The sequence below is a fragment of the Mustela erminea genome, chromosome 8 (assembly GCF_009829155.1).
Source record: "Mustela erminea isolate mMusErm1 chromosome 8, mMusErm1.Pri, whole genome shotgun sequence".
Lineage (NCBI taxonomy): Eukaryota > Metazoa > Chordata > Mammalia > Carnivora > Mustelidae > Mustela > Mustela erminea.
The window spans coordinates 17284516-17428694 of record NC_045621.1 but is presented as its reverse complement, the minus strand read 5'-3'; the positions used below and the strand labels follow the sequence as shown (position 1 = coordinate 17428694).

Genomic DNA, 144179 nt, shown 5'->3' with positions numbered 1-144179 from the left:
CTACGTTGGTTTTGGGACCAACGAGAAAACAAAGTACAAGCTGCGCAGTGGCATCTGGAAATTCCTAGTCCGCGTCAAGGAGCTTGAAATGCTGCTGCTGTGCAACAAATCTCCCTGTTCAGTGACTGCTCATGACGTCTCCTCCAAGAACTGCAGAGCCGTGCTGGAAAGAGCAGCCCAGAGACCATCAGCGTCACCGATGTGGCACCACACTGTGCAGCAAAAAAAAAAAAAAAAAAAAAAAAATGAACAGACAGCTTGTTGTGCCCGTCATCTTTGTGTTAAAAAAAAGTATAATACCACAAAGAAGAACAAAACATGACTATTGCTGGGGGAGATGAAATGGAGAGTTAAGAACACAAGACAGTGTGGGTGATAATGTGAGTTGTGTACCCTCCTTGATAAAAACAGTATAGAAGTTACCCCAAAAATATGCAAAGAGAGAATATCACATGATCCAGGAATCCCACTTGCGGTATTACCAGAACTACTAATGGTAGAGTTAGAAACACATTTGGACCACTATGTTCGTTGCTGAATTGTTCAAATCCACAAGAGATGGAGCTGTCCCAAAAGAAATCGCTAGAAGAATGGAGAAGGAAATGGGTGCGTACATACAGCGCCATACTCTGGGCCTTCAGGAAAACAACAACAACAAAAACCTTTCAGATACTGTGGCATGAATGCACATCAAGGACATTTTATTCAGTAAAATAACGCTGTCACAGTTAAGATAAATCTGTTTCCCCCACTTCTTTAAAGCATGGTACCACCGGTAGTTTCGCCAGTGCAAGGAATGGGGTCTGGACATAAAAGTAGCGCGACATGGTTTCCCACCCGGAACCACGGTCAGAGGAAAGTACACTCGATGAGCGATGCACATAGGGACTCTGCAGTTGGGCTCCACATGGGGGAAAGACAAGACTCACTCTGAATATGGCAAGAACAAATTAGCAATCATTTCGGTGATTTTTCCTTATTTGTCCGTGTGAGCAATGGTAACAAAGAGCAGAGGAAGACAGTGGTTCGATCAAAACTCCTAAAAGGATGGGATTGGGAGGGAGACAAACCATAAGTGACTCTTGATCTCACAAAACAAACTGAGGGTTGCTGGGGGGAGGGGGTTTGGGAGAAGGGGGTGGCATTATGGACATTGGGGAGGGTATGTGCTTTGGTGAGTGCTGTGAAGTGTGTAAACCTGGTGATTCACAGACCTGTACCCCTGGGGATAAAAATATATGTTTATAAAAAATAAAAAATTAATTAAAAAAAAAAAACTCCTAAAAGGAAACATCAAGGATAAAGAGGCTTCTGGATGAGCTTCCTCTGTGGATCCCTGTAGAGGACAGGTCAACGTGGTGACAAATCATGGGCAGATGATGAGGATGACACACGCGGTCACATGTCCGAGCGATCAGCAGTGGAGGGTGCAGGTTCTGGGGAAACACACTCAGCGACGTGGGAGTGGCAGCTCCATTGGACCTGGACGTGCGCGGAGTCTAAGACAAGGTTCAAGGCTGACCTGGGGTGGTGAACAAAGAATTCATCTCCCCAAACAGTGCCTGGAAAGGCCTGGAAGCTTGGTGAGAGGTCCGGGCAGAGGTGATGCCACAGGAGGCACCGAGGCAGGGGGCGGACCTCTGTACCGAGGTACGATGCCGCCTCTGAACCGCTCAGGGGCGCACCACGGGGCCGTGGACCAAGCAGCTCATGGAGCCGCGCACAGTGCAGAGGAGCCATGTAGACTGCCTTGTCCTGCGGCAGCGGGTCACAGCGACGCTGCTAAAGGAAAAGAGTATTCAGAGACCTTCTTGGACAAGGGAATGCAGACGTTCCTCGGGACCCCAGCATAAGATCTAGGGACTCTCCCGCTCGGACTTCTAAGTGCACGACTGACTGGGACCAACTCCAAATACAACCTGCGACGTGTGCATGGACACGAGGAGCCCGTGCAGACTATGTGCCGAGATTACGAAAAGAACATCACGGTAAAGGGGGCTTCAGGCTAAACCATCTACCATGAGGCTTGCAGAGACAGAAGGGTGTGGCCGAGTGTCCCTGTGGCATGCAGATGCCCGAGGATCCTGAACGCATACCAAGGGCACTCAGAAGGGATGTTTTAATGGAAACCATTTAGCAGGGCTCCTTCATACGTGGTTTACAAACAAGTGCATACACGAGCCCTATGTGACCTTTTAGAAACCTGAGTAAGTGTACTGAGGTATGGAACCTTTGTCACCAATGACTACGTGGTACAGAGCTGCGGTACGGTAAGAAGAACCATCCCAATTTGGTGTCACCTACTGAACCCAGGTGTTGTGGGAAGTAGGGGACAGTGCAGAGCTGAGGGATGGGGCAGGGATGGCCCCAAGGTAATGCCAGGTCAGGAGCCTGGATTCAGAGCTGCAGGGAACTCCACAGCTACTTGGCATGCAAGGACCGCAATGAAGAAAAGGAAGTGTAAGGACATCTGTTAGGATGGTACGAAAGGCTTTGCTCAGGTCCTTCACAGTACATATAGGGACCCGTGCGCCTGGGGTTTAAACTGCGGAAGGGACTGGGCTCACCTCCCAACAGATCCTGCGCAGTTCTGACCACACGTTTTCTACAAGTACATCGGTTTCATTTAAGCCACTTAGTTTGTTGCAATTTGTGTGTGTGTGTGTGTGTGTGTGTATGTTTGTTAATACTGATATATACTATATATCATAGTATATAGTATATATACTATATTTCACATTGGTATATTGGTATATATTTTACTATATACTATATTTCACATATATACTATATTTCACATTGGTTACTGTCATTTTTTAAAATATTTTTTTAAATATGACAGTAACCAATGTGAAATCAATTAGTATATTTATTGCACAACCAATACACAAACATTGTACTTACGAATTACGAACAATAGACAAATGTGACTTCACCAGATTTGAAACATCTGCACGGCCAGGGAAGCAATCACGGCAGTAAAGGCAACTCACAGAACGGGAGTTATCGCGACAAAATCAATCAGGAGCGCACACACACGTGCACTAAAGGAAATGCATAGTAACGGTTTATGAGACGCAGCAAACGCAGTTCTCAGAGGACATTTCTACTGAAAACGACTACCCTTAGAATAAAGAAAGATCTCTAATAACAACATAACGTTAGTGTGAGAAAAGACTAGGGAGAACAATGTATTAATCGAAATTTGTCTACAGGAAGGAATAATACACATGGAGAACTCGAGGATCTATAGACCCAAGCACAACAGACGGGATAGAAAGGATACAGGGTCCCTTGAACAAAGATAAACGAAATTGACAGTTTTCGTTACAGGAACCAAGAGAAAACGACGGAGGCTCCATTCAGTACGATCTGGAACGAAGCCGGGACCTTCAGCTCCCACCACGGAAGGACAAAGCAGCAGAAGAGACGACTATAACAATTCCGCACCCACGACAGGACAGCCTCTAAGAGGCGGTTAGATCCTAATGTTGCGCCTCTCCTTGACCTTGCTTTGACAAATCCACCCTCCAAATTCGGTCCTGCAGAGAACTCTGCCCCCCCGCCTGCTGACATCACAGCCTGCTTCCCCTCGGGCCCTGCTCGCCAGCAGCCTCCACATTTTCAGAGTCCGCAAGCAGAATAGGAACTTCTTCCTTCAGGCCAATCTTTTTCCTGTCTGTGTTCCTCTCTCTTTCTGCCGCAAAAAAACCCAGCAGGTCTTGAAGGTGGGACAACAGGACTGCAGGCGTGTGGGTCCCCTCACAGGGCTGAGCACACATGCCCCCGATGGGCTCGGACACACAGACGGGACTCAACGGCAGCGGCTGTCCCCTGAAGGGAAACCATGCTTGGGTGGCTCCCTTGCTGCTAGAGGGCTGCCGCGCTGTGCTGACTACGGTCGTGTGTGGTCACGATGCCCCACATAACCCTGAGAAGCTCAGGAAGTGGGGTCCCTGTAATCAGCCTCGAAGATGCGGTCAAGAGCACTGAGCCCCGCAGAGCCCCGTACTGGACCCAGAGGAGCCCCAAACGTCGCCGTGTGCGGTGCCGCGAGGGGGCTGCCGAGGACCGCTGATGGGGTTGAGGACAGCGTCTCGGTGCGCTCGGGCTGCACGCTGTGACCACGACGAGATTCCGCAGAGGTGAAGAAGATTCCCTGACCCCTGTTAGGACGGTAAGGCAGGCATGACTCGGATCGTAGCAACAGAGAGAGGGACTCCAACTGGGACGTCACCGGGGGAGACAGCGCCTTTCACTCCAACTACAGCACGGGCCAGTGAGAATTATGGCTAAAGAGGAAGGTCAGGGACAGTGGATGGGAAATTCCCGAGATGAAATGAAGGGTATTCCGGTTAAAGCAACTGAAAAGGATCCCTCCTGAAAACCGGTTATGAGTTTGGTTGTAGGTGGTGGGGGTTCTGTTCAAAGTTAATCTAGCATGGTTCTTGCTGAAACTAGATTTTACAAGGACATGCTCAGGGGAGCTCAGGAGAAATTTCAGGAGCCTGACTAAGGTATGGGAAACCGAAAAAAACTTTGTCACAGCTGAGGTATGGTGCCCTAATGTGTGAAGAGTCCTGTGCAGGCTGCTCCCACATAGCGTAGCGCGGAGTCCCCTGGTACTTCTGCAAAAACGCAGAGGTTGGTGCTATGTGCAGGTCGACCGTACAGTGTCGCATACAGTGCCACTTTACAGAAAACATGTATTTGCTGACACCTTTTACTCTTCAATTTTCTTTTAGGTACTCTCTACACCCAGTGTGGAACTCGAACTCATGACTAGGGAATCAAGAGTTGCTCCACTGACCAAGCCAGCCCGGTGCCCTGCAGCACTTGCTAAGATAATAAGTAAGGTGTTATTCAGGACCTCAGCAATAGGAACCTTTTCATTTGGGATTTGAGACTGGGGAAGAGACTGGGCTGAGCTCCAAATACAACCTACCCAATTCTGCCCACAGAACTTGAACAAATGGGTTTCCTTTAAGCCACTCAGTTTGTGGCAATTTGTTACACAGCAATATAAAACTATTACAGTAATAAATGTGAAATCAATTATAATACACATTGCATAAGAAATATACTGTGTATTATTCTTATAAATTTTGGAGAGAAAATGGGTTATGAGACTACATCAAACTCTGAAACTTCTGCATATCCAAGGAAGCAATCAAGAGAGTAAAAGGCAACTTACTAGAATGGGAAATAATTGCAAATCCTATAGAAAACAAGGGGATTTCTTTGTTTTGTTTTGTTTATAAAAATTTATGTATTTGAGAGACAGACAGCGAGAGCTAGGGTGGGGGTAAGGGCAGAGAAAGAGAGAGTCTTACGCAGGTTCCCTGCTGAGCACAGAGCCCTATGCAGGGCTTTATCTCTTAACCCTTAGATCATGACCTGATCCAAAACCAAGATCTCCAATGCTTAATTGACTGTGCCACCAGGCAGCCCTAAGGTTATTGTTTTGTTTTGTTTTGTTTCCTATCCAGCACAGTTCAGGAACTTTTTCAAGTAAAAATCTAAAGAAACAAACCAAAAAAGTGATTAAATCTTGCCATTTGCAATGATATGGATGGAGCTAGAGGGCCTTATGCTGAGTGAAACAAGTCAGTCAGAGGAAGACAAACACCAAATAATTTCACTTGTACGTGGAATTTAAGAAACAAAACAAACAAGACAAGGGGAGGAAGAGATAGAGGCAAACCAAGAAATAGAGAACAAACGGATGGTTCCCAGAGGGGAGTAGGGTGGAGAGAGAGAGAGAGAGAGAGAGAGAGAGAGTGTGTGTGTGTGTGTGTGCAATAGGTGATAGGGATTTAGGAGTGCACTTGTCATGACGAGCGCCGCGTGTTGGATGGAAGCGCTGAATCACTATAGTGTATACCTGAAACTAATATTACACTGTATGTTAACTATAATTTAAATAAAAACTTTTTAAAAGTATGCAATTAAAAATATAAGCAGAGGGGCGCCTGGGTGGCTCAGTGGGTTAAAGCCTCTGCTTTCGGCTCAGGTCATGATCTCAGGGTCCTGGGATCGAGTCCCACATGGGGCTCTCTGCTCAGCAGGGAGCCTGCTTCCTCCTCTCTCTCTGTCTGCCTCTCTGCCTACTTGTGATCTCTGTATGTCTGTCAAATAAATAAATAAATCTTAAAAAAATATATATATATAGGCAGAAGAGGGGCTCCCAGGTGGCTTAGTCAGATAATTGTCTAGCTCTTGGTTTCGGCCTACTGGTCTCTATGCTCCGTGCAGATTCTGCTTCTCCCTCTCCCTCTGTTCCTCCCCACCACTCATGAGCTCACTCTCTCTCAAATAAATTAAAAAAATACTTTTTAAAAAGATATGGAGAGAAAACTGGATAAACATTTCTCCAAAGAGGGTATAAATATGGCCAACAAGTATATGATAAGTTGGTCAACATGAGGGGCCTGGCTGACGCAGCATACGACTCTTGATCTCAGGGTTGTGAGTTCAGGCCCTATGTTTGGGGTGGCGCCTACTTTTTTAAAAATTTAAAATTCAAAAAAAAATTTTTTTTGAAGATTGTATTTATTTATTTGACAGACAGAGATCACAAGTAAGCAGAGAAGCAGGCAGAGAGAGCGGAAGAAGCAGGCTCCCTGCCAAGCAGAGAGCCTGATGCGGGGCTCCATCCCAGGACCCTGGGATCATGATCTGAGCGGAAGGCAGAGGCTTAACCTACTGAGCAACCCAGGTGCCCCTAAAATTAAAAAAATTTTTAAAAAGACTGTCAGCATCACTAATTATCAGGGAAATGCATATCAAAAGCACAACGATATAATGCCTCACATGCATCAGGACAGCCATTATCAAAAGAACAGAAAATGATTATTTTTGCAGGGAAATGAAGTTGGAACACAAGAGCACTGTGATGTGAATGTAAATAGTGCTCCATGATAGAAAGCAGTAAGGAGGTTACTAAAAAATAAAAAGGAGATAATACCATAGGATCCTATAATCCTACTATGGTATTCATCCAAAATACTCAACATAGGATCTCAAAGACATATTTGGACCCCCATGTCCTTTGCAACATTATTCACAATACCAAGAGGTGCGCCAACCCTAATGTCCATTGCTAAATGAATGGACAGAGAAAATCAGGTATACACATACAATGGAATATTATATAGCCTTAAGAAAAAAATCTTGTCACAGGGTGCCTGGATAGCTCAGTTAATTAAGCATCTGCCTTTGGCTCAGGTCATGATCCCAGGGTCCCTGCTCAGTGGGGAGCCTGCTTTTCCACCTGCCCCTGCTCCCCCATTTGTGCTCTCTATCAAAATCTTTTTTTAAATCTTTTAAAGTTTAAATTCAATTATCCAACATACAATACACCATTAGTTTCTGTTGTAGTGTTCATTGATTCATCAGTTACATATAATGCTCAGTGGTCATCACATCACATGCCCTCCTTAATGCCCGTCAGCTAGTTACCCCATGCCCCCACCCACCACACCTTCCACAACCCTCAGTTTGTTTCCCAGACTCAAGAGTCTCTCATGGTTTGTCTCCCTCTCTGATTTCCTCCCATTCAATTTTCCCTCCCTTTCCCTACGGTCCTCTGTGCTATTTCTTATATTCCACATATGAATGAAACCATACAACTGTCTTTCCCTAACTGACTTATTTCACTTAGCACAATACCTACCAGTTCCATCCACATTGTTGTAAATGGTAGATATTCATCCTTTCTGATGGCTGAGTAGTAGTCCATATTCCACTGTATATATGAACCACATCTTCATCCATTTATCTGTTGAAGGACATTCCAGCTCCTTCCACAGCTTGGCTATTGCAGACATTGCTGCTATGAATATCAGGATGTAGGTGCTCCTTCTTTTCACTACATCCGTAACTTTTTAAAAAGATTTTATTTATTTATTTGACAGAGAGAGAGAGAGATCACATGTAGGCAGAGCAGCAGGCAGAGAGAGAGGGGGAAGCAGGCTCCCTGCCAAACAGAGAGCCCAATGCAGGGCTCGATCCCAGGACCCTAAGATCATGACCTGAGCTAAAGGCAGAGGCTTAACCCACTGAGCCACCCAGGAGCCCCCATATCTGTATCTTTAGGTTAAATACCCAGTGGTGCAATTGCTGGCTTCTAGGGTAGCTCTATTTATAACTTCTTGAGGAACCTCCATTCTGTTTTCTAGAGTGGCTGCACCAGCTTGCATTCCCACCAGCAGTGTAGGAGGGTTCCCCTTTCTCCACATCCTCAGCCACATTTGTTGTCAAAAAAGAAAGAAGGAAAGAAGGAAGGAAGGACCAGAGGGAGGGAGGGAGGATGGGTGGGTCTTGTCACATGCTACTGCATGAACGGACATCAGGAAGACTGTGCTACCGGAAATAAGCCAGTAACGAAAATAACAAATCTTATATTATCTCACCACTATGAAATATCAAAGTAGTGATCATTTTGGAAAGAAAAGGAGAAGGAGGGGCGCTGGGTGGCTCAGTCCATCAAGCCGCTGCCTTCGGCTCAGATCATGATCCCAGGGTCCTGGGATCGAGTCCCGCATCAGGCTCCTTGCTCAGCGGGGAGCCTGCTTCTCTCTCCGCCTCTTGCCTGCTTGTGTGCTCTCTCTCTCCTTCTCTGACAAATTAATAAAATCTATTTGAAAAAAAAGAAAAGGAGAAGGAAGGGGATATTAGTTGGTTATAGGACTACAAAATGAAAAATTTTAGATAGCCGTTGAATAACAATGTAAATATACCTAACACTGATTAACCAAATGCCTAAAAATACTTAAGATGGTACATTTAAAGCTATGTATTTTTTACACAATGAAAAATAATTTTTTAAGAAGAAAATCAAAGGACATACGACAATGGGATAACTGACTCTGAAGACTGTATCACAGACTCCAAGCTCTAGATCAGTGCCATGAAGAAGAAGCAAGTTGCCACCACAGTGTGAGTCCTGAGATTCCGGATTTCCTAAGAGATCTTCAGACTCTGTGGGAAGAGATTTTACATGGCAGAAGAGCCATGCTTAGCCCAGAGTATACCCAAACTTTTCATGCTCTCCAGTCACAAGTTCTTATTTCTTGTCTATCTTGCTTCACTCCTTCCCTCCCAAAAAAACCTCCAGTAAGTTTCCCACCAGACATTCCCTTCTCGCTCTCTCTGCTTGCTGAGCTCGCAGGCTACTTCCCTCATTGCCCTTCATGGTCCGCAAGGCTGCCAGCCCACGATTATAATAAAAATATTCTTCCTTCGCAACAGACATGTTCATATGTGTGTCCCATACTGTTTCTGCTCAAAACAAGTCCAGAGTACATTATTAGAACAATTGGTACAGTCAGCAGGTGGTTTCCCCAGAAGGAGACGATAAGCCCTTGGACTGCTTGGATTCACCAACTGGACCCAACAGCTGCAGCCACAGCCTAAGGGGCACCACTGGTTGTTGGCACGCTCGCCGCTTAATGGCTAGTGCATTTGTTGTTTTCGTCGGGTATTGCCAAAAAATTACTAGCGGGAGAAAAATTGGAAAATTCACAAACATGTGGAAAATAAGCCCCAACTCCGGAACAACCAATGGGTCAAAAAGGAAATCAAAAGGGAAATCACAAAGTATCTTGAGACAAAATGAAAATAAAAATGCAACACAACGAAGCCTATGAGATACAGCAAAAGCAGTCCTAAGAGGAGCATTTCTAACACTAAATGCCTACGTTGGGAAAAAAGAAAGATCTCACATAAGCGGCCTAATTGTAATCCAAGGAACAATACAGAGAGGAACTCACCAAACCCGAAGTTCACAGAGGAAGGAAACAATACAGATTTGATCAGGTCAATGAAATAGAGACTAGAAAAACAAAAAGGAAAAAAAATCAACAAACTTAGAGCTGATGGTTTGAAGAGAGACAAAATGAGCAAAACTTCAGCTAAACTAAGAGAAAAAAAGAGGCGGGACTCAAAATCAGAAGTGGAAACAGGAGTCAGTGTAACCGGTATGAGTGAAATAGAGGATTATAAAAGACTACTAAAATAATTATATGTCCACAAATTAGATACCTAAAAGAAATGGATAAATTATGTTGGTACCCCTCGCTCACCTGCTTCAGCCATTCGTTCCCAAGAAACACTTCTGCAAAGGTCCCAGCAAGAGCTCTGTCCTGTGTCTCTCTGCCCACTGGATGTTTCTCTGGTCACTTTGCGTGGATTGCCAGTGTCTCCTGCTTCTAGGGGACCACAAAGCTAACAGAAAACGTCTTCCCTCAATTGCAATCATGTTGGGGTTTGTGTGCCTTACTTTGTCAAAGTGAGTCCAGAGCACGTGTTTAGAACAATTGGCGCCTCGAGCCAAGTAGTTCACACCAGATAGACACGATACATCAATCCTGGACCGCTTGGGCCCTTCAGCGGGACCCACAAGCAGGGGCCACTGCCTAAAGGGACCCGCCTGTCATTGGCACCCGTGTCACTTCGTGGCTAGGGTGTTGTGCTGATTTTTACGGAGTAATGCCATGATTTCCCAGCCTAAAATGGAGGAGCTCCAAAAGTTGACTGCGTGAGCTACTCCGCATAGAGCCGCTTAGGTGCCCCACCCCCGCCCCCGTGCTCCCCGCGCCCCCTCCCCAGTCCTGCGCGCGCATCTGCGCACCTGCGTAAGGTGCCGGGAACATGGTCACACATGGTGCAAAGAGGCTTCATTGTCAAGAGTCTGACACTCCGTGCGTAGGAGTGCTCAATCTTTTCTCTACTCTACAGGGGCACTTGAAAAACCACTTTCCACTTTCTCTGACTTTTTCTGAGTCAAATACCAGCCTTCCCCAAGAGGTGAGGAATGCCCTCCCCACCATTCCTTCAAGTGTCTGGGAGAATTGCTCTGCTGGTGAACAGACTCTTCAGGAAATGGTGCCTGCCTTGGTCAGGATTGGTACTCCAGCCCAGCGGCACATAGAGGGTTTATTTATGAAGAAATAAAGACACTCAGAAAGGGAGCTTGTTGCTAGTAGGCCTGACTGCAAAAATTGTCAAAAGTCTTCTTTAGAGGAAGGCCTGGCAGGCTCTTTCTCTAGAGGATGCGACTCTTGATCTCAGGGTTGTGCGTTGGAGCCCCAGTTGGATGTACAGATCACTTAAAAATAAAATATTTTTAAAAAATGTTTTCATTAGAGACAGAAAAAAATATATATATAGCTAGCATTCAGAGATAAACGTAAAGAGAGGAAAAACATCAAAGGAGTAGTGAAGGTAGCATAAAAACTTTTATTTTTCTTATTCATGATTGAAGTTACAGGTAACAGTTCCCAATATTAGTATCAACAATGTATTAAGCTATGTATGCTTATGTATATATTTTCAGTACATCTATATATGCTTATTTATGCATGTGTAAGTGAAATGAATGACAGCAGCGATACAAAGGACAAGAAGGAAGAATTAGGACTCTTCGGTTTATATAAGATACTTAAACTATCCCGGGAGTTGTAGGGAGTGTTTGGAAAGTGGACTTGAATTTATTGCAAATGCTTATTGCAAACTCTAGAGCAATCATTAAAAACTTAAAAAAAAAAAAGAAATCAAATGAGTGAAGAAAAATCAAGCTAGCTACTGAAATTTACTTGAGTTTGCAAGGAAAGCTATGGACTGTCTGTCTTTGGAGGTGTCTATGAGAATAGAAATGTGGTTCCGGACGTAACAGATCTGAAATACTTATTTACTGAGTAAATAAAAAGACGGTCTGAGGGAGTTGGATAATTACTTGCATGAATGAAAAATTCATGTGATTGTTGGTCATTCTTATTCTAAAATGTTTGATGATTTTAATTCTCCTCCATTCTCTTCCCACCTTGGTCAACCCATTTCTATTGTGCATTCAGGAGCTGGTGTACTTTCTTGCTTATATCTGAACAGTATTTAAGATAGCATCCCAGAAACAATACTTGGTTCTATGCAATGACTGGTCCAGTCAATAAACTTTTCATAAGAAAAAGCTATAATTAATTAACCATTAATTAAAATTTTTCAAATGGGGCACCTGGCCAGCCCAGTAGAGCATGTGACTCTTGATCTCAGGGTCGTGAGTCTGAACCCTACGTTGGAAATAGAGATCACTTAAAAAATAAAGACTTTTTTTAAAGTGAATGAATGGAGGAAATATACCAGCTAATCCTAACCAAAAGAAAACAAGGGTAGCTACATTTATTTCAGATAGAATGGACTTCAAAGCAAGAAAATTAATCAGGGATAGAGAAGGGTGCTGGGGTAAATTCTCCAAAAAGACATAACAACCCTTAGCGAGTATGCACCTGACACCAGAATATCAAACTATGTGAGGCAAAAACTAATAGAACAGCAAAGAAAAATCAATGAATCCACTATCATAGTTGGAGGCTTCAACATCCCTCCATCAGAAATGGACAGATTCAGCAGGCAGAAAATCAGTAGGGATGTAGCTGAACTCAACAACACCGTCAATCAGCAGGATATAATCCACATCTATAGACAACTTCATCCAACAACAGCAGCATACACATTCTCCTCTAGCTCACACGAAACATTGACCAAGAGGGACACCTGAGTGGCTCAGTCAGTTAAGTGTCTGCCTTTGGCTCAGGTCGTGATCCCAGGGTCCAGGGATCCAGTCCTACATGGGGCTCCCTGCTTAGTGGGGAGTCTGTGTCTACCTTTCCATCTGCCTGCTTTTCCCCCTGCTTGTGCGCTCTCTCTCTCTCTCTCTCTCTCTCTGACAAATAAATAAAATAACATAAAATGAAGCAGTGACCAAAATAGACCACATTCTGAGCTGTAAAACATACCTTACTACACTTAAAGAAATAGAAATTATATAGTGTCTGCTCTCAGACCACAGTGGAATTAAACTGGAAATCAGTTACAAAGATAAATGGAAAAATAGGAAGTGTGGGGGGATTAAAAAGAATACCTTTCTAGCCTTTCTGTGCTACCCAGTGTAAGGGATCCATACAGCATTGTTCTGGGTTTCCATTATAACGTAGAGGGAAACATTAATGGTGTGTGGAGACCTCCATGTCCTGCAAATGAGGGAGAGGATGTCCTCAGATTCCTTGCAGCACAAACCCACTTAGGTGGCACCAACCATGACTTCCAAACGGAACAGTACATCTTTAAAAGGAAAAGCAACAGCATCTTCATCCTAAGTCTGAAAAGACGCTGAGAAAAGTTTCTGTGGGCAGCTTGTGCCATTGAAGACCCACCTGATGTCCGAGTCATATCATCCAGGAATCTTGGCCAGTGGGTTGTGCCCGAGTTGCTGTTGACCGGACCTATTCCTATTGCTGGAAGCTTCACTCCTGGAACGTCACTGACCAGATCTAGGCAGCCTTCTGGAAGCCATAATTTACGGTTCTTACTGATTCCAGGGCTGATCACCAGCCTCTCATGGTGGTGTCTTTTTCGTTTTTTTAAGGCTTAATTATTTATTTTAGAGAAAGAGGGTGAGTTGGAGGAGAGGGAGAGAGAGAATCCTGAAGCAGATCCCCAGCTGAGCGTGGAGGTGGAGGTGCGATCTCACCACCCTGAGATCATGACCTGAGGCGAAACCAAGAGTCAGAGCTCAACTGACTGAGCTAGGTGCCCCAACACAGAGGTATCTTATGTCCACCTGCCTACCACCACTCTGTGTAACAGACTCTCCTCTGAGCTAGTCGGGCTGCCCCCTTTTACGAACCAGAGTTCGTGGGTGCATGCTGACCCAGGAAATTCTAATCACCTCCCATGAACACCCATTGGAGGTCATGCCTGATCTCTATGCCTACAGAGATCCTGAAGAGATTGGAAAGGAGAAGCAGGCCCCTGGTAGAAAGGCTGTGACCAAGGAGAAATTTCTGGGTGAATAGATTGCTCTGGGTTCTGAACTTGCTGCTGTTGAACCTAAGGTCACAGATGGATCTGAGGTGCCCTCTGTGCCCCTTCAACCCTTCCCTCAGGAAGACTGGAGCCCTCAGCCACCCACTGGGGACTGGTCCGCAGTTCCCACTGCTCGGACCACTGACTGGGCAGGAAGAGCCATGGAGGCTTCTTCGCTGTTCTTGCACAGACTCCTGAATGGGGAATGGAACTAAGGTTGACAGAAAAATCAACTGTTTCTTTTTTTTTTTTTTTAGATTTATTTATTTATTTGGCAGACAGGGATCACAAGTAGGCAGAGAGGCAGGCAGAGAGAAAGAGAGAGAGGGGGAAGCAGGCTCCCCACAGAGCAGAGAGCCCGATGTGGGGCTCAATCCCAGGACCCTGAAATCATGACCTGAGCTGAGGGCAGAGGCTTTAACCCCCTGAGCCACCCAGGCACCCCAAATCAACTGTTTCTAAAAGTAAAAATGAAAACAAAAAGCCCACACTTCTAACAAACACATGGGTCAGAGAAGAAATCTCAAGGGAAATTTCAAAATATTTTGAACAGAATAAAATGAAAACACAACATACCAGAATTTGGGAGATAGAGTGAGAGCAGAGTTTAGAGAGAAATGTATACAGTTGAATGCATTAGTTAGAAAAAGAGAAAGATCTAAAATCAGTGATCTAAGTTTCCACTTTAGGAAACTAGAAAAAGAAAAGCCAATTAAATCCAAGGTAAGCAAAAGAGAAGAAATCCTAAGAACTAGATCAGAAATCCATGAGTATGGAATCAAGAAATCAGTAGAGTTGGAGTCCAAATTCAGGTATAAATGACTTCAAAGCAGCCCTCCTCCGAGTGCCTCATCAAAAGATGATTTGAGTCAAGCTCAGGACTAGTGTTTTTTGTTTTTATTTTTTTTGTTTTTGTTTTTGTTTTTTACCAATATTGAAGGCTGGATGCCTTACTTATTCAGCAGAACCCACCATGTGAGTCACCCCATCAGTGCCTTTCTGTTCTCCTGCATACATGCCTGTGCGCATCTAGAAAACCATGGGGCACTTCTTTCCAGAGAAAACCATGGGGCACTTCTTTCCAGAAAACGGATAGAGAAGGCAGTGAAGAGGCTTCTGGGAGAAAAGTGATCCTCATAAGGAAGGGAGCAGAGATGATGAGGTTTGTCGAATTATACATACAGACTTCACTCCTTCACAAAGGCAGGAGCCCGAGGAAGCCGGAAGGACAACGGAGACGGGGTTTTGATATGCGCCTGAAGATCTGGCACATAAGGAGCTGTGCTTTCCTACCATCCCCCTAACAGGCCCAGGCAGCATTCTCTCCATCCGCCGCCTCACACAGACCAGACCTCTCGGCTCCTGGGAAAGTGCCTGTTTGCGGCTTAGGGCAAGGCTCGCATCCTGGTGCAGGACAGCAGGTGTGCCTGGAGGAAAGCCTATGCCTAGAGTATGGAGACAGAGGAGGAAGTCGTTGCTGGAGAAAGGTCAGCAGTTCTGAGCCAAAGTGGTGGTTTTCAGAAAAGACAGCCCAAAGTAGGAGAAGGAGACCATGGCTAAAGCCAAGATTTTTGTTTTGTTTTGCTTTGTTGTGTTTTAAGCCAAGTTTTAATTAATCAGTTTGGTTGTTAACCAAATGTCCACACCCCTGGCTGTTCCATGAAGTCGAGCTGGGCATCTGCCCCATTGGGAATGGGAGCCAGTAACACCCGCAGGAAATACATGCATTACCTCACTTAATATTCGCAACCTCCCGTTTGTACGTTTATAAAAAGAAATAAGACTCAAAGAGGATCAAGAACTTGTCAAATTCGCAACATAATTAAGAAATTAAATGAGGAAGTCACCTCAGCAATATGGAGGAGTTAGAAGCCGTGGAACCTCCTTCCCCACAAAAGACGCTGGCTCATCAACAATGCCCTTTGTGAGAAATCGGAAACTAGTGGGAAGGCTCCCACCCCAGGAGAAAATAAGGCCACACTCCTCAAAGCTGGTGAGGAGATTCAGGACAGAGACTTGGCCCTCAGTATGATGCCGTATGATCAGAAAGAAACTGCATAGCTTCCAGTTTTGCCCAGCTCTCAAGTTTCTCAAGGGGGCTCCCCAAAGACCAGCTTCTGTCTGGCAGTCTTGAGGCTCTGACCAGTCCGGCACATTGTAGCATCCGAGGGGAGAATGGAAGTGGCCCCTTGGACTGGAAACATTGCAACTCCTGTCTCGGACCAGTCCAGTCAGGCTGCTGTCACAGAAGGCCATAGACTGGGGGGCTTATAAAAGCAGACATGTATTTCTCACAGTCGTGGAAGCGGCGGAGTCCAGATCAAGGTGCTGGCCAATTACGTCTCTGATGAGAGCCCACTTCTTGGATCTTGGATGGTCATGTTTTCTCTGTTGTTCTCACATGTCAGAGGTGGGGCACAGGAGTTCTCTGGGGCAGCCTTTTAAGGGCACTAACCCCCATTAATAAGGGTTTAGTCCTCATGATCTAATCACTTCCTAAAAGTCCCACCTCCAAGTACCAGCTCATTGGGAGATAGGTTTCAACCTACAAATTGGGGAGGACACAAGCATTCAGTCCATAACATTCTGCTTCTGGGCCCCAAAGATCCGCATCTTTACCAAATGTCAGCTCAAATGTCTAAGTCCAAAGTTTCCTCTAAATACCACCTAAATCAGGGACGCCTGAGTGGCTCAATCACTAAGCCTTTGTCTTTGGCTCAGGTTATGATCCCAGGGTTCTGGGATTGAGTCCCACATTGGGCTCCCTGCTTAGTGGGGAGCCTGTTTCTCACTCTCCCTCTCTCTCTGTCTCTATCTCTCAGGAATAAATAAATAAAATCTTAAAAGAAAAGAAAAGAACAACACCTTAGGTGATTGAAGCAATCATGCCCACCCTGCCGACCAAGACAAGCGCAAACCAAATGGTTTCACTGGTGAAGTCTATCAAACATCTAAAGAAGAAATAATACCAATCCATCTTAAACTCCTCCAAAAATTTATTTATTTTATTTTTTTTTTAATTGTATTTATTTGACAGAGAGAGAGAGAGAGAGAACAGCAGGGGGAGCAGCAGCAGAGGGAGAGAGAGAAGCAGGCTCTCTGAGGAGGGAACGCGATGTGGGGCTCGATCCCAGGACCCTGCAATCACGACCTGAGTTGAAGGCACACACTTAACAACTGAGCCACCCAGGTGCCCCTCCTCCAAAAATTTAAAGAGGAAACACTTCCAAACTCATTTAATGAGGCCACCATTCCCACAATACCAAAGCCAGTTCTCACTATGAGAAAAGAAAACTGGAGGCTAATATCCCTGATGAATATAGATGTAAAAATTCTCAACAAAATTCTACTTAACCAAACTTAACTGCACATTAAAGAGATCATACACTAGAATCAAGTGGGATTTATCTTTGGGATACAAGGATGTTTCGATGTATGCAAATCAGTTAACATGAGGTACCACAGTAATAAAATGAAGCACGAAAATAATATTATCCTTTCAATAGAGAAAAAGAATTTCACAAAAATCAACACCTTTTCATGATAAAAGCTCTTAAAAATTAGGTATAGAATGAACATACTTCAACATATCAAAGGCCACATATGATAAGCCCCCAAGCTAATATCATATTCAACAATGAAAGATTTCCTCAAAAATAAGGAACAAGATAAGAGTGCCCACTCCCACCATCCTATTCAGCATAGTACTAGAAGTCCTAATCACAATAATGAGGTAAAAATAAATAGATGAAAGATAGACAAATAGATAGATAGATAAATCAATGGTATCCAAGTCAGAAAGGAAGAAGTTAGATTGTCTCTGTTTCCAGATGACATGGTCTTATACATAGAAAACTCCTAAGACTCTGCTGAAAAAACTATGAGAACTAATCAATGTATTCAAGTAAAGTTGCATGATACAAAATCAATATACGAAAATTTTTTGCATTAACAATGAAATATCTAAAGAAAAATAAACAGTCTCATTTACAATAGATTCAAATAGAATATTTTATTCTTATTAAATTCTTTTTAAAAAAGAATAAAATATTTATGAATAAATTTAACCAAGGAAGTGCAAGATCTGTACAACGAAAGCAATAAAATATTGATAAAAGAAATTGAGCATAGAGGGGCGCCTGGGTGGCTCAGTGAGTTGGGCCTCTGCCTTCGGCTCAGGTCGTGATCTCAGGGTCCTGGGATGGAGCGCCGCGTCGGGCTCTCTGCTCAACGGGGAGCCTGCTTCCTCCTCTCTCTCTGCCTGCCTCTCTGCCTGCTTGTGATCTCTCTCTGTCAAATAAATAAATAACATCTTTAAAAAAAAAAGAAAAAGAAAGAAAGAAATTGAGCATAGAATGCAAATCAATGGAAAACATCCCAAGGTCATAGATAGAAAGAAATAATATTAAAATGTCCATACTGGGTGCCTGGGTGGCTCAGTGGGTTAAGCCTCTGCCTTTGCCTCAGGTAATGGTCTCAGGGTCCTGGGATCGAGCCCCATGTCAGGCTCTCTGCTCAGTGGGGAGTCTGCTTCCTCTCTCTCTCTCTCTCTCTGCCTACTTGTGATCTGTCAAATAAATAAATAAAATCTTAAAATAAAATGTCCAAACTACCCCAAATCATCTGTAACTTTAATTTATTTTTTAAGATGTTATTTTATTTTAGGTGCACCTGGGTGGTTCTGTCAGTTAAGCATCCGACTCTTGGTTCCCCCTCAGGTCATGATATCAATGTCCTGGGATCATGCCCCAAGTCAGGCTCCAGGATCAGTGTGGAGTCCACTTAGGGTTCTCTCTCTCCCTCTCCCTCCTTTCTCTTTTTGACAGAGAGAGAGAGAGAAGGAACACAAGCAGTGAGAGCTGCAGGCAGAGGCAGAGGCAGAGGGAGAAGCAGGCTCCTCTTTGAGCAAGGAGCTCAATGCCGGGCTCAATCCCAGAACCTGGGATCATGACCTGAGCCAAAGGCAGACAACAACTGAACCACTCAGCATCCCAAGATTTTATTTTTAAGTAATCTCTACACCCAACATGGGGCTTGAACTCATGATCCCAACATTAAGAGTCACCCCCAAATCATCTAAAGTGCCCCCAAAATCATCTAAAGATTCAATGAAATCTTGATCAAAATTCTAATGTTGTTTTTACAAGATAAGTAATCCTAAAATTCATACAGAACAAAAGACCTTGGATAGCTGAGGCAATCTTGAGAACAAAGAAAGCTGGAGGCATCACACTTCCTGATTTCAAACTACACCACAAAGCTCTGGTAATCATACGGTACTGCCATAAAAGCCAATACACAGACCAACTGAATAAATTCAAGAGCACTGGAATCAGTCCAAGCATAAATAGTCAATTTATATTTGACAATGGAGTCCAGAACTGAATGGGGAAAAGATCATCTTTTTAATAAATGGTGTCAGGAACACTGGATATTCACATAAAAGAATGAAATTGCACCCCTATCTTCACAAAACTTACCTCAAAATGGATGAAAGGCTTAAATGTAAGACTTGAAACCATAATAACTCTAGAAGAGAACATAGGGGGAAAGCTCCTTGACATTGGTCTTGGGTATGACACTAAAACCCTTGGGACATGATAACAAAAGCTGAAGCAACAAAAGCAAAAAGAAACAAATGGGACTAACATCAAACTCAAAAGCTTCAGCACAGCAAAAGAAACAATCAACAGAATGAAAAGGCAGCCTATGGAATGGCACAAAATATTTGCAAACCACCTATCTGAGAAAACATTAATTTCCAAAATATATAAGGAACTCCCGCAGCTCAATAACAAAAGAAACAAATAACCTGATTTAAATATGGGCAAAGGACTTGAGTAGACGTTTCTCGAAAGGAAGCTGCAAACGGCCAACAAGTGTATGAAAAGATGCTCAGCCACCACAAATCAGAGCCACAACGAAATGTCACCTCACATCTGTCAGGATGGCTGTTATCAAAATAACAAAAGACAGCAAGTGTTGGCAAGGATTTGGAGAAATTAGAACCCTTGAACACCGTCAAATGGTGCAGCCACTATGGAAAACAGTGTGGATGTTCCTCAAAAAATTAAAAATAGCACTACCATACGATCCAGTAATCCCACTTCTGGGTACATATCCAAGAGCTGAAATCAAGACCTTGAAGAGATATGTGCACCCCCGTGTTCATAGAAACATTATTCACAATAGATATGGAAACAACCTAAATGTTCGTTGATGGATGAGTAGATAAAGAAATGTGGTATATACGTACCAAGAAATATTTTTTCAGCATTAAAAAAAAACCAACAACCGGAAATCTCCTAATATGTAACTACATAGATAGACCTGGAGAACATTATGCCACGTGAAATAATTCTCTTACAGAAGGACAAATATTACATGATTCCACTTACATAAGGTACCTAAAATCTTTAAATTTATAGAAGCAAAGGGTAGAATGGTAGTTGCCAGGGGATAGGCGGGGATAGGAGTTGTTGTTCAATAGAAAAAGTTCGAGTTACGTGAGGTGAGTAAGTTCTAAGATCTGCTGTACGACATGGTGCCTATAGTTAACAACACTGCATCGTGCATGTAAACATGGGGTAAATGTCATGTCAAATGTTTGGATTCCAAAAAAAGGCCGGGGGCATAAGGAAAGTTAGAGGTAGTGGTATGTTAGCTACTTTTATTACAGTGCATAGGTGTATTCATATGTCCAAACTCATCAAATATATTAAATATTGGTAGTTTTTTTTTGTATATCAGTTACACCTCAATAAAGATGCCTCTCTTTTTTTTTAAGATTTTATGCATTTATTTGACAGAGACAGAGACAGAGAGAGCGCGAGAGAGCACAAGCAGGGGCAGAGGCAGAGGCAGGCAGAGGCAGAGGGAGAGGGAGAAGCAGACTCCTCACTGAGCAGGAAGCCAGGACCCTGCGATCATGATCTGAGCTGAAGGCAGATGCATAACCGACTGAGCCACCCAAGTGCCCCTAATGTCAACCAAAAATCTACAAAAAAATTCAAGGGGCGCCTGGGTGGCTCAGTCGGTTAAGCAACTGCCTTCGGCTCGGGTCTTGATCCCAGGGTCCTGGGATGGGCCCCTCACGTCGGGCTCCCTGCTCAGCGGGGAGCCGGCTTCTCCCTCTCCCTTTGCTCCTTCCTCTCCCTCTATTCCTCCCCCTGCTTGTGTGCTCGCTCTCTCTCTCTCTCTTTCACATAAATAAATAAAATCTTTAAAATAAATAAAAAATAAAAATATAAAAGAATTCAATGTACTACAGAGAAAAAGAATATTCTTCTTTCAATGTGATTTCTTTCCCATTAAATTAATGAAAATTTAAAGGAATAATACTGAGGACTGGGAAAAGTGATCGAAAACAAGCCTTCTCATATAATGCTGGTGTCAATCTAAATTAGAAAAGCCTTCCTGAAGGGGAATTTGAGGGTGTATGTGAAACTTTATGTGGAATATACCTTTTGAACAAGAAATTCCACTTTTTTGGTTTTTTTAAGATTTTTATTTATTTATTTGACACAGAGAGAAGCATAATGAGAGAAAGAGAGCACAGGCAGAGGGAGTAGCAGGCAGGCAGGCAGAGGGAAAGGGAGAAGCAGGCTCCCTGCTGACCAGGAGCCCGATGCGGGGCTCCATCCCAGGGCCCCAGGATCATGACCTGAGCTAAGGGCGGATGTTTATCCCACTGAGCCACCCAGGAGCCCCAGAAATTCCACTTCTGAGATCCAGTTACAAGCACATGCACTGAGAAATTTATGCTGGTGTTTTTTCCTAAAACAGTTCATTAAAAACAAAAATAACAACAAAAAAAACAATAGGGGCACCAGGGCGGTGCAGTCAGTTAAGCATCTGATTCATGGTTTCAGCTCAGGTCCTGATCTCAGGGACGTGAGATTGAGCCTGCATCAGACTCCGGGCTCAACGGGGAGTCTGCTTGAGTCTCCCCTTCTCCCTCTGCCTTTCCCCCCACTTGCTCTCTCTCAAATTTAAAAAAAAAATTTTTTTAAGATTTTGCTTATTTATGTATTTGTGAGAGACAGTGCACTGGAGAAGGAGCGTAGGGAGAAAGACAAGCCGACTCCATGCTGCGTGCAGACTCCATGCTGCGTGCAGACCCGATGAGGGCGTTGATCCCATGACCCCCAGATCACGACCTGACCCAAAATCAAGAGTCAGACGCTCAACCGAGTCACCCAGGCACCCTAATACAAAAACCTTAAAAAAAAAAAAAACAACCCAACTATGAAGTCTCTAAATGACTTCAGTAAGAAAATTGACCTCCCCCACCCAGAACTGTGATATATTCATACCACAAGGTACTATCCACCCATTAAAAAGAATGAGGTTTGCTCCGGGGTCAGCAAACTATGACCCACAGGCCAGATTTGTTATGTGGCCTGTTTTATGTGGCTTCTAAGCCAAGAAGGCTTTTCATATTTCATAACAATTGTAAAAAAAATTTTTTTATTTAAAAAAAAATAACAACAACAAAAAAGAAGGGACAGAGACTACAGGTGGCCCATAAGTCCTGAAATTATTATTATCTGGCCCTTCACAAAACGTTTCCCAACCCTTAGGTCTTTATGTTCTGACATGGAAAGATTTCCAAGCAAAGTTACAGACTGGGGTTACCATACTTAGGGTTTTTTCCCAAGCAGACAGCAGGTAAAGTGATGTCAGTAATTTCCCCTGGGAAATATGGTGGGAACTGAGGTGAACACTCACTTTTTACTCTACAGATTTCTGTGTTGTTTTCTCTTCTGCAAAGTGAATATTTTCATGTATTTTTATAATTTAAAATAATAAAAAGGTAAAAAATAATAATACCTTGACAAACCATACTAGAGTGCATACGGCAGATTAGTGCCCAGTAGACATTCTAATCTCTTTCTAGTGTGTCCTCCTATATCAGATGATAAAAAGATTAAAGGAAATAAAATCCCACTTTTTCCAAACCCCCTTGCAGTTAAAACCCTGGGTATGACTTAAATTCCTCAAATCAGATCATGAGGTAAGAGCTCTGCTTTAGTTTTTTCTACGTTTCTGAGGTTGTTGTTTTGTTTTGGTTTTTGGTTTTTTAAAGATTTTATTCATTTATTCGACAGAGAGAGAGAGAGCACAAGCAAGGGGAGTGGGAGAGGGAGAAGCAGGCTCCCCACTGAGCAGGGAACCTGATGACTCGACCCCAGGACTCAGGGATCATGACCTGAGCCAAAGGCAGATGCTTAACGGACTGAGTCACCCAGGCGCCCCTCTATGTTTCTGTTTTAAAAACGGTCGCAAAAGGGGGTGTTTGGGTGGCTCAGTCCGTTAAGTGTCCAACTCTGGTTTTGGCTCAGGTCATGATCTCAGGGTCTGAAGACAGGGTTCACTCTCACGGGTGTGGCATGGATCTGAAGCCGGTAGCTGGGGAGGCAGAGGTCTCTTCATGACGCCTTCCCGACGGAGGTCATGATGGTGTGACTTCATGGTCAGCAATCGCTGTGGCGGCTTCCCATCTTAGTATATGGCTTCCTGACTCGAGTCTCCAGCAGCTTCCTTGGTGTCCCGGTTCTGCACTGTAGCTTTGGAGATTCCCTTTTAAGTGTTCAACGTAGAACCTGTTTCTTCAGCCCTCCGATCTGTGACTACTTTTCTACGTAAATCAGCTAAAACAGATTTTTTCTTCCATCAATGAACCCCAGTCGTTCTAGCAATCTGTCAACACCCCATAACAAAGGGCTCTGAGGGACGCCTGGGTGGCTCAGTTGGTTAACTGACTGCCCAGGTCATGATCCTGGAGTCCCAGGATTGAGCCCTGCTTCTCCCTCGGACCCTCCCACTTCTCATGCTCTCTCTCTCTCTAATAAATAAATAAAATCTTTAAAAAAAAAAAAACCCACAAAGGACTCTGAGAGTAAAGAAGGAATTCCAGGGAGGTCAAATATATTCGTACTAATCCTCGCATCAACATATGAGGCATATGAGGCGGCATTTCCATTTTAGAGAAAAGAAAACAGGAATAAGGGATGAAGTTACCAGGTTAAGGTCATATAATTATTAAATAGCAGAACTGGAATGTGAGCCCATTACCATCTGAGCACAAAAGCCATGCTTTCCGTACACACTGTGGCACGTAAGTCTGCTTGGCAGTCACTGTTGTCAGACTCACTAGGAGGTGGTGGTGCTGCTTGTGGCTGTTACCATGATTAAGTACAAATGCATACAAGAATCGTAAGGAGACAGAGGTTGCATGTAGGTAGCTGTGTATGATGGATGGTACTTCTCTTCTTAAAACACACCAATAGTGGAGCACCTGGGGGGCTCAGTGGGTTAAGCCTCTGCCTTTGGCTCAGGTCATGATCCCAGGGTCCTGGGTTCAAGCCCCACATCAGGCTCTGTGCTCAGGAGGGAGCCTGCTTCCCCCTCTCTCTCTGCCTGCCTCTCTGCCTACTTGTGATCTCTGTCTGTCAAATAAATGAATAAAACCTTTAAAAAAAAATACACTAATAGTTTTTAGTCCTTGGCGGGGGGCGGGGAGTGGTGGTCAGATTCCCCCAATGAGAAGCTGATGAAATTACAAATTCTTTTTCTTTTTTTCTTTTTTTAAAGATTTTATTTATTTGAGAGAGAGAGAGAATGAGAGGGAGAGAGAGAGCATGAGGCGGGAGAGGGTCAGAGGGAGAAGCAGACTCCCTGCCGAACAGGAAGCCCAATGCGGGACTCGATCCTGGGACTCCAGGATCATGACCTAAGCTGAAGGCAGTAGCTTAACCAACTGAGCCACCCAGGCGCCCTACAAATCCTTTCTTATTTGATTTATATTTATTATTTTTTCAAAGTAATCTCTTTTCCCTAATGTGGGGCTTGAGCTTATGACCCCAAGATCAAGAGTCACATACTCCACGGACTGGGCCAGTCAGGTCCCCTTCACTACCAATCCTTTCTTGAGAAAAAGTTGCATTCAATTTTAGGGAGTTTATGTCCCCGCATCAGGACCACATTCAACAAATGTTATTTCTTTTGCGTTTCACTGAGTCTTAAGGTCCTGGGAGTTTGCATGAATTTGATTCCTTTGAAGAATTAAGTCACACTATCTCCTCCGTGATTTTTTTCGTAGCAGATGGACCTCTTCAAATCGTACCCAGTTCTAGGCTTTCTTCAAGATGCCAAGGAGCCCTCACTTCTGGGACATTCTGCCTTAGAAGGTTCTACCCAAGATCAAGTACGATGGAGTCTCTAGTCTCCCACTCACAGCTTTGCTTTACGCAGAACTATCCCCTGTGTCTGCTTCATCAGGGAATGTCTTCGTGTGGACCCACTTAGCCGAGCGAAGCAATGTCGAGTACGTGGGGAGCAAGCACAGCCGTCTCACTACAATGCATCCTTCTCCAGACCACACCAACCAAAACAGACATCTTCTAGAAGGATAGCCCTAATTCCATTCCTGCCAATGCTGTGGGAATCCCAACCCTCCCTCAAATTCCTCCCAAAGGGTGCTGCTCCTCTCTGGTGGGTGCCTCCAGCATATTCTCCAAGAAACCCTCCATGAGCGGCACTTAAATTGGGGGCCAGGGCCTCTGAAGCCACTGCAATGTTGCCAAGGCCTGATGTCCTTCCTGCTCTCATCTGTGAGTCACTGTGTCCACTGCCTGCGCCAACAGCATCCAATGAGGAATAAAATATCCTTTTGGGTGGGAGTCAAAATAGTTAAAAGCAAGCTTAAAGCCGTGACTTCTGCCTTCCCAGGGGCCCGGTACGTGCACAGTTACTATCAAGAGACAAAGGAATGTCTTCGCTGCCTCTTTCTACATGCAGACGCGGGTGGGGGAGAGAGGAAGAGCAGGACTGAAATTTCAAAGCCACGGGCATCTCGAGGTTGCTAAGCGGCAAGTTACCAAGTAGGCGGAGCCTTGCTTTAGCGGAGGTATGAATGCGGCATCAGCTCCAAGAAGAAAGGCTCGCAGAATGAAGAGAGGTTAGAGAATTTAAATTGGAGGCAAGGCAGGAAAATACAGAGAGTGGGTGTCTTGGTTTACATTTTCCCAAAAAGCAGCCCCTGAGGAGCAGCGTAGGTGCCGGCAGTTTGTTTGGGAGGTGTTGCTAGGCAGCAGAAGAGCCGGGGAAAGATATGCTAATGAGGGCATGACCGGCGTGGGCAAGTTTGTCGCAGTCCTGCTGAGGACCCCTGGGCCGAGTTGTCCCACAGCGGCACTGGAAAGCAGAAGCATTTGTCTACCTGTTGATGCCCTTCATCAGTTGGGGGTGGACACTGGCGCATTAACCGCCCCCACCCCACAGTCCTGGGCCTGAGAAAGCCTTTTAAGCACCCAAGCATTTAGGGCCTTCAGGGAGCGAGCAGGTCCTGCTTGGTGACTGGATACCAAAGTGGAGGGTGAGTAGGGAGTGCCACGGAAGCATGAGTCAGAGGTGGCCGTGGGAACAGCCCACAGGACATCAAAGGAGCAGGTGCTCCCAGAAGAGGCTTCGAGGTGATTTCTCCTGAGCCTTCGTGCATCTTGCAGGGGTTAGAAATGGGACCACTCTTTGCATTGGAACTTGATGTCCTGTTGCAGCTCCTTCCCCTCCCAGGACTCGGGTGTGCAGCCCAGGGAGCGGCTGTAGGGCAGAGGACAATTTGAGTGGCAGCTACCCCCCCATGCTGTCCTCAGAAGCCCCTGTCCCCCAACACTTGCCCTCTCCCTGTCTTTGAACCGAATCCAGGAATTTCTTTTCCATGAGGCTCTTAATGCAAAATGACCGGCCTCCTGGCACAGGTCAGCCCCCTCAGATCAGACCACAGTCCGAGTCCGAATCCTGGATGAACCCACTTTCGGCTTTTGAAGAGGGATCCCCCCTATCTGTCTGCAAGCTTGCCTGTGGGGAAACCCGGCTCAGCCTCCCAGCCAAGGGCACTGGCGGAGGCCTAGACAAACCAGGCGATCAGCACTGTCAGTGCTCAGAGATAGACCCTGCAGCGAGCCAGAAAGAGCTGTTTTTCCTGCCACTGGAAAATATTTCTAAGACAAAGCCTGGTCCTCTGAAGCATTAGCCGGGATTTTGTGCCATAGGCGACTTAATCACATTCCTGCACAGTGGGCTCCACGGAGGGAAAAGGGGCAGAGTTGCTAAGTTACCACCGCAGTGCCTGAATGACGTCAGCAAGATTACGGCAGGTCACAAATTCCAGATCCTGCCTGAAGATGGGGAAGGAGTTCCTAATATTCTGTCCTGCTTGGTTCTCAGAGTTTCCAGGCCTGGACTGGGTCAGATTTTCCAAACTTGCCTTTCGTTAATCATGTTCTTTGAATTCTTACCAAGTCCTCTAGAGACTTCCTAAAATTTGGAGTGCCTCATCCGACGATTGCTTTCATTCTGGTGAAAAGATATGTAAAAACCTTCTCCGAAAATGTAGAACAGTGGTGCAGTACTCAAGGAGCAAATACGGCTGTTCCTGGCATCAATAAACACAAGTCAACAATTACCTGCCACTGGTCCCAGCACGGGAGACACGGACAATTAGGGGACACAGGGACAGAGGACGCAAAGTAGATGACAGGGACTCCTCCCCCAGTCACGTTGGGAAGGTGTTGTCACCAAGGTCTCACTGAGAAGAGCTGCTATCAGAAACCATGCAGCAGCTTTTATATTTTATTATATTAAAAAGTATACCATGGGCCACCTGGTTGGCTCAATCTGTACAGCACATGGCTTGTGAGTTCGAGTCCCACCTTGGATGTAGAATTTACTTGGAAGGAAGGAGGGAAGGAAGGGAAGGAAAGGAGGGGGAGAGAGAGAGAGAGAGTAGAAGGAAGGAAAAGTATTCCTAAGTCAGATGGGGTGAGTTCTGCTACAATAACAAGCAACACCAAAATGTCAGTGGCTTGAAACAGGAAAGGTTTGGGGGTGCCTGGGTGGCTCAGTCGGTTAAGCGTCTGCCTTCAGCTCAGGTCATGATCCCAGGGTCCTGGGATCGAGCCCCATGTCAGGCTCCTTGCTCAGCGGGGAGCCTGCTTCTCCTTCTGGCTGCCGCTCCCCCTGCTTTTGTGCTCTCTTGCTCTCTTTCTCTCTCTGACAAATAAGTAAATAAAATCTTTAGAAGTAAAAAATTTTAAAAAACATTTCTTTGCAGTTCTTAAATTATATTCCCCATAAATTATATCCCCACATATTGCCTTTGTGAAGGCAAAATATTAGATTTTAAAGTCTCGGGGTGCCTGGGTGGCTCAGTGGGATAAGCCTCTGCCTTTGGCCCAGGTCATGATCTCAGGGTCCTGGGATCGAGCTCCCCGTCGGGCTCTCTGCTCAGCAGGAAGCCTGCTTCTCCCTCTCTCTCTGCCTGCCTCTCTGCCTACTTGTGATCTCGGTCTGTCAAATAAATAAAAGATAATCTTTTTTTTAAAAAAAGTCTCTTAAAGTACTGTACTGCTCTTCTCTATATGGATATGCTACAAACTTGATATATAATTAGATTTATTAGTGTTAGTTTGTTTTCATTTTTTTTTTTTTTTTGTAAGCTCTATGCCCAATGTGAACTCACAACCCCAAGATCAAGATTCGTATTCTCTGCCTACTGAGGTTGCCAGGCACTCCGATAGTTTTCAGTTTTTAAGGATTGTTCTTGAAGGAAACCAGAATATGTCACCCCAAAATAGGCCATGTGGACATATTGAATAATTTGAGTTGAAGGCATTTAAGAAGGAGCCAGTGCAAGAAAAACCCTCTGACCCTCCTTTGTCTTCTTCAGAACAGGAGATCCCGCTCTCATGTAAGAGATGCCCTCCCTGTGCTGGGAGAAGGGAAGACATTCCTACCAGACACAGGGAACTTGGGGCCAGAGATCTATACAGACAAATCTTGTAAACTAACTCTTACCTTCCTACTTAATTCTTCACCATATCCCACCCTTAGCCCAAACCTTTTGTCTTGCCAGTTTTTCACAAATTTCTAGTCATGTTATCCAAAAGGTATAAAAATTCCTGCTATGGTCACATCCAGTCATCATTCCCTTGCGTAGGCTCCCATGTAAATGCAAAAACTTAATGAAATTCTATATTTTTCTCTTGTTAGTCTTTCAGGATTATGTCAGTTTAATTCTTGAACCCTGCTAGAGACCCAAAGAAGATAGTTTTTCCTCCCCTAATATTCTTTTCATTTGATTCCATTCAATTCATTATAAAAAACAAATAGAGTTACTGACAAAGATTCTTTGATCAAACTTGAATCTGACTCCTACAACTTCTCCTAGACCCATCTGTGTACTTCCTTATAAAATCTGGTATTGGCAAGAACCCTGCTAAATCAGCTTAGTGTGAGTCCCCCAACCTCTGTGAGAAGGGTCCAAACCACTATTTGTCTAATATATCCTCTAATTTGTCCTTTCTTTTTTTCTTTTTAATAGGATTTTATTTATTTATTTACTTATTTATTTATTAACGTATAATGTATTATTTGCTTCCGGGGTACAGGTCTGTGAATCATCAGTCTTACGCAACTCACAGCACCCACTATAGCACATACCCTCACCAATGTCACCGGTGTCACCCAGCCACCCTATCCCTTTCCCCCTCCCGCACCCAACAACCCTTAGTTTGTTTCCTGAGAGTAAGAGCCTCTTACAGTTTGTCTCCCTCTGTGGTCCCATCTTGGTTCAGTTTTTCCCTCCCTACTCTCCACCTGCCCTCTCAAATTCCTCCTATCAGAGAGAGCATATGATCATTGTTTTTCTCTGATTGATTTATTTTGCTTAGCATAATACCCTCCAGTTCCATCCACATCGCTGCAAATGGCAGGATTTCGGGGGTGTTGATGGTTGCATAGTATTTCATTGTATATATATACCACATCTTCTTGATCCATTCATCTGTTGATGGACATCTAGGTTCTTCCCATAGTTTGGCTAAAGTGGACATGGCTGCTATAAACGTTTGGTGCAAATGCCCTTTAGGATCATTACATTTGTATCTTTAGGGTAAATACCCAGTAGCACGATTGCTGGGTCATAGGGTAGCTCTATTTTCAACTTTTTTTTTTTTAAAGATTTTGTTTATTTATTTATTTGACAGACAGAGATCACAAGTAGGCAGAGAGGCAGGCAGAGAGAGAGAGAGAGGAGGAAGCAGGCTCTCTGCCGAGCAGAGAGCCCGATGTGAGGCTCGATCCCAGGACTCTGGGATCATGACCTGAGCCGAAGGCAGAGGCTTTAACCCACTGAGCCACCCAGGCGCCCCTATTTTCAACTTTTTAATTGGTTCTTTCTATGATGAATCAGTTTGGGTAATTCCATACACAAGAAATTGAGAGGTAGACTTAGAAGCAACCAAGCAGACATCTTGGTATTTCCAAAGTCCTTTCCTATCCAATTCTTTCTGAATAGATAGGAAGTTGTTACTTGGGTCTTGCAGATCTCTTTTATGACTCCTCTAAGGGTCATCCTAATGAAGTTCTCTTCCCTGAGGAGGGTGAATACTCCCAGTAAAGGGTCTAGACCCTTGAAATGGGACTCAGGGGCATAGTCCTAAGGCTTGGAAACTGCTCGGGTTTCTTGAATGGTTGGAGAAAAGTTTGTTAATTTCACGTATGTGCTAGCTATTTATCATGGTGGAGAATTCTCCTGAGTTGATTTTAGCAGGACTCTTGCTAAAACTGACTTCTACAAAGAAGAATCCGTATTGAGGAGAAGGTTCAGTGGAGCTTGAATCAAGTTCAGTCAAGCAAAGAGTCTCTGTCAATACATACACATCTACATACATACACGCACACCCTGTCTTATTCACAAGATAACACACTCTAATTCAGTTCCAGACCCACCTTCTCGTATTCAAATCTATCTTGCTGAACACTCACTGTCAGTATATAGAGATACTCTTTAACCCTTTTTCACCCACAGAAGGCTCCACTGTGCAGAAATAGCATCATCTCTTTAATTTAGGTGTGTCTTACATACAATGTAGCATTGAGTTGGCTTGCAAAAGGTCCTAAAATGGTTTATAATTTTAGAAAGTGGTTACCAATCCTACACTATGTATGTATGATGTTTCTAGGAATGACTGCCATCAAAAATGCTTCCTTCCACTTAAGTTAGGTCATAATCTGGATAAATGCTGGGAAAGCAGTATTCTTATCTTGTATGTGTTTTGTGCATCCTCTTGGACACTGGGGCTTCACAAGGAGATGTCTTAGGACCCGGCCAAGAATTTTCGGAGAAACCCCTCTCCAGAGTTCTATAAGACTAAACTTAAGATGAGATAAATATACATTGTCTGGGAGCTGTCTCTGACATTTTACTGCTCTTTGACAACCTAACCAAAAGGAAATTGATGCTAACACAGAGCGGACCGAGACAAAAATGTGCCTCAGCATCTGAATTGTGACCTCACTCAGGGCTCTTGACAGTGACACCCACCTGAAGGTTTCAAAGTCACCCATTTAGTCACATTGACTGTTGGGGCGAAGGTCCATGTATGTGTTTCCACAACTCAAAAACTTCACCCAGAGCCCCTGAGTTCATCCTGATTCTGTGTTGTGATATTGTAGTTGTAACACCAGCAAATCAGAGTGGAGAATCAGGAAATTATGAGCCAAGCCATTAGGACTGGGCACAACTGTACTTTTCCAAATATATATCCCACCTGACATCATCAGTTTGGAACTTAGAGATAGGGTACAATTATATGACTCCTCTCATATTCCAGAAACATCAGGAGATTATATGTTGTTGCCTGGTAAGTGAGGTTATTTCTTTTGTGTTTCTAGTTCTCATGAGGAAAGTTCCCTGACTTTTCCTTTATGCTTTGCCTTTTCAATCACTTTTGAGCTGAAATCCTCCTGAATAATGAATTTGTATAAACAAGGAGTTTAGGAAAATAATAATAATATAGAATGTCAACTGATGAGCTAAAAAAATGATCATGCTTGGTTTCTATTCCGGGGACAAAGCAAGGTTTTTGTCTACTTTAGCAATAGCCCCATACCGGTGGCCCCTTTTAGCCAAATAATCACTGCATGTCAGGGACTATATTCGACGACTCAATTTATGTGCTTTTTTCCGTTTCCTTCCATTCTTACAGCAGCATTGGGAGGTAGATCCTCAGTCAGTTAGATTTTCTCTTTGTTTCACAAACAAACCTACCAGCATTACCTTATACAATGAGACTTTGTTATAGTAATACCTTGAATGATGAGGGTGTCATCATTTTTCAGGGAGTCTGATACGGTGCGGTTTATGTGAGTCACAATCCGTTCTGGTGACCTGTAACAACAAACTCAAAGTGATCGTGACCCAAACTGATTAAAGGCTTATATCTCTCACAAAACCGTAATTCTGGAGGTAGAATGTTGCTGGCTTCATTTTCGTGCCTCAAGAATTTCAAGGCTGAGATATCCAGGATTTTAGACCCGTAGCCTCTGCCCCGCATCTCTTGTTCCTTTATAGTCCAAAAAGCTGCTGAACCTTCGGTCATCTTGTTGACCTTCCAAGGTATACCTCCAAACCAGAGCCAGTTTTCCTTGAAGCCCCAGCCAGAGTTCTCCACATAAATCCTTGTGGCCATTCTCGGCTTCAGTGGAAGCTGGGAAGCGTAGTGTTTTATCTGGATAGGCTGCTGTCCTGAATAAAATAGCAGTGCTGGTGATGAGAAAAAACGCAGGGATGCATTTTGAGTAGGCAACTGTGATCACCGCTGCAAACTAAATAGGTGGTAATAGCACCTCATCAACAGATAATATAACTGGAAAGTACCTTGGGTGATTCGGGGCAGGTAATCATAACAAGCATGTATGGCAACCTCGTTCTTTATGTTATGTGCCTTACGTATATTCTCTTATGCAAACCTCGCAACAGTGATGTTTTGATCATTGCCTACAAGGATGTAGGTAATGACATTATCATTCTCCAGACAAGAAAACCAGGGCTTAGAGAATTTCAGAAACTTGTTTAAAGCCATTCAGCCTGTCCATGGGAGGGCAGCCAGAGCTAGAATCCGGGTGCTAGAGCCCAGACTTCCCCGTCAGTACGTGGTGGTTTCCCTTCTTGCCCTGAACCAAGTGACCAATCACAGAACCAGGAGTCTGTTCTAGAGAGCAGAGCCCTGTCCTGGAAAATCTTTCCCAGGACTGTTTATCTCAAAGGGCAATGTTACTTCATCAGTCTGACTCTGCTTTTTCTCCCAGTGAATCATTTCATCAACACATTTGCCATATTCTGTTTTGGCTACGTGTGCCCTGCTCTTTGCATTGATCATCCTTATGTGTCCTGGTACCATAATGATTTGAGGGCAGTTTTCCAGGTGAGGTTCCAAGGGTGACATTTACTGCAACACTTTGATAACTGAAATGACAGGAAAGAAAATAAAATATTAAGTATGCTCTTTAAAATGCCATAAATTTGTATTCGTTGGCGAGGGTTCCTGGACTCTCACTGAAGCTGTAAACTTACAACTCTGTTGCTAACTGACTCTGGAGAATGCAGGAGAAGCTTTCATTTTTCCATCTAATATGCTTATAATTCAACAAAATCTCTTCTCACTTTGCTTCCTAGACCTCATAAAATTTAAATGGAAATATTAAATGGTTTAATAACTAGGCAACACCAAATAGCATGCTTGGCGTGACTTAGCATTTCTAAAATACGGAGCCTCATTATATTAAATGTGTCTCATTATTGTAATTATGCTGCTACAAATGTAGTGGATAACACATCACATCATTATTTAATTTTATGGAAAAGCTTTCTGAGTTATTTGTTGACAGAGAAAGTACCAGATTCTGTTTCCATTTGCTTAAATTGCAGCCTGTGTTAGGGTTTTGTGGGGTTTTTTCCCCCCTTATGCCAGGATTTTATATTTCACTTCAGTATTTCATAAATGTGCTTATCTTTGGGATCCAGCTTGATAGGCATTATTTCATTTAAGATACCAGGAATTGCTTTGAAGACAGCATCACAACTTTTGTGTTTTAGGATGACAATAAAATTGCCACTTTTTAAAATGCCTTAAAGGACATCTGTCATTAAAAATATGTTTTGGGGGTCCCTTGGGTGGCTCAATCAGTTAAGCGTCTAACTCTTCCTCTCAGCTCAGGTCTTGGTCTCAGGGTGGAGAATTCAAGCTTACAAAAATTAATTAATTAGTTAATTAACAAACTAATTAACATTTAAAAATATGCTAAAACATCATGGGTTTGGTTCCATAAATGGTGAATATTGGGATGATTTTAATTATCATTTCATGTTCTTTGCTATTTTCTGAAAATTCTATGGTAAGCAAATCATTCTACTTTTTATTTAACATTTATTTATTTATTTGAGAGAGAAAGCACTGGCATGCATGTGAGGGGAGGAGCTGACGGAGAGAGAGAAGGAAAGCAGCAGACTCCCTGCTGAGTGCCGAGCCCACCAGCCAGCTGCCGGCCACGGGACTCGATTCCGCGACCCTGAGCTTATGACCTGAACCGATATCTAGAGTTGGATGCTCAACTGACTGAGCCATCCAGGCGCCCCAGCGTTCTGCTTCTTTAACTGAAGAAGAAAAAAAAAATAAGTTAATAGTTGGCAGTTACTTCAAATGGGTGGGTGGAAGGTATTGCTACATGACCTTGACTACAGAGCAATAAAGCTAAAACAAAGCAGCTGATAACTCATTCCACGGTTAGTTTCAGTCCAAGGATACCAAGCATCTTCAAAGACTATGGTAAAAATAATGGCCTGGGCCCCTTTCTGGCCTCTCTAGGAACTCCACCTGGACCTCCTACTCTCCCAGCACATCGGGCTGCCCCAGCCAGGACCCGCCGACCTCCTTCTCTCTACGCACACTGCGGCTGAGGATGCCTCTCTTCATGCTGGTTACTTAGCCCGAGGGCCCTTCTCTGCCTAACCTGTCCACTGAAATGCCTTTTATTTCTTTTTTTTTTTTAAGATTTTATTTATTTATTTGAGATCACAAGTAGGCAGAGAGGCAGGCAGAGAGAGAGGGGGAGGCAGGCTCCCTGCTGAGCAGAGAGCCCAATGTGGGGCTTGATCCCAGAACCCTGAGATCATGACCTGAGCTGAAGGCAGAGGCTTTAACCCACTGAGCCACTCAGGCGTCCCCTGAAATGCCTTTAAAAACAACAACAACAACAACAACAACTTTTAAAGCAATTTCTACGCCCTACGTGGGGCTTGAATTCATGACCCGAAAGTCAAGAGTAACATGTGAGCCAGGTGTTCCTTTTTGAAATGTCTTTTAAAAATTCAATTCTGGGGCGCCTGGGTGGCTCAGTGGGTTGAGCCGCTGCCTTCAGCTCGGGTCATGATCTCAGGGTCCTGGGATCGAGTCCCGTATCGGACTCTCTGCTCAGCGGGGAGCCTGCTTCCCTCTCTCTCTCTCTCTGCCTGCCTCTCCATCTGCTTGTGATATCTCTCTGTCAAATAAATAAATAAAATCTTTAAAAAAAAATTCAATTCTGTAATGGGTTATAGAGTTGCATATTTGGAAGATTTAAAAGGTCTTATCCACTATGGAGTATTTAACCAAAGAAAATGAAAAGACAAATTTGAAAAGATATATGTACCCCTATGCTTAGTGCCATATTATTTACAATAGCCAAGATAAGGGAGAACTTAAGTGTCCAATGATAGATGAATGGATAAAAGAGACGTGATATAGATATATTTATATATATATGAATATTACTCAGCCATAAAAAAAGAACGAAATCTTATCATTTGTGACAACATGGATGGACCTGAGGGTATTACGCTAAGTGAAATAAGTCAGACAGAGAAAGACAAATACCATCTGATTTCATTTACATGTGAACCTAGAAAATACCACAAATGAACAAACAACAAAAAAGCAGAAACAGACTCATCAATACGAAGAACAAACTGGTGGTTGCCAGAGAGGGGGAGGGGAGAGGATGGGCAAAGAGGACGAAGGGGAGCGGGAAGTAGAGGCTTCCGGTCACAGCGTGAAGAAGTCACAGGGATAAAAGTCACAGCCTAGAGAACATAGTGACACTGTCACAGTGTGGCACGGTGGCAGACGGGAGTGACACTTGAGCGGAGCAGAGCATACGCCTAGACTTGCTGAATCACTGTGTTGTACACCTGAAACTAACGTAACACTATGTGTCAACTGCACTTCGAAGGAAAAAAAAAGGGGGAAATTTTTGGAGAACTATGTCATGACAGTGTGAATCCTAAACTATTGAATTGCGTATATAAAACCGGTTAATCTTGTCAATTTTGTGTTATGTGTTTTTTTAACCACAAATTCAAAAAAAAAGAGAGAAAAGGTGTTGAAAAATCAGTGCAAAGAGCTCCAACAACAGAATAAGCCCAGTGATTCTCAATACATCTTGCTGAGTCCATGAGGTTAGTGAAACTTATGCACCCCCCCTCCCCAAATATGCCACTTTGGCATAAGGATTATTTTAACCTGAAAGCAATAAAGAAACAGCAGACCCATGGGGTGCCTGGATGGCTCAGTCGGTTAAGCATCTGCCATTGGCTCAGGTCATGATCCCAGAGTCTGGGATCCAGCCCCACACTGGGCTCTCTGCTCAGCGGGGAGTCTGTTTCTCCCTCTCCCTCTGCCCCTCCCCCTGTTCATGGGCTCTCTCTCTCTCTCTTAAACAAATGAATAAAATCTAAGAAATGAAGAAAGGAAGGAAGGAAGGAAGGAAGGAAGGAAGGAAGGAAGGAAAAGAAAGAGAGATAAATAAATAACGACCAGACCCAGAAGGAATTCTCTGCTCTTCCTCCTTCGTCCTCAAAGCAGGTCATAAGTGACTTCTCACTTGAAAAGCGGTCTCCCCTCTGTATCAGGAAGAGGAGAAGGCTTCTTATCATGTGTGATGGCACTAACTTGAGTCTGCATCACAAACCTTACTGCCTTAGTCCATTCAGGCTTGTGTAAGACAATACCACAAACTGGGGAGTGTTTAAACAATGGAAATTGATTTCTCACAGTTCTAGAGGCTGGGATATCCAAAGCAGGTGCCAACACGGTTCCGTTCTGACCACAAGTGCACTTTCTCCCTATGTCCTCATGCAGTAGCAGGGGCAGGGAGCTCTCTGTTGGTCTTTGATAAGAGCATGAATCGCATTCAGGAAGCGGAAGGCCTCTCAAAGGCCCCCCTTTCCTAATATTATCACTTTTGTGGGTTAGGACTTATCACATGAATTTTGGTGGGGACACAGACATTCAGACCATAGCACTTATGAAACAACCCTTATCTATCATATATTTCCTTGTCGACTTCCCCAGATTTAGCACCCCTAGAAGCCCACCTTCTAGGGTGGTTCAGTTGTTAAGCCTCTGTCTTCTGCTCTGGTCATGATCCCAGGATCCTGGGATTCAGCTCTGTGTCAGGCTCCCTCTCCCACTCCCCCTGCTTGTGTTCTGTCTCTCACTGTGTTTCTCTCTGTCAAATAAATGAATAAAATATTTTAAAAAAAAAAAGAAGAAGAAGAAGAAGCCCACCTCCCCCTTTTCTTTTGTCCATTGCTTCTCTGTAATGTAACAACCTTTGTTAAAATGGTATATACGGGGGCGCCTGGGTGGCTCAGTGGGTTAGAGCCTCTGCCTTCGGCTCAGGTCATGATCCCAGGGTTCTGGGATCGAGCCCCGCATCAGGCTCTCTGCTCAGCGGGGAGCCTGCTTCCCCCTCTCTCTCTGCCTGCCTCTCTGCCTACTTGTAGACCTCTGTCTGTCAAATAAATAAATAAAATCTTAAAAAAAATAAAATAAAATAAAATGGTATATACGTTCCCAAGCCTAACTGCTTCCTTTTTTTTTTAAGATTTTATTTACTTATTTTATTTTATTTTTTTTAAACATTTTATTTATTTATTTGACAGACAGAGATCACAAGTAGGCAAAGAGGCAGGCAGAGAGAGAAGAGGAAGCAGACTCCCTACAGAGCAGAGAGCCCGACATGGGACTTGATCCCAGGACCCTGGGATCATGACCTGAGCTGAAGACAGAGGCTTTTAACCACTGAGCCACCCAGGCGCCCTTATTTACTTATTTTAGAGAGAGAGAGAGAGAGCACAGAGAGAAACCCAAGCAGACTCCACACTGAGTGTGGAGCCCAACGCAGGGCTAGATCCCAGAACCCAGAGATCATGACTTGAAATCAAGAGTCAGACACTTAAGCAGCTGAGTCACTGGGGCACTCTCGCTTCTTTTTGTATCTATCTAACAACTGGACCATACATCCCCTGGTTGCAGGCTGACATAATAATATCTTATGCACATAATTATCCAGTGACCAGGCTCAGGACAGGCTACCCCTCAATATGGCACCTTGACCTGTGACTATTTTAGTCTTGCAGGGTTTTGAGAAAGAACATGTGCAGGAACAGCCTTCTGACCTTCTCCTAAAGCCGCCCTAAAACCCTCGTGTGCGCGGTGCCCTCCCTATCCACCTGAGGAAAGGAGTCTCCTTACATCCACAACACGATGCCGGGAGGAATCTGAACAAACAGGCCTGGCTGGTCCGCCAGTTTATACACTTAGCTCAGACCCTTCTTTGTCCTACCGTATTTTTTCACAACTTTTCATTCTTCACCAGCCCTGGCATAAAACACTCTTCAGGTCTTCATTTCCTTATGAAGACCTCCATGGTCATGGAAAATTTATATTAAATAAATTTGTACGCTTTTCTCTTGATAATCTGTCTTTTGTTACAAGGGCCCCACTTAAAAGGATAGGAGAAAAACACACTTTTCCTCTTCTATAGCAGCAGTTAATAATTGAATTTTAATGAAACATATCTGTCTACAGAAGGTACAATTAATGCCGTAATGCTTTTACTTTTTGAATCAGTCTCTCAAAAATTGTTTTCAAACAATTTTTCTAACATTTTATTTATGCTTTGAGGATTTTATTTTTTAAGTAATGTCTATAGTCAATGTGGGGCCCAAACTCACAACCCCACTGTCAAGGGTCACATGCTCCATGCCAGGCAGACATCCCTTAAAACAATTTTTTTTTTCCTTAAAACAATTTAAAAAAAAAAGATTTTCAAGAAGCGCCTGGGTGGCTCAGTGGGTTAAGCTTCTGCCTTCGGCTCAGGTCATGGTCTCAGGGTCCAGGGATCGAGCCCCACATCGGGCTCTCTGCTCAGCGGGGAGCCTGCTTCCCTCCCTCTCTCTGCCTGCCTCCCTGCCTATTTGTGATCTCTCTCTCTCTGTCAAAAAAAATGAAGTCTTTAAAAAAATGATTTTTAAAGGGTGCCTGGGTGTCAGTCAGTTAAACATCTTCCTACAGGGTGCCTGGGTGGCTCAGCGGGTTAAAGCCTTTGCCTTCGGCTCAGGTCATGTCCTGGGATTGAGCGCTACATCAGGCTCTCTGCTCAGCAGGGAGCCTGCTTACTGCCCCCTGAACTCCCCCCACCTACTTGTGATCTCTGTCAAATAAATAAATAAAATCTCAAAAAAAAAAAAAAAAAAAAAAAAAAAAACCATCTTCCTACAGCCCAGGTCATGATCTTGGGGTCTTGGGATCAAGCCCTGTATATCAGGGTCCTTGTTTAGCAGGGAGTCTGCTTCTCCCTCTGCACCCCACCCCATGTGTTCCCTTTCTCTCTCAAATAAGTAAATAAAATCTTTCTTAAAATGATTTTCTAAAAAAAAAATTATTTTCTATTTTAAAAATACTATCCAAGTTCAGTAAAAAAAAGTTTGTGGACTAAAATTTGCATTTGCCAAATAAAAAATAGCACACCTTGCAGCTCTCCTTTTATCTTACTGTTTCACATTTTTTTAAAAAAGATTTTATTTATTGGGGCACGTGAGTGGCTCAGTGGGTTAAAGTCTCTGCCCTCAGCTCAGGTCATGGTCCCAGGGTCCTGGGATTGAGCCCCACATCCGGCTCTCTGCTCAGTGGGGAGCCTGCTTCCTTCTCTCTCTCTGTCTGCTTCTCAGCCTACTTGTGATCTCTGTCTGTCAAATACACAAATAAAAAATCTTTTTTTTTTAAAGATTTTATTTATTTATTTGAGAGACAGACAGTGAGAGAGAGCATGAGAGGGGAGAAAGTCAGAGGGAGAAGCAGACTCTCCAAGGTACAGGGAGCCTGATGGGAGACTCGATCCCAGGACTCCGGGATCATGACCTGAGCTGAAGGCAGTTGCTTAACCAACAGAGCCACCCAGGCGCCCCATAAATAAAAAATCCTAAAAAAAAAAAAAAAAAGATTTTATTTATTTATTTGACACAGTGAGACAGAGATCAGAAGTAGGCAGAGAGGCAGGTGGGGCGGGTGGAGGGGAGCAAGCTCCCTGCTGAGAGGAGGGCCAGTGTGGGGCTCGATGTGGGGCTGGATGCGGGGCTGGATGCGGGGCTCAGTCCAGGACCCTGAGACCATGACCTAAGCCGAAGGCAGAGGCTTAACCCACTGAGCCACCCTGGTACCCCTACTGTTTCACATTTTATTTTTTTTTTTTTTCAAGATTTTATTTATTTATTTGACAGAGAGAGATCACAAGTAGGCAGAGAGGCAGGCAGAGAGAGGAGGAAGCAGGCTCCCTGCTGAGCAGAGAGCCCAATGCAGGACTCGATCCCAGGACTCTGAGATCATGACCTGAGCTGAAGGCAGCGGCTTAACCCACTGAGCCACCCAGGTGCCCTGTTTCACATTTTAAATAGAAGGACAAACTTCGAGTGGTACAGTGAGATGAAGAAACCGAAATGATTTAAGTTCCATTTCTTCATTTTTACCATGTGTTTTCACTGTGTGTTTCAAATCTATAGTTGAAATACAAGCATTTGTAATATTATAGGGGGAAACATGAACCACCAATGATTTGGAAACATTACCAACTTAATCTCCAAAGAAAGCAGCACAGGGCACACATGGAAGGGTGTGTGTCTCCAATAGGGAATTTTTTATATTAACTTCCATGTAAACTATATTTTCTATTAAAAAACAAGGAACAAAAATTAAAATAAGAATAAGTAAGAATAAGTTTCATGTGAAACTTGTGAAATAAAAAATATATATAAATATATAAACACAAAATTAGGGCGTCTGGGTGCCTCAGTGGGTTAAAGCCTCTGACTTCAGCTCACGTCATGATCTCAGGGTCCTCGGTTCTAGCCCTGCATCGGGCTCTGTGTTCAGCGGGGAGCCTGCTTCCCCCTCTCCTCCCTGCCTACTTGTGATCTGTGTCAATAAACACAAAAAAAACCACAAAAAAAACCACTACACTTAATGTATATACAAAATTAAAACTCCTAGTTTTCAAAGCAACTGTTTAGACCTCAAGCCCACAAAAGATTTTTTGAGGGGAGGAGTATTTCATCACTGACCTTGTTTAGAATTGCTGGCACATGGTGATCATACAAAAAACCAGAACTTTAATTGATTTTACTATTGTTTTTAAATTTCTTATAGACCGTGTTCTCCTTTATTGCCCGCACCTGGGCAGACGGCGCCCCAGTGTACCCCCTTCCGCATACCGCCGTTGCACAGCTAAGCTAGCTCAAGTTGGTTTCGTTCATTTCATCATATTTTACAATGCATTCAGGTTTTACTAGGGAAATGCAGAGGATTCATTTTTTTATTACACACACACACACACACACACACACTCACATTCCTCCTGTAATAAACATGACTGCCTGACGACTTCTCTCTGTGTGTACTCCATTTTCCTAAATTGAAGAAATTCAGCAGGAAAATAATTAGAAAGGAACACAAGGGTTGAAAGGGCAAATTCCTGGAGGGTCAGATGGGCTATTGTCTAAGAGTCAGGAGTGCAGAGGAGAAAGAACGGAATGGGCAGCAGTGCTCTGCCCCAAGTGCGCGGCGCGGACGGTTCTGGACGCGGGCGGTTCTGGACGCGGGCAGACCTGCAACTGTATCCTTCCGGGACGCAGGTCCATTGTTACCAGTTCGGGCCTTTTTTTTTTTTTTTTTTTTTTTTCATGAGATGATAATCAGGATGGCTGTGTGAGATCTCCTGATTTTTAAATGATGGAAATTAATTCAAACTCTAGGAAACACTGTGCAGCGCAAACAAAACACGTCTCCAGCTGCAGTACGCCCCTAGGCTACCAATTTCCTAATGAAAAATGCAAATAGTGATTGAACCAGTTACAGAAGTCGAGAAAATATGCTTTATTCTCTGATCCTTTTCCTTTCCCAAAATGTGACATTTTAGAAAAATACAGATGCACTTACATCATACCCATAATCAGCAGTTTAACGAGCAAAGTAGCGTCATTAGAGTAGATAGCAGGGCGGGGCTTGAATTCCCAGAGCAGTCCTTGCTCTTGAATGAGGACCAAGGATGGTGTCACCCAGATGCCTGTTGACTAAGTGATATACAGCAGATTTATTTAACCACTGGCAAACCACATTTCTTTTTCCAGGGCAGTAAGTTAAAAGGTTATTTACTTCCCTTGGTTACAAAAAGAGGAAATACTTCTTCCAAGAATTAGGGGAGCTGCGAGCAGTTCTGTCCCAGAAATTATCAACCGTGAGGATGATGGAGAGAACAGAGCCCTGCTAGGCCCCCTTCCTCCCTGCAGCTGCGGGCACAGGAACCTTTGGAGAGGTGTTTGCTCTGCCCTCCAAAAGCTTTCAGGCCCCGAGCCTCTGAGATTTGTAGTTAAGAAAACCGGTCTAAATCCTTCTGATGAGCTCTCATTTGATGTGGCATTTGCCATATTAAAAGCGAAGGTTCGTTCAAATTAGAGATAACAATAGAGGCTGGTCCCCACATTTCCGCAGGTAATTAGAGCTTTGTGTATTTTAATTAAAAAGATGTATAGCTAAATCCTCTAACAGACTTCCTGAGCATCCTCCAGTCTCCATTCCTTGCAGGGGCCATACAGAATTAAAAGCAAGAATTTGGAGACGGGCTTTGTCCTCAACGGCCTTTCAGAAGTTCTGCGTTAAGTGGAAGGCAAGCCGCCCTGTCCGGGCTGGTTAGCCGGCCCCTCATGCGACCTCCCAGAGCCTGGTCTGCGCCCCGGAGTCCGTTTCAGTGTCTAGGAAAAGCTTTGCATGGTTCCAGCCGCACTGTTCAACCCAATAAAGGCCCCAAAGTTTAATCTCTGACCCTGAAGAGACGGGCCTCGGAAGGGCCTTCACACAAAGCGAGCTTCTTCTTCCTGTATGACAAGAGCCGGGGAAAAAATCAAAAGAAGTGAAGTTTTCCCATTGTTCACACACCGGCTTCTTGAATAAGAAAATGTCTGCTTGTACGTTATCTCTTTTCCAGCGTTGGAGGCTGCATTCTTCTTTTTCTTTCTCTTTTAACTAAACAAGTGACAATAAAAAGATTAGAAAGGATGATCATTAACAAAAATCCATGTGACTGGACTGTATTTTCCAAAATATCTATTTCTAAAAGTTCTACCATCAGGAGTATTCAAGTGTTTGAAGCAAATAGGCTATTTTCACAAGAAACGGGAAAGAAGAATAAGGGTCTTAATCATATAAAAAGAGGGGAGGCCAAACTGCTGACCCCATTTTTTTTTTTCCTAGTGGGGTTGGGGTAGGAACAGGGGATGACTATCTTAAAACTGTTGGATCCATTCTAACTATTAGAGCTTCACTAGATTAATACAAAGCTTTTTTTATTTTAATTTTAAAAAGATTTTATTTATTTATTTGAGAGTGAGTGAGAGCGTGCATGAGCTGCGAGTGGGAAGGGGCACTGGGAGAGGGAGACGCAGACTGTCCTCCACACAGGGAGCCCAACTCGGGGCTCAGAGGAACATAACCTGAGCCACCAGGAGCCCCAAATCTTTTCCTTTAAAATGTAGTCTCTTCCAAAGAACAACTCTCTAACAGTGAATCCAAGCATCCGTGAAGAAAAGCTCCTTTTATTTTATTTTTTAAGATTTTATTTATTTGATAGAGAGAGAGAGAGAGAGCACGTACATGAGTGGGAAGGAGGGGCTAGGGGAGAAGCAGATTTCCCTTCTAAGCAGGGAGCCAGACACCCCACCCAGGCACCCGAAAAGCTACTTTTAGAGAGAGACATACTGTTACCCAAAACAATAGGATAGAAGCCCTGGATACCTTCTCCTCTGGGCTCAGTTCGCCCTACAAACTTGTTTACACATAGGACCCCTTGAAATCCTGACCCCAACAGGCCTCAGAGAATTTCAATGATTTAGAGACTGGTGGAACTATCCTGAAATCCTAGAATCTGGCTGAAGTTATTCCTGCCCCTTCCTCCCATTCACTCAATTCTGAAAACATCTCTTCTCATAAAGAGACAGATAGTCTAATGCTTATGTCTCTCTCTCTCTCTCTCTCTTTTTTAATTCAGTAGGCTCCACGCCCAACGTGGGCTTGAACTCACGACCCTGACATCAAGAGTCACATGCTCTATTGACGGAACCAGCCAACTGCTCCACCCCCCCCACCCCCCCGGGGTCAAGTCTCTGTTTGGAGTCAGAATGCCCTGGACTGAACAACTATGCAACTTACAGGAGAGGTTCTCTTGACCTGTCTCCAGTGAACTAAGTCACCCGCTTAACCAACACACCCAGCGTCTTGGCTGATGTCCACTGCACTATTGTACACCCGGGATGGCAAGTAAGTTATCTCTACTACCTCTGAGCTTTGCAGCTGCAACTACTTTTGAATGACGGATCAACTGTATGCCTTACAGTGTTCAAGGGGAGGCCTTCAAATGCACAGCAAGCTATAGGGTTCATTAGCTGAAAGATTTTGATCTATTGTTCCTGAGTTTGGGGGACCAGTGTCAAAGATAAGTAAGGATATGTTTCAATTCTGTTATTTGGGGTGCTAACCAAAACCTTAAAAAAAAATGGTTACACTTGGACACCTGGCTGGTTTAGTCAGTGGAGTGTGCTACTCCTGATCTCGGTTGTGAGCTGGAGCCCCACGATGGGTAGAGATTATTTTAAATAAAATCTTTTTTTTTTTTTTAAGATTTTATTTATTGATTTGAGTGAGACAGAGAGCATGGGAGAGAGACAGAGAGTGAGCACAAGAAGGGGGAGCAGCAGTGGGAGAGGGAGAAGCGGGCTCCCCACCCAGCAGGGAGCCCCATGCAAGGCTCGTGACCCCAGTGGGCGGCAGATGTCTACCTGACTGAGCCACCCAGGTGCCCCCACAATAAAATCTCTTAAAAAAATGCTCACACTTCGCTCGGTTTCCGTGCGTACAGTACACTCGGTATGCAGTAAATGCTGGCCATCCTTCCTCTCGTTTTCTCTCTCTCCCTTGCTACTCAGTGCTACCCCCTCTACCATCGAAAAATAAGTCAGAACTAGATAAGTGACCCAAACTTCCTGAAATTCTCCTCAAAATGTCTTTTGTGGATGAAATCGTGCTCTGGTGTGATTACAGACGATTACATGTGATTATTAACAAATCCTAATCCAGCTGATACAGAGGAGTAGGAACTGGTGACCAGACAGGAGTCTGCCACAGAGCGCCCTACTACCTCGTTCAAGGACCATCTCTGTGCTCAGATAATACTGAGAAGAACTATGAAAAGATTGTTAATTGTGGTTTATTTTCTGTGGAATCGGGGAATGGAGGTGAATGCAGAAGAGTGTACGTCCTTATGGGCTGAGGGATATTGTATTTTGAAAAGGTGTGGGCACACGACCCCCCAGAGTTCCTCTTCTACGCTCCCCGCCCCCAGCCCACTCCGCCCCCACGCAATGATTTAGATTTTCTAGATTTGGTTATGTAGGGGAGGAAAAATAATTTTCCCTCTACCTTTCACTGTTCTTGGCTAAGACCCCCTCCTGTTAAACAACAACAACAAAAGATGAACAGGAGGAGGAAAAAAAACCCTATTTTACTTACATACATAAGGGAGCCCCAGTAGAATAGGAGACTGAAAAGCCCGGAAGATGGAGGCTTACGTACCATCCAGACCTAAGGAACGGGCTAGGGGCCTGGGGCTGGAAGCAGGAGGCAGCCATTTACCGGAAACCAATTCTCGGGAAGGTGAGAAGAGGCAATGTTTGGTAAACAAAGGTTGCCTTGCCGAGCAGATCAGTCTCTCAGGTGAAAAAGTCATCTCTGGTAATAGCTCTCTTTCTGGTAACGGGCCCCCTTTCTAATGTTAATTTCCCTTATAAATATAGATTTCCCTCACAAAAGGGCAACTTGCATTCTGTTTTCGGAGCTTGTTCCGTGTCCGCCGTTTCTTAAAAATAATCAGCTCAAAATAATCGTTATGCCGAAGAGGTGTATTTTGGGCTGGCATATTCGACTTACCCTCCAGTCAAATACGAAATTGTGTGTTTCTCTGCCAGCTCACCTAACGATGTTCAATTAGCCGGCCTAACCATGTTTTATGACCTAATAATGTTCAATTTCCAATATCACATGATAGAGCTGATGTTCGAGCGTACAAAAATCAAGTTAGCTCTGCAGCGAGAAGCTAACCACATCAAGGCTTGCTTACCTTCAGCCTCCATGTTTCTCATCCTGTGAATTTCTGAATTCTGAGCCCTGTTTCAGATACACAGATGTGCTCACATCTGCCAGAACCCCAGGAGGAGATGAGGGATTAAAAAAAAAAAAATCAATCCTTTAATTGCCTCGGATCCCAGAGAGTTCTCTCTCAACCTACCTAGGCAAAGAAATGAAAACTAAAAGACATAATTAACGTGTGATTACAATTCTTCACTCTCAGAAACACCCCGAAACCCAGTGAGTGAAATCTTTCTCCTAATGAGCACTACAGAATTTGCTGTGCCATTGAAGAGCTGTCCTTTGACATTCTAAGGTTCTTTTCATTCCCTCGTTGGAAAGACATTTAACTTGACTTTTCATAAGCAAAAAGCCCACCAAACAAAGGAAGGATTGGTGCCACCCCCCCCCCCATCACTTTTCAGACTGCGGCACCGCAGCCAATAGCAATGGTTTCCATTCAAAAAACAAACCTCAGTTATACACACAAACACGCTGAGCAAAAGAATTAATGTGTGCAGTATGTTCATTGCTTACTTTTCCCCTGGAATACATGATGAATTTTTATGGAGGATGGTGGAGGAGGGGAAGAACCACATTCAAATGAAACCGAACATCCCTTGCCTTCTACAGTGTCATTTCAAAAGCCAGATAAAAGCCAAATGAGGAGGCTGGGAAAGAGTGTCCAACGTAGCGGTTCTGAAAACCACCCTCCATTTCATTCTGGAGCCGGGAGGTCACACCCAGGCATCAGAATAGCTTCTCTCCTCAAAGTAAATTAACTGGTAAGTGCTTTTCTTGTTTGTTTTCCTCCAACTGACACTTTTGCAGCTGACCTGATGAGGATTTTCTGCAGATGATTTATTTACAAAACAGTATTTTGACAAACTACCAGCTGGCAAACGAGGAAAAGGACTCCTGATAGTTTAGGAAAAGCTTCTGTGTGCAGATTCCTATTTTTGGTCCTGTCAGAGTGTTTAGGGAAGGTCACAACCGGGCTTGCTACAGCTGCCGATTAAAACCTCCAACGCGGAAAGAGAGAACATGAGGATGTTGCAGGGGGGAGGGGTGGGGGGGAGGGCACAAAGAACTTTCAGTAATTCCCTCGGCTTTTACCTAGGAAATTACAGCTCATAAATGTGGATTTTAAGTAGTTGTGACTCAGAAATAATCAAACATCATTTGTGGAAAGGCCACTTAGAGAAAACTAGTAGGAGGAAATGGTGCTCTCAAATGAAAATTGATTTTGCCCTCCTTAGATGACAAGGTAGGGGAAAAGTTCTAAATGGAGCTGTAATGTGGTTTGGTTGGTTTTTTCCCCTCTTTTAAAGATGAATGGCTTGTGGTTTGTCAAAGCAAACATGTCTTTGTTGCTGCTGCATTTTTGAAATCTCATAATCAATTGCCTGTGAGAATAATTGGTACCTGGGCTCCCCTAATGAAGGACAAATGGCTAAATGCAGGGAAATCGCCGGGAGAAAAGGTTCCTTGAACTTGATTGTTCTTTTGGGAGGCAGATAACTGAGCACCAATTGCTTTTTGTCTAATAGCTGATCCTTACCTCCAAGTGAAAGCTAATGAAAACCAAATGAAAAGTTGATAACTTTCACCAGCAATTATTCTTTCACATTGGCCGTTTTCACTGAAACTCTTTTTAGTCCAAGCTTCCACAGACTTGTTGCTCAAAGAATCCACCACTATTTTTTGGTTTGTTTTGTAGGGGGAAGAAAACAAAAACAAAGATGCCAAGGGATCTTTCTCTGGGTGTCTATCTAGTTAAAGTAATTCCTGTAACTGAATAAATTCTCCTCATGTTTGCACGTCTTTCGAACACTAAATGCTAAATGCCGTCTATGTCTTTTTCAAGGCCTTTATGATTCTGTGGAGACGTTAGGCATTTAATTTATAACATATTTTCTGTTACTTTACTGCTAATTGTCATCTGTCAGAAATGGATATTTAAGTCAACGTTCCCTTTTCGAAGGCCGCAGCAGTCAGAGATAACCCATGGAAGTAATTTCAAAAGGAGAAAAGCTTTATGCTTAAATTTTTTTTTTCTAAATTATTTATAATTTAGCATATATCCAATGGTAAGAGGCCAGTTAAGGAACCTCTTTATAGCATCCCATTGAAATATTTTGCAAGCATCAGGAAATCATAATTTGGAGGATTATGTTGTATCATGAATGGGTGCTTATAATATTAACAATAATTATTACTAGTGAAAAGTAAACACAGTTGAGGGGTGCCTGGGTGGCTCAGTGGGTTAAAGCCTCTGTCTTCGGCTCAGGTCATGATCCCAGGTTCCTGGGATTGAGCCCCACATCTGGCCCTCCGCTCAGCGGGGAGCCTGTTTCCCTTCCTCTCTCTCTGCCTGCCTCTCTGCCTACTTGTGATCTCTGTTTGTCAAACAAAAAAATAAATTAAAAATCTTAAAAAAAAAAAAAAGTAAACACAGTAGAAAAAAAACTGAAGAAAATATGACAATTGAAACAGTTGTTTTGTGACTTTATGTTGCTGAGCTGATGGTATGTTGAGAGAGAAAACTTTTCCTCTATCCTCTTAGGTTCAGTTCTGAAGCTCTGCAAATTAAGCTCATTAGAGACAAATTAGTAAGAAAAAAGACCAAATATTTAATCACATATTTGTCTTAACATTCATAGGGGAGTTCAGAGAAAAATGTGACTCAAAGAGATGGTTAGAATTTGGGGTTTACATACCATCTTGATAAAGGAGGGGAAGAAAGGAGACTGAAGGGAAAACAAATGACCTTTTAGAAGATAAATGGGCCCTTAAAAGAATAGATGTGACTGTTGTCTCTTTAGGTGTGGTGTGAAGACTTCTTATCTCTGGTTAGGAGTCAGCCTTCCCTGATTGTTTTCTAGGAAGGGCTTTATGACAATTGAATTATTTGGGACTTCTTCTCAAAATAATTTTTGTGCCACAGTGGTGTGTGCTGGACCCTTTATGTGATACATCTCTTCTTTTTTTCCTAAACTTTCTCTAATAGTCTATTAATTTTATCATTTAAAAACTCTACCATATTGAAAATTCCTATTTTTTTCTTCAGTCCTTAAGTTTCACAAAAACCACAAAAGTTAAATCTTTTGATCTCATGGGGGCTCTTCAGTTCTAATTCACCTGGTTTCTTTGATGACATTAACTTTAGTAAATGTTTCTGCCTCATAAAACTTCTAATGAAAGTAGTGAAAACCAAGAGTACAATAAAAACTGATAGCATAAATCTTGATAGCTAGAAAAAACATAACTAGTTAAATGAAGATTACTAACAGCATTCTCTTAAACTGGACAATGTTCAAATCTATGATTGCATAATATCTTTACGATTACTAGTTTGATTTTGCCTGTCACTGCAGGATTGTAATACCAACTCCGATTTTAGCTTTTTTTCATTGCTTGAGGCAGAAAAAACTCTCTGGACCTTAGTTTCCCTTTCTCCAAAATAAATCTGAGGAGCTAGGCTTTCTTCCTGCACCACAATCCACCTCCTCCCACCTCCTTTTTTTTTTTTTTTAAAGTAAGCTCCATGCCCAATGTGGGACTTGAACTCTTGTGACTGTGAGATTGAGACCTGAGCTGAGATCAAGAGTCTGATGCTTAACCAACTAAGCCACCCAGGTACCCCGCCTGCTTCTCTTCTTGAATCTCTGGTTAAGTCGTTTCTCAATGTGACATATATAATGGGTACCTAGCACAAATAGTAGGTACCAAAAAAATTTAGTTGAGACAACTCTTTCATTCAGAGTGTTTTTTCATATTTTTCAATTATTATAGTATGTTTTGATTATTCCATTGATACTCAAATACAATGGAAAACACTCTTCATTGTTAAAGACGATAGTGTCAGTTGGAACAAAGTATACATGATTTAGGCACAAACGTTTTATTAGAAATTATGCAGTTATCCCTTCAACCAAACTAATATATTGGTCAGATGATTAATTAGAGGGTGGAGGCACATGTTAAATAGGGTTTGGCTTTGACTGTGGGAGGGTTTCTCTGCACGCAGGGAACTGACCCCGGGGAGAGCCAACCTTCTGATCTTGGCCTCACTGGCCCTTGTTCATTGTTAAAACAACAATCAACTAGCCCATGCGAACTCGAGAGCATGCAATATTACATACACAGCTCTCGGCAGGACCCACACAAATAAAGATTTGGTTTGTGATAAAGGAATTCACCAAATCAAATAAATAAAATGTGTTAGGACTTAACAAATGGTCTAAATATTCTTTTGTTGTGTCTTACTCCATGTCACCTCCATGTGGAAGATGGCGGGGGGCGGGGGCGGGGGGGGGCGGGGGCAGGCGCCTGGCTGACTCAGCTGGGAGAATATGCAACTTCTTTTTTTAATCTTTAAAAAATATTTTTATTGGGGCGCCAGGGTGGCTCAGTGGGTTAAGCCGCTGCCTTCGGCTCAGGTCATGATCTCAGGGTCCTGGGATCGAGTCCCGCATTGGGCTCTCTGCTCAGCAGGGAGCCTGCTTCCCTCTCTCTCTCTCTGCCTGCCTATCTACCTGTGATCTCTCTCTGTCGAATAAATAAATAAAATCTTTGAAATATATATATATATATTTCTTTATTTGAGACAGAGAGTGCACACATAAGGGGGATGGGGCAGAAGGGCAGTGGGTGGGGAGTACAAGCAGACTCCTCACTGAGTACTGAGCATGTGGCAGGGCTCCATCTCATGACCCCAAGATCTTGATTTCAGGGTTGTAAGTTTGAGTCCCACGTTGTAGAGATTACTTTTTAAAAAATTAAAATCTTAAAAAAAGAAGATGGAGGCTGGAAATTTTGGTTATTTATTTGGAAGTCTACTATTTTTCATTTCGTGGGGGAGAGAAGGGTACTTGTTTATCATTAACTAAGAAAAGTTCCCTGCACATGTCTTATTCAGTCAAACAGATCCCGACAGAACCCTCAGGTCTGGTGGTAGAAGACACAAGAATTTTAAAGGAATATTCCCTGCCCTCGGTAAGCTTAAAGTTGTGCAGCTTGGGGGACAGAATGAAATTATTTATTTATTTATTTATTTATTATTTTAAAGATTTTATTTATTTATCAGAGGGGGGGGGGAGAGCGCAAGCACAGGCAGACAGAATGGCAGGCAGAGGCAGAGGGAGAAGCAGGCTCCCCGCTGAGCAAGGAGCCCAATGTGGGACTCGATCCCAGGACGCCGGGATCATGACCTGAGCCAAAGGCAGCTGCTTAACCAACTGAGCCACCCAGGCGTCTCCAGAATGAAATTATTAGACTAAAAAACTTTGTTTATTTTTTTAGGATTTTCTATGCTTACTGGGGCTCAAACTCAGGACCCTGAGATCAAGAGTCACTTGCTCTGTTGACTGAGCCAGCCCTAAACTAAAAAGGTTTAGAAGTGGGGCGCCTGGCTGGCTCAGTTGCTAAGCCCCTGCCTTGGGCTCAGGTCATGATCTCAGGTCCCTGGGCTCGAGCCCCACATGGGGCTCCTGGTTCAGTGGGAGTCTGCTTTTCCCTCTCACTCTGCCCCTCCACGCTGCTTGTGATTTCATGCTCGCTCACTCGCTCTCTCATATAAAATCTTTAAAAAAAAAAAAAAAAAAAAAAAGATTTAGAGGTATGGAGTGCCTCCAGAAGGTGGAGTTCATGAAAGGGAGAAAGGGACATGAACAGGAACATGCAAGTTAACAGTTCACAGAGGAAGTGAGATAGTGAGAGAGGTGGGTATCGTGTCCCATCATAAGCCGAATTGAGATGACTAGATTTGGCCTTGATGGAGGAACTGATGGGTATACCCACCAGAAGTCCTCCCCAGCCTGAGGAGCTTGCAGAAGAACTTTCTAGGAGGGAGAGCACAGACCTTTGACTCTCAAGAGGAGAAGGGGTATGAGAGCAGCAGCAAGTGAAAAACAAAGAGCTGTTTCCACTAAAATGTCAGGACATAGCAGCCCTATTTGGGATCCCCTCTAAGAAAAAAATACCCCTGAAAGAGAATTCTCCGTCCCACTACCATCACTTCATGGCAAAGCTCCACCCAGCTTTGGCAGGGCAAGCGGCCCTGGGCTCTGGCCCCACACCCGAGGGAGTTTCGGTGCCCTGGAAGTGCAAACTTGGAATTAGCAAGTGTAATTCACCTCCGGGAGGCCCCGGAAATACTCTTTGGTGAACTCTCCTCACGTGTGATGTATTTAGTGGGCAAACACAGTAGGTTCCACATTAGTCAATGGAGACACCCCAGTGAATCCTGAATTAAAGCTTAAAACCATCCCGTTTGTGTCCACTGTCCACTCAGGAAGTTTCCAGGTTACAGTAGGAATATATTTAGGTAACACTTGATGTTTTTCACTATCTTCAGCAACACTGCTGACTACTGTCCTTGGGAATCCGCATCTAACTCAATTCTGCATTGAAGGTTCTCTCTTAAGTCCTGGAAACCTGTATTACCGGTGTGGCCCAGGTGTGTGAAATATTTCGGAATTCAACCATTCTGCTAAAATAGCTGGGCTCAAAGTCAGGCTATCCCAACTGGGACCAGGAGATTCCCAAGCGGAATTTTTGTTTTTGAGTGTACTTTTTTTTTTTTTTACCTTTTATTTATTTTAAGATTTTATTTTTTTTAAGTCCTCTCTACAGCCAACATGGGGCTCAAACTCACACCCCTAAGATCAAGAGTCGCTCGCTCTACCAGCTGAGCCAGCGAGGAGCCCCTTGAGTGTACTTTTTTAAACTGAAGGTAGAAGTAGCGTAGGAAAAGGATTCGGGCCCATCAGTGTTTAGGCGGCCATTTTAGAACACCAACACCACAGAGGCTTTGTTGGTATTACTGTCGAAAGGCACACTCATGATTACAAAGTTCCAAGTGAGGTGAAACCAAGAAAGTAATTCATTTCATAAAGTTTCACACATAAAGAATTCAGTGAGGAGAGGTCATAGTGTTCCCTCAGGAATCATGAGGAAGCAAACAGATTTCGATTGTGCTTAAAATGGCTCCCAGGGTTACTCTCTGAAGCTCTAATTTTGCATTTCCTTTTATGCAAAAAAAAAGTTATTAAAGAACTGTCTATGGTCAACCAGTCAGTCATCTAGTATAACTGAATCAGTTGGGTTTACTCTGCCGTTTCCAATGTTTTACATAATTGCATACAAAAGACCTCATTATTCAACAAAAAGTGATCATTACAAACACATGTAATGTAATCATTACAAAAGTGTTTAAGGAACACTAGGGGGTGTATCAGGGCTTGGGATAAAGGCCGAGTTGCTACTAAATAAGGGAAGACGTCATGGAGAAGGATTTTTGAAAGGAAATATGCAAACTGGCCTCTTAAAAAAATGTCAAGTCAAGTCTAATAAATATGTTTGGGGTTGAATTTTCATTAGGACCACATGGTCTTCAAGGGCGTGCAAAACAATTTGTATATAAAGTTGTATCACTGGAGTTAGAACAAGGTGATTACAGAGATGTCTTCCTTAATTTTTCATAAAAGTTTCTTTTTGGAGGTTTATAAGGACAAACTTCATTTGAGTAGGAAAAAAATATGGTAATGGAGTATTCTGCTTCATTATATAGAGTTGACATAGTTTTTTAAATTATATTATACTCTATAAAATCCTATTATTTTACTTGACCATTTTTTAAAAAGATTTTATTTATTTATTTGATAGAGATTACAAGTAGTCAGAGAGGCAGGCAGAGAGAGAGAGAGCGGAGGAAGCCGACTCTCGGCTGAGCAGAGAGCCTGATTCGGGGTTGGATCCCAGGATGCTAGAATCATGACCTGAGCCTAAGGCAGAGGCTTTTAACCTACTGAGCCACCCAGGCGTCCCTACTTGACCATTTTTGACCTAACAAAATGGCAGTTTCTTATGCTTTAACAGAAAATATTGTTTCTTAAATTTTTTTTCAGAAAATATTGTTTACTAATTTAATAAGAACAGTACAATATTTGTATACACATATAATAGTTTTATTATATAAATATTTGTTTGATTTCTGTATTTTTTTAATATACATGATATAGTCAACTATATTTAACATGAAAACCATTGTAAACATACTATAGTTTTGGTGACTGAAAAAGCACTTTCTCCTTCCTTCACTAAACTTTTATCAAGCATCTGTTCTGATTTTTGCACTCTGCTCTGTGCTTGACACATAGGATGAGTAAAGCACTGTCCTTGTCCTTGAGGCTTTCCCAGTTTAGTAGGGGAGATAAACACATCCACAGATAATTACTACAGAGGTTGTGTGCAAGGGTTAAGAAGGAAGTCTCTGAAGTCAGACCCAGAGGTCTTGTCTGAGATTCAGCACTATTGCTAAATACCCAATCTCGCTTTGCCTCATGGAAATAACAGTAGTACGTCACAGTGTTGTTGTGAGAATTAAACGTGAAAATGCATGTAAAATGGCTTAGTATTGTGTTATACTTAACAAGTATGTGGGAAATGTTAGGTATTGCCATAATGTGTTAAATGCTATTATATAATTAGGTGTGCCTGCGATTTGCTTCCTTTTGCATGTGGTTAAGGGAACTGGTTTTAATTATGAGTAATACATGATTAGACAACCATATGGTTAATAGTGAACTAGGTTGCTCTTGGTAAGATTTTAGAGGAAAATTTCATCACTTCCCCTGGAAGAAAGACCCATTGTCCACCAAAAGGCCTTGTCTAGTTAACTGGCTGAACGGATTTAACACATCAGTAGTAAGGCTTGTTTTCCTAAGTACTCAACCTTCTTTTACCATCTTTAATAAAAAAGAAAAACTGAACACAGGAACTAATGAATTTGATGATAATCAAGAACTTAAATTCTCACCTCAAACTCACCTTTACCTTTTCAGATAAAAATTAGTTATTTATTAGTTAGTTATTAGTTAGTTATTGTTGAGATGCCATGGTCATAAATGCCTTCTATTGAAAGTCACTAAGTCGTCTTCTGGCCAGTAATAAATATTATTCAGCTCTACTATTTGCCGGGCCCTGTGCTAGGATCTGAAGGTATAAAGGCAAGCAAAAACTACAGCGTGCTGGAGGAGAGATATTTATCAAATAAGTATTCAAATATAAAACTAAAGGTTATAAGTAAAGCGTAGAGAGCAGTGACCCTGACTGAGACTGAGGTGGCAGGCTGGTGAGAAGAGTTCATTGAGGAAAGTAACATCTGGGGGCTCAGTCCGTTAAGCGTCCGACTTGATTTTGGCTCAGGTTGTGGTCTTAGGGTTGTGAGATCGAGCCCCACATCATACTCCGTGCTCAGCTGGGAGTCTGCTCAGGATTCTCTCTTTCCCTTTTCCTCTGCCCCCCTTCTTATGTACACGCTCTCTGTAACATCTGAAAATACCGTTTACCCTTAAGGAGAGCTGGAGATTTTCTCCCAAATTCTAAAACTAAATAAGATATATATATATAAATATATATATATATATATATATATATAACTAAATAAGATATATATATATAACTAAATAAGATATATATACACATATAAGATATATATACACATATGTATATATATATATAATTGTTTTATTGTTGTGTTATAAGGAAATAAAAGCTTAGTCAAATCAAATATCTGGCTACATCATGAAAAACACTAAGCTGATATAAATTATTTACTCTTAGCCGATCAGATACCTAACGTTCAACATGACCTTTTTGTTGGATTGACATTCTGTCCCACGTAGGCTTTCATTTCATCAACCCTATTCAAAATAAAGGCCTTCACCTCTGGAGTGATTTTCTCATTACCAACACACACACAAAATGTGTTCTGCTATACAGTCCTTTACATCTACTAACCAAGAAGATGGGGGAAATTTAGAAGACAATAAAATGACTAAGTTCTTCTTACCTTATCTCGGAGAGACGCCTTGCTCTGGAATGATATTTGATGCACAAACATGCCATTTTCCCACGGTTTGCTTTGTTCTTTTTGAGAGACTGAATAAGGAAGGGGGAACATCAGCACTCGCTTAAAATGGCTTCTCTCCTCGGAAGGATTATAACATGCCAACCACTATATAAAAGATTTCCTGCGAAAGGTATTGTGGTTCCCAGAACACGGGGTGGGGGAGATGATTGTAGAGAGTGTCTGTCCATTTTAACTTTTTATTAAAATATTAACAGGGGCACGTGGCTGGCCCAGTTAGTTGAGCACCGGACTCTTGGTTTCTGCTCAGGTCATGATCTCCAGACCGTGGGATTGAGCCCTGCATCGGGCTCTGCACTCAGTGCAGAGTTTGCTTCAGATTCCTTCTCCCTCTCCCTCTCCCCTCCACCCCAAACAAATGAACAACATATTTCCAAAAATATTCACATCCTGGGGTGTCTGGCCGGCTCAGTCAGAAGAGTATGTGACTCTTGATCTCAGGGTCACAAGTTCGAGCCCCATGTCGGGTAAAGAGATTACTTAAACAGCATTTTTTTAAAAAAGAGTATTCACATTCATTTATTTCAGCCTCAAATAAACAAAAGCTCGATTTTTAAAAATTAGATCTATTGTTTGCCAGGTCCAGTGGAATCTCAAATCTGCTGAGTGTTCTTTCGTAATTTCCTAAAGAAAGACCATTTCTTTCATTTACACTTCTCTCAAGCAAACGATAAATAACTTGTTCATCAAACTTGAGAGAATCCCCCAAAAGAATTTCTTTGGAAAAGCTGGTTTTCTTCTCGCCGAGCCAGGCAATTACTCTGTTTTCTAGCCAGTTGGATTATAGCAAGTCAGTGAGATCACAGCAAGAAGCCCAGCTATGTTGTACTCGTTTTTATCACAAGAAATGAACTCATCTACACGAATCATTTGGTGCAAAATAAATAAATTCCTTCAGTAGAACATTATCACAGGATCAGAATGTCCTACTTTGGAAAGGAAGGAATGAACACAATGTAGCTTTACAGTAACAGCAGGAAACCATTATTTTTTTGCTCACAGTGGTATGTTTCAGCCCATGTTTTCTTAGAATGAAGCATAAATCCAAAATGTTAGCTAAACTACTCACAAATATCAAATGAGCTCCCTGCTTACAGCCAGCGATCATTACATGAGCTGGAAGCCTACAAATACGCTACCTTTCAACAAAGCCATGTTATGTGAATTATTTCATAATACATCCTAATAAAAAGGTTAATTAAAGTAAGATAATAAGAAAAGCTCACAATTGTTGAGCTCTTCCTATAAGCCAGGCGCCGTGAGAGACATTTACGTATGTATCTTATATCAGTTTTGTAAGTGAAACATAACCTCGAGATTATATTGTCTTCATAATAAAACAAAATTGGACACTTAGAACTAGATCATTTAGCCCTTTCTTTTATCAAAACGCTCTCTTCTCTTAATTGCTAGCGTTTTCTTCGATCCGCAGCTAGAATCAACACATTCAAGCCTCAGCACAATGTTCTTTATAGTTTTAGCTTTTTCCCAGAAGATCTGTCTACCCACCATAGCCACTCTGCTTCCTGCCGTAACACCGCTTTCCCTGGGCATAGAGACTCCTTGCCCCTCTTGGAATGTGTCACTTTATAGGGTCAGTGTTTGCCACCCTTCTTACAGAAAGTCTGGCAGTCTTAGGAACGGTCACCGTGTTTGTGAGAGTGCTTTATGGAAAGTATCTTGTAGAATTCTTAAAACAACCCAACAATGGTTTACTGATGGGCTTTCTCTCCAGATCACAGAGGAAGAAACGGAAGTCAATTGTAATAAGAAAATGATGTGATACGTATGATCGTTGTCTTTGATTTGCCATTACAGGGGAGGGGAAAAAAATATATTTTCCTTTCCTCCTCTAAATTCTCAGTGGGGGCCCTTGTAATAAAAGACAGAGTACCAAGAGAAAAGCGTACAGATTTTTTAATGTAAATTTTACATGACATAGGAGCCTTCATAAGGAAATGACCCAAGGAAACAGTTAAGTCTGAATGTTTTTACACTATGTTTGACCAAAAATGGGGACTCGTGGAAAATGTGCTAGGACACAAGTTTATGAGCAGAGAGTACTAGAGTGTGGGAAACAGCATTCTTGTTTGTTCAAGCCATTACCTCCTTCCTCGGAGGTTAGGATGCTTTCCTCGGGGTATGTGGAGGGCACTCTCACGTGGGACTCATAGGACCTGCTTCAAGGAGACCAGGAAGGTCAGAGAGTCCTTCTTGAACCTGCTGTTTCTCAAACTCCTTCCGCTTAAACTATTCAATATACCAAGGTGCCATCCTGTGGGGTAGCATGTCCTGTGCCTTATTTATGGTAGACTGGAAAAAAGTGTGAAATGGTACCTACAAATAAGATCATGGGAAATAGAAGTACACTAGAAATAGAGGGAAAATGAGAAACGAGAGTCTGTAGGCAGGAAAAAAAATTACAATAGTAGCCGATGACTGTGTCCGTGACGCTCAGTGTCATTTGACTGCCTCATTTCATAATATCAAGTAGATATTATTATTGTCCCTCTTTTACAGATGGAGATACTGAGGCTTGGAGCTTCTGACTAACTTCGCAAGGCCACACGGGTAGGTAATAAATGGAACTGCGATTTGAAACCAGGGTCTCTCTGACTCCTGGGCCCTAGTCCTTTGTTACCATAAAATACCACCCAGAAATGCTTGTGATGGTTTGTGAGTTTCATCCAAGCACTTGGTAAGGATGGGCTGGTGGGAAATAGGGCAGTTGAACAGCAGAAGAGACAAAGGTGGCAGAGAAGACAAACATAGAAGACTGAAAAGGAAACAGAGAACTAAAATTCAACTCAGGACACCTGGGTGGCTCAGTTGGTTAAGCACCTGCCTTTGGCTCATGTTGTGATCCCAGGGTCCCCAGGTCAAGCCCCGCATCCAGCTCCCTGCCCAGCTGGGAGTCTGTTTCTCCCTCTGCCTCTCTCCCTCGGTTCTCTCTCATGTGCTTGAGCCAAAAATAAATAAATGAAACCTTTTAAAAATTAACAAAACTAAAATAAAATTCAACTCAACATAAACATCCCACATGTATTTAGATATCTCAAGAGAGAGTAGGGAGCAAGGGCGGTGACAGTGAAACATAACTGGAGGGTTTGGGGGGCCTCTGTGACTCCGCTTCATCTCACACTGGAGAGCCAGAGACATGTTCTTGGGCCAAGAAAGACATTCTGTGTTCTGGAACCACAGTGTCCATCAGGCAAAACGCCACATCTAACCAATTATCTGGAGTCTGGGGGTGGCTAAAGCATGGGCTTGGCCCCTTCCTCTGTTTGAGTAGCTGCAGCAATGATTAAAGTAACCTCAGTCTGACTGAAAAAAAAAAAAAAAAAAAGGAAAGAAAAAGAAAAAGTAAAAAGAGAGATAAAAGGAAAGCCGTACGTATTTGAACCTATTTGAATAGTGTGTTAAGGTTTTGGCTGTGCAAAGCAATTCTATTAATCTTGCTTATTGGTCTCTCGATTCCAACAGTCCTATTATGGACCTGGGCTTCTAACACACAGTCCTTAAAGAGGACAGGTAGGGGTTCAGGGAGGAGAGTCTGGGATCCCTTAAGAAGGAATTTGCATCCTCAGTATCAAACGTGGGGTGCTATTAGAAATTTTCTCTCCTGAAGCCCTTCCCTGGTTGTCTGGAATTCCTTTTAGCCCTCCTTTTCTCTGAGGGACTGCTTCCCCAGGCACCGTCATTACTCTAGGAGTAAATTTAGGTTTTGGAAATTGAGAGGACCAGAAAGAAACTTCATATACCTTTCTTAAAAATCTTATCACACCCTCATCCTTCTCCCCGTCTTCATTGTCCTCTCAAGGTAAGACCAACACTTTTGGGGGGCGCTTGGGTGGCTCAGTGGGTTAAAGCCTCTGCCTTCGACTCAGGTCACGATCCCAGGACCACGAGCCCCCGCATCAGGCTGTCTGCTCAGCATGGAGCCTGCTTCCTCCTCTCTCTGCCTGCCTCTCTGCCTACTTGTGATCTCTGTCTGTGAAATAAATAAATAAATAAATAAAACCTTTAAAAAAAAAAAAAAAAAAAGACTAACACTTTTGGACTAAAGATCTGTTAAAAGATAATTTTTCAAACAGATAAATCATGACTTGCATACAAATATAAAATTGACATGTCTCAAAGGTCTTAATTTAACTCAGTAATGAATGATAGAATCAGTAAGATGTTACCGTGGGTTAAAAAGAGAATCAAAGCATCACACATATATATAGGCCATCAGGAATGTTGAAATGAATTTACAAACAGTTGCAAAATTGGTGAAACTGGTAGTAATTCACAGGGCAATAATCAATTGCATTCCACCGGACACAATTCATTCATATTTCTGTGGACAAGGATCATTTGCATTATTATAAGTTGTCGACAATGTGCACCATTGTGAAATATTCAGACAGTAACAGGCAGAGAACCCAAAACCACACACTAGGTAAGATCCTCGGAATCTGTCTTCCCCTTTCAGTATCTTCACAAGTTTTCCTGACAGACCCTAAATACTTAAGACATTATATCCCTCTTCATACGTAATTCAATGTAAAAAAAAAAAAAAAGAATATATATATACACTAAACCAAACTCATACATTTATTAATGAAAGTAAAATAGTTTTTTTTCCAGAGTTTTCTTACTGCAAAATTATACATTAATCCATAGAAGTTAAACTGTTTTGTTGTTTTACTACCTCTGTTTTGCAGGTATACTAACTTTGTCTGCTTTTGGAGTAATAACTCCTCCCACAACAACTCAGCTCTTGGTCACACTGATGACATCTTTAGGAAAGTCCTCTTATAGGCCAACAGGCTGAGTATTTTCTAATGAAATAGATCAAAGAAACATTATGTAGTACTGCCCCTGTAAATGGGTAAAATATCTGAAATAAAACGAAGTGTGGGGGGCCTGGCTGGCTTGGTCAGAAGAACATGCAACTCTTGATCTTGGGGTTCTGAGTTTAAGCCCCTTGTTGGGTGGAGAGATTACTTAAAATATGTTTTAAAAAGACCTTTAAAAAACCCACAACAACCGCTCAATCATATTTTTCAGGACACCTACATATCATAAAGCATGTCTTGCATTATACCTCTGTATTAAGCCCACTGTACTGATTTTTTTTCACTAATTTAAATTCTAATTAGATTTTAATTCTAATGTTCCACTTCAATGTGTCAAGAGTGTGTTTTTGTAAACAGTATGGTAAGATGTCACCTGGAAAACACTTTAGATATTTACTGGGTCTTTCAGTTAAACAGATAATTTTTTTTTAAAGATTTATTTATTCATTTATTTGAGATAGAGCAAGAATGAGAGAGCACAAGCAGGGGAAGCAGCAGGCGGAGGGAAAAGCAGGCTCTCCACAAAACAGGTGGCCCCACACGGGGCTTGATTCCAAGACTCCAGGATGGTGCCCTGAGCTGAAGTCAGAGGCTCAACTGACTGAGCCATTCAGGCGCCCCTAAACGGATAATTCTTTATTATTCAGTGTAAAATAACTAATTAAAATTTTAAACCAATTATTTATTTTATTTTTTAGAAGATTTTACTTATTTATTTGGGGGGAGCAGAAGGAAGGGGAGAAGCGGACTCCCCACTGAATAGGGAGCCTGACGCGGGGCTCGATTCCAGGACCCTGAGATCATGACCTGAGCCGAAGGCAGACGTTTAATGGACTGAGCCACCCAGGCGCCCCTCAACAAATTATTTTAAATAAAAGTTGCCTAGGGAGGGAGCAAGCAGCTTTCTAGATTTGAAAATGAGAAGGTGGGGACTGGACAGGGGATAAAGGATGAAACACTGAAGGCTCTTGGTTATACTTTGCTCAGTGGGTTCTAACTCTGAGTTGGGAGTAGAAATAGTCCCTACCGTATAGTCAAGTAGAATCGAGAGGAGGCCCAGAAACAACAGTGTCGTGTGTCCCAGGGTGAACTTTGCCAGCTGGGACCGAGCCCCCATTAGCCACCGCACCACCAGCAAGTGCCAGTGGTTTGCCAGGGGGGATGTGGTCATGGGGAGGCTGTTGTTTTGTGGTTAACACTTCCAGCCAGCTCCATGTGGGCAGATATCCAAATGAGACAAAACCGATGGGCAGGCTCCTGCTATTTCCACATCTGTTTAGGTTTCTCTCGGTTCCTGCTCCAGTCCTGATTTCTGCCTTCTGACTTCTGGCCGATCCAGTTCCAGCAGCTTTATTAGTTGCTGGTCTTACTGAGTGAGTGTCGATTCTTGGCTAATAAATAAGCTACTTTCTCGGATGCATGGCTTCCTTTCGCTGGCTGCCTTCATGCTTCCACATGTGGTGGCACATCGGTTATCTGGGATTCCAGTTCGCTCTGTCCTGCGTGGTGAGTTCTCCCCTTGTGGGTCCCCAGGAGCCACAGCCACCCCTCCTTCCTCAAGGTCACTGTACACTCCATGCCCTGGCGGGCTCGCTTCCTCAAGGCTCTGCTGCTCCCTCCAGGAGCCCAGCAGCACTACCTCAAGCTATTTCCTGGCTCAGGTTTGTCCAGATAAACTACTTGGTTGCTGATAATTCCAGAATTCTGATGCTCCCAACTTGCAGTAAGAAAGAGAAAGTAAGCCAAAAAAGTAAAGCCAAATTTAATTTTGACGATAATGACAGAAGTTGATGTTTCGTAGGTGAAATTATTGACTTACACACAAGTCTATATTTATTTAAGTAAGATCTTCCTCACTTGTTCTTTCAACAGGTATTTATTAAGCATATTCCATGTTCTCAGAATTGTTCTAGCAACTAAGGATATAGCAGAGACTAAAAGAGATCAAATTTGGGTACTCAGAGCTTACACTGTATATCTAATGGGGTTTCGTAGAGAGAGGAGGTAAATAATTAATCATTTAAAGAGCTCTGCTGGGACACCTGGATGGCTCAGTGGGTTAAAGCCTCTGCCTTCGGCTCAGGTCATGGTCCCAGGGTCCTGGGATCGAGCCCTGTGTCAGGCTCTCTGCTCGGCAGGGAGCCTGCTTCCCTTCCTCTCTCTCTGCCTGCCTCTCTGCCTACTTGTGATCTCTGTCAAATAAATAAATAAAATCGTAAAAAAAAAAAAAAAAAAAAAAAAGAGCTCTGCTTGAGAAAGGGGGAAGCTTTCAGAGGCTAATTGGTATGCTAATATATGCTCTCGGTTAATCATAAAGTAATGGCCCCTACCTGAAATCAGGGCCCAGTGTTCCAAAAGGTAGTCTTGCAAGTCTTAAAGAGTCCAAACATAGAAAATATCCTGGCCTGTGTTTTTTTCCAACCTTTTTTATGAAAAATTCCAAGCATTCAAAAAAGTTGAAAGAATAGTGCAGAGAACAATTACATCCTTGTAATCTCAACCATTATTAACATTTTAGCATAGCTGGTTGACCTGGAAAATTTATATATTTTCAATTTATTATTTGAAGATAATCTCAAGCTTGCAAAAGAGTTACAAGAAAAATTCGAAGAATCCTTTCAAATCCCTTTTTACCTCTATTCACCAATTGTTAAATTTTTGTTGCTTTGTATTTATATTCTGCCTGTGTATGTATGTATATCGTTTTTCTGAATCATTTGAGAGGAAGCTGCATACTCCATGCCCTCTTCTCCCTATATATTTTACTGTCTATTTCCTAAAAGCAAGGACATTCTTCTACATAATTGCTGTATACCTAATAATCATGGGACATGTTGAGACAATATTTAATCAATCTCTAATCCTTGTTCTAATTCTGCCAATTGCTTCAATAATGTTCTTTTTGGCCTTTTATTTTTCTCTAGAATATGATGCAGTCCAGCATCATATAGTACATTTAGTTGCAGTGTGTCTTTAGTCTGTTTTAATCTGGAACATTTCCATAGCCTTTCTTTGTCTTTGATGACATTAGCATTTTCAAAGAAAACAGAACTTCAAAATAAAGCAGGGTTGGGGTTTGGGAGGTACCTGGGTGGCTCAGTGGGTTAAAGCCTCTGCCTTCTGCTCCGGTCATGATCTCAGGGTCCTGGGATAGAGCCCCTGCATTGGGCTCTCTGCTCAGCAGGGAGCCTGCTTCCCCCTCTCTCTCTGCCTGCCTCTCTGCCTATTTGTGATCTCTGTCAAATAAATAAGTAAATAAATCTTTAAAAAAAATAAAAGTTCCTCATTTAGAGGTTGTCTGGTATCCATCTTGAGTCACAGGTTGAGTTCTTCTAGAAGAAAACTCAGAGACAGAGTTTAATAATCAGATATTAGGTTGTGCCCTTAGGATCAATACCTTTGTAAGGAAGGTGGAAAGACAACTGGGCAGGGGGAGAAATTGAGCTGCAAGCGAGGACCGGCAACTCTAGCCAGAGGTAGACTCGCGAAGCTAAAATGGACCCATCAGAATCGTCCCCCACTGGGCACCATGGCCAGGGCTTTCTGCTTCTATTCCAGTCCTCACTGGAGGTGAACCACTCTCGAAGGCAAGTCCCCAGGAAGGGAGCTCTATGTAGTAACAGGAGCCCCTGAAGGGCTGCTAATTAGACACTGTCTCTTGATGGTTCTCCCTCGAGCTAGGGCAACAAGTTTTGGGATCTAGACTATGCAGTAACTCTACCTCAGTTTAAAAAAAAAAAAAAAAAAGATAAATACAAAAAATCAATATCTAACCAATCGTCACAGATTACATTTTTCTTTTCTTTTTTCTTTTTCTTTTCTTTTAAAGCAAGCTCTAGGGGCATCTAGGGTGGCTTACTGGGGTAATCATCTGCCTTCAGCTCAGTTCATGATCTCAGGGTCCTGGGATCAAGCCCTGCGTGGGCTCCCTGCTCAGCGGGGAGCCTGCTTCTCCCTCTGCCCCTCCCCATGGCTCATGCTGTCCCTTGTGCTCTCTCTCTCTCTCATATAAGTACATAAAATCTTTAAAAAAAGAAAAAGAAAGAAAGCAAGCTCTACAGGTAATGTGGGTCTTGAACTCATGACCCTAGATCAAGACTCAGATGCCCCACCCACAGCCAGGCAGGCCCCCTCTTGTCTCTTTTAATCTGGAACTACCCTTCTGTTTGCGCTCCCTTGACAAAGGCTAAACCGGAGAGGTTTGATGTCTTGAAGAACCTTCCTATTTTTTCAATGTTTTTCAAATTTGAGTCTTGTGACTTAATGTCACAAGAACTGAGGGGAAAATATGATTTGCTTTTAATGCGATGATTTTAAGTATTAATACAGATAAAACAATTTTCAAAGACGTGGACTGTCTTTGCTAGCATAGTCATTGAAGGCCTGCTTTTATATTCATTATTAATAAAGGAGAGTCATAGAGAAGTAAAGAGATAAAGTGATTTATGACACCAATTTTATTACACATTTATAAAATTGAGTTAACTCAGTATTTATGTGTGTGTGAGTGTGTATGCATAGCCAGATACTACTTAACCTTCACATTTTCTTCTCCAGCAAAGAACAAAACAAAAAGCTGCTTTGTGGGGTTTTTTTTTTTTTTTTTGTAATTTGCTAGTGAAAACAGGAAATGAAAGAATCATATTATCTTGTCCCATCATATTATGTTGTACCATAATCATATTATATTATATTGTTACTAAAGCTTCTTTAGTCCTTTAAATGTAGCACTCATTATAAGCAGCTCTAATCCTCTTAAAATATTATGACTCATTCATTATAACAAATTAAGGAAGACATGAGACACAAAGATCTTTTCAGATTATTTCCAGACAGGCTCCTTTAACTAATGTCCTTCAATTGAGCTAGTTATAAGTTTTTTGATGGAAAATAATTATCTCTGCTAGGTATTAGTCAAATACTTTCAAAATTTGTCAGTGGCCACCACCTTGACAAGGGCCAGGAGGCTCTTCTTTCCCTCATCCCTCCTCTCTCCTTTTTTCCTTTCTTTTATGGAAAGAATTTATTGTTAAAACTTTATTCTAGTACTCATTTTTCACCCAAACCAAGATATATCCCATAAACATTAAGGGAACTGGGAAATCATCAACATAAAATTTATAACTTTATATGAGATAAATATAAAGCTAAAAATTTAGTGTTATGTGAGGATAAAATATAATAAATAGCATATCGGTGGGAGCCAATATGTTTTGATTCCGCACCATTCCTTGAATATTCATTGTGTTTAAGTCCCGTACTAGACCCTTTGATGAGTCACAAATCTGATTGACTGATCGATTCACTCATTCATTCATTCACCCATTCACTTTTATAGTCTCTACCATTAACATGTTTAGGAAGGAGAAGAAGGTGTTGGGAAAATATACGTGTTTCCATAGGAGTTTAATTAGTATGTGGGCTATATTGCTATTCTTAGACTTAATAAGCCTAATTTTTAATTTGTTTTTAATTTTTAAAAAGATTTATTTATTTTAGAGCAAGAGAGAGTGAGGGCAAGCAAGAGTGATAGAGGGAGAGAGAGAATCTCAAGCTGAGCACAGAGCCTCACCCGGGGCTCGATCTCACAACCCTGAGACCATGACCTGAGTTGAAACCAAGAGTTGGACGCTTCAGCTAGGCACCCCTAAGCCTAATTTTTTAAAGAACACCATGCTGCTTGAGCCACGTGGCTCCCATATGTGCAAAATATGCCTATTCAAACTCCCCATCCAGGTGCCAGGAGTAAAACTAGCAGAGTAAGGACCTCAGAAAACGGTCTCCTCCACAAAGCAACAAGAAGCTGGCAAAATGGTCTGAATCGACTTCTCCAGAACTCTGATATTTATCCAAAGGCTTGCAACAATCTGGGAGTGTTCATCAAAAACAAAAACAACAAAATTTAAAACGGCTTCATCTCAGTAGAAGTGAGCTGTGTAACATTTGTAACTTGCTCTAGTCTTCCCCCGCAGTGCAGTCTTCTAGAAAGCTGACAACCTGCATTCCCCGTGAAGACCAGCAGCCTGGGAGCAACCGGAAGGAACAGAAAATAGCTTTGGAGCTCCTTAAAAGCTTCATTCCCCGAAAATTATTGTGACCTGCCTGGTGGCTTCCTGCAAAGCCTCACTTGCAAAACATCTGTATTTGACCTAAGTCAGCTCACCTACGGTGAAAAGTCGTCCCGGCCACTTAAGCATTTATTGAAAATAGTAACAGCAGTTACTAGTTTTGCAGCTGCCTGAGGAGGTGGATACCAGTTGAGGGAAAGCATTAGACTAACCAAAAGCTTCACTTATAAATTTTTTTTAAAGATTTATTTACCTATTTGAGAGAGACAGATCGTTCGTGTGTGCAGTTATGCACATGGGGGAGTGGGCAGAGGGAGAGGGAGAAAGAGGAAGCTGACTCCCTACTAAGCAGGGAGCTGAATGCCAGGTTGTTTCAAGACCCGGAGATCGTGACCTGAGCCAAGAGTCAGACACTTAAGTGACTAAGCCACTCCGGCGCCCCTAAGCAAAAGTTTTAAAAGGAAGACTGAGGAATAAGACATACAGAGAGGCTTTGAAAAGCTCTGACATATACCAAGAATCAAGTATAGGGCTGTGCTGGTGCCCAGGGTCCTGTGCATTGCCAAGAGATGCAGGAAAAGGCCTTAATCTTTCACCTTGAATGACCTTGAAGTTTCTGCGAGCAGAAAATGACAGCTAAGGCAGAGTGAAAAGTGTGCTCCCAGCATGCACGAGCGCCCCTCACCAGAAACTGGGAGACTTATGGGTTCCAGGCGTTTAAGGAAATTTTCGGGTCCTACATTATGCCTTCTGAGCTTTGCGTGGTGGTAACAACAAAGGAAAGGTTGCATAAGCCATGGCTTTGATGTCTCTCTGCATTCCTGATCCCCCCCGATTTCCGTTCAAGCCTCTAAGAATTTTCCTTACTTTCTTGCCACCTCAGCCATACACTTAAAAAGATGATTTTGTTATGTTTAATCCAGTGGTTTTCAAGGTTTTGTAGTGAAAGGTGTTTAAAGAATATCTAGAGTATCTAGAGTACCATATTGCCAGAAACATAACTCCCCCCCAGCTTTGGGGCTATTAGGAGGGATCCGCATCCACTGTCATTTATAGATAGATAGATCGATGATAGATAGATAGGCTGGCGCGAGGAGTCATGTAGATTCCACTGACCTCCTTGCTGGAGAATCCCACTTGTCTCTCTCTGCTATTCAACCCCAGAGCGAGGCTCCAAGCACCTCCTGTGTTCTCTCCTTATCCGTGAGAGCCCCCAGGAACTCAGACACCTCCCTCTCCCTCAGTGGCTGGCTCTACCCATTTCTCTTGTTGGGCATCTGTCCAACTGCCATATTCTTCGCTCCACAAACATCTATTATTACCTTAAATCTTTTCTTGCTAATCACCAGGGGAGAATAGTAGATACCAGAAACACGATCAGTATGAGAAATTTCCAGACATTCCATAATTTTACAAAAGGTCTTAGAAGCCTGGTACTGACTTCTTTCTAGAATGAGTTTTTGTCTTCCGATTTTATTCTCTTAGGGAGTTGTTCCATATTTGGTCAAGGCCAAAGGCATCCTGTTTTCAAACACAACCCATGTCAGGGCAGAGCAAAGGTGTCCCTGTCCTCTTCAGAATCACCAGATTGAATGATCCCCAAATCAATCTCCCTCTGTGCTGACCAGGAATATTTTGGGGGCACCTGGGGGCACCTGACTTCGGCTCAGGTCATGATCCCAGGGTCCTGTTCAGTGGGGATCTTGCTTCTCCCTCTGCCTGCCACTGCCCCTGCTTGTGCTCTCTCTCTTTCTCTGGCAAGTAAATAGAAAAAATTATTTTAAAAAGGGATATTATGGGCATTCATTATTTTATAATCCTATTTTTAGATGCTCAAAACACCCACGTATCAACTAGACTTTGACTGGAGTCCTACTTTTAACCACCTAGTTAGCACAAGGCTTTATTCCCTTCTGCCAGGTTGATTTGATAATAGGTTAGACCATTTTACTCTGTCCTTTATTTTTTAGGCTTTCTTTCCTATTTTCCATCTCATTGTCTCGCTGTGCTACATTTTAAGTATCCTCTTCAGATAGATCTTCTAGTTTACATTCTCCCTTTGACTGGGTCTAAGCTCCTATTTTATGCATCCAGTAAAATAAATTCCAATATCAACTTTGTAATTTCTAGAAATTCCGCATGATTCTTTATAAAACTCTCTGGGTCCAAAGTCGATATTTTGCCTAAAATGCTAGTAATTATTAGTGCTTCCGTCTTAGGTATTCGGGGATTTTTTTTTTTCTTTCCTGCCCCCACCACTCCATATTCAGGTCTTTATGTGTTCTCCTAACTCTCTGTTTTTCTTATGTATAAAATGAAGGGACTAGATTAAGTTGTCTCTGACAGCCCATTTCACTTTAACAGACTATAATTCTATGATCTTTAAAGATTTATTTGTCTGAAAGAGAGAGAGAGAGAGCGCACTCGTGTGCAAGCAGTGGGAGGGGCAGAAGGAGAGGGAGAGAAGAATCTCAAGCAGACTCCCCCTGAGCACAGAGTCCGATGCAGGGCTCGATAGCACGACCCTGAGACTATGCATGACCTGAGCCGAAATCAAAAGTCTGGCACTTAACCAGCTAAGTCATCCAGGCGCCTCAATAATTCCATAATCTTTGGCCATACTAACTTTACCCTCTTTCAAAGAGATTAAAGAATAGAAATCGGTTTGTAAAGAGAGAACTCCCCTTCCCCTGACTAAGGGCAAGTTGAAAAAGATGAAAATGAGGAGAAATGGCTGCTATGTCTTTGGGAGTGAAAATGAGACATAAGAAAATTGTTTCCCTTCACGGTACATTATATGGCATACATTTATCCTTCATGCACCCCATCCTTCCAAGACCCCTTAGTGAAGCAGGCCCTGCGTATAGGCACGGCTTGGCAGGACATTATGGCTAAGCCACAGAATTCAGACTGTACATCCTGACCAGGGGCCAGGAGAGCCAACCAACTGTAACAGGTATAACATTAATTTCAGGGGCTCCTGGGTGGCTCAGTTGTTAAGCATCTACCTTTGACTCAGGTCATGATTCCAGGGTCCTGGGATCGAGCCCTGCATTGGGCTCTCTGCTCACCAGGAAACCTATTTCTCCCTTTCCCACCGCCCCCACCGCCAGGACACCCGCCACCCCCGCCAACGCTTGTGTTCCCTCTCTCGCTGTGTCTCTCTCTCTGTGTCAAATAAATAAACAAAAGTCTTTTTTTTTTTTTTAAGATTTTATTTATTTAATTTGACAGAGAGAGAGACAGCGAGAGAAGGAACACAAACAGGGAGAGTGGGGGAGGGAGAAGCCGGCTTCCCGCCGAGCAGAGAGCCCAATGCGGGGCTTGATCCCAGGACCCTGGGATCATGACCTGAGCTGAAGGCAGACACTTAAGGACTGAGCCACCCAGGTGCCCACAAAAAAGTCTTAACAAAACAAAACAAAACAAAAATAGTAGAGTTTCAGAGTTAGCAGAACTTTAGACAACATCAAGCCCAGTCACACTTAATTCCTGATTTCCTCCTACAAAAACCCTCAGTTCTCGGTTGCCTTATTCAACACCTCCATTCGTGAGAAGTGGGCCATCATATGACATAGCTTTGTACCAGGAGGAAAGCTGCGTGGGTTCTGTTCACCGCTACTCACTACTGTTTGGGGCTTAGAACATACTGTAGATGCTTAATAAATATTTTCTAAAATATTTTTTGATAAATATTTTTTAAACAAATAAACCCCGATTTTAAACAACTCTCATCTTTAGAAAATGTTGCCTTTTTTGGAACTAAAATGTGTCTTTCTCTCCTTCGTTTTGCTCTCTGGTCAGGTAAGAGCTCCCTCATCTGCATACCAGACCATGAGCCATTTAAAAAAAAGTTACCCTCCTCTAAGGCACCTGGCTCAGTCAGAAGAGCATGTGACTCTTGATTTCAGGGTCATAAGTTCGAACACCATGTTGGGTACAGAAATTACCAAAAAAATAAATTCTAAAAAAAGCTTATCCTGTCCTTTCTTTTCTGGAATAAATAGCTTCCACCAATTCATTCTGCATTCCTCACATGATGTCATTTCAAGCCTTCTCTCTGTCCTGTTGTGTCTCTTCTGGATGTGCTCTAGTTTATCACTGTTCCTCCAAAACTGTAATTCTCAGAAAAGAGTATAACACTCCCAGGTACAACCTGACTGGTTCAAGCACAGTTGGACAAACACTCCCTTCGTTCTATTAGAACAGCTCAAGGACAAATTCATCTTTTTTTTTTTCTTTCCTTTTTTTAAAGCAGTCACATGCCTTTGTGGACTCACATAGAGCTCATGGTCAAGGAGAAGTCTTACTCTGGAGCAGAAATTTTAGCACATCTAAACCTCAGAACAGATTGCCACAGGACACTAGTCACAGTGCCTTTGGTGAATGGTGCACATCATGGAAATGTGAGTGAAGGTGGTGGGCTGAGACCCTGCCCAGGCAGACCACATCAATTCCCTTCTCTTGGATGATAAAAAGGCACTGAGTAAGCCATTAGCCCATCTTCTGTATCTCTTTGATGTAGGCTTACCAAATCCATCTTAGGAAAAAAATTCAAGGCCTGTAATTGCTGCCTAAGCACATTACCAACCAGGAGAACCTGTCAGGAGATGATTTGTTTTATACAGTAACTGGCATAAAGTTCAATGCAGATGTTGCTTAACAAGTGAATTCTGAAGTGAGAGAAGACAGGTAATTTCTAACGAACATTCTGGACACTCCCGTGAAGTCCTATTTTCCAGGTCATGATGGTGAAATTATATTTTTTTTTAAGAAGTAATAGGAAGGCCATTCTGAGTATCTTTTTTCAAAACTTGATTATCTTGAATGCAAGCAAAACTAAAGTGTCTTCAACTCAAGCTCTCTATGGTTACTATTAATATGACTCTGTATGGTGGGTTGTTTTTTTTAAGATTTTATTTATTTATTTGAGAAAGAGGAGAGCACACAAGCAGGGGGAAGGTCAGAGGATGAGGGAGAAGCAGGCTCTTCTGCCGAGCCTGATGCAGGGCTCGATCCCAGGACCCTGGAACTTGAACTAAAGGCAGATGCTTAAAGACTGAACCACCCAGGCACCCCTGTATTGTGGTTTTAAAGATGATTTTAGAATTGCCATTTTTTTGGCTTTTATTTGTTTATTTTTATATTTTTTAAATATTTTATTTACTTATTAGAGAGAAAGAAGGAGAAAGCACAAGCAGGGGCAGAGGGAGAAGCAGACCCCCCGCTGAGCAGGGAGCCTGATGTGGGACTTGATCCCAGGACCCTGGGACCACGACTTTAGCCAAAGGCTTAACCGACTGAGCCACCCAGGCACATGCTTTTTCTGCTTTTAATAACTTTCTGTAATTGGACTTTAGGCTTAAAACGGTTTGTCTAACTTTGCCTCATTAGTGGAAATCTGTGATGAACAGAAAAGATGCAGGAACCTTTGCTAAAAGTAAAATTAAAAATTGTTTTTCTTCTATCAAGTGGTTTGTTGCTGAGTTCCTTCCAACTTCCTTGCGAGGAAGCAAACCGCTTATATTATGTTTATCTGAAGATATATTATAGGACTTGTGTAGATGCCGAGATATTTTCTGATTTGAGCACCTGGTGAAGCCCTTGGCTTTTGAGTTCTCCAAGTACTGAAGCGATAGAAGCAGTGCGGTATTTGCAAACATCCATTCTTTCTCCCGCACCACTGTATTTAACGACTTTCACAAGATCTCTTTCCTTTCCATCAAGTACCAGACCTCTGCCTCTGGGACAAGGTGAATGGTATCAAAGATGAAAGAAAGATATTAAATAAATGCAGATTATTTTATTGTATGGTTAGTGTGTCCAGAACCAATTTACAAAATAATATAGTTAAGAGGTCTCAGAAGTGGCTCTTCTCTCTCATTGCTACCACTATAGACAGTAGGTAAATGGAAAAGATGCCTATTGTAAAATGAACTAAGAATAAAAGAAAGCTCTTAAAATACAGTCCGATGTTTTACCACTGAACCAGGATCTGACGATATTCCTTTCCTTCCCCATTCCTTCCTTCCTTTCTTTCTTCATTTATTTTTTTCTTAGTCAAGGAAAGAAGAGGGGAGCCTATGAATACGCTCTCTCCTTACCTTCTAGTTATGCAAACTTAAAATATGAAGAACTAGTTAGGAAGTGGAGATTCTATTTCTTCGGAAGTTCCACAGCTGTTTTGGGCACCATCGCATGTTTATAACCTTTTCTCACAGATGTTACATTTTATGAAATCTGACTCATTAGGGTGGTACTAGTATCTTTAGATGGAAAGAAATCCCTGAGGGCTGGGTGATTACACAAGTCTGCTTCACTCAAAACCTGAAATATTTGAATAGAATATTTCCCGGAAAAAAAAAAGAATTTGCCATCATTAAATAAATCAGAGAGCAATGATTTTAAATTCTTTTTTTTTTTTTTTTTCTGGGAAGAATGAGGGAGGGACAGTGTTCTTGTTGGGGGAGGTTTCTGTTTTATTCGCAGAATGTTTCTAATTTGTGCAGGCTTCTCCTTTTGGACCTTGGTCTCTAATTTTGTTTCAATGTGCAAAAAGCATTGACTAGAAGATATTTTTTGAATACCCACTCCCTGCAAAGCACCAGATTTGGTGCTGTTTGGAGGCAGGGAGGATAGTTAACGAGCTAGAGTACGTTGGCCAGCCATCTTGGTGCTTCTCATAAAAGTTTAAAATTAAATGTCCCCTGTGTTTTTTAGAGGAGACCCCTGCGGTCCCAATAGGAAGGGGACTCATCCAAAGACGTGCAGTAGTGACCTGCAGAACTAAGACTTAGAACCACTTGTAATTAGTTCTGAAACTTGTTCAACACACCCAGCTACTCGGTTACCTGCGGACTTAGATGGGGTCAAGTGTTATCGCAGGGCCAACACTAGGATGAGGCAATCGACACAAAATTGTCACAAGTACCCAAAATTTCATTAATCAAAATGAATGTAAAACATCTGCTGGACAAAAAAAAACACCAAAATTTTAAGCAAAGTCAGGATACGGCCCTGCTTTTATATGACCCTGCCTCACTTGCCTTACCCTGATCTTGGGCCTTCATGCAATCTGACTCTTGGGGGAGCTAAGGAGGCAAACAATAAAGAAATAATTCCCAAGTCTGGGATAATAGTAAATTATTATTATAATTGTAAGTTGTAGTGGGATCATTGAATATATAGAGTGAGATGCCCAGGTGTTCAGAGATAGATCACAAAGTATTGAGGCAAAATGGCTCAGGTTTGTTTTATTTTTTATTTTATTAAGATTTTATTTATTTATTTGACAGACAGAGATCACAAGCAGGCAGAGAGGCAGGCAGAGAGAGAAGGGGAAGCAGGCTCCCCGCTGAGCAGAGAGCCCCATGCGAGGCTTGATCTCAGGACCCTGGGATCATGACCTGAGCCGAAGGCAGCTTTAACCCACTGAGCCACCCAGGCGCCCCTCACATTTTTTTTTTTTAAGATCTTATTTATTTATTTGTCAGAGAGAGTGTGCGTGAACGCACAAGCAGGAAGAGCAGCAGGCAGAGGGAGAAGCAGGCTTCCTGCTGAGCAGGAAACCTTATGCAGGGCTCTATCCCAGGACCCTGGGATCATCAGCTGAGCAGAAAGCAAACCGCTTAACTGACTGAGCCACCCAGGCAACACAAATAAAATCTTTTAAAAGAGAAAAAAGAAAGAGACAAGAGCGTGGGGGAAACTCGAGATGTGACAGTGGATCATGCTAATCTCTAGGGAACACTGTGTCCATAATGAACCCGGTTCCCTTCAAAGGCTCTGGACAAAATGGAGCCTCGAGGGGAGGTTTGGTTGGAGGGCTTTGATCAGAAGTAGAAACTGGGTTAAAAGTTTCCTTCCCCGGGTGCCTTGGTGGCTCAGATGGTTAAGCATCTGCTTTGGGCTTAGGTCATGATCTCCAGGTCCTGGGATGGAGCCCCACGTCAGGTTTCCAGCTCAGCACGGTGTCTGATTCTCTCTCGCCTGCCTCTGCCTCTCTCCTGGCTTGTGCTCTCTCTGTCTCTCTCTCTCAAGTAATAAATAAATCTTAAAAAAAAAGTTTTCTTCCCCTTTTCTGTTTTCTTCTCTCTCAACCATGTCCTATGCCCGAAGTGGTAAGCTAGGACCTGGATATGTGTATACCATTTGAAAGTACCCTTGCTCTTAGGAAGCCAAGAAGAAATCCCAGTGAATCCAGGAGGAAAGGAGAAGCCTTTGGCAAATTCTGTCCTCCAGGTTCACGTATGGTCCAGTTCACCAAGGCAGACCGCTGCTCCGGAGCAGTAAGAATACGCATTTGTCTGAATGTCCTCGCAAACCCAGCTGCCGGGAAGCTACATGGGAGGTGGTCTAGGGTCCTGGTCAGACAGTTTGGTTCTTCACTTTTCCACATTTTGCAGAGACTTTAACAGCAGAGTCAGAACCAGCGCCAGGAATAGAATAGGTTCTGGGCAAACAGGGGCCTATGAAGCAGGATTAATACACCTCTGTGACAGGAGCTCAGAGTTACAATCTGTGCTCACAGGGGCGTCCCCTGGGCCAAGGGGTGTGGGGGGCAGGTGGTGAGTGGTGAGGAAGTCCAACAAAGAGCCCAAGCAGCTCTCTTCTGTCATTCTCCTAGCTAGTCTTCGTCCTAGCTAGGAGTCCTCATGTGTAGGGAAGAGGGCTTCATTTTTTGTTTCCTTTTGTTTTTTCATTTAACCACAGGGATAGCTCTAGTACAGGAAGGTCGAATTGTTCTCTAAGTAGGTGTCATTCTCAGAATCTCTCCTGCAGGGACACCTGGGTGGCTCAGTGGGTTAAAGCCTCTGCCTTCGCCTCAGGTCCTGATTCCAGAGTCCTGGGATCGAGCCCCGCATCGGGCTCTCTGCTCAGAGGGGAACCTGCTTCCTCCTCTCTCTCTGCCTACTTGTGATCTCTGCCTGTCAAATAAATAAATAAAATCTAAAAAAAACAAAACTCTCTCCTGCTTGAGAAAGGCTTCTTGTACCTTGCGTGCCTAAAGGTTAAGAGCATGCGCATTCACATATTTGGATAAGAATTCGGACCATGCCAGGTTGCCAGCCAAATGGTTTTTCCAAGTTTTGCAATTTTCCTCATCTTCAGTTTCCTAATCAAGTAGATAGAAAATAAGGGCTCAAAAGTAATCTGAAAAAAAGTTGTCATAGATTCTTGCTCTTAGAAGATGAAGTTTAAGACCCCCTTCTCGCGTGCTTCCGCGCCTTCTGGGGCCTCCCCACCCGGCAGCCAGCCTGTGCCCGAACCCCCCTCAGTGCCCACCCAATGTTATGCATCTGTTTGCTCAATTTGTTGGCTGCTGGTTTTTAACATTCTCCGTTTTGAACAGCTATAAATTCTTGTTTCTACTAAGCCAAAATTTTCCTGGCTGCAATGCCAACATTTTTTTTTTTTTTTTTTTTTTGCCATAGCTCCAACATGAGAAACACAGAGAATAAGTGTCTCACTTTTTCCTCATCTTTGAGTATCTGAAGACAGATATCAGACTCCTTCAGTGTTTTTTTCTTGCTGGTTTGCTTCAAACATGTCAACAAAGACATAACGTCAAGTCATTTCAGTCCCTGAGTCCTTCTCTTACACTGCTTTTGCTTCCCAGTGGTCTTCTCCAAATCTGTTTGGACGACCTCAACAAACTACTCCTGACGCAGACTGACCATGACAAGGTGGAGATGAGGCTGCCAGCTTTGTTTCCATTACCATAAAATAATCTTAAATGTTCATGACGAAAAGCTCGAAACCATCAAAATAATGGTTCTGGCACTCAACTGTTTGATAGTGATCGATTGGCAAGATTTTCGACTTAGGCTTTGTTTTATCTTCTGTGACTACATTTCTGTGACCACACCCCCTCCCATGTCCTCCGAGGGCGGGAGAAAGGCAAACACATTGTCAGGAATAATCTTACATGAATGGGAGGAAGTTCTAGAATTGTCGCCCTTCCCTCCACCCCGCACATTTTTGCTGCTGTGTTGAAAAAACATTACTCTTGCAACCAAAACAAGTTTCCCTTCCACCTCCTTGACCAAGTTCACTTACTACCTCTCAGAGGGATACACAGTATTGTTTTGTGAAGTGGCTACAAATTCAGTCTATTCTGCAAGTCCCTTGACTTCTGTTCCTTCCCCTTTAGGAGAATAGCCTCTCTCTCTCTCTTTTTCTTTCTTCTTCTTCTTCTTCTTCTTCTTTTTTCTTCTCTTAAGATTTATTTATTTAGGAGAGAGAGCATGAGAACATGCGAGCGGGGCAGGGACAAAGGGAGAGACTCAAGCAGACTCCCCACTGAGAGCAGAGCCTGATGCAAGGCTCTATCTCAGGACACATGAGATCATGAGCTGAGCCGAAACCAAGAATCTGACCCTTAACCGACTGAGGCACCCAGGCACCCAGGCCTTCTCTTTCCTTAACAAAGGAAATGTCTTAGTATAAATTAAAATAAGACTCAAATGGCTGCCTATGCAGTTTTCACCCTAAATCGGCTATTCCCCCTTACACTTCTGTAAATGTCATGGACAAAATGTGATTGAGAAACAAGACATCTTCAGTCCAGGTAATGATGAAATAGAAAACAGGTACGCTATGGTAGGCTGCACGGCATTATACTGTGTGCCCCTGGCTTTTCAGAATTTAAACCATGGGTGGTGTCTACTTCTGAGGAGTCATGTAATCGGTGAAGTGCCCAGTTGTGACTCCTGCTTCCAGAATCCGTTCTTCAGGAGACATAACACTGTCAGAGACGTTAAAAAGGATTAAAGCTTTAGTGTTGACCATTTGTATGAATGAAAATATTCAGAAAGTAAATTGGAAAAATTCGGATCTCCAGCACTTGTGCGGTCATGCCCTACAAAAATAAAGTTACACGAGTCCTGTGCCATCGAGGTTTTCAAATTCAGTACCCACATCCCTTCTGCTAAAAAATTCCTTGAAAAATCTCTTTTCAAGGAAATGCTGATTTGGGGATTTCTCTTCGCTATGACCAAGGCTTTGACACATACGTTATTGACGGTGGTGATTCTCCCAGACTCGGTAAAATATGGAAAGAAGTGAAATAAAGACCTAGACTATGTTGTGGTTCCTGGCTGGGTCAGTTGGTAGAATATGTGCGTCTTGATCGAAAATCTTATCTTGGTGCCATGAGTCCGAACCTCATGTTGGGCATAAAGCTTACATTTAAAAAGAAAGAAAAAAGTAAAAAGGCCTAGACCATATCCTTATTCAAAAGTAAATAAATAGCTTATTTAAAAGAGAGAAGTAAGAAGACTAAAATGCTCTACAGTATTCCATTTTTACCATTCTTGGCCAGATATGGGGATAATAATGGTATCTGACGGCTAGACACAGGGACCCCCCCCAACTCAAACACCGTCAGAAGGCAGCATCTAACAATGTGTGAACCCCATACAGATTTAATCTTTTTAAAAATATGAAGCCAACAAAACAAGTTTTTTAAAGAAAGATTTTAGTTATTTATTTGAGAGAGTGAGAGTGTGTGTGTGCACAAGCAGGTAGAAGAGAAGTAGACACAGGCTCCCTGTTGAGCAGGGAGCTGGCTGTGGGGCTCGGATGTGGGGCTCAATCCCAGGATCCTAAGACCATGACCTGAGCTGAAGGCAGACACTTGACCAAGTGAGCCCCCAGGCCTCCCAAAGCAAAGCAAGTATTTATTTATACTTTTAAAAGTTACTTATTTAGGGGGCTCCTGGGTGGCTCAGTGGGTTGGGTCCTCTGCCTTTGGCTCAGGTCATGATCCCGGGTTCCTGGGATCGAGCCCCGCATCGGGCTCTCTGCTTGGCAGGGAGTCTGCTTCCCCCCTTCTCTCTGCCTGCCTCTCTGCTTACTTGTGATCTCTGTCAAATAAATAAATAAAATCTTTTTTTTTTAATTTTTTTTTAAGTTATTTATTTAGGTAATCTCTACTCCCAATGTGGACTTGAGCTCATGACCCCAAGACCAAGAGTGGCTTGCTCTCCTGATTGAGCCAGCCAGGCACCCCCAAAACAAATTTTTATTTTATTTTATTTTATTATTTTATTTTTTAGAGACAGAGGCAGAGGGAGAGAGGGAGGGAGAGAATCTTAAGCAGGCCCCCTGAAATCATGACTTGAGCCAAAATCAAGAGTCGAACACTTAACCAACTGAGGCACTCAGGTGCCCCTCTTCTCACACTGTTCATGAAGTAACACAAACAAGTCCTCTTCTATTCTATCTTCCCCCCTATCGTGCGCCGCATTTAGTCCTGAACTGGTACTAATCAATAATCAAATCATGAGTATGCTTTATGGGCAAGGTCCTGAATAAACCACTTTTTGAAGTTCTCCTTATGTGATGACTACAGCAATCCTACGAGTTAGTGCTATTACTACACTTACTTTACAAGCGAGGAAGTTGAGGATTTGAGGTAGGAGGCGATTTGTCCAAGAATCCACAGCCAGGAAGAGGTACGACTGGGATCTGATAACAGGCAGTGATTCCAGAGCCATGGACCACTTTATTGCTGTATATTTCAATTACACCTGTGTGTTCATTAGCTCAAAGTCTCGCAAACAAATTAAGCCTGAAGGTTGCTCCCTGACCCGAGGTTAATCATTCACTGTTCTCTCCCGGCAATCCACAGAGCCATACAGATTGTACAAACCTGGACCGTAACTTCTGAGTGAAGCATTGGAACAACTGAAACGTAAGTAGGTGTTGACTTTGCAAATATGTGCTGGGTCCTGTTCAACTGTTCAAATGAAACCCGGGGTTTAGACTCCCAATCAGCCTGCGGGTGCCTTTTTTTTTTTTTTAAGATTTTATTTATTTTATTTGACAGATAGAGATTACAAGTAGGCAGAGAGGCAGGTGGGGAGAGAGAGGAAGCAGGCTTTCTGATGAGCGGAGAGCCCGATACGGGGCTCGATTCTGGGACCCTGGGATCATGACCTGAGCCGAAGGCAGAGGCTTAACCCACTGAGCCCCCCAGGCCCCCCCGGCAGGTGCCTTTTAATGAAAAGACCTAGACCCCAACAGAGTGAAAAATAGATATCATTTCATTACCACTTGATTCAGTTGGGAAGAACTTTCTCCCAACCCCATCGCCTTTAAAAGTGAATAAAACATGTGTATGCCTAAAATTAGTTAGCTTTCCTGAGGTTGATTTTAATGCCAATTCAATAAAAAAGTTATTGTGAAGGTTATACTCAGTTTAGCTAAGCTTCCTGAAAGCGTCTATTAATTTCCTAGATGATATCCATCAAAGATATCTCCCTCATCTTTATTCTCACTCTTTATTCTCACTCTCATGCCTAAGGCCCTTCCATCTTTGGCTTCAGTCATGACAACATTTCCCCAAATCACTGCCAGATGATCTTTACAAAAACAAAGGTTCAATGGTGTCCCTCCCTGCTACAAACATTTTTATTTGCTCCCAACTGGCAATGGAATAAAATCCAAATACTTGAACATGACATTCAAGGGCTTCATTACCCGGCGCTCCCCTTTTTTTTTGTTGCCTTTTTTGAGCCAAACCAAAATACTAACATCTTTCTAGTATGTCAAGGACTGTTGTTATTTATCTTAATGTCTGAAATTAAGTAATAAATGACATTGGAACTGTAGATAGGCAAGATGCTTTTCTATTAATGGATAAGTGATGCCAGGAGAAGCCAGGAGAAGCAATGTGACAGTCATGGTTGCATCCCCACCCAACCAGCAGGAAGCACCTGCTGGAACATTGAAACAACCCAAACTTTCGTTCTTTAAACCTCCTTTGCTTCCCTTGACCGAATCAACAGAGTATCTTTATAAGCATTGCTGTACTGTAATAGCTTCCAAGTAGAGGCTGTTCATCCAGAGGGCAGCAAAATATTCTGCTGGTGTCAAAGATCTTGAGAACAGTCTGGGGTGTGGTGTAGAGCTTATATTTGATAGCTAGTGGAAAATACTGAGCAATGCCTCCAAACACCCCCTCCCAACACACACACAGCACACACACACATTCTTTAAAAAAAAACAAAAAAAAAACAACTCTCTTCTCTCTTCCCTAAGAAGACAGCCCTTGGAAATTCAAGTTTGCTGGGTCACGGATCTGTGGTTTTCACCAGATTTTCTCCGTCATGTCTATCAATTCTTTCTCCTCATTTCTGTCATTCATTCTGAAGCTAAATACATGTTCCCTCAAGTTTCCACAAGGATCTCTCAAGAGGCACATTCAGCTCTTGAATTTTTTAACCACGGTTTATGGGGGAGCTCTACACAGGCAATCCTCATAGACAAAGATCAGCAACATCAAATCCTTCTCTCTGTTCCAAGTAGAGTGGAGACTACATTTTCTTAAGACTTCTGCAATTGTCCATAAAAATCCATCGAACTCCTCACTATGGAACTAAATGAAACCCTTCTGCATTCGCCAAATGTTCTGCCAGAAGGAATCTTTGTGTTTTGTCAAGGTAGACAAACAAAATGTTTCCCTCTATAGCCGAGCCACATTTAAAAGTTTAAAAGTTGAAAGCCACCTTTAAAAGTTTAATGATACACATTTCTACCAGATGTCCTTCCCCAGAGTCATCTGGGTTTTGCAGACAATTTATCATCACGCTTTCCACCAGGACTCTCGCAGTGAAATCTGTTTATTCAGAGACGGGTTTAGGCTTTACGATCTATTAAATCTGGATGGCTCAGAAACCAATTTATTTACTTTTAAAAACAGTTCTGTGCACCGGACTAGACATTTGCCACTCGAGTAGCCATAACCCAGGAATGTGATAACGTGAGTGTCCCCCCGAAATCTAAATCCCTGTGGTAAACAAACCTCTTCACATTCTTTGGAAACAAACCATACCTTTCAGGGACAGTGCTCTGACCTTTGCTCCACACCGGGGGCTTTTCACGCGTCTCTAACCTGGCCTGGGGGAGCTTGGTGTGTTCTCACACGGGGCACAGCCCAGTGCTTACTTAAGGGGCCCCTCAAAAGCGGTTACGGTCACGTATACCTCTGTTAGTCTTCATCTCAGTCAGAATAATTTATTTGCCTTTCAGCAGCACATATGGTCTAAGACAAATACAGTAGCTCTTTCCTCTTTTCCGTCAAGTCTGAAAGTCTCATCCCGGCGCTGCTGTTGCGCCCCGCAAAGCACTTCCACATCACGAAAGCTCCATGAGGTCCCGATGGAAAGTCACTGCCGGCCAATGCGGATTGACTCTGCCTGTTTAATAAATGACAGGGTTTCCTTTAGGCCTGGGCTGAAGGACTTAATTCGCTTGTCATTCATCTTCATTTCGGGTGACTGCCCAGCGAGGCTCATTTCTCTTGCCCAGATGTTTCTCTAGTTTCACCACGACGTCTGCTTTCTATCCTCTCCCTTCTCCGAGCCATATGTGTATGTGTATATAAGCACGTATGTGTGTGTACTGTGTCCACATGATTAAACTGAGGACACACTTTCTCATGTTTTCTTTCTCTATCTCCTTTTTGCCCTTTTTCTCTTATCCCACCACAGATGAACAGATAAGTTTAACACAACACAATTGATGATACAGCAGAATATCAGTTTTCACAAGTTTAATAATTCATCTTTAAAAAAAAATTAAAAAGTCATCTCTAGGGGCACCTGGGTGGCTCAGTAAGTTGAGCGTCCTACTTTGGGATTTTTGCTTAGGTCATATGATCTTGTGGGTCGTGAGACCAAGTCCTGTGTCAGGCTCCGCGCTCAGCGCAAGTCTGCTTGTCCTTCTCCCTTTCCTTTGTCCCAACTTATAGCTCATCTGCTGTATTAATTGGTAGAAAGTTAAAGTGAGGGTCCCTGGAGAGGCCTTGAGTAGCCTTGAATCACAGTCGCCTCCCAGGGACCAAGGGGCAAGTCATCTGCAGAGGCCAATTCAGAGTTTCTATTTCTATTTTATTTTTTTTTAAGATTTTATTTATTTATTTGACAGAGATGACAAGCAGGCAGAGAGGCAGGCAGTGAGCCTGATGTGGGGCTCGACCCCAGGACCCTGAGATCATGACCTGAGCTGAAGGCAAAGGCTTAACCCAGTGAGGCACCCAGGTGCCCCTATTTCCATTCTAATGCACAGCCTCCTCCTTCACTGTTAAAGGCTCAAACTTCTCAAGAGTTGGCTCACCCCAGGGGTCACAAGTCTGTGGACGGGCTGAATGTGGTCTGCAGCTGTTTTGTTCTGAAATAGTCGTTTAGAAACTGGAAGCTTTTCACATTAATAATATAGATATCCAGCCATTCTTCAAAGACTCTGGCAACACTAAGTCCTCACTTCCCGCATGGAAACAGTTGGCTAGGACGGAGGAGCTGCTGTCCACTGGGGGCGGCCCTCATGGTCCTCTGTTCTCTTGAATCCCGTTGTCTCCTCAGCCTGAACTACTGAACCTCTTATGGTTATCTGCCCCCAGGACACTTAAATGTGAAATAGAGGGCAGAGGATGTTTAGCCTCTGCCAAAAGAGTATAGGTCTAATATCAGCCCAACTCAAGGTCTGCTTCCCATTTCCTTATAAAGTAGGAGTCTTATCAGCTTACCATGGTCACTGCAAAACCCCCCTCATAGTTGGCCTCCATGGTTGAAAAGAGTGTTCCTTAAATGACTCTTGCTGGGGTACAGAGATCTCCCTTACGAGGTCAGCTTCTTTCTCTTTCTGTTGTCCCCAGGGGAAGCTCCCCACTCTCTCTCCCAGTAAGATTCCTGAAGCCATGGCCACTGGTAGGAAGAGCTCCTTCCTCAAGGGTTTCTCATGGCCTCTTCTCGCAGGATGTGGACACGGCCAGGGCTCCGCCACAGTGCTTAAAGGCAAGGCCCAGGGAAGCTAAGTGAGTTAGGGTACGGGTCTTGCTGCTTTAACAAAAGCCCCAGAGAATAGCAGGGCAAATATGTTCTCACTAAGTAATACAGAAGGAGGAAGTCCAGAGAGGTAGGGCAGCTGTGCTCAACGAGGGCTAAGGAGGACCCAAGCTGCTTCTATCTTATGAAACAAATGTTTTCCTCATCCACACAGTGCGAGATAGCTCATGGTTGTATCTATACTCGAGCCAATGACAAGACAGAACAAGGGGTATCAGAGGGCCTTAGACTCTGGTACAGGAGACCCCAAGGCCCGGGAATCATTTTTAACTCTTCTCGTTCACGTCGGATCCACTAAGAAACCTATTGATACTGTCTTCGACGTATAAATTAGAGTTCAGTCTGTCCCTTTTTTTTTTTTTTTTTTAAGACTTATTTACTTGAGATAGACAGGTAGAGAGAGAGCATGTGCGTGAGTGGGGGGAAGGGCTGAGGGAAAGACTCTCAGGCAGATTCCCCACTGGGCACAGAGCCTGGCCAGGGGCTCAGTCCCACGACTCTGCGATCACGGCCTGATCAAGAGTCAGATGCTCAATGGACAGAGCCACCCAGGAGCCCCCAATTCAGGCCTTTCTCATCATTTCTGCTACCGCCCTGGTCCCAGCCACCCTCATCTCCGCCCGGGATTATTCCAGTAATCTTGGAATCGGTCTCGCTGCTTCTACACTTGGGTGCCCCACCTCCGCCGTCACCACTACCCACAGCAGTCTCTTCTCAACATAACAGAAGGAGAGATTGTACCATAATAGAAACAGATTACTTTTCTCCTCTGCTCCGAATCCTTCAGGGGCATCCTGCTTCCCTTAGAGTGAAAACCAGGGTCCCTCAATGGCCTACAAATGTCTGCATATCTGACCTCTCAAACACCCTTGCTGCTTCTTTTCTTCTACTCTTCCCCTTGTTCAGAGTGCTCACCCTATTCGATACATACTGGTATCCTCACTATTTCTGGAATACTTAGACACACTTTGCCCTAAGGCACCGGCTGTTCCCTCTGCCTAGAACCCTCCTGCCCGCAATAGCCACATGACTAACTCTCTTACGTCGCTCCGACTGTGGTTGCTGGCCCCCCAGTGAGCCCTTCTCTGACCACCTTACTGAAAATTAGAACCTGCTCTCCTGTCCCTTTTATTCCGTTCCTCCCTCCCCCCGCCCCGTTTTTCTGCAGCACTTACCAGCTTTTAACACACTTTAACACGCTCTGTAATTTGCTTTTCTATTATGTTTATTTTTTACTATCTCCTGCTAGACTCTAAAATCTAAAAGGGAAGAAATAATTGTCTCATTTAGTGAAGAAGCACAATTAACTAGAATGGCGCCTGAGAAATGCAGGCACTTACGGAACATGTGCTAAATGAATGAGTGATTACGATTCAGAGGTGGCTGCCAGCTCCGGGTTCGTGCTGCGGGTGGGATTGAGCCCCTCCAAAAGGGTATGTTGACATCTAAGCCTTCGGCCTCTCACAGTGTGATGTTATTTGGAATTACGGTTTTTACAGAGGTCATCAAGTTAAAACAGGGTCATTAGGGTGAGTTGAAATCCACCAGGAATCCAGTAGGACACAAGTCCTTATGGAAGGGTGACATTTGGGCGCAGAGACGGACACGCAGGCAGAGCACCATGAGGCAGTGAAGGCGGGTATGAGGATCACATGTGTACAAGCCAAGAAAGGCCAAAGTTTGCTGGCAAATCACCAGAAGCTAGCACGGGACAGAGTCTCCCACAAAGACTTCCCTCTGACTTCCCACCTGACTTCAGACTTCTAGCCTCCAGACTGTAAGCCAGTCAGTTTCTGTTACTAAGAAATTTCAACTTTAGAGCGCTTTGTCACGTCAGCCCTATGAGACTAATATAGTTAGCCTCTAGGTAGGTGGGTAGGTGTGAGATCTGGAAACTTAATTAGATCCGGAGGTGCCTATACACTAGAAAGCAGCATATAAACAAGCTGTGATAATTAGACGAGATCGGGCGCGTTCAGGGTGGTATGGCCGTAGACACAAGCTGTGATAATTAAATGAGACTATGTCCTTAAAGGTTAACTGTACTTGTCCAAGGACTTGGGGGGACAGTTGCTGAATTCTGCCTTACTTCTCTCTTTTCTCCGTCCTACCCATATCCCTCACCGCTGCCACCACACAAAAACATCTGCTCTAAGTCACAGGGGAATTCCTAGCTTATATTTCCTGCGAAGGTTTCAGCTGGGCAGCATTCAGCAATTCTTGAAGATCTTTCTCCAAGCTTGAGCTAACTGGATCTTGTGTCTAATCACCGCATCTGCTCTCTGAAAGATTGGGGACCTCTCTGATACAGGTTTTCTGTTTGAAGGGATTCTGAAATGGATGAACTAGATCACTCATCCTTGCGGTACCTTCCCCCCTACCAAAAGAACAGAAAAGACCGGTGGCGGGTGTCCTTCAGCAGGCCTGTGATCAGTCTGGCCCAGCAGGGTCAGTAATGGCATTAGAAGGGGGAGGTTTCCGACTTTGGGGCAGGTTAATGGTTCTACTGTAATTCGGGGTCTTCCTTTGGCATTCTGTGCTTGGAGAATGAGGGTCCTTCTACTTACTGCTTAGGATTTTGTAAGGTGATTTAAACTGCCACCTAGGCCATTTGGCTTCAGAATTCCTAATAGTTTAAAAGGTCACAGGCAGGGGCGCCTGGGTGGCTCAGTGGGTTAAAGCCTCTGCCTTTAGCTCAGGTCATGATCCCTGGGTCCTGGGATCGAGCCCTACATCGGGCCCTCTGCTCAGGGGGGAGCCTGCTTCCCCCTTTCTCTCTGCCTGCCTCTCTGCCTACTTGTGATCTCTGTCAAATAAATAAATAAAATCTTAAAAAAAAAAAAAAAAAAGGTCATAGGCATGAGGAGGGATGGGTGTCCCAGGTTACAGGCAGAAAACAGAGACAGGGAGTTAGACACTGGCCTAGACAAAAACTTGATGTTGAGGATGGTCAGCCACCAGAAGCAGTGGACAGGGTAAGGTCCCAGACCTGCACGAAAAGGGCAGCAAGAAGGGAGCCAATTCTTGGTCGGTGGAGTAGGATACACGAAGGAAAAGACTCGGTGTCAAGAAAAAAAGCCAAGATCCTGGGGATAGAATTGTGAGTCAAGGTCAGAGAGATTCTAGCAATGACGGTGACTTAAGTAAGGGTGAACTCACCAACTCTCCTGTTACCTTTGGTTCTGAACAGGATTTGTAGCTGAACCGATCATTTAATCGACCCATGTTAAGCGTCTGTGATATGTTAAGACTGTACTAGGCACCATGGGAATCAGAGATGACAGGCATCGTTCTCAAGGAGTTAAGAATTTGGTAGGGCAGGGGCGCCTGGGTGGCTCAGTGGGTTAAGCCTCTGCCTTCGGCTCAGGTCATGGTCTCGGGGTCCTGGGATTGAGCCCCCATCGGGCTCTCTGCTCAGCAGGGAGCCTGCTTCCTCCTCTCTCTCTCTCTCTCTCTGCCTGCCTCTCTGCCTACTTGTGATCTCTGTCATATAAATAAATAAAATCTTAAAAAAAAAAAAAAAGAAAGAATTTGGTAGGGCAGAAATCAAAGATAAACCAATGACAATTTAGTGTATCGAGTACAGTAAGAATACAGTGTCATACAAAATCATAGTAGCTAAGAGTCCGAGCTCTGGGTCCAGTAGATTTGAGTTCATATCCTGACTCTCCAGTTAAAGGTTGTGTGATCCTGCGCAAGTCACGAAGTTTCCTCAAACTTCAGTATCCTTTCTTGTAAGTGGGAATAATAGTACTACTTACCTTCTTTATAAGATTCTCATGAGGATCAAATCAGATAATTGATCAAATCAAATTATATAGGTGCCTGGCACCTAGATAATTCCCAATAACATTGACTTTTTAAAAGATAATAATAGTGATTATTAGTATAATTATCCAGGCAAAGATAATGTCAGAAAATGTTTCCAGGAAAAGGTGGCATTTAAGCTGAATATTGAAAAACAAAGAGAATGTGGCTGGGCCTGGATTTGGGAAGAGGCTAATGAATTGCTTTTATTTTTTAATTATGCCCTGCCAGGTTCCTCAAACACTTTGAGGTAGGATGATGAATTCAGTGTTAGTAGAATTGAATGTGAGATGTCTCTGAGCAACACTACATGTTTTGACCTTTTCATTTTACCCCTACTATAATCTCGTTTTTTTAAAAAGATTTTACTTATTTATTTGAGAGAGAGAGAAAGCAAGAGAGAGCATGGGAGCAGGGAGTTCCATGCACTCGGGTTCAATCCCAGGACCCTGGGATCATGACCTGAGCTGAAGGCAGAAGCTTAACCGACTGAGCCACCCAGGCTTCCTTATAATCCCATATCTTGTATGTTTGCCCCATTAATTATTACAGCTCCATGAAATGAATATAACTATTAATCTTCTTTCTTCTAGATTTTGAATACTAACAAACAGAAACAATACGAAATAAAATTGATGTAATTAAAATTGTACCCAGCGGGAGGGGGGCAGGCAGGGAGAGGGTGGCGGGGTTATGGACACTGGGGACGTTGCTGTGAAGTGTGTAAACCTGGAGATTCACAGACCTGTACCCCTGGGGCTAATGATACATTATATGTTAATTAAAAAATAAAAAATTTTTTAAAAATAAAAAAATAAAAACGTACCCAGTAAACTTTTTTTTAAATTGTAAAAAGGACTTTTACCTCTTCTTAACCCAGAAAATCTGGTCCTGATAGGAAGGAGAAAAAAGATCACAAAAGAAAACTTAACTTTGGGTGAAATTATAATAGATAAATTTTGGTAGGGGCAAAAAGAAACAAAACTGATTAATAAATCATACTTTTGTTGTAAATGTGGAACATAATTAATCCAAAACAAAGGAATTTCAATGAGATATTTATTTATTTATTTATTTATTTATTTATTTGAGATATATATTTAAATAAAATTTAGTGGCACTCTATAGGAAATTGATACAGAAATTAAATGGTCAGAGTCGATTTTACTCCAAGGGATACCTTTCAGTTGAAAAGTCTTCCACACTAATAGAATTTTTACTAACATGTTTGCCTTCATACACATAGAATCAAAACATCTGTGGGTGCAAAACAGTGTGTCAGAACCTCCAGTGCTTGCCTGTAACATCTGGAGGTGTGGATTGAAGAAGCATTTGGGACTCTTGTCTGGCTTAGAAAGTCAGGGTATAGGGTGCCTGGGTGGCTCAGTGGGTTAAAGCCTCTGCCTTTGGCTCAGGTCATGATCCCAGCATCCTAGGATCCAACCCCGCATCGGGCTTTCTGCTCAGCAGAGCCTGCTTCCTCCTCTCTCCCTCTCTCTCTGCCTGCTTCTCTGCCTACTTGTGATCTCTGTCTGTCAAATAAATACATAAAATCTTTAAAAAAAAAAAAAAAAAAGAAAAGAAAAAGAAAGTCAGGGTATAACTAAGGGCTTTGAAGTCATCACCACATAAGTATTCATTCAGAATGCAAGTATTCTGTATCTTCCATAAAATAATAATGCAGAGTCAGAACCTAATCTATGCCTACTGAATGTTAGATTCCTTTTTTTTTTTTAAGATTTTATTTATTTGTTTGGCAGACAGAGATCACAAGTAGGCAGAGAGGCAGGCAGAGAGAGAGGAAGGGAAGCAGACTCCCTGCTGAGCAGAGAGCCCAATTCGGGGCTCGATTCAGGACCCTGAGATCATGACCTGAGCCGAAGGCAGAGGCTTTAACCCACTGAGCCATCCAGGTGGCCCTGAATGTTAGATTCTCTCTAGTCAGGCCTACAAGCCTTATGGATAGAGGAATTGCACCTGTAGAGTCAATCATTTTAATTTAGCACTTACTGAATACTTTGCAAAAATGAGTTCTCACAGCTTTGAGAGTAACCAGAGCAAAACTGAAGTACCCCCAAGATTTGGATATCTAGAATATAATCACAGACCTTACCAACAATTATACTATTTCCATTCAGTTCATCAAATGAAATATTTCTATCCTAATGTTCCTTGTTCACCGAGCATTTCCTCTTTTAAGAATTGTTTTCTTTCTTTTTAAATTTGCTTCTAGAGATATCCTCATCCTCCACTTGACAAGGTCATGGAAGATCTAGAGGAAACATTATTGGAAGAATTCGAGAACTACTCCTATAACCAGGAATATTACTCCTCAGAGTCCGATTTGGAGGAGAAAGCCCACCTGGGAGTTGCTCATTGGGTCTCGCTGGTATTATACTGTTTAGCATTTATTCTGGGCATTCCAGGAAATGCCACTGTCATTTGGTTCACAGGGTTCAAGTGGAAGAAGACAGTCACCACTCTCTGGTTCCTCAACCTGGCTATCGCAGATTTCATTTTTCTTCTCTTCCTACCTCTGTACATCTCCTATGTGGTCATGAATTTCCACTGGCCCTTCGGCATCTGGTTGTGCAAAGCCAATTCCTTCATTGCCCAGCTGAACATGTTTGCTAGTGTTTTTTTCCTAACGGTGATCAGCATGGACCGTTACATCCACTTGATCCATCCTGTCGTATCCCATCGGCACCGAACCCTAAGGAACTCCCTGATTGTTGTTGTTTCCATTTGGTTTTTGGCTTCTCTAATGGGTGGTCCTGCCCTCTACTTTCGGGACACTCTGGAGTTCAATAACCACACTCTTTGCTATAACAATTTCCATGAGCATGATCCTGACCTTACTTTGATGAGGCATCATGTTTTGACCTGGGTGAAATTTATTGTCGGGTACCTCTTCCCCTTGCTAGCAATGAGCATTTGCTACTTGTGTCTCATCTTCAAGGTGAAGAAGCGAAGCATCCTGGTCTCCAGTAAGCATTTCTGGACTATCCTAGCTGTGGTCCTGGCCTTTTTGATTTGCTGGACTCCTTATCACCTGTTTAGCATTTGGGAGCTCACAATCCACCACAGTAGCTATTTCCACCAGGTGCTTCAGGCCGGCATCCCCCTCTCCACTGGCTTGGCATTCCTCAACAGCTGCTTGAACCCTATCCTTTATGTCCTCATTAGTAAGAAGTTCCAAACTCGCTTTCGGGCCTCAGTTGCTGAGATCCTAAAGCACACGCTGTGGGAGGTCAGCTGTTCCGGCACAGTGAGCGAACAGCTCAGGAACTCTGAGACCAAGAACTTGTGTCTGCTGGAAACAGCTCAGTGAGTTATCTGTAGAAGGCTTTTGCAGGGGGCCTGACACATGCTTTCAGATTATTTGGTTCCCAGGTATGGTAATAACCATCTCTTTTTGTTAAGCGGTTTGGTGGTTTTACATTTTTGTGTGGGTATGAAACGTAGGAAAGATCTTCATTTTTTTCCCCTGCAAATTAAATTATCTGTCATTCTTGCTAATTATACTGCAGTGGATTAGTCACCACTGTTGATGCAATATCAGCTATTATTTTTTTAATCTTCATGACTCTGAAGTCCTAGATCTTAATGTTAAATAGATGATTAACTCATTTCAGAAATGTTAACATATGTGCTTAAGTTCATTTTTATTTTGCACCGGTAACCTATGAGACATATTTTTGAAGTGTGACATGTACTTAATTTCTTTATTTCATGAAATCTATGTACATACATTTATAAATTAAACTAATAGTTGATTACAGTAGTTTAAAACGTTGTGAACCCTTCATGCTTAGTGAAGTGTCCCAAAATCTAGTCACTTAAAATGACAATTTATTGTCCTAACATCTCACAGTTCTGAGTCAGAAACTCAAGGCACAGAAGGGAGGTTCACCTCTCTCAGCCTCACAAGGTATGCAGCATGGGCTCGATTGGGAGGTCCCAAATGACCGAGTTTTGGAACAGCTTGTCTCCTCTGCCCTACTGTCCCTTCTCTTCTTTGTCTTCACATGGCTCTTCCAGTATGGTAGCTCAGGGTAGCCAGACTTCTAACATGGCAGGTTAGGGCTCTAAGAGACTAAAGTGGGCATTTCTAGCCCTCTTAAAGCCGACGCCCACCCCTGACACGTTATCACATCACTGTACTCTTTGGTCAAAGTAGTCCTGGTCCAGCTCAGGGTCAAGGGGAGGCCACATAGACCCTACCTGCCAATGGGGATATGTTCCTATCCCTAATCCCTCATGAAATCATTATAAATATCAAGATTCTTGGAAAATTCTGGGTAGGTGCAAGTATGTATAAGATGGCTGTAAACATAAAACACTGGCATCTAGATGGTGGATAGGCAAGCCCAATCTCAGAATGTTTTCAGAAAAAGAAAGCACGTATGACATTGATATATTTCTACCTTCTATTCCTCTAACTGTGCACATGTAGACACCAGTACAAGAACAATAAAGTGTGCCTTTAAGTCAGTAACCTCTTCAATTTTAAAAAGCATTTAATTTTCTGTAATGTCTTAATTTTATTTTGAAAGTTGGGAGGGGAGCCATGTTATTTATTGAATCAGTATCCTTTTTAAATTTCATCTCTCAGCTTCTGGAAATGCCAGTCTTCGATCGCTTACTGGCTAGGTTCTTTACTAGTAGTCCATAGCAACAATCAGATCTGGTTTTGGAAATTATTCCTCAAAAACGCGTGGCATCGCTCGGCATGTCCCAAACTTTGCTCATCCCTGAATTTCATGGCTTCTGCCACACCCAGTATGGAGGGAAGGCAAGGAGAGAAGGGCTCATTGCGTGTGTCTGTCCCTCCTTGACCAGGGTTTAAGAAATTCCACTCTGGGGTCCCCGTCACCCTCGAGGGATAGGCCCTGATTTCCCAGGATCGGGAGGATGGAAGACAAAGAGAGTATCTTGGGCTCATCCTTAGTTTGAGCAGATGGACAGATGCTCAGGGCTTTGGGGAAAGTGGAAGGCTGAGGAAGCAGGCAGGGGATTAAGCAACCAAGGGCAGAAGGAAATGATGGAGCAGGTGGTGTTACCACCTAGGAAGCAAGAGATTACCGAAGGCCTATGAAAATATTTGAGATCTTAAAAAAAATATTGTTGGGGGACACCTGGGTGGCTCAGTTGGTTGGACGACTGCCTTCAGCTCAGGTCAAGATCCCGGGGTTCCGGGATCGAGTCCCGCATCAGGCTCCCAGCTCCACAGGGAGTCTGCTTCTCTCTCTGACCTTCTCCTCACTCATGCTCTCTCTCACTGTCTCTCTCTCAAATAAATAAATAAAATCTTTAAAAAAATATATTGTTGGGTCTAGAATACAAAAAGGGAAACTTGAAAAGTCAAAATTAATAGATACTTAATCACATGTCTGTAAAATACGTCTTTATGTCAATGAGTCAAATGAAATATTTCTTAGTTATATAAAAGCTTATACTTAATATGGACATTCAATATGTTTCAGTGTTTGATATGAGGAGTGAAGCTTCCAAAAATTTTTTTTTAATTTAATTTTATTTTTTCAGTGTTCTAAGACAAAAAGAAAATGTTTTAAGGAAGGTCTACAAAGGTCTTTAAAAAAAAAAATCTTATTTATTTCTTTGACAGAGAGAGAGCACAAGCAGGGGGAGAGGCAGGCAGAGGGAGAAGCAACTCCTTGCTGAGCAGAGAGCCCAACATGGGGCTCAATCCCAGGCCCCTGCTATGACCTGAGCCGAATTCAGACGCTTAACTGACTGAGCCACCCAAGGTCTACAAATATTAAAGAAACTCTGGATTCATTTGAGAATCTAAGGAAGGTTATGAGTCCTTTCCTTAGAAACTTTTTTTTTTTTTTTAATCAGTCTCCGCCCAAACTTGAAGCTTAAACTCACAACCTCAAGATCAAGACTCAAATCACATGTGACTGCCAGGCACCCCTCCCTAGAAACGTACTTTTAAATAAAATGTCAGAGAGATCTTAGACCCTGGGCTAAAGACAAGTTTTAGTGGCTTTTAAAATAGCTGATAGTAGGGGGGCGCCTGGATGGCTCAGTCTGCCTCTGGCTCAAGTTATGATCCCAGAGTCCTGCTCAGTGGGAGGCCCACTTGTCCCTCTCCCACTCCCCCTGCTTGTGTTCCCTCTCTTGCTGTCTCTCTCTTAAATAAACAAAGATCTTTAAAAAAAAAAAAAATAGCTGATAGTGGGGATGTCACAGAAATCTGTTAGTGGAAAGTTGCAGCCAGTACAAGTACTCCCCAGCAGGGACGGGAGTTAATGTTTTATTCTCAGTTTGAGGGAAGATCCCAAGAGTAGCATTGGGTCCGGGACTGGGGACTCCGAGCCTCCTCCCCCGACAGTTGGAGTTTGGTTAGTGGGGCTTTCCAGGGGTCTCCTAAGAAGAGCCGGATGAACGACTAAATAAGAGGACCGAGGCTGGTAGAGCAGACAGCACTGGAGCAATTAGGGAAGGAGTGAGGGAACTCAGTGCCCAGTGGGCAGAAAAGTGAAGAACCCCAGGCTCCCAGGGACTGGGGAGCAGACTCGAGGAGACAAACCTGCCTCTTGAATGGAAAACAGCTCTTTGAAGGGGGCAAGTCCCAAGGCCTCCAGGGGCAGGAGATCTGGATTTGAACTAAGGCTCCCGCACATCCTGGGTCTGTGTCCTTGGCTAAATTAATTCAGATTTCTAGACCCCATCTGCAAAATGGGGATAACAATAGTGGTACATGCTACGCAGGGCTGTTGTGGAAATTAAAGGAGATGCAGCAAAAGCATTTCGAGGGGTACTTGGCTCTAGAAACAACTTGACCAACCCTGGCTGGTATTAATCAGTGAAATTCTTGGCATCTTCCAACCTACTAATTGCTTACTAAATGTCAGCTCCTTTCCTCCTGTATCAACATAGGAAGAATAAGGGAGCTACACAGAAAAGCTTACAACAAGATAGTTTATAAGTATGTTTAAAAGACTATGTGCCTGGGGCTCCTGGGTGGCTCAGTGGTTTGGGCTGCTGCCTTCGGCTCGGGTCATGATGTCAGGGTCCTGGGATCGAGCCCCGCATCGGGCTCTCTGCTCCGCAGGAAGCCTGCTTCCGTCTCTCTCTCTCTCTCTCTCTCTGCCTGCCTCTCTGCCTACTTGTGATCTCTGTCTGTCAAATAAATAAATAAAATCTTAAAAAAAAAAAAAAAAAAGACTATGTGCCTAGAGCTGTGAAGCAGAGTGAAAGTTTTCTCGGAAGATGTATTTGAAGTGCATCTTGAAGAATGGCCCCCATTTTCACAAGTGCAGGTGAGAAAGGAGGCTTTTTAGGTAGGTGACCCAGGAAGGGCAAACGTATGAAAGGAAAACAGGCTATGATCAGAAAAAATTGTTTAGAAAAATAGTCCCAGGGGGGCGCCTGGATGGCTCAGTGGATTAAGCCGCTGCCTTCGGCTCAGGTCATGATCTCAGGGTCCTGGGATCGAGTCCCGCATCCGCCTCTCTGCTCAGCAGGGAGCCTGCTTCCTCCTCTTTCTGCCTGCCTTTCTGCCTACTTGTGATCTCTGCCAAATAAATATATAAATAAATAAATCGTAAAAAAAAAAAAAAAAAGGAAAAGAAAAGAAAAAAGAAAAACAGTCCTATTTCCTTGGGACAGAATGAGGGTAGAAGATGCACAAGTTGGTGCTCAGCTTGAATAGTACTCCGTAGTTCCTCAGTATTCTTACATATGGGCAGTTCTCTCGGGGGATGAATTTAAGAAGTCCATGAACATTTTCTTTTGATTTTTAATATACTGAAAGCTAGGCAGGCCAATGGCATTCCAAACAACAGATGTTCATTTGGGTCATTTCTTAAATGCATCTGTTACCATCCATACAGTGTGTGCAATGAGAAAATGTTTTTATCAGTTTTAATTCCATTTTAAATTTACCCGTATGTGACTTTATCTTCTCACGTTCCCTAATTGAGGGTATGAAGCAAGGGTTACACTGATAAAATAGGATTAAATTGTCTAAAAGCGGGGATGAAGAACTTCTTTCATTCTATTGGCAGCATCATTACCTGGCCAAGGGCCCGGGTTTCATTTCTCTCTCTCTAGGTGAATAATTGGGCAAATCATCTTTCAGAGTTCAGTTTCCTTACCCAAATGGGATAACAGTGTCAGCTTTGCTTATCTCATAGCTTATGTTGGTGTCCAAAAGTGAGGGACGCCTGGGGGGCTCAGTCGGCTAATCGGCTGCCTTCAGCTCAGTCATGATCCCAGAGTCCTAGGATCGAGTCCCACATCTGGCTCCTTGCTCAGCAGGGAGCCTGCTTCTCCCTCTGCCTCTGCCTCTGCCTGCCTGTGCTCACTCTCTGACAAACAAATAAATTAAAAAAAAAATCTTTTTAAAAAAATGGACAATGTGTATGAGGCATGTATTTTTGTATTTTTTTACTTTTTTAGTCTAAGGACGATAACTGCCAAATTGGATTTGTTCGGGGGGCGGGGTGGGAGGGACCACACAGAGATCCCAAAACATGAATGCAACTCCTATTGTATTTGTCTTTGCCCATAAGCTTATTTTTTTATAATAGGGAAAAACTCCAGCACTTTCTAACGTTGTTCTAGTCCACCACTTTTTAATTATATTGTTTATAAAGTATTTCATTGAGTATATGTGCCATAATTTAGCCATTTCCGTTCATGTTCGGACTGTAACAATCCTTTTAGTCCCATGCTTCCATCCATAACACCTCCAGGTCAGAGCTGTCGGCCTGTGTCATTTTCTGGCTCAGAAACCTATAAGGCTCCCCACCCTGCAGGGCGCGCGCGCGCACACACACACACACACACACACACACACACACTGCCCTTGAAGGAACCAGCCTGGATGTGCAACCTGGCCCCACCCCATCTAATCCCAAACAGACACTGCAAAATCCAGCCCAATTGATCTAGTCCCCTCGTAAATATCGCTTTGTCTATTCTTACTCCTGCCTTTTATCCCCTCTTGGAATACTTTTTTCTTTTCTTTCCTTTCTTTCTTTTCTTCTTTTTTTTCTTTTAACAAATTACCAGTCAAGGTCCACCCAGCTCAAGTCCCAACTTCTCCAAAAAATTTTTCTTCAATTCTAGCCTTCCCAAACCTTCTGAACTTTTGGATTACTTGCTTAATCACAAAATGACTAATTTTTAACAATTTTATGTGTGTTCAAGCCACCTCCCTATTGTAATTTTCTTAACTCTTCTTTTGTATTTTTATAGCTTCTAATACGGTGATACTGAATGAATCATGTTTAATTCCCACACTGTTCTCACCCTTGTGTGAGGGATGCTAAATAATGAAAAATAAGTACAGTCTGAGTTACTGTAATCATTTATGGGCATACCAAAAAAAAAAAAAAAGAAAAAGAAAAAACCTGGCCTCTTTTATCTTTTGTTAATACTCCAAAGTCAGAAGCAAACCAAAAAAATCTCTCTTTCTCCATATCTACTCATGCCTTCTGAGCCCATCGGTTCAAAAACAGGTTATTTGGGATACAGGCTCACAAGCAAATGTGAGCATTGTTTATAACAGCAGAAAACTGAAAGCAATCTAAAGCTCCAATAGACTGGCTAAATAAGATATGAGACAATGGATTATGTAACTGTTAGAATACGAGAAAGCTTTATAAGTACTGCCATGGAATATTCAAGATATAATTTCCAAGACATCCTAGTCTATTTTTAAGGACAAAGTAAAAGGTGCAGAACAGTTTGAATTGTATGCTACAATTACTTCATGCATGTGCTCACACTAGGTCTGGAAATTGCTGAGAACCTGTTGATAATGGTTGCTTTTATGGAGCTAAACGGGAAGCCTGAGCAAGGGGGAAGAGGGGCGGGGAAGACACAGAGACTTCACTGTATAACCTCCCGTTTTGTACAGTGTTACTGTTTCATCAATTTTTTAAATATAAAATGAAAATACACCACTAAATATATCTAGAGGAGGCTGTAGAATCAAGATTTTTAAAGTCATGTGCTTCATTTATCATTTTAAGATTTATAAGACAGCTGTGGTTTGAAATGACCATTCTAAATTTTTTAGCTCCTTTTACTTTGAACCACATTTTTAATCAACAGTTTTTATCATTTTTGTTAATACTTCAGCTATCTGGTGCTCAAGCCCTTTAACATGTCGATCATTGTGAGTAATTTGGGGCTGCTATTCACTAGTTGCTACATCTCGATCTTTCCATGGCAACATTTCCAGAACCCCGCTGCTCTGTTCTACAGAAAATGAAGTGCTGCCCTCTGCCGGCTTTCATGACGCTGACAACTGGAAAATTTCTTACGTTGGAAATACTGCTTAATTAAGATGATCATAGTTATAAGTACATACATACACCAATTAAATAAGTTTTATCTCAGATTTAAACAATTTCCCACATTTAAGGTACTCTCCCATATAAATAAAGTCAGATTGAGAGGGAAAAAATAGTACTGTCTGGTTTGGCTAGGAAAATTCTGACTTCAAACAAATCATTTGATCTCTTTGGTCTACAGATTAGAAACCACAAAATAAGACTTTTAGAAGTCAGTAATTCCTGGAGCGCCTGGATGGCTAAGCTGGTTAAGCATCCGACTCTTGATTTCAGCTCAGGCCTTGATCTCAGGGTCTTGAGTTCAAGATTTTTGTTGGGCTCCACACTTTGGTGTGGACCTACTCAAAAAAACAAAAAGCTGGCTTTGCTTACTTACCTGCAGCAAACCCATTATTGAAGTCTCTTCACCAATAGGTTCTGATATCCAAATCCAAGTAAAATGTCCCACTCAGTCCCCACCTCCACACCCTAGCCAGGTTTATGAACCATAGCCTGGGAACCAACTACCTTATAACCTTTCCATGACACAGTGCTACTCAAAAATTGCATTCCCCAAAACACAAACCAAGCTCTCTCCATCAGGGCACCTGGGTGGCTCAGTTGGTTAGCATCTGCCTTCTGCTCAGGTCATCTCAGGGTTCTGGGACTGAAACCTAAGTGGGGCTCCCAGCTTAGTAGGAAGTCTACTTTCCTCTCTGCCCCTCCCCCTTACTTGTGATTTTTTTTCTTTTTCCCAGGTTTTATTTGAGAGAAGCCCACAAGCAGTGTGAGGGCCACCAAGAGATGCACACTCCCCATTGAGCAGCGAGCCTGATGCAGGGGCTCCATCCCAGGACCTCCTCCCAAACCATTAAGTCCTGAGCTGAAGGCAGAGGCCCAACTCAGCCACCCAGAAGCCCCAATGGTTTTATCAAATTTTGGGAATCCTTTCTGTGACCTAACTTCCCTCCTCTGGGTTAGGTGTCCTTTAGTAAGATTGCACACCCCATTTCATTTATTGCTTTCAAGATGGATTTTTTTTAAGAAAAAAAAATTTTTTTAAAGATTTTATTTGACAGAGGGAGATCACAAGTAGACAAAGGCAGGCAGAGAAAGAGGGAAGCAGGCTCCGCACTGAGCAGAGAGCCTGATGCAGGACTCGACCTGAGCTGAAGGCAGCGGCTTAACCCACTGAGCCACCCAGGCAACCCTAAGAAAAATTTTTTTAAAAAACATTTTGAGACAGCAGGAGAGGGAACACAAGCAGGGGTAATGGGAGATGGATGCAGGGCTAGATCCCAGGACCCCAGGATCCCAACGGGGACCAAAGGCAGACGCTTAACCACTGAGTCACCCATAGGACCCTCTAGTGGGATTTTCATGTGATTTTTCATCCTGGAGTAACCCCCAACTTGGAAGATCATAGGTGACAACAAATTACTTCATTAGCCATTGGTCAATCTCAACACTCAACTCCCTTTTTTTCCAGTGTTTCATGAACTAGTCCAGTAAATAAAGGACATTCACGGTGTCGTTATCTTAAGCACTTTACATGTATTGACCCATTTCTCATCAAGGTACTCTGAACATTTCCATTGCAGAAAACCAGTCCAGGTATTACCTTGTTACTCCTTGCTAAAAGCCCAAGGTCTGAACCATTATAAATCTACAGGGCTAAAAATCTAGTTGAAAATTCTTAATCCAAAATTTCCACAAGCGGAGCTTATTTGATTTCTTTTGAAAACAAAGCAAATATGGGGGGGGGCTGGGTGGCTCAGCTGGTTAAGTGTCTGCCTTCTGCTCAGGTCATGATCCCAGGGTCCTGGGATGGAGCCCCACATCGGGCTCCCTGCTCAGCTGGAAGCCTGCTTCTTCCTCTCCCACTGCCCCCGGTTTGTGTTTCCTCTCTTGCTGTGTCTCTGTCAAGAAAAATCTTTAAAGGGGCGGCTGGGTGGCTCAGTGGGTTAAGCCGCTGCCTTCGGCTCAGGTCATGATCTCAGGGTCCTGGGATCGAGTCCCGCATCGGGCTCTCTGCTCCGCAGGAAGCCTGCTTCCTCCTCTCTCTGCCTGCCTCTCTGCCTACTTGTAATCTCTCTCTGACAAATAAATAAATAAAATCTTTAAAAAAAAAAAAAAAAAGAAAAATCTTAAAAAAAAAAAAAAGCAAATACGAAACTTGAAATGCTGTGGTACAAGTGGTATGTATCCTTGTGCATTGGGTACAGAAACTACACTAAGAATGAGTCTATTTCCATGAATCTGTTTATAAAATCTACTCAACACCTACCTGTATTCATAGTTATTTGTGATAAATATTTTCCTCTTTGTTGGGATAAATATCTAACAATGCTGACACCCAAATTTATTTTTATGGATTGTACTGTCCACTGAATTTCTTCCCTCAAAATGGAAACCACCCTATGTAAGAGTCTAGAGCCAACAGTTGTCTTTTAAGCTTTTATTTAAGGGCAATGATCTATGATGTAGTTTTTAGATCTTATTAAAAGCAGCCACGTCCATGGACTGCACATAGTCCTCAAACGCAGTGATCCGCTCCTCCAGCATATCTGTTCCAACTTTATCATCTTCCACTACACACTGTATTTGAAGTTTTTTAATTCCATATCCCACTGGAACTAGTTTAGCTGAAAAGAACAAGAAAAGTCTTAGTTAGCAGAGTCCTACTGATTGACAAACATTGTTAAGTGGCAACTTTCAGATGCCACTTTCAAAAAGCAAAAATTGAACTCACAAGAGCCCCAGACCAAGCCATCTGCCTGAATGCTTCGGACACACTCCTCTAGTTTTGCCATATCCGTCTCATCGTCCCAGGGTTTCACATCTAGTAGTATGGAAGACTTGGCAACAAGTGCAGGTTCTAAGGAAAGGAACAGCCAGCATTATTCAGACACTGCTAACACCTGTAAAATCTTAATCTGTTTCCTAATGGATCATTTCCTCAGCCAAACAGAACTACAGAATACATCTTGTGTTTGTTACTCACATGCCCACTTTCTGTTGTGCTAAGAAAGAGGTGTTTTAATTGTATAACAGTTTCTGTCCCACAGAGGAATGCCACAACTGCTACCGGAAGAACAGCTGCAGACCAGTAGCTGTGGAAGTTTTAGGAAGAACCACCTATACAGGTTTTTAAATACGGACCTCGTCAACAAATGCAGAGGCAATTACTTTAGAAATCAAACTTCAAAAAAGATCACTCACATTATTCTGAAATAAAGTTAAAGCAGCACAAATTATAAAATGACCTACTTTTGGCTTTCTTTGACTCATACTGTGCAAGGCGTTCCTCTCTTAGCCTCTTTGCTTCCTCGCTTTCCTATAAAAAAAAAAAAATTAAGTACATTTCACAAAGTTGGTTGTGCCTCACCTTATAGCTAGTGGAACCATCACAACAAAGACCAGTTTCATCAGAAAAAAGCAAATCCATCAGGGGCTCAGCCGAAAGATGGTGATTTGATTTTATTCATCATGTAACCAGTGAGAACTTAAAAAGTCAGGTAATAAAGTGGTGAAACCAGAATTCAAATCCAGGCAATTTCACCACAGAGCCTATGATTAAGCTCACTGATACACATATTAATTTGAGCCATACCTCCTCATCATCAGATCCAAAGAGATCAATGTCATCATCATCTTTACTATCTGTAGCTCCACTTCCTGTGGTGTCTTCCACATTGGCAGGGCCATACTTGCCCAAAGCTTTCTTCACTCCTGGAAGGCTTAAAAAAAAATTTAAGTTCAACCACCGCTAGGTCAGTATGCTCTTTTTTGAACAGCACATGAGAATGTGTTTCCATCACTCTTTACCAACAGATCCCTTTTGTACTAAGAATTTACCCTTAAACACTCCCAGGCAAATATTTTTCCACGTTTAACTCCTCACCCAACAAGCATTAGGAGCACGTGAGACGTTACACTGGATACTCACTATGATTTACTCTTTCTGTATGAATATTTCTTTTTGAGATTTCGTTAAGTATGCTCAGTTCCATTCTTAGTGAACGGGAGTCCACTTCCCCAAACTTCCACCCTTGCTGGCAGTTTCAGAAGAATGGCCAAGGACTGAGTGAAAGAGCCACCCTCTCACCCCAGAGGTGGGCCCCCCAGGTCAGGGTCCAGGCACACTGTCAGGGCACTGTGGGGAAAAGTTGAACTGCTGCTGTCCATGTGCTACCTGTTCTGTGAAAAAACGGAGGACTTCAGTCTCTCGGCCTTCTCAGGTCACAAGGATAATTAAGCTCACAATATCCCAAACAAAACTAACTGTAGCCTGGGTCCAATGCTGTCATGTGAAAACCCTGCGTTTAAGCGGAGAAAACGTTCTCTTCTCCAGATAAAGACAAAGGTGATTTTACCTGGCCTTTTCCTTCTCGTAAGACTTGATGTGATTATACCAACGGAGGGCATGATACAAGTCGGCAGGCGGGGGGCCGGAGACTGCTTCGAATACTGCCACGTCTGCTTGTGACGGCACATACCTGCCGAGGAGACCAAAATTGCACACGCCTTTAAGAGGACATCCACCAACACCAGCAAATAAATGACGAACGGCACCTCTGTCCAACTAGTTACTGCGAAATGGCCCATTTGGTACTGGGAAGCCCAAGCTGCTGTACTTATTTTTTTTTTAAATAAGCTCAAGATCAGGGACCATGCATTTGGTGTTCCGCCCCACCCTGGGAATCCCCGCCACTTCGTGGACCTCAAAGTTTGCAGCATCTCACGAAGACCTACAGGCTTGCTTCCACAACCCGAGTGCTCGCGGGATAACCTGGGGGCATCAAGTCCGGGGAAAGCAAGCACGTTTAACTCCTCGCCGCTCGCAGCCCGGCCGCCTTGCCCCCAGCGGCGGCAGAGGCCGCGCCACGTGGCCCGACCCCATCCCGGGCCCGTCCTCACCCCTCGATGTAGCTCTTGTCCGCGAGGTAGTCGTTGAGCACCTGGAGGCCGGCGGGGCTTTTCAGGTCTCCAAAACCCATGGCGTCGGCTGGTCCTAGGAACCGGGCGGCAACGAAAGAAAAGAGAAGAGGAGGGAGCCGCGGACCAGCGCTATGAGGAAGAAAAAAAAAGGGCCGCAAAAGGCCGGAAAAAGCCTTATATAGAGACGGAGGCGTTTCCCTCTGCCGCACCGGGTCGAAGGTTAAAGGTCAAAGTACGTTAAGAGCCTCATTCCTCCACGAAAAATTCGGGGGCTCTGAACTGAACGGCCCACCGATTGTCTGCGGGCCTCTTTGTGTTTGCAAATAAACTAATAAAAGGGATATTTCTTAAGTTAGTACCTCCGCGGCTCCGGAACACTACAGGAACCGCCCCTCGAAGCGCCGGAGATGACCGAAGACGCTCGGCCTCAGGCGCAGAGCTACTTCCGGCGGAACTGCGGTTCCAAACTGTCTCCCCGCCCTCCGCCCCCGCTCGCTCTAGGCGGCTCGCCCTCCGCCCCGCCCCCTGTGCGGTTGACGGAAATTGCCGAACTCTTGCTGAACGGAAATTGTCGAATCCGGGGTTTCTAGTCCCTCCTGGCTTGCCGTTCTCCAGGCCCCGGCGGGCGAGCTGAGCCGAGGCCGCCATATTGAGTAAGCAGTCTGGCCTCTGAGGGGGCTGTTGCGGTACAGACAATTCTGTGGAGCGGCTTCGGCGGCTCGGAGGAGAAGGTGAGGCAGTGAATAGCGTGAGAAGACTGACATTCCTCTTGCCATAGCAGTTGATTTCTTGACGAGACTTTTGGCCCAGGTGACTTATTCTACTCTTGTCCTTGACTGGACATCACGTCCCACCCCGCCTCTCCCGGAAGCCCCTAGGGCCGGCAGGTGAGGGCTGTTGGCCGTGGTCTCCGGTTTCTTGGAGCGGAAATCAAGTGGAGAACCTGGAGGCCCTGGGAGCGCTGGACCGGTGGCAGGCTTGTGGGTGACCTTCATTCTGCAGGGGAAATGCAGGACATTCCCCTTTGTGGAGCGGAGGCCGTTTTGTTCCCTGGGAGAGGACGTATGTCAAGTGACTTAGGCGTAAAGACTGAGCATTTCCCCCCCAAGTTAGGATGTCCTTGGTACAGTACACTGTTTGGCCCCTATTGCCTTAGCAACCATCCACACCTCTCTGTTGTTGTTTTGTTTTTTCCATTGAGTGCATTGGGCAGTATTTTTTATTCTTTTCCCTGGTGGGGAAACTGAAGAAAATGATGTTTAAAAAGTTTGCCCAAGGTCGCACTGCTAATGACATAGCTACGTTGTTTAGCTATGTTGGGATCTAATGGGGATCCATTGGATGGGATCCGTAGATCGGACACAGCTCTGCTCCAGAACGATTTGAGGACATTGCAAATGTAGCTTGAACTGTTACTGATGAATAAACACCCAAGTTGTTTCCTTGGAGAGTGTTCTTTTTTCCACCGAATTGCATGTGCATCGTTAAGCAGGGTGTTACAGGGCTGTCAGAGCACCTGCCCTTTTTAATTCCAGGGAAGTGGAAATTTGAACTTCTATTATAAACGAGAAATGAGGCCACGAAGAAGAATAAAATGGGTGATATGACTAGGGAGTAGTTAGGAAATTTTAAGATAGGCTGATCAAGGAAAGCCTCCCTGAGGAATGTCTGTTAATCCCAAATTTCAAGGGCAAGAAGTCAGAAAGATCTGAAGGAAAAGCATTTCGGTCTGAGGCCACAGCCTGTGGGGAGAGGGGAGAAGCTGTGGGGACAGTGTGGAAGCTGGGAGACCTGTAGGTGGGCTGTCCTAATAGTCCAGGATAGATGATGGCAGCATACAGTAGAGCGGTATACCTTGGAGGGAGAGAAGTGCATGGATGCAGGATGTGCGGTGGGGAATGTGGAATAGTACGGTTCTCATACTAAAAAGTGCCCCTTCTGGTTTTAGAAATGTTTGGTCATTAACATTTTCCCATTTAAAGATGACTATTTCCATTCCTGTGTGATAGATAAATATGTGTAAAGTACGTATTGAAATTTTGTATAGCTGTCTTCTGTTGGAGCTATGCACTCTTCCCTTTGATGCTGGATTTTCAAGAGACAGCCTAGTTCTGGTTGATTTCCTAGCTAAAGTGGACAATACTTTTAGATAGTATTGGAGACAAAATAATAGAAAGTGTTTACATTGTTGTATGAAATATTGATTGTTGATTTTCAGTCTGTCATTGCACTGATTCAGCAAATTCAGATTTACCTTTATATCATCAATAGAATTTAGTAAGACAGATGCTACTCATTTTGGAACTTGGTGATAAGATTGTTTGGTGGTTATTTTTTTCAAGGGCTAGGTCTTCAGAAAAGGGAAATGACCAAATTACACCATTTTTCTTCAAGGAGCTTACACTTCAGTAGGTACTAAAATTGACGACCAACTTGTAATTTAGTAGGTGGAATGCTAAAGCTGTATACACAGTGTGTGCTGATGGTACAGGGGGAGTACAAAGGAAGAGGGTTTTTATTTTATTTTTTATTTTTATTTTTTTTGGGGGGGGAAGAGGATTTTGAAACTGTTCTTCAATGGCTAGTACTGTCTGAACTGAATTTAGATTTAATTGACATTTATTGAACTACTACTACTAATGCATAGCCTAGGAAGTATTCTTTTCTTCCTTATCAATAGATAGAGAAGCAGAAACTCGATTTACCAAAAATCACTCACTTGTGGTTAATAGACTTCATGTCTGCAAATTTAGAATCACAAGTTCTGAATTAATGAATGTTATGAATTAACTAAAGTCTGATTTAATGACATTTTCTGTTATACCTCTTCTGTAATAGGTAACTGAAACTTCATACTTAAATCTTAGGTGTATGGACTGTCTTCCACTTTCTGCCTTTGAAAGTCATTATGTTGATACATTCTGATCCCTTAATTTCCTTTTTTTAGACTTTCTAAGTGAAAAATTATAATTCAGATGCTTAGTCCATTTGATCGAGTGAATAGACAAAAAGCTCAGTGCTTAGATCTTATGACCAAGTGAATGGATAAAAACTCTAAAAGTTCAGATAGCTTTTCTCTTTGCTTGTGTATATCTTTAATTGGTGTTATTTATGTAATTCACTGCCATTTCTTTTAGTAATTTAGCAAATGTTTATTATAGGAGACTGCCCTGTGCATTGTAGGATGTTTAACAGAACCCTGGCCTCTACCGAGTAGAGGCCAGTAGCTTTCCCCCAGTTGTGACAGCAGTGTCCAAATGTTGACACGTGTTCCATGGGAAGCAAAACTGTCCCTGGTCGAAAACCACTGTTTTAGAGCTGACTATGTACCAGCCTTGGAAATAGGCCCTAAAGATGGAAAAATTTAAGCAGTTCATAATTCGGCGAGGGTAGAACAGACATAGAATTGCAAATCCGCAAGATAAATGTACTAAGCACAGAAAATGGCACTCCAGATGCTTAAAAGGCTTGAACTTGTGAGCCAGCTCAGAATCTCAGGAGCATTTAGTAGATCACTGCATAGCACATAGAATGTTAGAGTGAGTATTGGCAGGAAACGAAGGCAGGAAGGTAGACGTCATTTTACAGAGTATTAATGCTAAGTCCACTGTTGTTCTTTGAGTTTATTTTACTCCATTTATATTTGATCATCTGTTGATAGTTAAAAACAACACAAAACTGCCCTTTACATAGATTTTTACACTAGCCACTCCTTAGCTCTTTGGGATTGTACTTGGGCAATTGATTGTACTCAGTTATCTCCTGAGACTGGGTATTCTCATCTCTAGAATTTGAGGGGAAAAATCAGGGCTCATGAATGTTCAATGTAATAATGTTTGTGAAGTATTTAAAACCTATGAACTATTACCAAAAAGTTTATAATTAGGGTTTTATCTTTTCCTATGATAATATAACTCTTCTTTGTTTTATTCTTAGCAATATGTTAAGGATACCTCTAAGAAGGGCCTTAGTAGGCCTTTCTAATAAGTCTTCCAAAGGATGTGGTGAGTATTTTTTTTTTTTTTGCACTTGTGGGTACTAGCCTTTTATCTCTGTAAATTCATTGGTTTATGGAATGTTTCTTGAAAGACCCTAAACTGTAATTTAAGTAAAATAGAAATAAATGATCCTAGTCGAATAAAATAATTTTAAGATTTATTTATATATTTTAGAGAGAAAGAGCACACAAGCAGGGTGAGGGGCAAAGGGAAAGAATTTGAAGCAGACTCCCCACTGAGCAGGAAGCCTGACACAGGGGTTGATCTCACAATCCTGAGATCATGACCTGAGCTAAAATCCAAGAGTAGGCCACTTAACTGACTAAGCCACCCAGGCACCCCTAGAGTAATTTTTAAAATACAACTAAATAGTTTATAGAAGGTGTCATGAAATAGAAAGTAGTAGGAACTGCCTATCAGTGCCAGAATGGAAAAAGCAGTTATGCTGCTTTTGAAAAATGGTATTTCCATGAACATATTTTTAGTGGTATTAAGTTTCAAGTTAAACTACCACTAAAAGTGGATAGCCATATTCTAGCTGGTATTCAGGATTGGAAAAGCTTTTGTCTAATTCTTTATTTCATAGGTTTGCATCTAGAGAAGTAGAGGGGAATAGTATAAAATGAGGAAAATATTTAGGCTTGTAGGTTAGAGTTAATCCACTATCCTTTGCTATAATTTAACTGTTAATTTATTTCTCATCTCAATATTTTTCATGGTCAGTTCGAACAACTGCCACAGCAGCAAGCAACTTAATTGAAGTATTTGTTGATGGTCAATCTGTTATGGTGGAACCAGGAACTACCGTCCTCCAAGTAGGCATATGTTCTAATTCTTTATTTTTGCGTATGTTCTGGTTTTTAAGGACTGTCAATTTGCTTCCTTTATACCGTTTATCTACTTCTAAAAATTTTAAGATTCCTTGATAAATGCTCATAAAAGAACTATAGATAGTAAAATTATATGAAAATAAATTGGATTTAAAATCTTGGCATTTCAAAGTGAGCTATCATTTATCTGTTTCTGACTTTCTTAGTGAGTATAGTAAATTGTTTTACTTCTGTTTTCCAAGTAAATACCTACTAGAAGTTTGAAGTTACCAAATATAAATTATAAATGAATATGGGTAAGTTTGGGAAAAAGGTAATCTTTGTTGTGAACCTGCTTGATGCTTTTCACTTCATGTAACTTATCAATTTTTAGTAATATTTCCAAGAATGTGTCCTATTAAGCAGGTAAATGGAAGGTAGTCTGTTCTTGAATTTATGCCTGGAATATGTAATTTTTCCAGATTCCTTCAGAACTAACAGAGTTGGTCATGGAGAAGTGATGCTTCATTCCATCTGCAAGTTATCGAAAGCTGAAATGCTCTTTATTCATGTTAGCAGTCATTTCTAGTCTATCTGCCAAGCACAGACATGCGGTGGAGAGTATTTTTGCCAGGTACAGGAGGTGATAGAAAGAGATGTTAGGGGTATCTCAGGTGATCCCTGAGGAAATTTTAAAGGCTAAGTAAGTGTTTATATTTGGACAAAAGCTTCAAATGGTTGGTATTGTTGGGACATAAGGTATATGTAGAAGATAACAGGATCTCATATTACTCTGATAGAGAGGTCCAGTCATGAAAGAAGATATGTGTCATGCTGCAGAGCTTAGAGTTTGACCTGTCAGCGGTTTTCATGGCAGTTAAGCAGTGTGACAGTGACTATAGAGGATGCTGGTTTGGAGAATAACAGGACTAGTGTGAGAGACAAAGGAGAAGTATGTTGCATTAGTAGAGCAGAAAATGAAAGGCCTAAAATAGATAGTAGCAATGGGAATGAAAGTAAGAGGATAGATTCAGGGAGAGTAAGATACAGGCCTTTGGGAACAGTGAAGAGCAGGGAAATTTTTGTAGTTTCTGGCTTTGTTAGCTTATTTGGGGATGTATCATAGGAGACAGAAATAGGTTGAATTTTAGCTATCTATAGAGCATACACATGTGCATGCCTATTTAAGTCTAAAGCTTAGAGGAGTGGTGGACTCCAGGGCTACACATGAGGGTTTAGATAGAATCATCATCTGGAATGTGGGCTCATATAAAGGTTGGGACCAGATCTTGCTTGTTACTTCCTATACCCTCTGTATCTAGCACACAGGAAGACTCAGTACATTTTTGCTAAGTAGTTGAAACATTGGCATTTGAGGAAACTGCTTTAAGGTAAGGGCTGAAGATGGAAGAGCTAACTCAAGGGGAAATTTGAATAGGTTTGTAGGCCTCAAGAGGAAAGAGTGATAACTAGGAGAGCTGGGCTAATCCCTCTTAGTAGGTAAATGGGAACTGAGGAGAGTGTCAATGACAGTGGGAGTATAAGTCCTAGGGAGGGAGTATGGAGCCAATATAGAAGCAGATCATAGCCAACTAGACAGTGTGAGTTGAAGTCTAATCCAAAGGGGGAGACCCAAGCAAAGAAGAAATCCCAGTATGAAACCACTGGGACAGAGTTTGAAGGAGTGTCTTTGTAGACAGCAGTTCAGAATGGAAAGGGGGAGTCAAACCTTCAGCACAGTCTGAGACGTTGGTTCATTTCGTTTCTTTCACATAAGGTATAGGTATGCTGAGGATTCTTAAAGAAGCAGCTCAAGAGTAGATAGGGGTAGTAATCAAGAACAAAGAAGGAGGGAAATCTGTTCAGGATTGGAGTAAGAATGAATGAAGGTATAGATATTTATAGATAGGTGTAATAAGGTAGGTGGGGATGACTTTTTTCTTCTTCTGTGTTTTAGGCAAGAAAGGAATGAGGTTAGGTTGTCCTAATGCAAAAAAATGTTTACTTTGTCTTCTAGGCTTGTGAGAAGGTTGGCATGCAGATCCCTCGGTTCTGTTATCATGAAAGATTGTCTGTTGCTGGAAACTGCAGGATGTGCCTGGTTGAAATTGAGAAAGCTCCTAAGGTACTTGATACCTAAAATTCCACACCATGCTGTAGAAGGTAGAAAACTTTAAATCTTGCAGCAAACTTTATTTAGAATCATTACTGTAGTGGAGAAACCTAGCCCTGTTTAATTGTTTCTAGAAATTTATTTTTTTGTGTGCAGTTAAGTCTGTTCATTTCAAAACTGGAAAAGCATTGATGAAAGTGCTTTATAAATGCAAGCACTATATAAATGTAATAGATTTGGAAATTAAAGGTGACTTCTTACACCTGCCAGTATTTCCACGTGATAAGACACACAGCTAGGATGCGGAATTGCCAAGCATCATGTTGAAAGCTCTTCTGCTGTTCGATTTTCACTAGAGAAGGATTGTAATGAAGAGGTTCACTTTCAGTTTAATTCATTTTTCCTCATATAGTTTTAATTCAGTAGTACGTGCTAATCAAGACAGAGTTATTTGATGTTCTGTTTCAGAGTCTAAAGTTGCTTTAACTATGAGAATAGAATTTAGAAGTATGATATATTATTTTTTTCTAAGAGAAAGAGTCAGGTTATCATATTGTGAATATGAAAACTGGAAAATTATGTCTTAAAAAATACTGTACTTTGTTTCTATTTAGATGGATGACTTGATCTTTTCATATGTTGGGTTGCTTATAAATACGGGAACTGAAAGATTTTTCCATTGAAATTGCAGGTTGTAGCTGCTTGTGCCATGCCAGTAATGAAAGGTTGGAATATCCTGACAAACTCAGAGAAATCAAAGAAAGCCAGGTACTTTAGTGCTACTTAGCATAGTAACTTTTCTTAGAGCAGAAAATTGCTCATTTCAGTATTTAGACCACTCCTAGATGAGGAGCTCAGTAGCAAGCTCTGAAAAAGTTGGCATGTTCAGCTCAGGAGAGCAGTGGAAGTAAGTACACATTGTGGAGGTGAAGTCAGGTGTTTGTGGTTTTGAGCCTAGAATGGAATTAGCACTAAAAGCTCTTCTTCAGTAACTTGTGATGAATAGTGAATCTGGGGCTTACTGAACTGAGATTATTTCAGTAACATATTACTATACTATACAGGCACTGTTACTTGTTTTTTTGCTGTGCATTTGTGTGTTTGTTTTTGTTTTGAATGTGAATGTTTTCTGAAGATCATTTAGCAATTTTTGGTAATTTTGTATTGTTAAAAGTTATAATTTTCTAGATTCTATAATGATATTTTATTCCTAGATTTCTATAAACATTTTTTTAGATCATGTGTCTAATACTAGAATGGTGGTTGCATTGGCATTTCTGATAATAAGTGTAAAATTAATGCTCTGTGAAAGGATACATCTCTGGAGGTTATCTAGATAGCCTATTTCCAAACCATTTTGAGTGCCAAAAATTTATATCGTTTTATATATTAAAATTATCCATACAGAGAAGGTGTAATGGAGTTCTTGCTAGCAAATCACCCACTGGACTGTCCTATTTGTGACCAGGGAGGTGAATGTGATCTGCAGGTATGTAGTCTAACTTCATAAATCGTTTTTGGCTGCTTCAAGTTTTAATTTTACTAGCAGCATTAAATTAACTCTCCTGATCTACTTAAGGACCAGTCCATGATGTTCGGAAGTGATAGGAGCCGATTTTTAGAAGGGAAACGGGCTGTGGAGGACAAGAACATTGGGCCATTAGTAAAGACCATCATGACTAGATGTATACAGTGTACTCGCTGCATCAGGTAATGTTTTTCCTCCTCTCTTCTGGAATATCATTCACATACTTATCTAATACTCACAAATTTGGTGGAATAACAACACTGGAAGAAAGGGCAACTTTTTTTTGGTTATAGGAATGGGATGTTTTTATCGTTGTCTGCACAAACCAATAAAATGAAATTTTTCACTTTCAGTGAATATCAGCTTCTGCTGAATTTACAAATCAAAATCTATAAGCATTAACTCTGTGATAACTTATTGAGCTACACATGATTTGTGTCATTTTCTGTATGTGTGTTACATTGCAATTAACTTACAAGCGAACATTTATTGAACTCTTTTTATTCAAGGACTATGTTCACCATTGAAAATATATTCTTGTCTTTTTAGTGTTTTGAAAATAATTATTTCTTTGTGAGCATAGTTAGGAAAGGAGATAATTTTGCTGGATTTGACCATTTGACAGTACATTTTTATCTTGCAGGTTTGCAAGTGAAATTGCAGGAGTAGATGATTTGGGAACAACAGGCAGAGGAAATGATATGCAAGTTGGCACATATGTTGAAAAGATGTTCATGTCTGAGCTCTCTGGAAATATCATCGATATCTGCCCTGTAGGTGCCCTGACCTCTAAGCCCTATGCTTTTACTGCCCGCCCTTGGGAAACAAGGTATTCATTGTTGTGTTTTTTGACCGTTTGTTTTCTGTCCTTTAGTTGACTGCTGTTGAAAAAAATTGAAGATTCGTGTTCTTGCTGTATTCTAATTGTTTTGGTCTGCTAAGTTTTTAGGTATTTGCTTTAAGTTAAATCCTCTTACTGGAAAGTAAGAAGATAGATTAAAGGATAGGATGAACCTGTGCAAATTAATTACAATTTTCTTGGAAATTAATTCCAAAGTACTTAACCATATAATTATTTTAGTCACTTGTATTTCCAAAGAGTAAAATTGTCTTGATTTTTTAAGATTTATAATCTCCTCTCATTGTATATTAAGTTTTCAACCATGTGGATATATCATACTTTATTTTGTTAGTTCCTATTATCAGGCATTTAGTTTGTTTCTGTATAGTTGTAAACCTGTGATATAAATTGTTATTGGGATGCCTGAGTAGCTCAGTCACTTAAGTATCTAACTCTTGGTTTTGGCTCAGGTCATGATCTGAGTCATGAAATCAAGCCCCACATATAGCTCTGTGCTCAGCACAAGAGTCCACTTCAGATTCTCTCCCTCTCCCCCCAGCTTATACACTTTCTCTCTCTCTCTCTCTGTCTCTCAAGTGAATTAATAATAAAATATTTTTTAAAAATTGTTACAAATGAATTTTTTTTCTTGTATATCTGAATCTTCTTACTAAACCGGGAAATGGAGTAGGTAGTTGCAATAAGTTTGAGGGTTTTAATTTTTTTTATTATTATTATTTTTTAAGATTTTATTTATTTATTTGACACAGAGAGAGAGATCACAAGTAGGCAGAGAGGCAGGCAGAGAAAGGGGAGGAATCAGGCTCCCCGCTGAGCAGAGAGCCCGATGTGGGGCTCCATCCCAGGACCCTGGGACCATGACCTGAGCTGAGGCTCAGAGGCTTTAACCCACTGAGCCACCCAGGCGCCCCAGGTGTATTTTTAAGGTTCTTGAAACATATCATTAAATTGCCCTCCCATTTTTAAACTTCCACCAGAATATATGGGAGTTTTTTACAGTTCTAGGTTTTAAACCATATATATATGTATAAAAAGGATTTGGGGGATAAGGCACAGTGCATAGCTGAGATGACGTAAGTAGAGATTTTTCTGTTTTTCTTCTGAGACTCCCATAATGCAGGCGGAGAAGCTTCCATCTCCACAGCTTACCTCAGCCTTGCAGAACCTGTTCAAGGTGGTGGGGAAGGGGATGAGAACAGGCCCCAATTCACATCACCACTGATTTCCAGCCTTTTTACTTGAAGTTCAGTTGTTTTTCCCTGCATAAAAGCTTCTTGTGATGGTGTGTCCCTTTTTGTTAGATTTCCAAAGTGGTTATCTTTGCTAATTTTGTCCAACTTTATTTTTGCTTTTTTGAGGGGAGGATTTGTCAGGCTTTTTTAATCAGCCATAACCAGAAATCTTACCTTCTTGCTATTTATTTTGATAATCATATTTCCCAGATTTGGCCACTTAGAACCCTTACCATTGGCTTCTATATTAGTTAACAGTCTCTAAAGCTTTATTTATGTTTTAAGATTTTATTTATGGAGAGAGCTTGCAATCTCATGCATGTGCAGTTGCGGGGAGGAGCATAGGGAGGGCAGACTCTGCACGCCACACAGGGCTTGATCTCGCTACCTTGAGATCATGACCTGAGTTGAAATCAACAGTCAGACGCCTAGGTGTCCCTAAAGCTTTATTTTTACAGTAGGAATTTGTGTGAAGTAGTCAGATATGAGGATATTTTTATTTTATTGCAATTTCTCTTGGTGCCATTATTTTTAGAAATTCAGAAAGGCAAGTCATTGTAAAATTTTTTGTTTTGGCTATATCAGATAGCAGAAAATCAGCATAGTAAATACATCTGCTTATTTTCTCAGAAAGACGGAATCCATTGATGTCATGGATGCAGTTGGAAGTAATATTGTGGTAAGCACAAGAACAGGAGAGGTGATGAGGATTTTGCCAAGGATGCACGAGGACATCAATGAAGAGTGGATCTCTGATAAAACCAGGTATATGCGGCATTGTTTTCCTTAACTTTTGCACTTGAGTTGAAGTATATTTTATGGTAATTTTAATTTTAAAATAGTTTTTATACTTGCAAATTAGTTAATAAATATAGACTATTGAAAAATCTAGACTGTTAATATGGAGAATTGGAGAAAATTAACAGTAGTCTAGGTATATCGCTGGCTTTCATATTAACTGACAAATACCCATCCTGCAATTTTGAAGTGGATTAAGGTACTTAATCTATTCTAATTTGTTCATTAGAGAAAAGCTACATGTAAGTTAGAGCTTGTACATCATAATTTTGATAAAATATCTAAAAGTATTCAGGTTTTATAAATAAAAATGACTTTGCTTCTTCAGCTATCAGATTTTTTTGTGTTGTAATTTCAGTTAGCTGAAAACAGCTTATAAGAACTCAAACTCTTTAGATGATGTTTTAGTTTTGGATGATGTTCATAAAATATTTATTCATCTTCCAAAAACCGGGAGTAATTATTTGTATCCAAGTGTTCATCAGTCTCTTTGACACTATAACTGGTACAGTGTTTAAATAGCATTTTTTTTAGATTTTAAACTTGAAAACCAGTTGCCTCTTCAGCAGGATTCCACAAATGGTGTAATTTCTGTTATTTAGATTTGCCTATGATGGGCTAAAACGTCAAAGACTTACGGAGCCGATGGTCAGAAATGAAAAGGGGCTTTTAACCTATACCTCCTGGGAGGATGCACTCTCTCGTGTAGCTGGAATGGTAAAAAATTGAAGTATAGAATAAATAGTATTTGTGATTTTCAAGGAACATCTTTGTAGCAAAGTGGGGAATGTGTGTCTCTTCATTTTTTCTTGTCATGATTGCCTTTCATTTAACAACATACATTAAGAGCCGTATGCTAGATAGTCACGCTGGAGGTAGGGATGTAGAGACCGCTAACTCATGGTCCCTACTTCCCACAGTCTTGTAGTAGGGAAAGACCTGTAGTCAGTCAGGTGTCATGTGCTCAGGTAGTTGTGCAGGAAATGGTATACGAGAGAGCACATGGGAGGGGTGCCCAACCAGGCTAGCATATCAGGGATGCCTTCCTATATAAGGTCAATTAGGCAAAGTCTAAGAATGAATGCAGACTTGCCAGAGCAAAGATGGGGGAGTGGCTTTCTAGTCAGAGAAATGTACACAAACGGCTTGAGGGAGTAGTAGATACTTTGGAAGAAGTCAAATTTAACTGTAATTCAGTCTTCATCCTCCAAACCTCATCATGAGCCCCCTTTGTTTCTAGTTTAAAACAAATACCTTTCCTCCTCACTGGCGGTATTATTATACCCGCCAAGCCTGATATTATTATTGGGCCTCACAGACACCTTTGTTTGTTACTTCTAGATTAATAGTTAGTATAAGCCTTTCTAGTCTAAAGTTTGTTGCTTTTTTAATACTTTAAAATGACTGTTGTTTTGTTTTCTGAGTAGTAGTCTTTGCTGAATAGATGTTTTTGGTAATTCCCTTTTTATGCATTTCCAGTTGCAGAGTTTTCAAGGCAATGATGTGGCAGCAATTGCAGGTGGCTTGGTGGATGCTGAAGCCCTGGTAGCTCTCAAAGATTTGCTTAATAGGGTGGACTCTGACACCCTGTGCACGGAAGAGGTCTTCCCCACTGCAGGAGCTGGGTGAGAACTACGAAGCCAGCATCGAGGCCTGCTTTGTTGTAGTTATAAAGTTGTGTATAAACCATTACATCTGGTGCTCCTGGCCGGCTCAATTGGTAGAGTGGGTGACTCTTAATCTCGGGGTCATAAATTCGATCCCACATTGGTGATAGAGTTTACTTAAATAAATAAGTAAATAGGGGGCGCCTGGGTGGCTCAGTGGGTTAAAGCCTCTGCCTTCCGGCTCAGGTCATGATCCCAGGGTCTTGGGATCGAGCCCCACATCGGGCTGTCCGCTCAGCAGGGAGCCTGCTTCCTCCTCCCTCTCTCTCTGCCTGCCTCTTTGCCTACTTGTGATCTCTGTCAAATAAATAAAATCTTTTTTTTTTTTAATTTTTAAAAATTTAAATTAATAAGTACGTCTGTGGCATCAGTAAGTGATGACTGACAGCTTGGATTTTCCATCATACCCATCAGTTTCTTTTCACACAGAGACCAAAGTCAACCCAGGAACTATTGGAGAATCCCAATTATCAATAAGTATCTGAATGGTGCCTGGGTCGCTCAGTTGGTTAAGCATACAGCTCTTGATTTCGGCTCAGGTCTTGATCTCAGGGTCCTGGGATTGAGCCCTGAGTAGGCTTCCCCACTTAGCAGGGAATGTACTTGTCTCACTCTCCCTTGCCCCTCCCCCTGCTCACATGCACATGGTTTCTCTCTCCCTCTTTCACATAAATAAATATTACAAAAAAATATATCTGAAACTTTGATGTAATTTGGAAATACTTCATAGGAATTGTTTTGTCTGGGAATACCATGGGCTTGCTGACATGAAAATATTGCCTGGATTTTCATTATGTATTAGTTTTGAAGTAAACCTGCATTTTTAATTTTTTATTTCTAGCACAGATTTGCGTTCCAACTATCTTCTTAATACTACAATTGCTGGTGTGGAAGAGGCAGATCTTGTCCTTCTGGTTGGTACAAATCCACGTTTTGAGGCACCACTGTTTAATGCTAGAATTCGAAAGAGGTTAGTAGTAATATTCAGGGTTTTAAAAATGTTTATGTAATAATTCCTAATAGTGTTAGTGGGAATGAGACTCCAAAAGATAATTGGAGTGCAGTGTCTAGCAGGTCCATTCCCTCCCTCCCCCGCTGCTGATCTTAATACTTCGTCCTCTTATTTTGAAGTAACTCAAGATGCACCAGTTTTTCCATAATTTTGTCTATAACTTTTTTTCCTGCTCAGGATTCAGTCTCAAGTCATATACTGCAGTTAGTGTCATTACTCCTCAGTTTTCTTTTTTAACATTTCTTTGAAGAGTAGGGGCAGATGTAGAATACCTACATCTTTTCATATCTTAGACAAATATGAACAGACTGGTATAATTTATTATGTATACTATGACACTGTTGAGAGTGAGAGGGGGAATTGTTAATGCCGCAGGAGGCAGATGAAAACCTGCACTGTCTCAAATAGAATATATAGTCACCATGTTTGTATCTAGTTTTAGAAGAGCTGGATCCTTACTTCCCTGGCAAAGAGAATAAATTTGAATGATGTAGTTTATTTTCATTAACTATATTTAAATCACCTTAATGGATAATTAGGAGATAATTGACTCTGCTATGTAAATATGGTAAAATAAAAATTACGCATCATTTATTCTAAAATTAAAGTTTTTGCAGCTTGCTTAGGATTGGCATTCTTACACAGCAAATTAATTCACTGACTTACCTTGGTGTGCATTTTTACAACAGTGTTATTTTGAAAGGTACACAATAAATTATGTATGTGAAGGCCAAATGTTCTGTGACTGCTTTGTGCTTTAACATTTGTAACATAAATAGATGTAGCCTCTAGGCTACATTGTTAAGACTGGTGGCTATGCTAATTTAGTAATTTAACTCTAAAATCTTTGTTGTTTTTATTTCAGCTGGCTTCACAATGACTTAAAAGTGGCCCTTATTGGCAGCCCAGTGGATCTCACTTATAGATATGACCATCTGGGAGATTCTCCCAAAGTTCTTCAAGACATTGCTTTCGGTAGCCATCCATTCAGCCAGGTGCTCTCAAGTGATATGTATCCACTTTTGTTGATTTTTAAGTATTATTATTTTTTTAATTTTTTTTTTTTAAAGATTTCATTTATTTATTTGACAGAAAAAGATCACAAGTAGGCAGAGAGAGAGGAGGAGGAGGAAGCAGGCTCCCTGCCAAACAGAGAGCCCAATGTAGGACTCGATCCCAGAACCCTGAGATCATGACCTGAGCTGAAGGCAGAGGCTTAACCCACTGAGCCACCCAGGCACCCCTAAGTGTTACTATTTTTAAGAGTTACTGTTTTTGTCATAATAATATATGATTACTGTTAAAAATTACACCACTTTAGAGAAGAAAAATGGGGGGGCGGCGCCTGGGTGACTCAGTTGGTTGACCATCTGCCTTCAGCTCAGGTCATGATTTCAGGGTCCGGGGATCGAGTCCTGTGTCGGGCTCCCTGCTCATCGGGGACTCTGCTTCTCCCTGGGCTCATCCTCCCACTCATTCTCTTAATCTCTCTCTCTCTCAAATACATAAATAAAAGAAAAATGGAAAAAAGTAGAACATTACCCCAGGTTCCACCAACCCAAACAAGAATTTATTTTTTACTTTATTAAAGATTTTATTTATTTGACGGAGTATGCGCACAAGCAGGGGGAGGGGCATATAGACAGAGGGAGAAGGAGGCTCCCTGCAGAGCACGGACCTCAATGCAGCGGCTTAATCCCAGGACCTGGGATCATGACCTGAGCGGAAGGCAGAGGCTTAACCAACTGAACCACCCAGGTGCCCCCAAACAAATATTGATGAAACACCATAATCATTTCTCTCTTCATATATAGAGCAAGATAGGCAGACAAAAATGAGATCTTATTATAGGTGCTATTTTTATGTACCAGAATTTAATTTTACTTGAAATTATCAGAAAAGAAATTGATATAAGGGGTGCCTGGCTGGCTCAATCCCTTAAGTGTCCGACTCTTAATCTTAGCTCAGGTCATGATTTCAGGGTCGTGAGTTCAAGACCCTCCAAGCTGAAGTGAAACTGAAGGAATCTGAAGTTAAAGGAAATCTTCCTGTACTACAAGAGTTATTCTTCAAATTTCACCAGTCCTTTTAATGACAGTTTCATTACCGAGTACTTTATTTACATTTACTTCGTTGCTGTCTGGTATTTATAGGTTTTTATTTTACTTTTCCCAAGGAGCTCCTAAGTACACTGTTCCTTAATTTCTTTCTTGCTTGAAAATGTCCGTTTTATTCCTGAAGAGAGCCTTGGCAGATAAAAAGTTATAGAGTCACACTTTTTTCCTTTCTGAACTTTATAGACACTGCTTTTTTGTTACTGTGGAAAGCCTAATGTCAGTCATATTTTCTCCCAACCCTGGCCTGATTTTTTTTTTACTATCTAGATACTTTTTTGAACCTTTTTACTAGCTTCTTTATCTTTGAAATTTAATAACTTCAGAATATGTCTTAATGGTGGTGGGTTCTGTCACTTTTTTATGGGACATGGTACACCTTTCACTGTGAAAATTCAAGGTTCTTTTTATTTTAGTATTTTGTGCCTATGTGGTGGAATGCTGATTATTTCAAAAATGTAAGAGGTTACTATTCTTCACGTAACAGTTTTGGAGGTTTGGTGATTTGATAAATGTCCAAGTATGTCATCTAGGAAGGATATTCCTTACTGCTTTACTCCTTCAGTGTCCGTGTGTTTGAGTGAGCTCCTCCTTATGGTTCCAAGGTGGTGTGGCCTTAGGTGTAATCATGTGGTACAAAATAGCTAAGCTCAGTTCCTTTGTCTTGAAGAGGAAAAACATTTTCATTGCAGTGATTAAAAATAGAAAAAAAAAAACTTAATGAAAAATATTCTTTTCTAATTCCCATCTCCATGCCCTAGAAAATGATTGGTGTTTTTCGGGAGTTTTTTTCTATACTAGATTTAAATGTATTTTCTTTTTTTTTTTTTTTTTTTTTTTTTTAAAGATTTTATTTATTTATTTGACAGAGTGAAATCACAAGTAGATGGAGAGGCAGGCAGAGAGAGGGAGAGAGGGAAGCAGGCTCTCTGCTAAGCAGAGAGCCCGATGCGGGACTCGATCCCAGGACTCTGAGATCATGACCTGAGCCGAAGGCAGCGGCTTAACCCACTGAGCCACCCAGGCGCCCCGTATTTTCTTTTTTTATTAAGATTTTATTTATTTATTTGACAGGCAGAGATCACAAGTAGGCAGAGAGGCAGGCAGAGAGAAGAGAGGTGGAAGTAGGCTCCCTGCTGGGCAGAGAGCCCAATATGGGGTTCGATCCCAGGACTCTGGGATCATGACCTGAGTCCAAGGCAGGCGCTTTAACCCACTGAGCCACCCAGGCACCCCTAAATGTATTTTCAGTTAGTAAGTGGTGGTCTCTTCATTAAGAACTCCTAACAAGGGGCGCCTAGGTGGCCAAGTTGGTTAAGCATCTGCCTTTGGCCCTGGTCATGATCCCAGAGTCCTGGGATTGAGCCCTGCGTGGGGCTCTCTGCTTAGTCGAGCGCCTGCTTCTCCCTCTCCCTCTGCCTTTCCCCCTGCTTGTGCGCGCTCTCTCTCTCTCTCTCTCTCTGTGTCAAATAAATAAATAAAATGTTTTATAAAGAAAGAAAGAAAACCATTTTTCTGAACTCTTCACATTTTCTTGGGAAATTCCCTAGGAGGACGTTTACTCTCCTCTGTAGTGTGTAGGGACGTTTACTCTCCTCTGTAGTGTGTAGGCATAACTCTCAGGTGGATTCTTTGATTTGGGCCAGTTATTTATCGAAGGATATAGAAGTAAAAAATTCTTTATCGAGGTAAAGAATTCCTCTTTACTTTTAATTTTTCCAGTCTCCACTAAATATGTAGTTTCCTCTGATTTGGGGATGCACTCCCCTCCGGTTTTGGCATTCAGAAGTTATTATGATTTAAAGCAGAGCCCTAAAAGTTTTAGGTATTCTCTGTTACAATGCTAGTGCTAATTGCTTTCCCTACCTGTTCCTCCTTGTCTACAGCATGGTGAGTAGATAGAAGACTATAGACATGATAGTCGAATGTGGCTTTTTCTGTTAGAAAGTACCAACTCAATCTCTGTAGGGACATTGCCCAGTTTCTCTGGAACATACCCATAATCATTCTGACCAAAGGATATTTGGGAAAGGCTTTCATTCCCAGTACTTACTTTTAGAAAATCTGTTTGATCTGGTAACTCATTTAGCCATTTCATAGTAGCATTGGCGAGGTGTTTTTTTAAGTTAAATCTGGTTGTATATATGTCTATATGTTGACTCTTAAAAATCAAAGATATTCTGCATTAAAACTAAAACTTGGGACAACATATTGTAGATGCAAATTTTAAAAAAATTTTAATTGAAGTTCTATTTTTAAATAGGTGTTACATGAAGCTAAAAAACCAATGGTGGTTTTAGGCAGTTCTGCACTCCAGAGAAATGATGGCGCAGCAATTCTTGCAGCTGTTTCCAACATTGCTCAAAAGATTCGGACGAGTAGTGGTGTTTCTGGTGATTGGAAAGTTATGAATATCCTTCATAGGTAGGTTGAGTAATTGTTCTATATACTGTAAGATTCAAGTAATTTCGTGTACATGTGTTACTGTTATACTGTCACATTTAGATATACAAATATCTTAGTATTTAGCAATGTCTCAGTAGTAGATGTGAGAGATACCTTTATTTTCTGTGTGAGAAGAACCGAAGATGATAATACTTAAAATATTTGAGGGGTGCCTGGGTGGCTCAGTTGGTTAAGTGTCTGCCTTCAGCTTAGGTCGTGATCCCAGGGTTCTGGGATAGAGCCTGTGTCCGGCTCCCTGCTCGACAGGGAATCTGCTCCTTCCTCTGCCTTTCCCCCTGCTCATGTTCTCTCCCTCTCTCTCAAATAAATAAATAAAATCTTTAAAAAAATAAAATAAAATACTTGGGATAGTGCTGAGAAAATCTTGAAAATCTGTATTGTATTGTATTGTATTAAGGTACACTTGGTTCAAAAATTGCAAGAAGGCCTCTGACTGAATGATAAATATAAGCTAACATGAGAATTCAATGTAAGGAAAGTTTTTTTCTGACCATATTAATAATAAAATTGGAGCATCTGGGTGGCTCACTTGGTTAATTGTCTGACTCTTGATTTTGGCTCAGGTCAGTGATCTTAGGGGTCATGAGATTGAACCCCACTTGTGCTACATGCTGGGTGTGGAGCCTGCTTGAGCTCTTTCTCCCCCTCCTTCTGCCCTTCCCACCAACCCCTGCGTATACTTCTCTTTAAAAAAAAAAACATAGGGGCGCCTGGGTGGCTCAGTGGGTTGGGCCGCTGCCTTCGGCTCGGGTCATGATCTCAGAGTCCTGTGATCGAGTCCCGCATCGGGCTCTCTGCTCAGCGGAGAGCCTGCTTCCCTCTCTCTCTCTCTGCCTGCCTCTCCATCTACTTGTGATTTCTCTCTGTCAAATAAATAAATAAAATCTTTAAAAAAAATAAAAATAAAAATAAAAATAAATAAAAAAAAACATATATATATATATGTATATGTATATATATACGCACACACATTCATTTTAGGAAGTTGGAAAGAGAAGAAAATATGGAAATGGAAATTCTTCTACAAATTACAGATAATTACTGTTGCTACTTCCTTCTGGTTCTTTTTTCCCTCTGTAAATACTCTTATAGTTATATAGTTGAAATCATACTATGTAAACAGTTTTCTATCCTGTTTTTATCAATTTTCATTACCAGATAAAATTTCTTCTTGTAATTAGAAATTTCATATAAATATAAACTTCAATGGCAATTTAGTATCATGAATATATACAGCTTTTTAGTCATTTCATTCTTGTTAACATGTAAATTGATACTAGTCTGTAAAGTATAAGTAATGCAATGATACACAAATACTTAATGAACTTTAGATTATTTTCTTACAGTGGCTTTTTAAAAGTAGAGCTCTTAAGGTAAACAGGATAAACATTTTCTGAGGCTCTCCGTGCATATTTCCAACTTGTTTTAGAAATGGAACAGGGATGCTTGGGTGGCTCAGTCTGTTAAGCATCTGCCTTCGGCTTAGGGCATGATCCTCGGGTCCTGGGACTGAGGCCTCCATTGGACTCCCTGCTTCGTGGGGAGCCCGTTTCTCCCTCTGCCTGCTGCTCCCTGCTTGTTTCTCTTTCTCTATCTCTCTAACAAATAAAATCTTAAAAAAATTTTTTTTTTAATTTTCTATTTTTTATTAACAGAATGTATTATTAGCCCCAGAGGTACAGATCTGTGAATCATCAGGCTTGCACACTTCATAGCACTCACCATAGCATATACCCTCCCCAATGCTCATAACCCCATAACAAGTAAAATCTTTAAAAAAAAAAAGAAAAAAGAAAAAAGAAATGTTGTAACAGTTTTACCTTAGTAAATAAGTTTTCCCATTTCCCGTAATCCTTTCTACCTTTAGACTTATTTTTATGGAGGTGCCTGGGTAGCACAGTCATTTAAGCGTCTGCCTTCAGCTCAGGTTATGATCCCAGGGTCCTGGGATCAAGCCCCTCATTAGGCTCCCTGCTCAATAGAAAGTCTGTTTCTCCCTCTCCCTCTGCCTATTTCCCCACCTCTCTCTCTCAAATAAATAAAATCTTTTTTAAAAATTATTATTTTTCAGATTTAAGGATTGAGGCTAAGTACTTTTAAATGTGATAGGCAAATTTTTTAAATTTACAAGTATTTGAATACTTTTTTTTTTTTTAAGATTTATTTATTTATTTGACAGAGACAGTGAGAGAGGGAACACAAACGGGAGTGGGAGAGGGAGAAGCAGGCCTCCTGCTGAGCAGGGAGCCTGATGGGGGCTCCATTCTGAGCCAAAGGCGGACGCTTAACACTGAGCCACCCAGGAACCCCGAATACTTTTTTTTTTTTTTAAGATTTTATTTATTTGAGAGAGAAAGAGCACAAGTGGGGGCAGGGGCAGAGAAAGAGGCAAACTCCCCACTGAGCAGGAAGCCTAATGCAGGACTTAGTCCCAGAACCCTAGGGTCATGAACTGAGTCAAAGGCAGACACTTAACCAACTGAGCCACCCAGGTGCCCTTGAATAAATTCTTAAACATTAATTTCAGTTTTGGTGTTATGTTTCTCTTTGATTGGTTTAACTTGGCCTTATAGATCGTTATGTAAAACATTTTTTAAAACTTTATAGTTTTTAGGTAGAGTTTATTTGCATTGATCGCCTCTGGATCCTTTCTAGCCACAATTTTTATGTATTTTTAGTTCACTTTCGCATCTGTGTCTTTATTTATACAGTTTTGTTTTTCTGAATGGGTACCCAAATTAATAACTTTATAAAAATTCCCAATTGTCTAATATTTTATTTCTGATTCCTTCTCACAGATGACTACTTGGGTGGTACAAAGACGATAGTCTTTTTTCCTTTAATACTGAGTATTTTTGCATCCTTCTTTCATTTAATTTTTTTATTCTTAAGATTTTGTTTGTTCATTTGACAGAGAGAGACACAACGAGAGAGAGAACACAAGAAGGGGGAATGGAGGAGGGAGAAGCAGGCTTCTTGCTGAGCAGGGAGCCCAGTGCGGGGCTCAATCCCAACCCTGGGATCGTGACCTGAGCTGAAGGCAGACACTTGACGACTAAGCTACCCAAGTGCCCCATTTTCATTCGCTATTTTAGAGAGGATCTAATGTATTCTCAGTTCTGTCACTGAGGATGACCTGACTTTGTAAATGTGTCAGTGTCAGCCTGCACACCCTTTGGGTTCTTATTTTTGGTGTTAAAATTTAAAATTCTGTCAGATTTTAAGTAGGTGACACTCAGATGTCATTACTTTACCTGGGAATATCATAGATACTCTCCATTATCAAATTGAAATGTTTTGATTTTTTTTTTTTTTCTTTTAAGCTCAGAAAAGGTTATTGCTTTACTTTTACTTAGTTCTTTGCTCTCATGCAGAAACTTGTTTTGTTATGCATTGATAGGCCTTCAGACTTTTGGCTCTTCTCTCATAATTTTTCTCATATCCTTTTTTTCTGGGTTTAGTGAAAATTTCTTAAACTATGTTCCATCATTTTGTGAGTTTTCTTTCTGGAGAGCATGACATTGTTACAATTTTTAGTTTATTAGCCTTGTTTGCCATTTCATTCTTACAAGATTTCTTTTTTATGAAAGTTCATGTTAGTTTATTAGGACTTTTTTTTTTTTTTAAAGGTTTTATTTATTTATTTGACAGACAGAGATCACAAGTAGGCAGAGAGGCAGGCAGCGGGGTGGGAAGCAGGCTTCCCAATGAGCAGAGAACCCGCTTGGGGGCTCGATCCCAGAATACTGGGACCATCACCTGAGCTGAAGGCAGAGGCTTTAACCCACTGAGCCACCCAGGCGCCCCAGGACTTTTTTTTTTTTTTTTTTAAGATTTTTTTTAAATTTATTTATTTGACAGATAGAGATCACAGGTAGTCACAGAGAAAGAGAGAGAAGAGGAAGCAGGTTCCCTGCTGAGCAGAGAGTCCGATGCGGGGCTCGATCCCAGGACCCTGGGACCATGACCTGAGCCGAAGGCAGAGGCTTTAACCCACTGAGCCACCCAGGCGCCCCTTTTTTTAAAGATTTTATTTATTCATTTACTTGAGAGAGAGAGAGAGGGTGTGTGAGCAGGGGGAGAAGCAGAGGGAGAGCGATAAGCAGACTCCGCTCTGAGAGCATAGCCTGACCTGGGGCTCGATCCCACAAACCTGAGATCATGACCTGAGACGAAACCAAGAGTCAACACTCAATGAACTGAGCCATCCAGATGCCCCAGGACATACCTTTTATTGTAAAGGCAGACTTAAGCATACTCAATTTGTTTTCTAGGATGAGGTGGACTGTTTTATAAGTTAATGTGAGTCTCTGCACAAATCTCTGAGAGAGACATGTCAAGACTTAAACTGAGGGAAATTAAGGGAAAAAAACCACTGGGGCAGAGGGATTTGTTTTGCAATTGGGAAGTATGAGCCCTCCAGTTTTATTCACTGTTATATGATAGGTTTGGTTATTCTGGGTTCTTCGCATTCCATATGAATTCTAGGATCAGCTTGTCCATTTCTGTAAACTATTCATCTGTGATTTGTGATGGGATCATACTGAATTTGTAAGCTCAGTTGGGGAGTATTGCCATCGTAACAGTATTAAGTCCTCTCATCCGTGAACTTGGGATGTCTTTCCATTTAGTAAGTTCTTTAATTTCTTTCAAAGTTGTTTTGCAGTTTTCTTTATATAAATCTATGTTGTTACTTTTTTTTTTTTTTTTTAAAGATTTTATTTATTTATTTGACAGAGAGAAATCACAAGTAGATGGAGAGGCAGGCAGAGAGAGAGAGAGGGAAGCAGGCTCCCTGCTGAGCAGAGAGCCCAATGCGGGACTCGATCCCAGGACCCTGAGATCATGACCTGAGCCGAAGGCAGCGGCTTAACCCACTGAGCCACCCAGGCGCCCTGTTGTTACTTTTTTTAAAAAAGCATTTTATGCTTTTGATGTTATCCAGAGTTTGACAGAGTAACAGCATCTAGTAGGAGTTGGTTTGACCTGCTCTTTTCTCCTAAAAAATAGGTAAAACACCAACTTGCTTTATATAAAGTAGGTCCTCAGAATGGCTATTTCTAGAAAGTTAGCAATAGCGAACTGCACCACACTCCCAGTTCAGAGTATAGTTATTCCAGACTCCTTTTTTTTTTTTTTTTTTAAGATTTTATTTATTTATTTGACAGACAGAGATCACATGTAGGCAGAGAGGCGGGCAGAGAGAGAGAGGAAGGGAAGCAGGCTCCCTGCTGAGCAGAGAGCCTGATGCGGGGCTTGATCCTGGGACCCTGAGATCATGACCTGAGCCGAAGGCAGAGGCTTTAACCCACTGAGCCACCCAGGCACCCCTTATTTTTATTTTTCTTAAGATTTTACTTATTTATTTGAGATAGAGAGAGAGAGATAGCGAGCATGAGCGGGCTGAAGGGCAGAGTGAGAAGCAGACCCCCACTGAGCAGGGAGCCTGATGCAGGGCTCAATTCCAGAACACCAGGATCATGACCTGAGTCAAAGGGAGACGCTTAACCGACTAAGGCACTAGGTGCCTCCAGACCTCATTTTAAAGGATTATTTTCTACTTATAAGAGTAATATATGCTCATAGAACACGTATGTACTAATTTTACTCTTCTTTTCAAATTACAGTTTTATGACCAGTGTTTTAATTTCTCCCTTTTGGTTTTCAAAATCATATGACTTTGCTCTAATGACTGTTTTTGCCTTACATTTTATATCTTGCTGTAAGAATCAATTTAGGACAATTTCAATTGGCATAAAGTTTCCAGAATTACTCTATTAACCATTATCTTATGAAGTGAGGTGTCTGAGTGGCTTAGTTGGTTAAGCATCTGACTCTTGATTTTGGCTCAGGTCATAATGTCATGGTCATGAGATTGAGCCCTGCGTCAGGCTCTATGCTGGGCATGCAGCCTGCTTAGGATTCTCTCTCACCCTGTCCCTTTGCCCCTCCCCCCCAAATAATAAATAACAAATAAGTAAATATTTCATGAAGACAGTGTTCTGCGCATCTTCTTTCTTTGTTTCCCACCCTTAAAACTCAAATACTGGGGGCGCCTGGGTGGCTCAGTGGGTTAAGCCGCTGCCTTCGGTTCAGGTCATGATCTCAGGGTCCTGGGATCGGGCCCCACATCGGGCTTTCTGCTCAGCCGGTAGCCTGCTTCCCTTCCTCTCTCTCTGCCCGCCTCTCTGCCTACTTGTGATCTCTCACTGTCAAATAAATAAATAAAATATTTAAAAAAAAAAAAAAACTCAAATACTGCTATTTTTAGTTTTGACATCTATTTTAAAATGGGTTAAGAAGATGAGGTAAGGTCTTTGTCAGCACTGAATAGAAAAGGGATTAAGTGTCATTTCAAGGGTCACATTTAATTTTTTATAATGATAACACTGCAGGTGTGCTAAAAATCCGTAATTGTTTTACAGGATTGCAAGCCAAGTAGCTGCTTTGGACCTTGGCTATAAACCTGGGGTGGAAGCAATTCGCAAGAACCCTCCCAAAGTGCTGTTTCTCCTGGGAGCAGATGGAGGTTGTATCACTCGACAGGATTTGCCAAAGGATTGTTTCATTATTTATCAAGGTAAGTAGCATCTGTGACACTAGAAACAGAAAAGAATCCTACATTGTGTAGATTAGAAACTGTATGGCAATACATTTAGTCAAATGAATATTTTCCATTCAGGAGTTTTACACACACACACACACACACACACACACACACCTACCTTAGTATTTTTTAAACTAAATCATGGGTTTTATTAGTTATATAGCTGATAGTACTGTTAAGAATTTACCTGGTGGGGCGCCTGCATGGCTCAGTCAGTTTTAGGCATCTGCCTTCGTGGCTCATGTCATGATTCCAGAGTGCTGGGATCGAGCCCCACATCGGGCTCCCTGCTCAGAGGGAGCCTGTTCCTCCCCTTCCCTCTGCCCCCGTCCAAATACAGGGAGACTCTCAAATAAATAAACAAAATCTAAGGGAAAAAAATAAGAATGATTACCTGATGATATTTGATAACAAAGATTGAGAAGAAACCTAAATGCCCCAGTAATAGGAATGGTTAAATAACGATTTATTTATACAGTTAAATGTTATGTAACATTAAAATTCAACTTTTCAAAGACTATTTGGCATTATTATATAATCAGAGGAAAGCACTTTTACATAAATGGTAGAAAGTTTTAAAATAATGAATGCAGGGTACCTGGGTGGCTCAGTGGGTTAAAGTTTCTGCCTTTGGGTCAGGTCCTGATCCCAGGGTCCTGGGATCGAGCCTTGCGTCAGGCTCTCTGCTTAGCAGGGAGCCTGCTTCTCCCTCTCTCCCTGCCTGCCTCTCTGCCTACTTGTGATCTCTGTCTGTCAAATAAATAAAAAATAAAATCTTTTAAAGAAAAAAAGAAGAAAAATATATTTGATAGTACTTCTCCAGGTGTTTTGTGTTTGACTCCTTTTCTTGAACTCTCACTCATTGTAAATATAATCAAATTTCCTTAGAATAAATGGAGTCCAGAATAATCCTGGATATTTTACAGAGAAAAGTATTACATAACTCTCCACTTCATTTTATACAAACACCATAAATTTGTAATAGGCTTTTTATTGCTGTGGCACATAAAGAGCATTATATAATATTTGTACCTTTTTGTGTGATAAAGTTAAAGCAAAATGCATAATTTGCATCTGGTTCCTAGTCCTCTCCAGAAATAATCATTGATGATGGTTTTGGAAATGTATGCTTCATATATTTTTCTGTTATATATGAAAATGTATACAAATGAGATTAGACTTCATATATTCTCTAACTTTCTTTCATCCAACTCAAGGTTTTCTTTTCCTTCTAACAGTTTTGTTAAACTATTAAAATTTTCATTATACTATCTCCGCCTTTCATTATACTGTTTTCTATAATATCCTATTTATGTTCTTTTTGGGATTACCACTGTCATTCCTGTTCCACATTTTTTGTTCCTCCACCATTTCAGTCTATTTTACTGAATTTCTCTAACATACATCCGAGCATTTCCACTTTGTAATCAGCAAGAGAAATAATATACCTAGTTGCCCATGATACATGTTTGTATGATATTATACATATTTCTGTATTTACAAAAGATAATCTGGGGGGCATCTGGGTGGCTCAGTCATTAAGATTCTGCCTTCAGCTTAGGTCATGATCCCAGGGTCCTGGGATGGAGCCCAAGCCCTGCATCAGGCTCCCTGCTCAGCGGGGAGCCTGCTACTCCCTTTGTTACTCCCTTTCCCACTTCACCTGCTTGTGTTCCTTCTCTCACTGTGTCTCTCTCTCTTAAAAAAAAAAAAAAAATTCTGTGAAGATAGCAAATGCTTATCAGTAATTTTCTTTGGGAAGGGAGTAAAATTGTGGGCAAGGTGGGCTTTTTATTACAAAATTTTTTTTTATGTTCTATATGTTATAATTTTGTAAACACTTTTGTAAGTCTTTTTTTTTTTTTTTTTTTTTTTTTTACAGAGAGGGAGGGAACACAGGCAAGGGGAGTGGGAGAGGGAGAAGCAGGCTCCCCGCTCTGCGGAGCAGGGAGCCTGACGCAGAGCTCCATCCCAAGACCCCGGGATCATGACCTGAGCCAAAGGAAGACACTTGACGCCTGAGCCACCCCAACACTTTTGTATTCTTAATGGGATTTAAAAAGGATATCCGATGTTCATGTATGAAACCTAATCACTTTTTTGCTAAAATATAGTTTGCCATTTTCCATCTTTTCTCAGGACATCATGGTGACGTCGGCGCTCCAATAGCTGATGTTATTCTCCCAGGCGCTGCTTACACAGAGAAGTCAGCGACTTATGTCAATACTGAGGGCCGAGCCCAGCAGACTAAAGTAGCAGTGACACCTCCTGGCTTGGCAAGAGAAGACTGGAAAATTCTAAGAGCCCTCTCTGAGGTATTTGTTCTAAGTGATGCTGCTAATGGGATGTCTGCCTTGTTAGCTTGTCAAAATGATTTTCAGAGTCAGGGAGGATGCACATACCTCTAATGTGCAGAGGTAATTTGAGTAACCTCTTTAAGACAGTTGTATTCAGAAAATGGGTGTTAGATATTGGTGGTTTTATTTTTGGCTTGTATTTTTCCTAAAAACACTTATTTTAACTCTTTTATTATTAAAAAAAAAAGCACGAGATTTAAAATAATATATAGTTTTCTGTAAACTTTGTATATGATCAATATTGGGTTAGCAAAAACATTCAGATTTAGCATAGCATTATCTCTTTATTCATTTATTTCATACTAAATCTAATTTCTGAAGAGAAATTACTAATGTACTGACAGTTCCTTATGAATTAGAATTTTTGACAGTTGTGTTTTCCACTTAATCACTTAATGTACATGCAGATGGGTACCAATAGAATTTACACTAGCACATTATTTCAGGATAGTAGCAGTTAAGTATGATTTGAATTTTTTCAAGTACTAAAGCTTTATGTCGATTCTGAGGACCTCATATTTATAGATTGCAGGTATGACTCTTCCGTATGATACTCTGGATCAAGTAAGGAACAGACTGGAAGAAGTCTCTCCTAATCTTGTCCGATATGATGATGTCGAAGGAGCCAATTATTTCCAACAAGCAAATGAGCTCTCCAAGGTAAAAATTTGCCTGTGTTCAGTTTTCATACTAGCATATTCTCTGATGTTAGTTTTCAGTTACATTATTGACCTCATAATCCTTTTTTGGCAGCTAGTGAACCAGCAGCTTCTTGCTGATCCGCTTGTTCCACCTCAGCTAACAATAAAAGACTTCTACATGACAGGTATGCGTGCGCTAGCGTTGACGCCGGATATAAGGGAGGGACAGAATAAGATCACCTAATTTAGCATTATGATTCCAACCTGCTTATGACAATATTTGATATTTTCTATTTAATTTTTGAAGACTTTGAAACATCAGAAGTAATGTAATTTATATTTTATTTTCTTTTTTTTTTTTAAGATTTTATTTTGCAATTTATATTTTCTGATTTGACTCTAAATTTCTTTTCTTTCTGAAATGTCAGCAGATTTTAAGTATAAAATTTACTGTTGTGTATAAAGTCACCATATAGCAATTTAGGGAGAATTTTTTTTAAGTGACAGCTGTGAAGGTTTTTCTGAGAATTACAGTAGAAACATCAAAACACTTAAATGTAAAGTATGTTAAAGAGTGCTTCTGATGGACATTGTTAGGGATGCTTTTAAGGAATGTGGACTTACTGAAACTTGTTTACTGAAGATCTTGCATTTGCTATAATGTGATATAACAGTTGATATATAACATCTGTGTTCTGAGCTGGTTGACAGATGATTTTAAATAATATTCTATCCAAAAGCAGATGGTATATTTAAAAAATTTTTAAGCTTATTAATCTAAGATTATTTTGGGTTTTTTTTTAGTTATGTTATAAAACTTGTTTATTGTAGAATACATACCTAAGCCCAACGAGGAAAAAATAGTTACTATGATCCCCTTATCCAGAAATAACTTCTTTTATTTTCTTAACATTTTGTCATATAGGAATATAACATATATATTTTAAAAAAAGATACGATTATTCATTTATTGGGGGGGAGGGGTTGACAGCTTCATTGAAATACCATTTACAGGGTCGCCTGGGTGGCTCAGTGGGTTAAAGCCTCTGCCTTCGGCTCAGGTCATGATCTCAGGGTCCTGAGATCAAGACCTCAGCAGGGAGCCTGCTTCCCCTTCTCTCTCTGCCTGCCTCTCTGTCTACTTGTGATCTCTCTCTCTCTCTCTCTGTCAAATAAATAAATAAAATATTAAAAAAAAAAAAAGAAATAGCATTTATACACCATAAAATTCACTGAATTCAGTGGATTTTATTTATTTTTTTGTTATTTTTTTAAAGATGTTATTTGAGAGTGAGAGAGTGCATTCACGCACATATAGGAGTGGGGAGAAAGGGCAGAAGCAGAGGGAGAAGCAGACTCCCTACTGAGCAGGGAGCCCAACATGGGGCTAGATTCTAGGACCTGGGGATCATGACCTGAGCCGACTGGGCCACCCAGGCACCCTTAGATTCAGTGGATTATAGTACACATACTATTTTATAAACTTTCTTTCAGTAACAGTATTGTGTGCATATTTGTCCTATCTTCAGTACTTCTCTATAATAATTGTAATGGTTGTATACTGGCATATTGTAGAGCTGTATATAATTATTTAATCATTCCTAGGAGTACTTACTAAAACCATTTAGCATAGAAGCATATTTTCTGGATTTGTTGTTCTCACATTAGATACCATTGACATAGAATTTTACAGTCTTTTGTTGTTGTTCCTGAATACGTGTAACAAGAAAGTTATACTGTGTGCTTATTTAAAAATTGTGCTATCAAAATGCACATTTTCTTAATATCTTTCAGACTCAATTAGCAGAGCCTCACAGACAATGGCCAAATGTGTCAAAGCTGTCACGGAGGGTGCCCAGGCGGTAGAGGAACCATCCATATGCTGAAACTTCTGCAGGAGCCCCATTTTCTTACAGATAACTAATGGACAGTTATGTTGGAGTGATCTGCTACAGGTTTATCTCTTTAAAAAATAATCTGAATGGTGTAATACTCAAGGTTGTACCTTGCTTATTTAAAAATGATGCTGCAGTTATCAGTGAACTTTGAGGTTTCCAAGACATATATGTATTGTGTGTGAACATCGTTAAATTGTTCAATAAACAGTGTATACAGATGCTCTTTCACATAAAAGTATTGGCAATCTTTGTGACACATAAAAAGAAAATTCTTAAAATATGAGTTTTTGTTTATTTTCATTGATATTTATGTTTGTAAAAATGGATGAAAGAAGAAGAGCTTCCATCAGAACCCTCTGGCTTCTAGTGCTCAAGGAGGGATTTGAGCATTCTGTCAAGCTGGGTAAATAGAAAAAAATATGTGTAACGTAATCACACATCAGATATGTATCTTGGACAGCTGTAACGAATAATAATCATAATAATGATAGGTAATGATTATTCAGCTTTTTCTATGTGCTGGGCACTCTGGTTGTACATGCATTATCTTGTTGTGTCCTTGCTACAACTCTGTGAGGTAGCGCTATCTCATTTTACAGACGAAGACCCTGAAGCCTGGGGATATTTGGTAGCTTGCCCAAGGTCACAGAAAAATAGTTAAGGACTCTAGTGTGGTTCTCTCTGACTCCAAAGCTCATTGTTCTTACCTGCTACACATAATTCCCTCCATTAATACAGATCTTGGGTTGTTATTTCTAAGAATTAGCAATGAGAAGGTTAATGGATAGTACATCTTCATGTTTTCTCTTGAATCTGTTCATATGTCACGGTGATTTATGTGAAATTCTTTGTATAAGAGATTATCACACCCGCACCACGGGAGTGATGGACTTAAGGGACATAATGTAGGTCTTTGTTGATATTCCATATTCATTATATTGACCATCTGCAATTTTTAGGTCCACTAAATTACTCCAGTAATAGAAGACAAAACTAACAGCTTTTATAATTTTCAGTTGTCAAAACAAAATGGAGGTAAAATCTTATAATTAATCAGGAGATAATTTAAAGCCATATTAAATGTTTTTCAAAAGCTATGGTCAGAATCCTAATCCTTTTGTTCTATAACTCTTATTCTTGCTTTCCCTAAAGACTTAGCCCAATTATAGGATGTGATATTCTTGATACAACAATAAGATTTTTCAAATAGTAGTATGTCTTTGATGCTTTATCTTCAAAAAGATAAATTGTACAGATTGTCACCTGCAAATTTTCTCCAAACTGTTTATTTTTTCATTAGAGATACATTATGAAGTATATTTTGCTTAAAGTACTTAAAATTCTAAGTTGCCTGAAATTGTACAAATTCTTTCTGAAAGTCTTTGAATTCAGTACAAACTTTCTGTCCCCTCTACTTTCTTTACCCCTTAGCACTGTAGCTGACCTCAAGGGGCCATATGCTGCCAGTTTTGTATTCTACATGATAATTTTCAGGGAATGTGTGTAGACTTCATAGGCCTGTTGGTGAGGGAATATTGTGTTCAAATGGAGAAAAGGTGATTATATGACCAAGATGGTTCACAATCTTTGGGCTGCCATCTAGGCAACGTGTGTTGAACTTGTAGTTCTATAAAGAATACCTTGTCTGGGTTAAGTAATGCTCAGTAAAATTGGCTGGTTTTTACATAAAATAAACATGAAAGTCTGTCTAATGAAGCACTTATTAATCCTATAAAACTAAATATTAAGGTTATTGTGAACATAAACATTAAAGGTGGTTTCTAGGGGGAAAAAAAGCTTTCTGAAGAAGAGCCCCCAAATAGAAAAAAATACATAAAGGTGAGAATAACCTGGCTGATAGAATTATCATTCTAAGTAATAAAACAATGAGAAAGTTACAGAGCTCAAGGGCCAGGTTCCTTTGGGTGAAGAAGGCAATGTGGAAATGCCCTCTCATTTAAAGCGGACCTAAATATGTATCACTAAAGTTTTAAGTACATTATGTCTAATTTTCACAAAAACCCTGCAAACAATATGTATTGAGACCTAAGAAATACCAAGTAATTTGCCTAAAGCTGCAGCGTTAGAGACAAAGGCAAGGGAGTTTAATCAGAGATATTTGATTGTCCCATGTTGCTTCAAATAGAAACCTCTCGGACAGCTATGAAAATTGAGTAGATGTGCAAGAGAGATTTTAATACCTAAGCTCTATACAAAATGCTTCCCAATTTTATTATGAGTTGTATTATAACAAATACATTAATAAAAAGTATGATGCCCTAATCTTAGTAATACCCAGTATACAGTCATTTGTTATTGTTTGTTTCTGAGTTATTTAAACACCACTTCTTGCCGGGTCAGAACTTGGAAAGGTTACTAAGAAAAATTTGAAGATTATTTCTTCAATAATCTTCAAATAGAATAGTTGTATTTACCTCTACCCCATACTGTTATTACGAGGATTAGGTCAGAAAACCTATGAAACTCTTTACTTACAACCTGACACAGTACGTGTTCAGTGTGCTCAGGAACGAGACCACCATTATAGGGAAATGTGTATTCAAAATTTTTCTAACGTTCAGGGGGTTGCAGGGAACCATCCATGGGAGTTTTGTTACTGTTTTTTTAAACTAAGCTCTGTACCCAACATGGGGCTCAAACTCAGAAGAGCTCAGCAGTCACTCTACTGACTGAACAAGGGAGGCACCCCCAAGGGAGTTCTTGATCCTAAAGTTAAAAGTCCCCATTCTAAATGAATGAAGTAAAAAAAACTCAAACTATGGTTGTGAGGGAAAGTCACGCCTAATAAAACCTCCAGCTTTTAATTTTCTAAATGAAATGCATTCCTTTCTTAAGGCTCCAAGGAGTTAATAACTTATTCAAGGTCAACCTAATCAACAAAACACTGCTACTATATATATGTACATCCACCAAAGCTGTGAAAATTTATTAAGCAGAATTCTGTGCTTATTTTGATGGCACTTTTACCGGTTGTAGGAAGATTTACTGAGTCTCTTGGGTTCTAAGGAAAATAACCTGATAAAGATCTATTGGAACAAAAAGTTGTGTATAGACATATATATGGCCACCATTTAATAATGATGAAGGTAGCTGATAACTCCCTAATAATTTTTTAATAACGGAGACTTTAAAATATCTTAGTAATTGCATTGTACTTCAATTAGCTTGCTTGTTTAATTTAGCCCCAAGAGACAATGAGAAAACTATGACTAGAACTCAGGTCCAGATTTTAAGAGAATAAGAATCCTGAAACCAAATACCTTTAATTGGAAGTGTTTGTAGATTTTACTACTGAAAAATTCTAAAGATTGATTTGCCTATGACATTCAAAATCTTTGATATCTTAATATTTGGAAAATAACCTACACTGGAAAGCATATGTTGGTACTGAAAAATGGTGAGTGTGTGGTTTAGGTCTAGTAATTAGTTTACAATATTGAATTTTTATGTGGTATGTAAAGAGTTCACAAGATGAAAAACATTAATGTCCTTCCCAGGGCATGTACAACCAAGTGTTTATAGCAGCAGTGTCCACAATAGCCAAACTACGGAAAGAGCCTAGATGTCCATCAACAGATGAATGGATCAAGAAGATGTGGTATATATACACAATGGAATACTATGCAGCCATCAAAAGAAATGAAATCTTGCCATTTGCAACAATGTGGATGGAACTAGAGGGTATTATCCTGAGCGAAATAAGTCAATCAGAGAAAGACAAAGAATTTGAGAGGCAGAGTGGGAGGATTGGGGGCTAGGGAAGGAAAAAATGAAACAAGATGGGATCCGGAGGGAGACAAACCATAAGAGACTCTTAATCTCACAAAACAAACAGGGTTGGGCGCCTGGGTGGCTCAGTGGGTTAAGCCGCTGCCTTCGGCTCAGGTCATGATCTCAGGGTCCTGGGATCGAGTCCCGCATCGGGCTCCCTGCTCAGCAGAGAGCCTGCTTCCCTCTCGCTCTCTCTGCCTGCCTCTCTGCCTGCTTGTGATCTCTCTCTGTCAAATAAATAAATAAAATCTTTAAAACAAAACAAAACAAAACAAAACAAAACAAACAGGGTTGCCAGGAGTGGGGGGTGGTAGGGAGAGAGAGGTGGAGTAATGGACGTTGGGGAGGGTATGTGATACGGTGAGTGCTGTGAAGTGTGTAAGCCTGACGATTCACAGACCTGTACCCCTGGGGCAAGTAATACATTATATGTTAATAAAAATAATTTTAAAAATTAATGTCCTTAGAAGCATATAATTTGAGGTCTGAAAAGGACTGTAGAAAGAAACCTAGTTTGTTTGTATTTTTTGTTTTGTTTTGTTTGTTAAGTAGGCTCCATGCTGATGGAGCCCCACATGAGGCTTGAACTCATAACCCTGAGATCAAGACCTGAACTGAGATCAAGAGCCAGATACTTGGGGCGCATGGGTGGCTCATTCGTTAGGCGTCTGCTTTCAGCTTGGGTCATGGTCCCAGGGTCCTGGGGTGGAGCCCCACAACGGGCTCCCTGCCCAGCAGGAAGCCTGCTGCTCCCTCTCCCACTCGCTCTGCTTGTGTTCTGTTTTTTTGCGGTCTCTCTCTCTCTCAAATAAATAAAATGTTTAAAAAAAAAAAAAGTCATTGTACTGACTAAGGTAGCCGGGTGCCCCAAGAAATCTAGTGTTACATGTACATTTTGTAGTTGTGGAAATGGAAGCGAGAGAATTAGAGAAAAATTAGGGGCAGGTTTTTTGTGTTAAACCAGCTCTTCTGACTCCTGGTTCAGTGATATCTCAAAGCCTTAAATTCAGCTTTGAGATTTATGAAACATTTGCACAGTACTGCGTGCCAACTATAATACTAGGAGAAATGCACTTCGGTTTGTGTCCTCAAGAAGATAACAGTGTAGTAAAAGATCCTGTAAGCATCAATTATAGTAATGTCAACATTTGAATACAGGTATACATAATAGAGTGGTGGCCATGACTGAACCTGACAAAATTTTAAAGCTTGGTAATACCCAGGGTTAGTCATTATCTGGAGAAACAGATAAACTCATACACTGTATGATATCCATCAAAACTTTATTATTTATTTTTTAAGGGTTTGTTTTTTTTTTTTTTGACAGAGAGAAAGAGTGCGAGGGGGAGAGGCAGAGGGAGAGAAGGAATCCTCAAGCAGACTCCCTGCAGAGCACAGAACCCAACACTGGGCTTGATCTCAGGAGCCCAAGATCATGACCTGAGCTGAAATCAAGAGTTGGCCTCTCAACCGACTGAGCCACCCACATGTCCCAAAAACATTTTTAAAGATTTTATTTTTAAATAATCTCTACACCCAACATGGGGCTCGAACTCAGTCCTGAGATCAAGAGTCCCATGCTGAAGTGACTGAGCCAGCCAGGTGCCACCCCATCAAAATTTTATTTATTCATTTGACAGAGATCACAAGTAGGCAGAGAGGCAGGCAGAGAGAGAGAGGAGGAAGCAGGCTCCCTGCCGAGCAGAGAGACCGATGTGGGGCTCGATCCAAGGATCCTGGGATCATGACCTGAGCCGAAGGCAGAGGCTCTAACCCACTGAGCCACCCAGGCACCCCCATCAGAATTTTAAATGCTCATTTCTTAGACCAAACAATTCCACTTCCAGGAATTTACTGCAAAGATTACCAGCAGGAATTTGCAAAGACTTAAGTAGAATGCACATTCACATTGGTCATCAAATAAAATGAAAAAAAATTAAATGTCCATCAATGGAGGACATAAAATATTTTTGGTATAAAATATACACATGGTTCAAAGCCTGAGCTAGATCTCCACTTGCTGTTATGGGAAGAACTGCAAGATACATTAAGAACTTCAATTTTTTAAAAAGATTTTATTTATTAGAGAGTGAGAGAGCACAAGCAGGGAAAGCGGCAGGCAGAAGGAGAGGGAGAGGAAGAAGCCGACTCCCGCTAGGGCTCCATCCCGGGACTCTGGCATCATGACCTGAGCCAAAGGCAGATGTCCAACCAACTGAGCCACCCAGGCGCCCCCATTAAGAACATTAAGCGGCAATAATACGTATCTGTACCTATATATATGTTTACCTATAGGTAAAAAGAAGTTCAGCAGAAAAAAAAAATGTGACCTCTGGGTAGTTCAGCTAAAGTGAGGATAAAGAACAGGATTTTATACCTCTATCATTTGAACATTTGAGTTTTTACAGCAAGAATATTTTGCTTTTATAATTTTTAAACACATTGTTTAAATGAAGACTATGTAGCAAACCAAAATATATAGGCTGATGAAAACTAAATATAGCAGGATACAAAATTCTGTGTATGTTACGCGTGGTAGGCAGCCTCTAAGATGGCCCGCGTGATGGTTGCCCGCTGGTAGTCCTGCTCTTATGTAATCCCCTCTCTTGGAGTGTGGGCTGGACTTACTGGTTCACTTGTAATCATTAGGGATGTCCCTACTGGGTTTTTAAGATTGGCTTCCATCTTGGACATTCTCAGATTCTCTCCCTCTCGGATCACCACTTGGGATGTTGTGAGGACACATAAGCAGCCTTGGAAAAGGGCCAGGTGCTAAGGAAGAGGACCACCTCCCAGCGACCATGTGAGCGAGCTGACTCCTTTGACCCCAGTTCCGTTGAGACGACTCAAACCCGTACACTTCTAGATTCCCGACACACAGAGACCGAGATGCTAAATGTTTGTTGTGTTTAGCCACTAGGTTTTGGGTTATTTTGTTCTGTAATAATAGATAACTATAACAGCAAAAGCATGTGGTAGGATGACCCGCATACAATGCCTGATCCATGTGGGAATACATAGACCTGACCTTCTAGACCCACTGGGTGACAGCTCTGGAAGGCTGTCTGAGCTCTAAGCTCTCTGTGAGGTTGGCTGAGATTGTCGTCGGGGCTGCAATCGCAGATTAGCTTTCCCTCTGCTCATTCCTGCTTTCTTTCCCTCCCTTACAGTGTCGACCTCCAGGGAACTCATTAATAAATGTACCTTACACTCTTCTCAGAGTCCGCTACCTGGGAAATCCAATCCGTGATCACCATCCAGAACATCTATGTATCCTAGAGAGCTGCTCCAAATATCACCGTCTCGGCCAGCAAGACGTTCGTGAGCCAGAGGAAACAGGGAACAAGCTCTAAACATTGTATTGACATGACTTGGAAATTACGTCACTTCCACTCAAATATCATAGGTAAGAATTACAGCCACATTCACCTGCAAGAGAGGAAGCTGGGAAATGGACCTTCTAGTCACATAGTCATCTACCCAACTAACCGAAACAGAGATTCTAAGAGAAGTGCTCTAGTTTTGTTTTTGCTGTGTAAGAAACTAACCCCAAACGTAATGGTGTAAAACAGCAACCGTCTTATTACACTCAGGAGATGATTCAAGATACAGAAAGGACACAGCAGAGACGGGAGTGAGTCATCTCTGGGAGGCCAGAACCCCAGCTGGATGGCTGCGGTCCTGGAGGCTGACTCAGACAGCTGCGGCCTGGAGCAGCCGTCAGTGGGAAGACCCAGTTCCCAGATAGCATCTTTGCTCTCCCGTTTGGCTCCTGGGCTGGAATGATAGAAAGACTGGCTCAGAGGGGACTGTCTTCCAGAGCATCTGCTTGTGGCCTATTCCACAGGACAGTCTCAGGACAATTGTGCTTACAGAGTGCTCAGGGCTCCAAGAGCAAGACCAGCGAGGAAGGTTTTTAATACTTAACCTTGGAAGTTATAAAGCTTCACTGGCGCTATCCTTTACTGGTCAAGTCAGTCTGTCCAGGGCCCAGCCAGATTCAAGGGGAGAAAACCTACATCCCATGGGAGGAGTGTCGAAGAATTAAAACCACTGCAAGGGTAGGTACTGGGGGACAATTAGTTTCTGCCACAGGCCCTTTATCTGTACCACAGCGACGAAGAAGGAGACACAGAGAGAAAAGAAGAGAGACCATTAACAACTATAAAAATTTTTTTATTGATTTATTTTTAAAATTATTATTATATGCAAATATAATATTATATGTAAATATATTATATATATATACACACACACACTATTTTTTAGAGAGGGGGAGGGAGAGCAAGAATGAGAGCGCACAGGGTTGATGGGGAGGGAGAGAGAATATATATCTCTATATATTTTGTTTGATTTTGAGAGGGGGCGGGCAGAGGGAGAGGGAGAAAGAAAATCCCAAGCAGCCTCCACACCCAGGATGGAGTCCAACTTGGGGCTCGATCTCACAACCCTGATATCATGACCTGGGCTGAAATCAAGAGTTGGAGGCTTAACTGACTGAGCCACTCAGGCAGCTCCGTTGAAGTTTCTATAATATACCAGTTAATCTGTAGCTATTTTCTAATTGTCGCATACACAGCTCCACTGCTTTTGTATCCAGAATAGAGTTGCTAAGTCCCTTATCATATATAGGATAGAGCTGAAGCCCTTCCTTCAGGCTCAAATTCTTTAAGCTTTTAAATATAACTCAAGAACCCTGGCATATGGAAATGAAATGTTCTTTGTGGGATTAAAGCTGTTTACAGGAGGAATGAGTCTCTGGTAGGTTGCTTACAGATTGTCCAGCTTGGATTGCTATAGATTGGGTAACCACAAGGTCCTAACAAAGTAGTGTTCCTCAAGGAACATATGTAGTATCATAGTTTGAGTACCATAGTGGGACCCAAACTAGTTCTCCAAGGTCTTCCATTCCATTTCCGCTTTATAAAATTTAATATATTATTCAGCAGGATAAGTAACCTCCCTGTCAAACAATGTACTGTACATTATTAATATGTTTTCTTTTTCTGAATTAAAAAAAGAAAGGTTTGGGGCACACCTGGGTGGCTCAGTCAGTTAAGTGTCTGCCGTCAGCTCAGGTCATGGTCACAGGGTCCTGGGATTGAACCTCACATCAGGCTCCCTGCTCAGCCAGGAGCCTGCTTCTCCCTCTGCCTGCTGCTCCCCCTGCTTGTGCTCATGCTCTCTGACAAATAAATAGATAAAACCTTAAAAAAAAAAAAAAAAAAAGTAAGGTTTTTGTTTTTAGTTTTTTGGTTTTTTTTTTTTTCACAAGGGAGAACTTGGACAGGAACTGAGCCTACTGGGATCTTTAAACTCTTCCAAGATTTTGGGATTTTCCTCATGTTCCTAGGGGTAGGGTGACCTTGTCCCATTGCTCTAGAACAGCAGCATCCACTTTGCTGCTGGAAAGTCCTGGGATAATATTGAAAGCCTAAAGGGAGCAATGAAGCGTGACTAAATTTCATTAATCTCAATTGCCCCTGTCAAGGAGAATAAAGGCCGCAATTTTATTTATTTATTTATTTATTTATTTATTTAGCCTGTTTCTGTTTCTTTTTTAGGACTAGAAGCAACGTAGGGGTGCTTGGATGGTTCAGTCAGATGAGCGTCTGTCTGTGGCTTGGGTGGTGATCCCAGAGTCCTGGGATTGCTCCTTGTGTTGGGCTCCTTGCTCAGTGGAGGGTCTGCTTCTCCCTCTTCCTCTGCCTGCTGCTGCCCCTGCTCTCTCTCTCTCTCTCTCTCTCACTGTGTCAAATAAATAAATAAAAACCTTAAAAAAAAATAAAAGACTAGAAGCAACCTGGTCTTTGTCTGAGGTACAACATTATGTAGATAAAGATTTGTTTTTGTTTTTGTTTTTTTTTCAAGATTTTATTTATTTATTTGACAGATCACAAGTAGGCAGAGAGGCAGGCAGAGAGAGAGGAGGAAGCAGGCTCCCCGCTGAGCAGAGAGCCCGATGCGGGGCTCGATCCCAGGACCCTGAGATCATGACCCGAACTGAAGACAGAGGCTTTAACCCACTGAGCCACTCAGGCGCCCCGATAAAGTTAAATAATAGGATAACATATGCCTTCCTATATAGCTCCCCAAACCCCAAACTACAATTCCCATAAAGCATGAAGTGGAAATGTATTGTTTGCTTAGTAGCAGGAACGAAACAGCCACACCCCGTCGTGGGATGGGGCTTGTTTTGTACCTGCAAACCCAGAGGGAATGAGGAGGGAAGGGTAGTGTGTCCCTGGGCAGCAGCATTCCCTTGGGAAATGGCGATTATTCCTGAGTAACTCCTGTGTGGGTCCTCATTCTGTGACCTCTGCCCTCCCCGTGTTGACCCCCCTTCCTGGCCAAATGTGTGTGTCCATCTCTCGAAACCTTTTGTTCCACAGAAGAGGAGATGTGCTCCTTACTCCTTTCACTCTCTCTCTCTCTAGAGCTCTACCTAGTGTTTACCTCTCACAGCATTTCCACACATTCCTGAGGTACATTTTCTACCAGTTCGAATTTATCCTTGTCCTCCCATGGATTCGACCGTTTCTTCGCTGTGACTCAGCGCATTGCCCTTCGGCAAAACTAGGACAATTCTCATTCAAAGCTGGGGTATTAGGACAATAATCGGGAATTGTTTTAGGAACGTGTGGTGCCATGTATCAATCAATTGATGGCCAAAAAAGAGATGCCTAACCATTTTTTTTAAAGATTTATTTATTTATTTATTTGACAAAGAGAGAGATCACAAGTAGGCAGAGAGGCAGGCAGAGAGAGAGAGAGAGGAGGAAGCAGGATCCCCGCCGAGCAGAGAGCCCGATGCGGGACTCGATCCCAGGACCCTGAGATCATGACCTGAGCCGAAGGCGGCGGCTTAACCCACTGAGCCACCCAGGCGCCCCTGCCTAACCATTTTTAATAATATATTTGAGTCTTGAGAATTCATACCTTATTCCACTGTGAACGTTCTGATTGGAATTTGTTCTTCCATTCATATTTTATGGTTTAATTCATTAAGTCCCTGTACAAGAAAAGCAGTTTTAAGAAGGAAAATGAAAAACACTCTAAGACGGTAGGAAACCTTTCTGCTAGGTGAACCACCAAAGAGATTATTAGGAGCTTGTATGCTTTTAACAGCCACTTCCTAATATCCTTAGTAGCTTTATGATTAAGGCTACTAGGCAAGGGCTATGCCGATTCGATTTTATTCCCGGGGCAGTACCCAACCTGCTCTACATCTATATATATTTTAAGATTTTATTTATTTGCGAAAGAGAA

The 144179-nt window shown here is 41.9% G+C and overlaps 3 protein-coding genes, 1 long non-coding RNA gene, 2 other non-coding genes and 1 pseudogene across 7 annotated transcripts; 4 read left to right on the top strand and 3 right to left on the bottom strand.

Annotated features, from left to right (window-relative positions):
- Window positions 1–3974: 3974 nt before the first annotated feature.
- On the top strand, window positions 3975–13853 carry LOC116597034 (annotated as a pseudogene).
- Window positions 13854–46728: 32875 nt separating this feature from the next.
- On the top strand, window positions 46729–58763 carry LOC116597196. Its single transcript, XR_004288491.1, has 3 exons — window positions 46729–47041; window positions 51178–51254; window positions 58711–58763. It is a non-coding gene; the product is annotated as an uncharacterized LOC116597196 (long non-coding RNA).
- A 20965-nt stretch (window positions 58764–79728) lies between these two features.
- GPR1 (G protein-coupled receptor 1) lies at window positions 79729–92940 on the top strand. Its single transcript, XM_032354576.1, has 2 exons — window positions 79729–79799; window positions 89995–92940. Exon 2 carries the CDS (start codon window positions 90023–90025, stop codon window positions 91088–91090), a length of 1068 nt encoding a protein of 355 aa, XP_032210467.1. The 5' UTR covers window positions 79729–79799; window positions 89995–90022; the 3' UTR covers window positions 91091–92940.
- Window positions 92941–100518: 7578 nt separating this feature from the next.
- Window positions 100519–103207, bottom strand: EEF1B2 (eukaryotic translation elongation factor 1 beta 2). Its single transcript, XM_032354542.1, has 6 exons — window positions 102996–103207; window positions 102452–102574; window positions 101689–101815; window positions 101346–101412; window positions 100828–100953; window positions 100519–100720 (listed from the first exon to the last, which is right to left on the bottom strand). Exons 1-6 carry the CDS (start codon window positions 103073–103075, stop codon window positions 100566–100568), a joined length of 678 nt encoding a protein of 225 aa, XP_032210433.1. The 5' UTR covers window positions 103076–103207; the 3' UTR covers window positions 100519–100565.
- On the bottom strand, window positions 101063–101196 carry LOC116598009. The gene has a single exon (XR_004288919.1). It is a non-coding gene; the product is annotated as a small nucleolar RNA SNORA41 (small nucleolar RNA).
- LOC116598007 lies at window positions 101496–101574 on the bottom strand. Its single transcript, XR_004288917.1, has one exon. It is a non-coding gene; the product is annotated as a small nucleolar RNA SNORD51 (small nucleolar RNA).
- A 429-nt stretch (window positions 103208–103636) lies between the features above and the next one.
- Window positions 103637–134907, top strand: NDUFS1 (NADH:ubiquinone oxidoreductase core subunit S1). 2 transcript variants are annotated; one of them, XM_032354540.1, is made up of 19 exons: window positions 103637–103747; window positions 106953–107020; window positions 107738–107829; window positions 109841–109948; window positions 110628–110704; window positions 111344–111425; window positions 111516–111646; window positions 112108–112293; window positions 114189–114323; window positions 114959–115073; window positions 115836–115981; window positions 116865–116993; window positions 117901–118030; window positions 121413–121573; window positions 128041–128195; window positions 130362–130537; window positions 131105–131239; window positions 131333–131405; window positions 133015–134907. In XM_032354540.1, exons 2-19 carry the CDS (start codon window positions 106957–106959, stop codon window positions 133104–133106), a joined length of 2187 nt encoding a protein of 728 aa, XP_032210431.1. In that variant the 5' UTR covers window positions 103637–103747; window positions 106953–106956; the 3' UTR covers window positions 133107–134907. The 2 variants fall into 2 exon arrangements, with proteins under 2 accessions (XP_032210431.1, XP_032210432.1); XM_032354541.1 differs by having other exon boundaries at window positions 103646–103669.
- The last annotated feature ends 9272 nt before the right edge of the window (window positions 134908–144179 follow it).

Coding starts and splice junctions, on each gene's coding strand:
- GPR1 (XM_032354576.1), top strand. CDS start 90,023: ATGGAAGATCTAGAGGAAACATTATTGGAAGAATTCGAGAACTACTCC.
- EEF1B2 (XM_032354542.1), bottom strand. CDS start 103,075: ATGGGTTTTGGAGACCTGAAAAGCCCCGCCGGCCTCCAGGTGCTCAAC. Junction 101,816..102,451: donor TACGAGAAGGAAAAGGCCAG/GTAAAATCACCT, acceptor TTTTTTTTTAAG/CCTTCCAGGAGTGAAGAAAG. Junction 101,413..101,688: donor TTGGATCTGATGATGAGGAG/GTATGGCTCAAA, acceptor TTTTTTTTATAG/GAAAGCGAGGAAGCAAAGAG.
- NDUFS1 (XM_032354540.1), top strand. CDS start 106,957: ATGTTAAGGATACCTCTAAGAAGGGCCTTAGTAGGCCTTTCTAATAAG. Junction 109,949..110,627: donor AAATTGAGAAAGCTCCTAAG/GTACTTGATACC, acceptor TTGAAATTGCAG/GTTGTAGCTGCTTGTGCCAT. Junction 115,982..116,864: donor TTCCCCACTGCAGGAGCTGG/GTGAGAACTACG, acceptor TTTTATTTCTAG/CACAGATTTGCGTTCCAACT.